Raw genomic sequence first — 121,896 nt, 5'->3', positions numbered from 1 at the left:
ACAAGTCCCTTCATATCCTTTGACAATTTATCAATTGGGGAAAGATTTGTATTTTTACAAATGTGACTGTTCTCTATATATTTTAGAAATGAGGCCTTTATCAGAGACACTGACTGTAAAAATTCTTTCCCAGCTTTCTGCTTCCCTTCTAATCTTGATAGCATTGGCTTTGTGTAAAAACTTTTTAATTTAATGTATTCAAAATTATCCATTTTGCATTTCATAATGTTCTCTATCTCTTGTTTGGTCATACATTTTTCTCTTCTCCATAGATCTGACAGGTAAACTATTCCTTGCTCTCCTAATTGCTTATAGTTTCACCTTTTATGTCTAAATTGTGTACACATTTTGACCTTATCTGGGTGTACAGTATAAGATGTTGGTCTATGCCTAGTTTCTGCCATACTGTTTTCCCAGCAGTTTTTGTTAAATAGCGAGTTCTTATCCCAGAAGCTGGAGTCTTTGGGTTTATCAAACAGTAGATTACTATAGTCATTGTTTACTTTGTCTTGTATATCTAACCTATTCCACTGATCTACCACTGTTAAGCCAGTACCAAGTAGTTTTGATGATTGCTGCTTTATAATACAGTTTTGCATCTGATTCGGCTAGGCCACCATCCCTTGCAGGGAAATACAATTTCTTTCTGCCTCTTACTCCCTGATGAATTTCATTGCTCTCTTCTGGGCACATCACTCTACAGGTTTCATGGTTTCTCATGGGCAAATTATTCCTACTATTGAATTCTGAGCTTCATCTCTTCAGGGTCCCCAGCCAGTCATAACGGGATGTGTGCCTCACCCTACTGAGGGCAATTTGATAGTTTTTTAGTCATAGCCAGACTACACTCAGCTAGCCAGTGCTGGGCATAGTGCCTCAAGGCCAAAATTAAATCTTTTGACCCTTTATCTTGAGCCAAGATCACAGTCTTTTTACCTTGATTTAGGATTAAAACTTTCTTAGATCCATTTTGATCTGGCATGCAAATTAATTTGAACCAGAACAAAAGGTAAGAGAGAAAACCCAAGTCTTTGTTATCTAGCAATCATTTCTAGGTTTTTAATGTATATCTGTCAGCGACAACAGGAAAAAAACCAAACATCTTGCTATCTACCTAATTGAAGATTGGATCTGGATTCACGATTTCATTGAGCCCATATTGGGTTGAGACCACAATTTAAGAAGCACTGAAGGAATCACAAGTAGAAAAAAGAAGCTCCTGGATGTGGAGTTACGCAATTCAATTATCTAGGCTCTAATTTGTCCCGGGGAGGCTTTAAATAGCTAGGTCTTGTAGAAAGAGCCAAAATTTTAAGAGCTGGAGACAGAAGAAGCAGTGTCCAACAGTCAAGTAAGAAGCCAGATCTTCACCTATGGTGAAGATGAGAATTTTCTCCTTTCACTTCCCCAGCTCTCTCTCACTTCTCACACACATTGGTCATGATGTTCATCAGCAGAGATACAACCCACAAGAAGATACCCTATCCAACACCCAGAGAGTCATTTTGAGAATTCCAGGTATAGCTAAAGGAAACAATCTCCAGACAAACACTGATACAAAAAGATAGTCCCATGAAACTGGAAGAAACTTCACAAAACATGATCCCTGACCCTAATAGCAGAGAAGAAATAAAAAACTTTCCCTGACAATGGAAAGTTGAATTTCACAAAGTCCGTCATAAAGAAAGAAGTTTGAGGGACTAGAGAGGAATGAAAGACCTTGACCACAGGGGATCCTGACCTGTGTGTATCACTACTTTTGTGCCTTATGAATATGTCCTGTTCTCATAGGTACTGCATATATTATTAACTCCATGCTTTGTGGCTCTGGTTTTACTTAACCATTTTATCAAATGCCTTTGCTATGAGTTTATTGAATCTTCTGGCTAACTGTTAAGAGGAAGCACATTGATGAGGAGCGCATGAATTATAGTTTAAGAAATATATACCCTCAGGGTACCCTAGCTTCCATTTGGGGATACAAGCCACAGGCATTAGCAAGTTTGGGGATTAGATGGATATTTTTTTTATCTTTCCCTACTTCTGTTCTCTTTAAATATCTGCTATTTTTTCCTTGTTATAATCCATGTGCAGATTGAACCAATTATCTTCTTGCCACTACCTATATTCCTTACACTTCTCTCCAATGCACTGCAAAGTATTGAAACTTATTCCAAGTCAAACACTTCCCTTCTTATCCTAGGTGTATTAAGTTTGTTTGTGTAAAATCTTTTCCTGTAATCAAAATTACCTGCTTTATCTTTTGTAATTGCTTCTATCCCTTCTTTATTTAAGAATTCATCCCCTAATGGTCATCAATTAGAGAATGACTGAACAAACTGTGGTATGTGTTTTGGTGTAATAATATTGTGCTATAAGAAATGATGATGTAAACTATAAACTCCTTTATTCAGTCCAGGACTGCATTTTCCAAAAAACTTGGAAAGACTTACCTGAACTGATTCTAAGTGAAGTGAGTAGAACTAGAAAAACATTGTATATACAGTAACATCAAATTTGTACAATGATCAACTGTGAATGACTTAGTTTTTTGTTCTTCAGTCATGCCTGACTCTTCATGACCCCATCTGGGGTTTTCTTGACAAAGATACTGAAGCAGTTTACCATTTCCTTCTCTAGATTATTTTATAAATGAGGAAACTGAAGCAAACTGAGTTAAGTGGGTTAAGTGGCTTGTCCAGAGTTACACAACTAGTAAGTGTCTCAGGCAGGATTTGGACTCAAGTCTTCCCCACTCCAGGCCAGGCACTCTTATCTACTGTCTCACCTACCTGCCTCTGAATGACTTAGCTATTTCCAGCAATACAATGATCCAAGACAATTCTGAAGGACTTATGATGAAGAGTGATATTCACCTCCAGAAGAAGAGCTGATGGGGTCTGAATACAGACTGAAGCAGATTTTAAAAAAACTTTTCCTTTTTGTGTTTTCCTTCACAACATAACTAATATGGAATGTCTGCACATGCATAACATATCAAATTGCTTGCCTTCTCATTGAGGGAGGAAGAAAATTTGGAGCTCAAAATTTTTAAAACTGGATATTAAAAATACTTCTATATAATTGGAAAAAATGAAAAGCTTGAAAATCAAAGTTAAAAAATTAATTCATCCCCTACTCATAGCGGTATAAGGTATGCATTCTATCTACTTCTCCAGTGCATTGCCTGGCACAGAGTAAGTGCTTAATAAATGATTTTAAATTTTTTTATGTTACGTTCTTTAATATTTAGGTCACATATCTCTTGAATTTCTTATACTATGTGGCATAAGAAATTAGTCCATTTCCTTCTCTAGTGGATTATCTCTAGTGAAGTATCTCTGATGTATGTTGGATATCCAAGATATATAAACAGACATATGAGCAAAGATCTTTTTCAGCCCCAAGAGATAAGAGGTCAAAGGAAATTAATAGAAAAGAGTTGCGAGAAGACAATAATACTAGGCCCAAGAGGAGACCAGATTCCTTGCAAATACCCCAGTTAAACTCTAAAAATGCACCAGAAAGAATGATAAGGAAAACCTATAAACTCCTTTATTCATTCCAGGACTGCATAAAAAGACAGAATACTGTCCAGGTCCTCAGTAGACGCTAGAAGGGTCGTGCCTCAAAAGTGGTAAGGGAAGTTGGAAGTGGGGAGGATTGGGGAAGAAAGAGTGAACAGGAAGGGACGTGTCAAACCAGCTTTGAGCTGTGAGACTAAAGCTTTTTTCTCTTTCCCAGACTAATAATTTTCCACCAAATTTCTGACAGCCTTCTTTATGTGTTTCATTCAGTGAACATTTGTTGGGCACCTACTAGGATGGAGACATCGTACTGGGTGCCAACGAAGCCCCAGACAAAATACTCCTTGGCTTCTAAGCTGGGAGAGATGAGCTGCCCGGTGGCTGCAGACAGCTGGCAGCGGAGGACCCTGGAGGATCCTGTCTGCCACATAGGCAAGGTCCGAGTCAAAGAGGCAAGGGAAGCCCTGAGGGGAAGTGCTGGGGCGGGGGTGCCCTCTGCGTGACAGGGTGCCCTCGGGGAGGTGTGCAGCCTTTCCAGCTCTTGTCCGTGCAGACTGTCCCTGTGGTGCTGCCCGTGACGGGAGAAACGGGGCCGCTACGGGAAGAAATCAGCGGACCGCCGTGCCAGGATGAGCACGCCCGCTCAGGGATGGAGCACAGCCTGTTTAAGCTGAAGGCAGCGTCGCCGCGGTCTGTCCTGAGCGGGCGGCGCCAGTCCGGGAGAGCTCCCCGCTGCTGCCACTCGGGGCGAGAACACGCCAGGGTTTTCCCACCCGCGAGGTGAAGGCAGCAGCAGGCATTCCACACGTTGTGCACGACACCCACAGGGATCCTCGTGCTGGGGCGGATTTGTATGCATGTGAGAGGGAGCGAACAGGAGACCGCTGCCCGGGCACCCTCCCCTCGACCATCAAGGCTCCGATGCCAAGGAGTCCACAGACTTAGCATCGTCTCGTCTGGAACCAGAAAAAGAAAGTGCGTCCCAGCCGCAGACTCAGACTGTCGGGCCAAGGGGAGAAAGGGCGGGGTCGGAGGGGGCGGGGTCGGGGAGGGAGGGGAGGGGCGCCACGTGGAGGGCCGCGGATTCTCGGAGGCCGCTTACGCCGGAGCCGCGGACGCTCACGCTACGTCCGCCGCTTGGCCTGCGCCGCTGGCGTAAGCTTCCCTCCCGGCGGGACGTCGGCTGGCGGGGGAGGGGCGGCCGGGCGCGCTCTAAGAATCGCGCCTCTACGTGGACTCGGAGCAGACGTCGCCGGCGCCTGGAGGGAGCAGCGGCCCCGCGGCGGAGGTGGCCTGCGGCCCGAGGAGCCGGGTAAGCAGGCCGCCCAGAGGGGCGGGGACCGCGCGTCTGGACCGGGGCCCCCGTACGTGTGGCCGGGCGGGGATGGGGGGAAGGTGAGAGGACCGGGGAGGAGGCAGGAGGGGAAAGGCGCGGGGGCGCTGCCGCAGGCCCACACGCGGCCCCGGGGTCCTGCCGGAGGTCGGCATGGGTGTGTGCCCGCGCTGGGAGGCAGGTGCGCCCGTCGGCGGCCGCCGGAGCGGCGGGAGGAAGGTGGGGTCGTGGTACCCGGGGAGCGCCGGGCTCCTGCCGCCGCCTGGTGCCCCCGGTGCGGCGCCGCGCAGCCCTCCGCGTCGGCCGCTGCGGGAGCCGGCCGTCCCCGGGCTTTGTTTATTTACTTTTCTTTAGTCGAATCCCATCCCCATCCCCCTCCCCCTCCATTCTTGTCCCAGCCAAGGGTCATCCGAGAGAGGATGTGAGCGGAGGGCTGGGGATGCGAAGAGAGGTTGGAGACAGCCCCGACCTCTGGGAGCGCACGTCCCGGTGGGCTGGCAGGTGGGAGGGTGGGTACGGAGAGCAGCAGGGCTGGGCGGCCCGGGGCAGCTTCCGACTGCCCGAAAGTGTGAGCCTGAGCTCCTGCAGAGCTTGGGCTGCCTTCCGTCGAAGAGCCCGACCCTGTGGACCCGGCTGTCGTGAAGCTTTCTTGGCGAAGACACTGGAGCGGTTTGCCGTTTCTTTCCCCGGTGGATCAGGGCAGACAGTTAAGTGACTTGGCCAAGGTCGCACAGCTGTTGAGTGTGTGAGGCCTGACTCCAGACCCAGAGCTCTATCCGCTGATCCATCTGACACTCTCCCTCCCCCCCCCAGCTCCCCGCCCCTTCTTCCATCTAAGTAGTAACCAGGTAATTTGGCTTTAGCGTCTGTGATCAGACAGAATCGGGGCTCATTCAGGGGGGTATTGCCTGGCATATAGATAGTAAAGGCTTAATAAATGCTAGTTATCTCACTGCCAAAGGAAACCAGTTATATTGAAGATAATTATTGAAAATATATCTGTGAAAAAGTTGACTGAAAAAGGAAACCCATTATATTGAAATATAGTTATGTAACTTTAGGAAATATACATACATATCTACATGTAAATAATGAACAGACTCCAGGAACAGAGAGAAAGGATGCTGAGAAGGGAAGGCACTAAAGGGAATAGAAAGGAGGCAAGGAAAGGCCTCATGAAGTTGGTGGTATTTGAGTTGAATCTTGGATGAAGTCAGGAAAACTAAGGTGGAGGTGAGGGGGCCAAGGATTATTTTAGGAATGGGAGGTAGCAAGTATAAAGGTTTGAAGATGGGATCTATTATCTATTTCAGAGGTATCGAGAATATTATCTATTCCAGAAACTACAGCAAGCCATGGAAAATTATTTGTGGCATGTAGGATAGAAAGGCTCTTAGCTGCATTTTGTTGTGTTTTTTTTTAAATCCCTTTGAGTAGTTACATTTATCTTCAGAGGTTTTTCCATAATGTGACACTTATACTGAGTGTTTTTATGACAAGGTTGGGAGTGAAATACTATGTTTAAGTCACTGAGATAAGATCATTTTGTTTTGAACTCCTAAAGAATAGAGTTGAGAAATAGTCAACTTAGTCAAAATATCAAAAATTGTTTGCTAGAAGTAAATTGAGTTCAAATACCTTTTGTTCCAAGGGAACCAGCCATCTGCTTTAAGTAGACTTGAGACTAAGGGCATCTTGTACAATGCCCTCATTTTACAGTTGGGGGAACTGAGGCCCCAAAGTGGGATGGTAGTAAAGTAGTAGTAGTAGTAATGGTGAAGGGTAGGGTAAGGGTAGTAAAGTGAAGGTCCAGCTCCACACCGAGGCTCCAAAACTCCTCTTTCACCGCTATGTCTACTATATCTATATTGCATTGCGGAAATTTAAGGATTTCAGTCTGTCAGAACATGGTGTATTGGAAAGAGCACTGGCTGGTGAGAGTTAGATAGCTTTTGGTTCAGCCTTAATGTCTTTCTAGTCCTGTAACTTTGGGCAGTGAACCTCCCCATGGCTCATTTTTTAATGTAATTTTATTTTTGTTCAAATGCTGCAAATGTACCTTTTTTACCTTTTCGTTTCTCCTCAAAAAGAGAGAAAAACAAAACCTTTGTAACAAATATATATAATCACACATAAATTCTGGCATTGGCTAAGGCTTATTTGCTTTACCTGAAAAATGAGATTAAGAAGCAGTGTAGTCTGAGGCAGCGTCTTGAGGAGTCACTTTTAGAGTGGGTCTGATATATCTAGGCACATCCTGTAAGCTCTCTCTTCCACACGCCACCAGGGTGGCAGATTTCAGTTTCAGTAAAGAGTCACAACTTCAGATTGGTAGAGGTTACCAGGAACTCCCTCACTGATGAAACCATGAGTGTTCACCCAGAAAGCCTCAAACCAGGTCTCTCATACTGCCTCTCTAGCCTGGCAGGGTTCACTCAGCAACTATTTATTAGCTGACTGATATGTGAGGGGCGAGGGGGAACATGGATGGAAAGGGTGTTCCCTGCTCTCAGGGAGGCCTGCATTTTAGGAGGGGCTTGGGACACCTGGATGTGTTCCCAAATCTGCCATACTACAGTTACTCTAGTGCAGAAGGGAAAAGCAGAGGACAGGCCAAAAGTGCTCTTCAAGTCTGAAGACTCCTAGATGGCATTTTTTATCTTTGTGTTTTTGAGCACATAGCACACTATTTTTATTTTTTAATCACAGAAATTTTGTGTTGAGAAGGACTTCACAGACCATCTAGATGAACCATACCTGAACAAGGAGCCCCTCAATGACATCCTCAACAAGTGGTCTGTCAGCTTTCTATTGGTTACTTCAGATGAGGAAGAATACAGAAAAGAATGGCCACTGGAGGGTGGGGGACCAGGGACGGTTTGACTGTCAGATTGCTGATGGTAGGGCTAGAACTTGAAAAGGGTTAGGTTTCCAAGAGCTGGAGCTGAGATTTGGGAGGAAGGGCTTTTTAGGCATAAGTGATGGGGTGAGCAAAGGTAGGGTGGAGGCACAGTGTGCAGAGTCTTTGTATTCTTGTTTGACTGGAGTTTAGCACCTGTAAAAGGATCAGTTGGAGATTATGATGGAAAGATAAAGAATGGATTTGAGCCAGACCTTGGAGGAAGAGAATTTCATTTAAAGAGGTAGAGAGAATGTTTAAGTATAGAATATACCAGGACCAGTAAAGAAATGGAAATTATTTAAGTAGGAGTCTCCTGTTTCTGTTCAAGCTGAGATGTGCGTTGCCTTTGTTCAGTTGCCCCTTGTCTTCTGCCGTGGGTCCAAAGTAGTTTATAAGTGTATATTTCACTATCCCTTAAGCAGGGAATTTCTTAAACTTCTGTATGCCACATAGTGGACTGGGTCCTGAAGATACAAAAATGAAAATGATGTCGTATAGAATGACCGTACTTCTGTAGTAGGTTGAAGGGGCAGAGTGGAGAAAGATGGCCAGAGAACAAGCAGTGAGCTAAGAGGGATCAGTACTTGTGAAAGGCTTAAAACATCATTGTGTCTTGTCCCTGCACTGTTGTGACCCAGTACATTGATTGGGAAGCAGCAGAGCCACCAGGTCACGTAACCTAGGATGATTGAAGGGACCCAGGCTGTAGTTTGTCTATTTAGTTATGATTGCGGGAAGTAGAAATTCTAATATGGAGGGAAAGAACAATTACTTAGAGAGTAATCTTAGCTTTGACTTGTCCATTATGCACTTTTCCCTATGCTTAGGTCATTTAGCTTAACTAGTTACTACATGGTGTTAATTAGGGAATCATACATTTTGTCGCTAAAAACAGTTTGCAGCCCTCTAATCCAGGACTTGAAGACATGCTTGTTTTGCTTCAGAACTAACCTTCTCTCCTTTCCCTCCCAGCAATAGTAGCAATAGCAAAACTTTTTATTAGCTAGCTACAGTCTGTCTGACTTTCAGGGAAGGAAGAACAAAAGGAAGAGAAAAGGTTATTTATTTTTTTTAATAGGGCCTTGTTGTCTAACCTCAGGTTGAAATCTTAATTACCGTTGTCGAAAGTCTATAGAAGGATCTTAAAAAATACTCAGGAAAAGTGAAAAAGAGTCTTGCCAGTGGACATGGGAGTCATGTGTGGGGTAAATAGAGATTTCAGAAGGGACTTGCTGAAAGTCTTAGCCTAGTTCTAGTGAAATACCTTGTAAATGTAAGATGCCTTGTAAATGCAAGATTCAGCAAATACCTACTCCCAAGACTGGAGGAAAAACCCCCGAAGTGTTTGTCTTACCAAAAGTAAGAAGGTAAGATAGGTCACTAGTGTCAGTATTTTATATGTAGAGGAATAAAGCTCTGAAATTTCTGGGAATTCTAACATATTTTTTAAAAACTTATCTCTACTTATAACAAATTTGAGATATAAACAAATCTATGAAAGACTTTGAAAGGTCCTTTGTAGATACATTTTTGTTTCTAAAATGATTTTCTAAATTATAGTGTGCATAAGATCCTCATATTTAATGTAGTTATTGTGAAGTTTTTAGAAAATCAATATATAAAACTCAATATTCACCTCTAATAATTTTGTGACTCATTATTAGTATATATAAATAAGTTTACAGAGTTGTGATAAGTACATACATATGTTTTTGTGTGTGCTGCTTATTCATGATTTCATGTATTGTCAGTCATTGGCAGTTACATAATTCTCATTTTTAATAACCTTATAGTATTTTTTATTGTTAGTACACTCTAGTTTAGAGATTCATCTGGTAGGCATTTGTGTTGTTTCCAGTTTTTCAGATAATAGTTTACTAATTATGTCTGTTTAAAAATTATGACTAATGAAGCTACGAGGAATTGAATTTAAAGGAATGTGGACACCTTTTAGTGTTAGATCAACTTTGTCCTAAGTGACTGTTACATTTCCCTGGGAAACTGTGCCCTTCCTTCCTCAGGGTCTCAGCACATTTTTTGCTAACCCTTATCTCCTCATACCTATTAAAAAGTGTAAAACAGGGCAGAAGGCGGCTAACTCCTGTCCTCAGATTGTGGTCGTAACCCCATGTGGGTATTGGTATGTGTACGTTCCTCATATAGAAGCATATGTACTATGTATGGCTCTAATACTTCTCTGAATGACATCTCCTTGCTTTCCTGGACTTCAGTTTCTGCTTGTTTCCTTGTTGTTCCTTCCTTTTCTTGCCTTTCTCCCTCAATACCATCTTTTCCCTTCCACCTCCCCCAGCCTTTCTGAGCCTGACTTGGGTCTCTGTACTTAAGACCTGGCTTTTTTGTTGACCTTCTGCTCCAAAATCAGAGTATCCATACTTGTGGCCTAGGCCTGCAGATTTCCTGGATTTGAACCCATCCTTCCTAGGAATATTCTACCTGTTGGGCTGTTTGACTAATTGGACTCTGGATCCTGGGCACTTTTTGGCTGCCCCACTTGGTACCCACCTAGCATCAGTAATGCCTCGTTTTTTGCCACTTTACAAGAAGCAGAAACAGCCTAACAGAGGAAGAAACCATCAGCACTGTGGTAAAAATAAGGAAAGATAGTAACAAGAAACTGTAGAAAGTAGCCATTCTCCAAAAAGGACCTGAAGTTTAAAAAAAAGAAAGGGTGTAGAAGATACTATAGAAGATTCACTGGCTATATAACATGTCACATGAAAAGGTCCCATCAGTCTTATTTTAACTAAGCTTTGACTGTTAGCAGTTTCTCCTGCTTTCGATGCTTTAGTTTTTTCCACCTTAACTTTCTGAAAACTGAAGTTTTGCCAAGTTTGAGATAAACTTCTATCTTTTATATCATTTCTTGGCTTGGTTTGTGCATTTCTGAACATAGACCAATAATAACTAGCACTTATATATTACTTTAAAGTTCACAAAGTGCTTTACAAATGTTGTATTAGATCTCCACTTTAACTCTAAGAGGTAAGTGCTATTATTACCCCCATTTTATAGGGGAAGAAATTGAGGGAAATGGAGGTCAAATGCAAGGGCACACTGCTAGGAAGTCTCTGAGGCTGGATTTGAACTCAGGTCTTTTGGACTTAAGGTCCAGCACTTCATGACCTAAGAAAATTGAAGATCTGATACAAGGGAGGAGCTACAGATGATCTGCTCCTGCTAATAAGGTGAAGACCAGTATATGCGTGCTTCTGGTAAAACACCTGAAAGTGTTCAGCATTTGCAGTATTTGAAGGTAGCTCCCTAACACAGAGCCCCAGGTTCTGCTTCTTTTGTAATTCAGTATGATAACTAGTTGCTAATAGTGTCTGTGTTGGTCAGGCCAAAGTTCTTGCTGTTAGTCTTTACCTTTTCTTATAAATGTAAAGGCTGTGCGTTTGGAAAGCACAGGTGCACCTGGACTCTCAAGAACGGTGCCATTGGCACTGAACATCTGACTTAAGCATGTTATCCAGTTCACTTTTAATGATTACTGAAGAAATTGCTATCACAGCCTGCATGGAACTCAGTAAACAATTTCTCAGAAGATTTTGCCGCCTAGCACCCTGTTTCTTATACTTCTAGATTTTTAAAAGATCTCCAACTGTTTAATTTTTTTAACCTTGTTTCAATCCAAACCTTTATCATTAAGTGCCAGTATAACAAGGCACTGTGTCAGGGCTAGGGATACAAAGATGAACAGCATCTCTTCCCTTCAAGAAACTTACTGTTTTCTAAGTGACCCCTGACCTGTATTTAAAGAAGTCTAAACGGGAGCGTGAGGGAACAAAGTGACTTGGGAAAGTGGAACCAGAATCAAGGAGGAGAGGAGGGGTGGGAAGTTGTAGCAGATAAATAGAAATCTAGCCCTAGAGACTGTTCAGGAGACTTGAGTGCAACTCTGCCCCTTGACTTGTGATCTTGTGCAAATCACCTGCCCCTTCAGTGTCTCAGACAGAAAAGGGAATTTCTTCATTTGGAGTTCCTTCCTTTCAGGTGAAGTCATAAGCCTGATCAAAAACCAAAAAATAAAAACAAAAACAAACAAACCAAAGAAATGAAGGAAAAGGTGATTTGGGCTGGGATGAAGAGGGATGTGTATTACAGGAATGGAAGGGGAGCCTGGACAAATGCATGGTGGTTGGAAATAGCTGGACATGATCAGGTAATAAGTAGGAGTCTGGTTCGGTTGTAATGTAGAGTATATGAGGGGGGATTGTAGGAAATAAGACTAGAAAGTTAGGTTGGTGCCAGTTGTAGAGGAGCTGAAAAGTCAGACTAAAGATTCATGTCCTGAAAGCAGTGGGGAAACCATTCATGCCTTTGAGTTGGGGAATGAAAGGGTCAGACTTGCACATTTGGAAGACTTTGGGGTACTGCATGAAGGATAGGCTGAAGAGGGGAGAGATTTATTATTTAGGAGAGTTTCAATGGGTACTGTCCCTTCATCATTTTCTCTGTTTTGTATCACTTTAAAACATTTTTACTTTTTTTTTTTCTGTTGGAAAGGGTCAAAAATAATATATAAATTGGTGATTTTCAAGGGAAGAAATTCAGGCTGTCTCTAGTTATATGAAAAGATGTTTTAACCAATAACAATTAGAGAAATGCAGATTAAAGCATGAGGTTCTACCTCATATCCATCAAATTGGCAAAGCTGACAAAAAGAAGCATATTTTTTCATTTTTTCTCTGCCTTTTATAACGACAGTAACTATGAGATAAATGTCATTTTCATGTATTTATAACTTGTATAGATTTTAGAGAGCCCATTGTCTCCCTTTTGTTCATTTCTGGACCCTTGTCATTATTTGTTTAAATCATTCATCCAAGTTATGCACATTGCTGGGTTTATTCAATAGATTGCTTATCTAATACATATCATAATCTAAGCCAGGACTTCTAAACTTTTTCCACTCAGGACCTCTTTTCAAGTTTCTGCTGCATTTTTTGGCATTGTATGACCTGAGGGCATTCGAAGCACAAAGTGTGCATACTTTTATGTTTAGAGCCAAGGCTGCAGTGAAGTTGCATGATGCAGCATAGGCAAGCGTTACCTTCAGAAACACCTTGGATTCATTGTGCATTTGATTTTTGAAATTAATTTTTGGTTGTTGTGCAGTCAGAAACCTCTTACTCTTGCCATATGGAAAGCAATTGATCTAAGCAATACACATACATATATGTGTATGTATATGTGTGTGTGTGTGTGTGTGTGTGTGTGTGTATATAAACATTTTTATATAGAAACACATTTTTAAAATACATTTTGTTTTTTCAGTGTAAATCAAACCTTTTCATTTTGTGTATTTTACTAAGAAAATTTTCCTTTTTTGTGTCCCAGACACAGTACTTTGCAGAAGTAAATTGAAAGTGTTTTGAATTGAGTACTGTTAGGACAATATTATCTGCTATAAATGGCCAACTCTAATGTCTTGTCAGGGCAGGGAGGTAATCCTGGATTCTCAAAAACTATACCAGTGTACAAGTTCTGGCAGCTTCTACCAAGCTGGAAAGTTGGGTTTTTTTGTTTGTTTTGTTTTTGTAGTGCTTTATTTTGTGTGTGTTTGTTTATATGTCTATCAATAAGCATTTATTAAACACCTGCAACATCACAGGCATTGTGCTTGGCTATGAGAAGAAAAACTTAAAATCAAAACAGCACCTGCCCTTAAGGAACTTACATTCTACTGAGTCATCTCTAGCTTGATCTTAAGATGGTGAATTTCCCAGACTCAGCAATTCTTTTATTCTTTCTGAATAATATTTTATTCCCTCCTCCAATTACATGTAAAAACAATTTTTGAGGGGAGGAGCCAAGATGGCGGGGTAGAAAGACACACATATGCTAGCTCTGAACCCACAGCCCATAAAATATCTGTAAAGAAGAACTCCCAACAAATTCTGGAGCAGCAGAAGCCACAGAACAAATGAGCCGGCGAGATTTCTGTTCCAGAAAGACCTGAAAACCTAACACTTAAGGTCCATCGCACACCAGACAGGAGTGAAGCCCAGCCCTGCCTTGGCCATGCGGCACCAGGAGGAGCAGATCTGAGCAGGCTTCAGGGACAGAATCTCCAGTGGCCTCGCGGGTCCCTCCACCCACAGGTGACAAGGGTCAGTGAGAGAGTCTTTTTGGGTGGCTGAGACGGGAGTGGGGTGTCCCTGTGACTCGGGCCGCTTCAGGAGGCAGCAGAGGGACGGCAGCAGACAGGGGCTCCCCCAAGCAGGCAGGAGTTCGGATCCATTGTTGAAGGTCTCTGCATAAACCCCCTGAGGGAACTGAGCCCTCTGTGGCAGCCCTGCCCTGACCTGAGCACCTGAACTTAATCTCACACTGAATAGCAGCCCTGCCCCATGCCCAAAGCCCTGAGGCTTGGGAGCAGCATTTGAATCTCAGACCCCCAAGCACTGACTGGGTGGATCTGGAGGCAAGGTAGGTGTGGAAAGGAAACTCAGAAGTCAAGTCACTGGCTGGGAAAATGCCCAGAAAAGGGAAAAAAAAATAAGACTATAGAAGGTTGCTTTCTTGGGGAACAGATAATTCCTCCCTTCCTTTCTGATGAGGAAGAACAATGCTTACCATCAGGGAAAGACACAGAAGTCAAGGCCTCTGTATCCCACACATCCAAAATAAATATACCATGGGCTGAGGCCATGGAAGAGCTCAAAAAGGATTTTGAAAATCAAGTAAGAGAGGTGGAGGAAAAACTGGGAAGAGAAATGAGAGAGATGCAAGAAAAGCCTGAAAAGCAGGTCAACACCTTGCTAAAGGACACCCAAAAAAAATGCTGAAGAAAATAACACCTAGAAAAATAGGCTAACTCAATTGGCAAAAGAGGTTCAAAAAGCCAATGAGGAGAAGAATGCTTTCAAAAGCAGAATTAACCAAATGGAAAAGGAGGTTCAAAAGCTCACTGAAGAAAATAGTTTTTTCAAAATTAGAATGGAACAGATGGAGGCTAATGACTTTATGAGAAACCAAGAAATCACAAAACAAAACCAAAAGAATGAAAAAATGGAAGATAATGTGAAATATCTCATTGGAAAAACAACTGACCTGGAAAATAGATCCAGGAGAGACAATTTAAAAATTATGGGACTACCTGAAAGCCATGATCAAAAAAAGAGCCTAGACATCATCTTTCATGAAATTATCAAGGAAAACTGCCCTGATATTCTAGAACCAGAGGGCAAAATAAGTATTCAAGGAATCAACCGATCACCACCTGAAAGAGATCCAAAAAGAGAAACTCCTAGGAACATTGTGGCTAAATTCCAGAGTTCCCTGGTCAAGGAGAAAATATTGCAAGCAGCTAGAAAGAAACAATTCAAGTATTGTGGAAATACAGTCAGGATAACACAAGATCTAGCAGCTTCTACATTAAGGGATCGAAGGGCATGGAATAGGATATTCCAGAAGTCAAAGGAACTAGGACTAAAACCAAGAATCACCTACCCAGCAAAACTGAGTATAATACTTCAGGGGAAAAAATGGTCTTTCAGTGAAATAGAGGATTTTCAAGCATTCTTGATGAAAAGACCAGAGCTGAGAAGAAAATTTGACTTTCAAACACAAGAATGAAGAGAAGCATGAAAAGGTAAACAGCAAAGAGAAGTCATAAGGGACTTACTAAAGTTGAACTGTTTACATTCCTACATGGAAAGACAATATTTGTAACTCTTGAAACTTTTCAGTATCTGGGTTGTGGGTGGGATCACACACACACACACACACACACAGAGACAGAGAGCACAGAGTGAATTGAATAGGATTGGATCATATCTTAAAAAAATGAAATTAAGAGGTGAGAGAGAAATATATTGGGAGGAGAAAGGGAGAAATGGAATGGGGCAAATTATCTCTCATAAAAGAGGCAAGCATAAGACTTTTTAGTGGAGGGAAAAAGAGGGGAGGTGAGAGAAAAACATGAAGTTTACTCATCACATTCGACTAAAGGAAGGAATAAAATGCACACTCATTTTGGTATGAAAACCTATCTTACAATACAGGAAAGTGAGAGAAAAGGGGATAAGCAGGGTGGGGGAGAGGATGGAAGGGAGGGCAACGGGAGGAGGGAGCAATTTGAAGTCAACACTCTTGGGGAGGGACAGGATCTAAAGAGAGAATAGAAGCAATGGGGGCAGGATAGGATGGAGGGAAATATAGTTAGTCTTACACAACACGACTATTATGGAAGTCATTTGCAAAACTACACAGATATGGTCTATATTGAATTGGTTGCCTTCCAAAGGGAATGGGTGGGGAGGGAAGGATGAAGAGAAGTTGGAACTCAAAGTTTTAGGAACAACTGTCGAGTACTGTTCTTGCTACTAGGACATAAGAAATACAGGTAAAGGGGTATAGAAAGTTATCTTGCCCTACAGGACAAAAGAGAAGATGGGGAGAAGGGAAGGGAGGGATGATAGAAGAGAGGGCAGATTGGTGATTGGGGCAATTAGAATGCTCGTTGTTTTGGGGTGGGGGGAGGGGAGAAATGGGGAGAAAATATGGAACCCAAAATTTTGTGAAAATGAATGTTAAAAGTTAAATTAATTTAAAAAAAAACAATTTTTACCATTTGTTTCTTTAAAATCTTGAGTTCCAAATTCTCTCTCTTCCTCCTACCGTTCCCTCCTCTTTGAGATGGTAAGCAATTTGATAAAGGTTATTTATGTGCACTTATATAAAACATTTTCATATTAGTCAGAAGGAAGGAATGCTTCAGTCAGCATTCAGACTGTCAGTTCTTTCTATAGAGACAGATAACATTTTTCAGCATGGATCCTTTGGGATTGGTTTGGATCATTGTATTGTTGAGAATAGCTAAGTCATTCACAGTTGTTCATTGTATGGTATTGATGTTGCTCTGTACAGTCTTCTCTTGGTTCTGCTTACTTCACTCTGCGTTGGTTTATGTAAGTCTTTCCAGGTTTTTCTGAAATCATCCTGCTCATCATTTCTTATAGTACGGTAGTACTCTGTTACATTCATATATCGCAACTTACTCAACCATTCCCCAGTTGATAGGTATCCCCTCAATTTCCAATTCTTTGTCACCACAAAAAGAGTTGCTATAAATACCCTTGTACAAATAGATCCTTTTTCCTTTTATAAATTTTGTAGCCCATTGAGCATAGTTCCAAATTCCTCTCTGCAATGGTTGGATCAGTTCAAAACTCCACCAATAGTGTCCCTGTTTTTCCACATTGTCTCCAACATTTATCATTTTCCTTTTCTGTTATGTTAGCCAATCTGATAGATGTGAGATGGTACCTCAGAGTTGTAGTCATTTGTATTCTTTAATCAATAGTGATTTAGAGTATTTTTTCATGTGATTATAGATAATTTTGATTTCTTCATCTGAAAACTGCCTGTTTATATTTAACTGCTTTTCAGTTGTGTAATGACTTGTATTCTTAAACATTTGACTTGGTTCTCTATATAGTTGAGAAATGAGGCCTTTATCATAGATACTTGCTGTAAAAATTTCCCTTCAGTTTTCTGCTTTCCTTCTAATTTTGGTTGCGTTGGTTTTATTTGTGCCAACTCTTTTTAATTTAATGTAATCAAAATTATCCATTTTGTAAACAAGCTAGAGAGTTTTTTGAGTTTATTCCTGGTAGTCTATTGTGTGAGCACCAGCCTAGCTAAGTGAGGAGAGCTTCATCTCCATTAAATTAGTTGCTTAAGTACTGAATGTTTTGACCACAGTAAATATCGCCCTCAGTCTTGCCTGTCTCCCTTTTAGTTATGCAGTGAGGGGAGTGGAGTGTTAGCTAAAGAGAGCAGAGCATGCCAAGAGCCACAGTTTGTAGACAAACTGCTAGTTTGTCTAGTGAATGTGTGCTTCTGGAGAAACGCAACCCCATGCATATTGACCTTCTCCTTATAAGAGAAGCCAGAAGACACAATAGTGGCTCAAAGTATCTTCTTTGAGAGATAAATGAAATGTGTTCTGTCATCTTCCAAAAGTGAGCAAGAAACAAATTTTCAGTGTTCTTGGTCATCTTACCTTTTGCCTGGTTCTTGACAACAAAAGCCGGATAGATCAAAAAGAAGATAATTGGGGGAGTATTTGTACCAAGATTAGCAGCACATGAATTAATAGAGAAAGAGCCTTTATACCAAGGCAGCATGTACTTTTCTGTGCTTGGTGACTTGAATGCAAATGTGGGCATAGAGGAAGATGGCCCCCAAAATGTCAAAAAGTGATGCTCAGGATAAGAAAATGAGGCTACTCAAAAGCCTAGAGCCTGTGTACTGCACATATGTTCTTGACAGTTGGAAGACTTTATCATGTCAAGAACAAATATCACCAAAAATGAAATTGATTATATCTTCCTGGAGATAAGATGTTAATATTGTGATGAGTTTTCTCAAAATCAGTATTCTCTGTTCAGTCAGATTATTAGCTAGGCACAGCCAATACCAGATTAGAGGAAAGAATACAGGTGAGAAGACTATGATTATGGCACCTCCACCCCAACCTGTTTAATGAACTCAAAAAAACCCAACATAAATACTGCCTAAAGGAGTTTAATAGTTAAAAGAAGTCACCATAGTTAGGAGCTAAGACACCACCACTGTTCCTCTTTGCCCAGCGGAACAACATGACATCCAAGGGCAACACAGATTGAGAGTGCAAGGTCATTTGTAAATGACCTTTATGAAGCAGCAAGAAGACAGAAAATTAGAATGGTATCGCCCTAGCCCTAAATGAGCACGTTCTGCCTCCCACTCTAACCCTAAATGTCTCTGACTCTAACTATAAAAATCTCCATCTCTAACCCTAACCTTAAATGCCTCTGACTCTAAGCCTAACTCTGCCCAGAACACTGAAAAGGCATTAAAGGGCAAATAATGTGGTAGAAAGTTTGGTGTGAGATTTAACCAAACTAGGAGAACCCTAAGTCATTTATAAGTACGCATAGAAGGAGGACAACAATTATATGTGAAACAGTAGCTATCTTTTGCTATTTTTATGGTTATCTATATACTTTTCATTGTCAATAGTGGAATCATTACAACTGCCATCTCAGTACCCAGTATTCTATGTAAAGAGATGACAGTGTCACTGTCCTGTGTTTGGCCTTCCTATCTCTACCCTCTCCCTTCCTCCATCTAGCCACCTTTCTTGCTGCTGCCATGCTAGTCTTCTTGTATATCTCAGAGTGGTGGTGTTACTCCTCTAATTAAAAATCTTCCCTATTAGTGACAGAGTAAAATTAAAATTCCATTGTCTAGCATTCAAAGCCCTTTACAATTTGGTGACACCAAAAGGCCTTCTAGCCTTTTCCTGCTTCCTCTCCTTGGGATACTCTATGCTGTAACCACACTGACTACATCCTGTCTTCCATATATGCCCTGACCCTTTCTTACTTCTTGAACATTGCCATGGTCCTCCTCTTGCTGCTTATTTAATTAGTGCCCATCCTTGATTTTTTTTATTTTTATAATTGCCTACAATTTTCTTTTTAGTCTTATTTTTATTGATATCTTTTGTCATGATATCACCTTCATGCTTTAGGTTTGGGCTGAACTGGATAACCTCTCAGATTTGCTTTAACTTATGATCTGATCATCCTTTAATCTGAATTTGCCTCCATTTTGGAATTGGATCCAGAAGTGGGGGAAGGGGGCATAGAAGATCTGTTAATTCTTGCTCATCTCTAAGATTCATCTAAGCGCTGCTCTCTGGGATGGCTGGGAATGAAGCAGCAGGATGAGATGCTTGTCCCGTGAAGAGGTTTAGGAGGAGGAACCAACCTGTGACAAACTTTTCTTTTTTGTTTTTCTTTGTCTAAAATAAATAGAACCTGAGATAATTTGGATCACTCAAGCCACTCAGAATGTTGAGTCATATCATTAGCAGCTCTGGCTTTCGGCCCTTCAGTCAGTGCCTCCTCTCCAGGATTCGATCCACAGTTGGTTCCGGACCAGGTATGTATTGTAATCTCAGAGTCAGGTGGGGTTTCAGGGAGAGAGAGACTGGAGGGGAAATTCAGAGGAAAGGAGAATTTCCATCACCCTTGGAGACCTCCCTGCTCTACTTCTGTTCCTTTTCTTCATTTCCGGTGGATTCTCTGTAAGATTTCCCACAACAGCTGTTCCAAGTTCCTTTCTTTAACACCTCCCATCCCCGAGGCTCTGTTTTGGGCCATCTTGGTGAGTAGATGACCTTGCCTTCTACTTCACTGAGAACACCAAAATTATCCACAGGGCCACAGAATTTTATTAGAATTGGAAAGGTCTCTACTAACCATTTAGTCCAAACCATACCCCAAAAAGAATTCCCAATACAACATACCTAATAAACAGTCATTTGACCTTTACTTGGATCCCTTCAGTGAAGGGAATACACTACCTCCTGGGTCAGCCTAGTCTACCTTTTGACAATGCTAATAGTTAGCATAAGAGTATATAAATTTCCCTTTTTCTGACTTTCAGTGATTGATCCTAGTTCTTCCTTCTGTGACCAGACAGATCAAGATTAATCCCTATTCCATTCTACAGTCTTGAAATGCTTGCTCACAGATATGGTGTCCTCCCTAAACATTTGTAGTTTTTGCATACCTAATTCTGATATGGTATATAGACTTAAAGCCCTTCACTGTCCTCATTGCCTTTCTTCTGATGCTAGCTTGTCAGTGGTCTTCCCAAACTCTAATGTTCAGAGCAGAATACCATATTCCAGCTATTCTTGAAAACTCTCATAGAAAGTGCAGAGGGGCTAAAAGCCCCTCATTTTTGGAAACTGCTCTACCTCATCGAAGCTCAGGATTTCATTCATTTTTCAGCTGTCTTGTCCTACTTTTTATTCATTGAATCCTAGAATTTAGGAGTTGGAAGGCATCTCATTGCCATCTGGGCCAACTCATACACCTGTAACATAGTCATCCATCCTGTGCTTTCACACATCAGAGCAGGAAGCTTCTGACTTTCTCAGTAGTTGCAGTTGTTAAGAAGTTTTCCTCGTGTGTAGCCCGAATTTGCTTTGCAGTTCTTACTGATTGCTCTGGATTCTGCTCTCTGGAATGAAACTGAACAAAGCTAATCTTTCATCCACAGGACAGTCTTTCAGATTCTTAGCTATCATGTCCCCCTGAATCTTCTCTTCTGGCTAAAGATGCCTTGTTCCTTCCAGTCTTTGTATGATACAGACTTATGACATGCAGGGAAGAACCCAGAGCAGTAGGTGATGTGAGATCATAAGAGTATCAAGTTGAAGGAACTAGGCATGTCTAACTTGAACTAGGGAGTTCACCAAAATCTTTTTTTTTTCTCTAATACAGACTGTCTCTCCCATCTATTATGAACTCATTCATTTCCCATACTACACTTGTAAAGTCTCCCTGGGTTTTCTTTTATCCTTTCTTGTTTGCTGTACTCTCAGAAGATACGATTGTCCTTCTTGAAAAGGCTAAAGTCTTTTATTTTATCTTCCGTTTCCTTTTGGAGTTTATTCCTTGGATCATTCTCTTTTCCACTGTCATCTTCAGTTTCTATCATCTGTCAGTTTCTTCAGCCATAAAGGCTTCCCCTTTATGGGTAAACAGGCTAATCATCTGTACTTCCTTCATCCTTCATAAGAAATGCCTTCCCTTGCCCCTCCCATCTCCTCAAACTCTCATGTATCTCTTCTCTCTTTTATTACTTAATTCCTAAAAAAGTAGTTTATGCTCATTATCTCCTACAAGGCTTTATAATTTGGCCTCCTACCACTCTATTGAAACAGTTCTCACTAATTGACCTCTTAATTGCTAAATCTAGTGGCCTTTTCTTAGTCTTTATCCCTCTTGACCTTTTATTAGTATTAATACTGTTGACCACCCCTTCCTCTTAGATGCTTTCTCCTGATTTGGCTTCTGTGATACTGCTTTCTTCTTGTTTTCCTACTTTCCTTATTTTTCTTTCAGCCTACTTTATTGATTCATTATCTCCTTCTGTCCCCCTATTTGTGAGTATTATCAGAGGTTTTTCCTGTTCTGAGTCCTTTTCTTTCTCTACAGTCTCTCCCTTAATGATCTTGTTCACTCACGGTAGGTTTAATAATTACCTCATTCATAGGATTTCCGAAAACAATATTTCTTTTTTTGTGTGTGTCTTTTATTTTGCTTTTTTCTCAATACATGTAAAAAATTTTTAACATCCATTTTTTTAAAATTTTGAGTTCTAAATTCTCTCCTTCCCTTCTTCCCTTTGCCCCTCCTTGGAAAAGCAAGTAATTTGATATAGATTAAGCATGTGAAGTCATGTAAAACATATTTCCATATTGGCTATATTGCAAAAGAAAACCAGAAAGAAAAAAAAAACTAAGAGAAATAAAGTTTTAAAAACTATTCTTCAGTCTGCATTCAGACTCCCTTAGCTCTTTCCCTGGAGATAGATAGCATTTTTTATTATAAAGTCTTTGGAAATGTCTTGGATCATGGTGTTGCTCAGAATAGTTAAGTCCTTCTTAGTTGATCTTCCTGTGGTGTTACTGTTACTGTGTACAACGTTCTTTTGGTTCCACTCACTTCACTGTGCTTCAGTTCATGTAAATCTCCCTGGGTTGTTCTGAAATCGTCCTGCTTATCATTTTTTATAGCATAATTCCATCACAGTCATATACCATCACTTGTTCAACCATTCCCCCCCAAAACTATATTTCTAACCGTAATCTTTACCCTAAATTACAATCCTACAGCTCCAACTATAGACATATTCAGCCTGGCTGTCCTGCTGTCACCTCACATTCAAATTGTCCATAGCTGAACTTCCAACTTCCCTATGTCTTTTGATCATTCATTCTTTCAGTCATATCAGCTTGAAAACTTTGTTGTCCTTGGCATTCCATTATTGCTAATGTCTGTTAAGTGTTGGAAGTTTTATCTGTAGAACATCTCTTATATCTGTCCCCTTATTTTGATTCATGTTACCACCACTCTAGTTCAAGGCCTTCGTTACCTTTTGCCTTAAGAATCTTCTAATTGGCCTGCTTTCTTCCATTTTCAGCCCTTTCTAGTCTATTCTTTTCACAGCTGCCAAAATAATCTTTTAAAGTAATTGATTCCATATTATTTTCAGGATAAAATTTAAATGCTTTATCCTGAGATTCAAAGCCTATCCGCTAAAACTTTATTTCACATTACTTTTCTTCAGCAAATAATTACATAATACATACCGTGCAGATGTGGAAGATCCAAAGATGAATACAATAATGTTCCTGTTCTGAGTTGTTTCTGTGTAACTGTGTGAATCTTTTGTGTTCTATGTGCTGTATGTTTTTATAATAGTCTAGAATTTATGCTTCCACAGGCTTGAGCTCACGCTTGTTTATAATGCTAAAAATCTGTTGTGGCAACTCAGTAATGTCAGTCAGCCATAATAGCAGAATTGTTTGAATAGTGATATCGAATTGTAGAGTTCAAGCCACTGTTTTTTAGCAGCAGGAGGTTGCTGTTTTATTTGACTTGTATTTTGTTGGAAGTTTTTGTTTGTTAAGGATATTATTTTCCCCTGATCTCCAGATTGTCTCATCCAACAATCGGCCTTCAGACTTAAATTTTCTCGTTCTTGGAGCAACATTCCCTTCATCACAGTGCCCCTCATTCGTACACATGGCAAGCCTTTTGCCCACCGGAGTGAGCTAAAGCATGCCAAGAGGATTGTGGTGAAACTTGGAAGTGCTGTGGTGACACGAGGGGATGAATGTGGCCTGGCACTGGGGCGGCTGGCATCTATTGTTGAACAGGTGATCACACACACATACACACACACACACACACCCTTGGAAATTTTGTATCCTTGCTGACTTAAATACCATGCTCCAGTTATCACTGTTAAGTTGAAAAATACCAGCTTGAAAAAAAAAACTTCCTAATTCACATTTGAGTGAGCAAATCTAGACAGTCCCTTCATCAGTGTAGACCACGGTGGTAAAATAAGAAAATGGAGGTTGATGTGAACAATATAGGGCACCAACAGCAAAATGGGTGTCAGTGATGGTATTATACCTACTCAGTTCACTTTTGATTTTGATTCCTCAGAGAGAAGTGCTATATGTTTATTTAGGTGGTATGTGGTGATAGAATGAATATACATGGACATTTCTTAAAGTCCTTACCTAAAAGTCTTGAAGGAGCTGTTTTCATTAGGCTTTTATGTTGGGGGACAGCCTCTAAGGTGAAGTTGGTACACAGGATTATTCTGTTTTTCTTTCCTTTTTCACAAAGTAATTGTTAGTCTATTCCTAGTTTACTCTCAAGGTACTTGTTGACACAGCACCTCCTTTCCACTTCATGTGCATCCTCAGCATCTCATGAAACTGCCACCTTCAAGTTCCTATATCTTAAAATTCCCCTCCCTGACCCCAGTCTTCTGTCCTTTCACATTTCCCAGCTTCCTTGCCTGCTTTAAACTTGTTCTTTGCTGTCAGTATGACTTCTGGTCCCTTGCTCTCACTTTATCTTTGTCTTAGTGTGTCCTTCCCTCCCTGGACCTTCTTCTGTTCCTGATTTTCTCTCCATTTCTGGAGAACTTCCTACAGTTTTCTTGTGGAGAGAGTCTCAAATTATGGCTGATTTCTCCCACTATGTATGTGTGGTACATAATGTCACCTGAGTTCTGCAGCCTGCTTTTTTTCTTCTCCTGTAATTTTTTGACTCTGCAGCAGCTATTCTCGAATGTTTTTCTTTTCTCGTCAAGCCTCCAGCTGTATCTCCTTAGCTTCTTCCTGAATCCTTAAACAGGGCATTCCCCTTGGCCCTCTTTTCTTCTGTCTTTGTCATTTTCACTCATTTCATTTATTCACTCATTTCAGCTACCACCTCGGTGTTGATAATTCCCTAGATCTTCATCTCCAGAGTCATCTAAGAGACTTAGACATCCCACTAGTATCTCAAACATAACATGTCTTAAAACAAGCTTATTATCTTTTCTTCAATATCTTCTTTTGACTTAACTCTTTCTGTCATTGGTAACACCATTTCTCCATTTCTCTTTTGTTCAAAACTTTGACATCATCTATGACTTGTTTTTTGCCTTTGGGTTGTCTGAGCAGTCAGTTATCAAGTCCTATTATTTTACTGCCACAGTCTTCCTCATAGCACTGCACTGCCACTCTCCCCCCACCCCGCATAGGCCTTTGTTGTTGCCACACCGTCTGCATACAAATAGTACTGTTTCAGTAGCTTAGAAAATGTTTTATTGAAACTTTTTAAACATTGGTAACACTCTTCCTTCACTGCTGTCCTTGCCAGTAGAACCCTGACTTGTAACAAACAAATGTAGTTAAGCCAAACCAGCACATTGGCCATGTCTGACCTTTGTGTAGAGAGAAGAGGGAAGGTGTATATTGCCATTCCATTGGTTCACTTAGGTCAAGGGTGGTTGTTGTATTAATCAGATTTATAATGTTCTTCGGTGCTATATATCATATTATTATTATCATTATGTTATATTATTGCACTTATTGTGTAAATTGTCCACTTGGTTCTATTTACTTTTTAAAAATTTTTTCAGACAACAAGAGGTTTTGCTTACTTTTGAATTGGTTCATATAAGTTGTTTAAAGTTTCTCAGAATTCTACATGTTTGTATTTCCGTGTGTGCAGTTTCTCATTGCATTTATTTGCCATGTTGGTTCAGCCATTACCCAATTGATGAATACCCACTTTTCTGTCTTCTTCCTCCCTCCCTTCTTCTCTCCTTTTCTCCCTCCCTTCTTTCTCTTTTCCTTTCCACAAAAAGTACTTCTATAGGTACTTTTATACATGTGGGACTTGTCCCTGCGTCTTTGACTTTGAATATGTGTCCTTAATGGTCTTACTGGGACAAAGAGTATATGTAGTTGTGACTTTTAGTATAGTTCTGGTATCTTCTGGAACAGTAGGCCCAATGCATAGTTCTTCCAATGGCATATTAATGTTCCTGAATTCCCACAACCCTCCAATATTTAACATTTTGTTCTTTTGTAATCTTTACAAATTTTATGATGTGAAGTGAAATTTAGAGGTTTTAAAATTTTTGCTTTTTTGATTAATGATTTGGAACATTCTTTCATATGGTTTCTGATAGCTTCTATTTCTTCTTTTGAAAACTGCCTGTTCTTATCTTTTGACCATGTACCAGTTGAGAAATTCTCTTTGGTTTATATAGTTATATCAGTTCTGTATATTTTTTAGATATTAGATTTCACAACTGTTGGCTGTGAAAATTCTTTCCTCTCCATTAATAGCATTTCTTCTTATTCTAGCTGCATTGATTTTGTTGATATGGATGCTGTTGAATTTTATGTAAGGGTTTCCTCTTTCTAGCAGCTGATCACAATTTGTCATCTTTGGTTTGTGTTCAGTACCAGTAGGTATGTTCACTGTTATTAAGGATGTACTATATCCCTGTACACATGGTTCAGCCTAATCGTGTCTCTCCCTCTCTCTCCACACTTATTGCTCCCCTCCCTGTCAGTCTGCTTTACTGACTGCTCACCTTACAAACTTCAAAGGCTTTCTACCTTTTCTCTGAGTAGTAGGCAGATTGAATGAACCTGACATATGCTTAGTGGTGTCTCAACCATCATGAAAGTATCTTTCTCATCTCTGCAAGCATTCTCGTCATGTGATTTCAAGTTTTTCAGTTTTCAGAAGCTTTCTAATACTTTGCTCTTTCTCCTTCAAGTACTGCTGTCAGGTATGGGGTGTCCGTCATGTTTCAGCCTTATTCTTTCCTAGGAGGAAAGTCTTAATCTAGACCTTTGGTTCCAGTGAGGCAAAGGCCAAGGAAGGAATCTACATTTGTGTATTAAAAATTGTCCATTTTGTCTTATTAACCTCTGTTCCTCATATAAAAATTGAAGTAGATTCTTAATAGGTCTTTCTGCCTCCAAAGCAATTTTGTGCTATTAGATGTTATCTTTTTGCATTGATCTGGTCAAGTTATTTTCCCAAGCTTTTTGGCAGTTTCCGGCTCACTAACTTGAAGACCTCCCCTGAGTGTGTTGCTGGGCTGAGTCTGAGACACTGACCACACAGAGACTGGAAAGTGGCAGGTTTTCCCTCAAGGATGTTTCATTACTACCAGGGGTTATGATGTACCCAGGGTACCAGTTTGAACTGAGGAACCTTCTGGCTCCTTTTGATATTTAGTGCCCTCCATAATCATGTGTCATCTTGTACTCCTTCCCTTCAGGGATCTGTGCCCTCATCCAACTGGACTACGCTTTGCTCTGCTCTTTATGTTCTCACCACGTTTTTATTTTTTCACATACTATTCCCTTTATCTAGATGCCTTTGGCAGTCTGATAGAATCTGAGGACTCTATCTCAGAGTAATTTTCTTAAATGCATAAAATAAGATTAACAGTATTATAAAGGAAACTAAGTTGAAATACAGTTGTCAGAATATTAAAAAAAACAAGTTCACATACACTTTTCTAGAGGGTCTTGGAGGTCAGTTAAAGGAGATGGGGTAGAGGTAATGAAGATTTTTTGAGCAAGGAAGTAACATAATGAAAACAGTTTCAGATAAGGAATCTGGCAATTTAATTATATTGGATTAATTGGCTGAAGAGACTAGAAACCCTTTTGACAGACTACCAGGTTCCCTTATAGGAAATCCAATAGGAATGGCAAGAACCAATCACTAGATCAGGACTGGTATAATACTTAAGAATCACAAAGTTTTTCTTAGTAAAATAACGATACAGGAACTAGTCAGACATTAGAAACTAGCACTAAATAGTCTGATAGTGGTGAATTATCTAGGCTTTCTCATACTGATTAGATTTCCTGCACCTAGGTTTAGGCAGGAAGCCACAGCCCTACACCTGGTCCTCAGTGGTTCGTGGTGATCAGTACAGGATTTTATCTCCAAGGAGACTCTAGGGGTAGGTATAGGCTGACCAGTGCTTTCACTCCTGAAATCAAGATTAAAACATGAAAGGAGGAGTAGGACCAGCTTTTGCTCAGTACATGATGGTACCTGCCCTTGGCCCTCTATTTTAGAGCTAATGACTGAGTACCTGAATCACAGAGCTAAAAGGAAACCTTAAAGATTTTCTAGTCTAATCCCTTTGTGACAGTGGAGAGGATCCCTGGGCTTATATCTTTTCTTCCTGGCAGGTGTCGGTGCTACAGAATCAAGGCCGAGAGATGATCCTGGTCACCAGTGGGGCTGTAGCTTTTGGAAAGCAGCGACTGCGGCATGAAATCCTCTTGTCTCAGAGTGTGCGGCAAGCCCTGCATTCAGGACAGAATCAGCTCAGTGAAATGGTGGGTCCATGAGTGCTCAGGATGCTTAAAGAAGTCCTCTTATTCTTCCTAAAAACATGCTATCTTGTGGATCTGTTGCAGGCGATTCCTGTCTTAGAGGCACGAGCCTGTGCAGCTGCTGGGCAGAGTGGGCTGATGGCCCTCTATGAGGCAATGTTCACACAGTATAGCATCTGTGCTGCTCAGGTGAGAGTCTGTCACACTGAATGAACAAGCCTAGAAGTTCATCTTCAACTTTTCTGTGAATTTAGTAGCTTAAGGTAGAAGGAAGAGAACACATCAGTATGTATCAGACACCATGCTAAGCACTTTTCAAACAGTGTCTCATCTGACCCTCACAACAGCCCTGGGAGTAGGTGCTGTTATCCACATTTAACAGCCGAGGCAGACAGAGGTTAGGTGACTTGTCTAGGGTGTCTGAAGTCAGATCTGAATCTCGAACTCCCTGATGTCAGGCCCTGTGCTCTGTGCCCTGTGACACCCCCTGCATGCTGCCTTAGACCAAGGGTGGTTTGCTTTCCCTTTGTGCTTCTGCCTCTCTTAATAATAGGATCCCTGTGCAGACTCTTTAATTAGTTTTGGTTTGATAAAGTGCCTGCCAGAATAAAGAGTTTGTTGTAATTATTACCTCAAGGGTTCTGGTGTTCTTGCTATGATTCCTTGATATTTGGCCAGGGCCCCTCTCCATAGGCCTGGCCCTTCTTTAACTATGGCCCTTAAACTCACATCCAGCTCTCCAACATTCCAGATGATGGAACAGGCCCAGATAGACTTGTCCAGGGTCACCAGCGTGTGCAGGAGTCAGGACTGATACCAGGTAGTCTCACACTTTTCCATTCACCACTGTGTCTAGTGTCATTCCTACACACAGGTGCCAGACTTGTAAGATTGTACTTTTACCTTTTAAGTGGAGTGGACTAGAGGATCTCTCAGGTCTCATTCAGCTCAAACATTCTTTCATAATAAAAATAGACAAGTTGATTTTTATTGCAGAACTCAACGATCCACTTAAGTATGAAGTGCCTTCTGTATGATAGGTGGTGAGGCCACAAAGATTTTGAAAGGCTGCATTCCCTGCCCTTAGAGAGCTCACAGTTTAGCAAGGTCATGACACATGAGCACAAATGGAGATGTCCCACTAAAGTGCCTCAGAGAAGTCAGAACAGAAAGGGAAGGAGGGTTGTGAAAACCTAGTGGTTACCACCACTGATCTTGAGGGAAAGGAAGGACTTCATGTGAAGATATAGACAAAGGTTCTCTCTGAGTTGTCAGATGGTACATACAAATATGTGCCCAGGAGAGAGGGCCGGAGGAGGTCAGGATAGGACTGAGCATCCTGTTGGGGCAATGTTCAGGATGGCATACATGAGCTGAGACTGCAAAATGGACTGGGTCCACATGCTGTAGTTTCTCTAATGGCAATTTGAGAAGTTAATCGTTTAGGCTGCGGGGAGCCACTGAAGGGATTTTAAGTTTCTGGAAAGCTCAAAAGGGCAGTGACAGCTCTCTTCTGATGCCCATAGCACCAGTGGACAACATGTAGTACATTTGCCACAAATCTACTAACTTGCCCATCTTCCTTTTTATATCTGTATCTTATCTCTTATTTCATTTTTGGTCACTCTCCCCTTCTGTCCTTGTATTTCTGATTTTTCTGTGTTTCTATCTTTTTTTTTTTTTGCCTCTGTCTCTCTCTTTGTCTCTCCCTTTCTCATTCAAAATTAAGTATCTTGGCTCTTTAACTGTTGTTTCTGTTGTATAGTTATCCAAGTGTTTCACCTTATTCCCTAATCTCTCTGTAGATAGCAATTCATGGGCCTCTTGCTCCTGCTGCTTGCAGGAGTTTTTATCTCTAAGTGGACTTTAACTTTTGTCCTGTAGCCCCTTATCTTCTCTAATCATCCTTGCAAAAGGCCTTTGTCCATACCTTGCTGTGAATCTTAAGTAAATTAATTGTGTGACCTTGTCAAAGATTTAAACAGGTTTGCTAAGTTTCATTTTTTCATTGTGGAATCTAGGCTGTCTGGTCTGATTTATTTCTCCAAACTCACCTGCTTCCCGCTCAGGGGTCAGTTTCCTATCTCCATGGTCAGGGTCATGGCTCTGTGACATGTAGAACTTTTTTCTCAGAGAACTTTTTTGGGCTTTTTTCAGACTCTTTTTCCTCCCTCCTCTTTAAGAGTTTTTTCCATTGCCAGTTTGATTCTATACTATTCTTTTCTATTCTCTCCATTATCACCAGCACTTTTATCCTTTCAGTTCTAGAACCATTGCCCCCTGGACCAGTCAAGCCTCAGGGACAGCTTTGTTTTTATGGGAAAAAAATCCATGGCATGGACCCTGGTAGATATTACATTTGTCACTACCCCCTCTACGCTACCTGGACATTTTCCCATTCTTAATGTTAAACATTTTTCCTTAGTTATCAGGGAAAGAATGAGTAGCTGGTATTAGTATAGCATTTGGTAAATTTTGAAAAAACGATACGCAAATATGTCCTTTGATCTTTCTAAAAAATCCTGGGAGATACGTAGCAAGGCAGTATCACCATTTTGGAGACTAGACTTCTGATTTCATTGATACGGAGAATGTCTGTGGCAGAGGCTTCCTTGGGCAAATACAGATTAGGAGTTCCCGGGGGCCTTGCTCAGAGTCTCACAACCAGTATGTATAAGAGGCAGGTCTTGCAGCCAGATCCTCCAGGACTCTGAGGTTCTCCTGGCTCCCTAATTGTTATACTACAAAGTAAATAGATGGAGAGAGGAGGGAGAGATAGGAGGAGGGCCATCACTCGGATGACTCTTGTGGTGACACTGATGGCAAGGACAGATTTCAGCAGAATGAGACACATCACGAGTCAAAGTGGTGAAGGATGTGCTTAGCAAATGTTGACTTGACGCACATGCTAGTATTTCCTTACACTACTTTGTACTTAGTTTGCAGTTTGCAAACCTGGAGTTTGGATCCAGTAGCTGTTTTAGGGAGATCAGATCTGTTTATGAGTGGTCATAGGTACTTAAATCTTCAAGGTGGCCTTAGGATTGACCAGACTTCTGAAAGTATGGGGTGGCATCCTAAGGTCCAGCATGAACTAGGGCAGGGATTTTTAAGTGGGGGATCTGTAAGATTGTTTGTAAAGATGTTTTGATAACCATATTTCAGTATAAGTGGTTTCTTTGTAATCCTGTGGGTTTTATTTTATGCATTTAATAATATTTTGAGAAGGGGTCCACAAGAAAGCTTAAGAATCCTCACTAAATTGATAGCCACTTCATATTGTGTGGTGTACTAGAAGCCCCTGTTTACCACATAACTATCACTTTGACTTAACTTCCTAGCTAGGTACTTGATGTAGCATCTTCTCCATATGTATTTAGCCTGAGGGTTCTCTGATTCTTTCTGTCTGTCATTTTTTATTTATTTGTCCTTAGATTTTAGTGACCAATCTGGATTTTCATGATGAGCAGAAACGCCGGAACCTCAATGGAACACTTCATGAGCTGCTACGCATGAACATTGTCCCAATTGTCAACACCAATGATGCTGTTGTCCCCCCAGCTGAGCCCAATAGTGACTTGCAGGGGGTAAATGTGGGTAAAGTATTCCTATGGGTGGAATGTTTTGGAGCTACTAATGCCTGCCTCTGCTGCATGTACTAACCACCCCAAGATCTGAAAGCATTGATGAGAGTGAGGTGAAGAATTCATCAAGGAGGATGAGATCATGAAGATGAAAGAGTCTGGTCGTGAGCACTGAGTGACAGGAAGAATTTCAGTAGGCTCAAATGGCCTAGGTTCCTAGGAATATAACTTACTAAACTTGTACAGTAGGTGGGAAGCTGCGTGATGCTTCAAAGAGGGGTCATAGCACCAGAGGCTGGGAGTTGGAGAAGGGTCCTTGGAAGTCATGTAGCTCGACCCTTCACTTTAGAGATGAGGAAACTGAGGCCCAGAGAGCAGAAGTACCTTTTCCAAAGACACCCAGGCAAACTAATGGTGGAGGCAGGATTGGAGGGGGGTCCTTTCACTCTAGGTCTGGTTTTCCACTGCATTTTTCTCAGGAAGAATGAGCAGAGAAGACTGTAGCTTAGACTGCAGGGACTTTGGCTTTATTTTTTTGCTGTTTGACCACAGCTTCTTGCTGATCTCTGTCCCTTTTTAGATAGTATGGTTCATTCATGGCATTTTACCTGAATTCTAGGTCATTAGTGTTAAAGATAATGACAGTTTGGCTGCCCGTCTTGCTGTGGAAATGAAAACTGACCTCTTGATTGTGCTTTCAGATGTAGAAGGTATGTGGTAATATTTTTTTCTTTTCGTCTGTGACCACATCTAAATCCACTGAGTGTTGTCTAAGATTACTTAATAGTTTTGGAACTGGGTACACACTGCAGTACCTTTCTCCATTTTCTTCTTCTTCCTAGAGTTTGGCACAGCTTCTTCCTCACTGACTCTAGGTCTTTCCTCACTTTTTAAAAATATTTAGTTTCATTTTATTTTCAGTTCTGAATCGACTCCCTCCCCCAACCATTGAGAAGGCAAGAAAAACAAAACCCATTACAAATTATATATAGTTAAACGAAAGAAATTTGTGCATTAGCCAAGTCCAGAAAAAGAACAAAGGAAATTAATCTGTACTCTGAGTCCATCAGCTCTCTATCTGGAGGTGGATAGCATGTTTCTTTGTGTGTCCTGTTGAATCTAGTGAGTCGTTATGTTCATCAGAGTTACTACGACTTTGAAAGTTCATTGTCTTTATGATAATTGTTGTTACTGTAAAAATTCTTCTCCTGGTTCTGCTCAGTTCATATAAGTCCTCTCAAGTTTTTTGTAAAATCATCCCCTGTATCATTTCGTACAGGAAAATAGTATTGCATATACCATAACTTGTTTAGCCATTCCCCAATGGATAAATACCTCTCACTTTGTAATTCTTTACCACTACCAATAAATATTTTTGAATATATAGGTTCTTGTCCTCTTTAATCTCTTTGGGGTAGACACCTGATAATATCACTGGGTCACAGGTCAATAGTTTTTGAGGCATATTACCAAACTGCTTTCCAGAATGGTTAGACCAATTCAGCAATTCATTAGTGTATCTGTTTTCCTATCACCCTTCCTTCATTTTTCGTTTTCCTTTTCTGTCATGTTATCCAATCTAATGTGTAGGAAGTGGTACCTCAGAATTGTTTTAATTTGCATTTCTCTAATTATTAGTGTTTTAGAGCATTTTTTTCACATTGCTATTGATAGCTTGGATTTCTTCCTCTGAAAGTGCTTCTTCATATCCTTCATATCCAATAGTCCATTATTGCTGGAAGAACGACTCTTTCTTGAATCAGAAAAATGTGACTCAGTGCCCTGTATATCTTAGCAATGAGACCTTTATCAGAGAAACTTGCTGCAAAGATTCTTCCACATTTCCTGCTTTTCTTCTGAACTTAGCTGCACTGGTTTTGTTTGTGCAAAAACTTTTTATTTTTATGTAATTAAAATTATCCATTTTGTATCCTGTGAACCTCTCTATTTCTTGTTTGGTCATGAAACTCTTCCTTTAGCCATAGACTGACAAGTAATTTCTTCCATGTTCCACTAATTGTCATTTTTTATGTCTAAATCATGGATCCATTTTGAGGTTATCTTGACTTACAGTGTGAGATATTAATCTATACTTAGTTTCTGCCAGCCTACTTTCCAGGTATCCCAGCAATTTTTGTTGACTAGTGAATTTTTGCCCAGTAGCTGAGATCATTGAATTTATTGTATTCATTTGCTTCTGAATATTGCATACCTAATCTGTGCCACAAATTGACAGCTGTTTCCTTTGATTTTCAAAATTTCTATTTTGGTGTTTAATTAGGAGTTTTTAATTTGATGTTTTGTTAGTTTTTTAAATTGTATGACCAATTCATTGTGCTGCCTTTTCTCTCATTCGTTGATGAAAATTCTTAGAGATCTAAATTTTCTGCTAAGTACTGCTTTGGCATCACAAATTTTGGTATGTTTTCTGTGATGTCATTATCTTTAATGAAATTATTGATACTACAATTTATTTGATTCAGCCTTTTTTAGTATTAAATTAGTTTCCAATTAATTTTTTCATCTATTCTTCAAAGACCCTTTATGAAATATAATTTTCATTACATTATGATTAGAAAATTTAATATTTAATCTAAAATTTAATACTGCTTTTCTGCATTTGTGAGGTTTTTATGCCCTATTGTATTATCAGTTTTTGTGAAAGTGCTATGTACAGTTGAGAAATAGGTGTGTTCTTTTCTGTTCTCATTAATAGTTTCCAGAAGTCTATCAAGTCTAACTTTTCTAAATTTCTACTCATGTCTAACTCCTTTTTTGGTTGTTTTATGGTTAGATTTATCTAGGTCTGAGAAAGATAAATTGAGATCCCCCACTATTCTAGTTTTACTATTTCCTTTTCCAACTGATTTAACTTTTGTTTTAAGAATTTAGATAGTATGCCATTTGGTGCATATATAGTCAGTAATGATATTCATTGCATCATCATCATCATCATCATATCTTTTAAAGTGTAATTTCCCTGTTTATATCTTTTAATTAAGTCTGTTTTTGCTTTTACTTTGAGATATTTGCCACCCTTGTCTTTATTTCAATTAAAGCATAATAGATTCTGTTTATTTTAAGTTCATGAGTATTTTTCTATTTCAAATGTGTTTCTTGTAAGCAACATATTGTTGGATTCTGGTTTCTAATTCATCCTACTGTCCGCTTCCATTTTATGGGTGAGTTCATCCTATGCATATTCATAGTTATTATTCCTAACTATTTCCTTCCATCCAGTTTTATTATATTTTTTCTTCTCTTTTTCCCCTGTCCCCTCTTTGAGTTAAATTTTGCTTCTGACCACTGCTTCATTTAGTCTACCCTCACTCTTATTCCCTGCTTTCTTTTCCTTTAACCCTTTTCCCAGTTGGCTGAGATAAATTTCTGTATCCAGCTGTGCTTATGTGAATTCTTCCTTCCTTGAACCTGTTCAGATGAGAAGGAGGGTCAAATGTTGCTGCTCCCCCCACTCACTGCTCTGTTGTATAAACTCTTTCTGACATACTCGAGTTATTAATTTTCCCCATTTGAGCTCTTCCTTTACCTTTCTGCCAGTGCATTCCTCTTCTCTACCTTGTAGTCCTTTATGATTTCTCATTCTTATTTATTACCTTATTTTGCTTCTCTTAACTCTTGTATTTGTATGTCAGATTTTCTACTCAGCTCTGGTCTTTTCATCAGGAATTGAAAGTTCTGAATTTCATTAAAGTCTATTTTTTTCAACTGTAAGATTATACTCAGAATGTGGGTAAGGTTATTTTGCTTTCTGAATATCCTATTTTGAGCTCTCTCTTCCTTTACTTCATAGTGGTGGCTGCCAAATTGTTTGTTGTATTAACTGTAGCTCCTTAGTACCTGAATGGTTTTGTTTCTGGCTACTTGCAGTATTTTTTTCATTTACCTGGGAGTTCTGGATTTTGGCTATAATATTCCTGGGAGTTTTCATTTTGGGGTTTCTTTCAAGATTTGGCTGATGAAGTCTTTCAATTTTCTTCTTTTCCTTCTGGCTCTAAGATAACTGGGAAACTTTCTTTTAAGATTTCTTGAAATATCATGTTCAGCGCCCCCCCCCCCCCCCCCTTATTTTTCCTTAGTTCATGGTTTTCAGGCAGTCAAGTAATTCTGAAACTATCTCTCCTTGATTGCAGGTTAGTTGCTTTTCCTAGGAGATACTTACCCCTTCTATTTTTTCTAGTCTTTTGACTTTGTTTTTTTATTTGTTGTGCTGTCAGTAGCTTTCATTTGACCAATTCTAATTCTCAAGGACTTGTTTTCTTCAGTGAGATTTTTGTGCTTCTTCTATAAAGTGGTTAATTCCCTTTTCATATCTTTTTTTCCTTAGCTCTTGCTTGGTTTTTAATTTTTTTTTAACTTCTAGGAATTCTGCATTTTTATTAAGATCATATATATATATATAATTTATAAAAACATTTATAAATATTTTCAAGTCCTTTTCATCTTCTGAGTTTGTCTTAGGTTTCCCCGTCACCATTGTAGCACTTTATGGTCAGGTTCTTTCTTATTTGCTCATTCTTCCTGCCTAACTTTGCACTTTGGACTTTTATGTTACTGCCAGGTTCTGTGTGCTTCTGTGGAGGGAGCATGACTGATCTTTGGCCCAAGCTCCTGTCCTCATATATCCTTCTGCTTTCATAGCTCAGTCTGGAGAGCCTGCAGGTTTTGGTGTGATCCACAGAAAGGGCTGTTCACCACTGTCTTGGTCTGAGCTCTGCAAATACCTCACTCTGGTTAGGTCTGCTGGTTTGTGTATGATTGAATTTCAATAGATTGCTGCTGTACTCAGGCACTGTGAACTTGCTGAGAGGTTCTGTAGGTTGGGAGTCACTGAATTGCTGGCTCCCCTTCAGTCTTGGTCTTCTTATCTGGTTATCCCACTGCACATTCATATGCTAGGCTAAAGGCCAGAACTGAATCTCTGCTCTGCCCCTGGACTCAGAGCCACGTTCTGTGCTCAGTACTCAGCTAGACCCTGAGCTCACTTCTGACTGTTCCCCTCTCCCTAGATCTTTGACCCAGAACTCAGGGAGATGAGGAGGGGGAAGTGGTCATTGGATCTGTAGCACGTTAGGGAGTTATGAGTTAGCCAATCAGAAGAGAGATGAAGAGCAGAACTGATTACCACCTCTTCTCCTGGTGATGTTCAGAGATAATTGCTTTAGCTGTAAGGAGTTTGGGGGCCATTTCCTCTCACTGCAGTTTGATAAATTAGCGCATGTGCAAAACATAAAGGTTTCTCAACTCTGGTGAGTTTGAGCTAGCCCAGGGAAGAATTAATTTCAGTTATTCAATGAACAAATACTTAGTGAACACCAGGTATGGAAGACACTGTGTTAGACGCTACATTTGATAAGGATTAAAGAATAAACTGAGATTATGCTAGGTTATTAAGTTAGTTGATAAAAAGTGTGAGGAAAAGGGAATGAATGGCAAGGTGATATATCTGATTCTAGGAAACAAATTTGTCCAACCATTAATAGTCTAAATTGGTCTCTAGATTTTCAGAACATGTTAATGCCTTCGTTAAGCTATCAAGATCAAATCCCTATCCATCAAAATTATTCTTTCATTTGTTCTTGACAACAACCTTGAGAAGTCAGTACTATTGTTATCCTCGCTTTTATAGACAAGGCAACAGAGGTTAAATGTCTTGCCCAAGGTCACACTAATAGTATGTATGGTAAGTGTTGGAGATTCCGGTCTTCCTGACTCCAGGCGTGGCTAGCCACTACATCACCTAGATGCCTTGGTGTAAAGTCTTCTCTCTGGGACATCCCAGAGTTTTAGCACATGCATTTCATGTAAATAGATTGGAGTAATGGTTAAAGGAAAGGGAGTCAGCAGAGAACATTCAAATAATGATAGGCACCTAGAGAACAGCCCTGGAATCAGGAGGATTTGAGTTCAAATCCAACCTCAGACACTTAATACCTCTGTGACACTGGGCAAGTCACTAACCCTTTTTGCTCTAGTTTCCTCATCTGTAAAATGAGCTAGAGAAGGAAATGGCAAACCAGTCCAGTATCTTTGCTAAAAAAACTCCAAATGGGGTTGCAGAGAATCTGACTTGATTGAAACAAATCATGCAACCACAGCAATCCTCAGAAAGTTTTTGCTTAGAATTATCCACACTGCAGTTTCATAAAAAAGTATGTAGACAGCAACACGTAAGCATGAAATCACATGTCATGAGACTTGAGTTCTGGTGTTGGTCATAAATAAGTTTTAATCAGATACATTTTTTTTGGTACCCAAGTCTTGCTTCATTTATGAAGTTGGGCAAATGATTCTGCTGACTGTTTTGATGCGATAATGTGAGGATTTGGGTGAGTTAATGACTGAATATTAGTGTTTTAACCAGCTTGGTGCTCCCTAAAAATAGTGCAGGACTTGTCAGGATGTGTTAGCTTCCTGTCCAGGGGTTCACAGTAGTGATAGCAGCCAACTTATATTGTGATGTTAGAAAGCTGAAATATGTTTTTTTAACTTATAAGTTTATTAAATTAATTTTGCATTAAACTAACTGATAATATTCTAACAAATAAATTGATTTTATTTTTTGAATTGAGTAGATTTCAAAAAATCAGTTTTCCATTGCTGGTACTGTTTTGAATCTTGTTTAAGAGGTCAATGGGAAAGTTTTGTTGGGTGCATGTGGGTACATTGGTTTGTGTCCTGTTTTCCTATCTCTTCCTATCTGTCTTTTAAAGAATATGACATAATGGACTTTACAATCTTCATTTCAGGTCTTTTTGACCGTCCTCCAGGATCTGATGATTCCAAACTCATTGATATTTTTTACCCTGGAGACCAGCAATCTGTGACATTTGGAACTAAGTCCAGAGTAGGACTGGGTGGCATGGAGGCCAAGGTAGGAAGAGAATTGGCAATTGTTAAACTATAAAATAAAATTATTTTAAATCACTTTAAGATGTCTGATGTCTTAAGTCACTTTTGTGAACATAGGATCCTTCAACTGTCCTTTAAGAGTCTTAGAGAAAGAGAACTCCCTGAGTTTTCAGCATGTACCATTTTTCATAGCAAGATTACTTCATTAAGTAATGAGATGATCATCGCAATTTGTGGTATTTTAGGTTTTGTATATTTTATCCAGAACAGAGAAGCTATCTCTCTAGTTCATTTTGCATATAGAGATCTAAAAATTATCAGATAATCGTATCAAGTAAAGGATGCTTCTAAAAATATACTTGTTAACTACTGCTTCTTAACCTTTTGCAGTATTGTTTCTGACGTCCTGACTTCACTGAAGTCATCAGTGTTATCAAGTTATCAGTGATTTCTTAATTGTCCAATCTGCCAACCTCTTTTCAGTCCTTACACTTCTTGATCTTTCTGCAACTCTTGACACCATTGACCACCTTCTCCTGGAAACTCTCTACTGTCTAGGTTTTTGTGATTCTACTCCTTAACCTATTTACTCCTTCTCAGCCACATCTCACATCCACTAACGAGGTCTACCTTAAGACTCTTTTCTTTGTATACTCTCATTTGAGCTCATCATCTCCCTTGGATTCAGTGGTTTTCTCTGGGCACATGAGCCCCAAATCTGTACATGCAGTCCTGGTTTCTCTCCCAAGTCCTCCATCACCACCTGCCTTTTGAATATTTCAGATTCATTGTCCCATGTTAGATGTCTCAGACTCACTTTGTCCATAATAAATCTCATTCTCTTTCCCCTTTAACTCATGCCTCTTCTGAATTTTCCTATCAGTGTTCAGGGCATAACCATCCTTCCAGATACCCACACTAACTACCTCAGTGTCTTCATGTGTGCTTTATTCTCACCCTGTATAACCAGTTGTTGACCAGTTTTTCTTATTTCTACCTCCACAGCATCTCTCATATACATCCCCTTTTATTTGCTTATATAGCCACTACCTTATTTCCAGCCCTCATCACTTTTCCCCTGAATTATTACAATAGTTTTACAATAGTTGTCTGCTCACATTTCCTGTCTCAGGACTTTCTTCACTCTAATTTGTCCTTCATGCAGCTACCAAAGTGGTTCTTTCCTGAAGTGAAAGTCTAGCTATCTCTCTCTCTCTCTTTCTCTCTTTCTCTCTCTCTCTGTTTCTCTGTCACACACACACACATACATATGCACATGTGCGCGCGCGCGCGCACACACACACACACACACACACACACCCACACACACCCTCTCCCCCTCCCCCTCCCCCCAAGCCCTACTCGATAAATTCCAGTGGCTCTCTCTTAACTTTTATGATCAAATAGAAACTTCCATTTGTCACTTAAAGCTCTTCACAAGAGACTCTTCCTTCCTTCCCAGCTAATAAAGTCACTTATTCATAAAGTTATGAATCATGAACCTACCTTCAAATCCTGGCTGGGAAATTTTTCCTGAAGCTCAGTTCACAGTCCATTATATGATTTGTATCATATTAATTTTTACTTGCTTATGTATTTCTTTGTGAGTGTTGTTAAATCTTTTTTGCAGTATTGTTCATGAATTTCCAGGCTTATATGTTTGACTTCCAAGTTGTGAATTCTTTAAGTAAGGAATTCTTTTGTGGCTCCGTAGCATCTAGAACAGTCAGTGCCAAAAATTGTGGGCTGGTTGGCTGGTTGACTGAACCCTGACAAGTTGTGGATCTGTTACCTGGATATTTCTTTTATTAGGTGAAGGCTGCGCTCTGGGCTCTCCAGGGTGGAACCTCTGTTGTGATTGCTAATGGCACCCATCCTAAGGTCTCAGGTCACGTCATTACAGACATCGTAGAGGGTAAAAAAGTTGGCACTTTCTTTTCAGAGGTGAAACCTGCAGGTAAGTGGAAATTTGTGAGATCACATAACTTGTGAGTGAATAACTGACATTCATCTGAATAGATCAGAAGCCCAGAAAACAGGAATTTGAAGCGTTGAATGTTACTTGGGCAAAGAAGATACATTCAGTTGATTTTTTAAAATATTAAACAATTTATGATCAATTTTTGAAAACTGCTGGCAGTTAGATGCCTTAGTAAAATTTCAGTCTGCCTCTTTTTTTTGCCTGCCCATTACATGTCATAGTCCTTCGTGGCTCCTTCTTCTCTACTCAGCAGCACTTCCGCTTCCCCCTAGGTAACTGTTAGAAGAATGAATCACCTGGTTTCAGAAAATGAGTTCCTAAATAAATACATTTTCTGTGGGAAATTAAGTCAAAGTAGGATATAAAGGAGAAGCATAAACTGTCCACTAAATGCATGAACTCCTAGGAGTGTATAGCAAAGTTTATTTTCATTATTGAGTTCATCCATTGCTCCTTTTTCCCACACAGTAGTTTAGACTGATCCTGGGATGCCAAATGTAAATAAGCTGCTCCTCCCCTTCTGACCTGCAGATGACTGTCTTTCTCATTTGTTTGCAGGCCCCACCGTTGAACAGCAGGGAGAGATGGCTCGATCTGGAGGAAGGACTTTGGCCACTTTGATGCCTGAGCAGGTGAGTTGATTTTTCCATGTTGCTTCTAGAGAAATAGGTACATTAGCAGGTCTGGTCTTTCCAGTTGGCTGGATACTTGGCAAACATTACAGCTCCGTCTAGAGATCAGTTATTGTTATGGAGAGAAAGTGGCCTAGCGGGTGGTCTTTCTAATGAGATGCGTTTCATGCTGGTTATGTGGACTCCAGCCTGCGGTATGGCATTCATGGGATTTCTACAGCACGCTTTCTTGCAGTTGCTCAATAAATATTTCATAAAGAAAGGGAAAGGAATGTAAAGGAATAAAGGAGGAGTAATTGAGGAGAGGTAAGAAATGAGAAAATGGGAAGAAAAAAATCACTGACATTAGGGGATTGTTGATTGTTGCCAGACTGTTGAAATGTCACTTTAGGAAGAGGGCATCTCATGGTGGTGATGTGAGGGGTGCATTCTTTGTCTCCAGCTCTCAAACTCCTGCCTTTCTCTCCAGAGAGCGGAAATTATCTATCGTCTTGCTGATCTCCTGACTGACAAGCGGGAAGAGATCCTGTTGGCCAACAAGAAAGATTTGGAAGAGGCAGAGGTTAAAGGTAAGGTAACTCATGTAATACTTTCTCACCCACAGCCCCCCAATTTGTGTTCTTTCCAAGAAAGTCTGTCATGGCAGAAATTGCGCTAAAATAAAGAAAAAAATACTATTTCAAGAAACGTAGGGAAACACTACATTAGTATTTGTCTGTTTAGCTGGAGACCTAGATTGGAAACTTTTGTAGAATTGGTAAACAAAGTCATAGGTTACTATAACCGGTCCTGTTGTCAGCTGATAAATATTGAATATTTGTAGAGTTTGCAGTTCCATACGAGGTGGTTGATGGTCTATGACAATAATGTCAAACTCACATAGAAACAAGGGGAACGAAACTTGACATAAGGATCCTTGTGGACTACATACTGACTTAGAAAACCACATCTTAACATTATTTATATTGTATTTTTAATTATTTTGTTAAATATTTCCCCATTACATTTTAATCTGGTTTGGTCCACACTTTGGAGTGTTTCAGGATGCATGTTTGACACCTCTGATCTGTGAAATAATGGCGGTCTAGGTTCTGCTTCATAGGTGGCTATACATTGTCCACAGCCTCTCTCTATCATTCTCTCTCCTTCTGGATCTTCATGACGTGTGACTGTGATGTAATGACTGCTTTTGTTAATAGCTAGCCTTTGTCTAAAAACAAGCATAATCAGACTTATACGACCAAGTGGAGGTTGTTACCCTAAGAAAGAGGCTAGTACTCAGAGTATGTGGGGCTCCTCTTTTGTTCTGATCTGTAGGTTGTTATCCTCTTGAATCTCTTTAGTCGTGGCAGATTTTAAAGCTGGAAGCTTTTCCCAGTCACTTAGCCTGATCCCCTCAATTACAGAAAGGTTAAGAGACTATTCTGTGGTCTGAGGTTAGTGAGTTGTGGACTTGAGAGCTGGAAGACTTGTGGATGTGCTTATTGAGGTGAGTGTCTTAGGAGAGCTGACTGGGGCACAGTGTACCCAGAAGGAAGGGGAAGGTTGTTATCCAGAAGGGTGTTACCAGTAAATGGGAGTTAATAGTATGGCTGTGAAAGGAACAGTGGAGCTTAGCTGACAATCATAATAGAACACTTAATGTTTGTGAAGACTAATACAAATTATCTGATTTGATTCTCAGCCCTGAAACAGAGGTATTCTAGTTATTTTTGTTCCTATTTTGTCGGTCAGGAAACCAAAGCTCAGAGACTTGGCTTTCTTGCCCTCTCTGCAGCATTTGACACTGGCTACCTTCTTATGGATTCTTGCTCCTCTGTGGGTTTTCATGACTGTTCTCTCTGGATTTTTCTCCCAGCTCTCTGAACACTCTTCAGTCTTGTCTGCTCCATCATCATTCATATCACCCCCCTGAGGCTCAGGCCATGACTTTCTTCTCCTATGCCGTTTTGCTTGGTGACCTCATTAACTCCTATAGGTTCAGTTATCTCTCTGCAGATGTTTCTCACATCTGTTTCTCCAGCCCTCGCCTCTCTCTTGAGCTCCGTTATCATATCACCACCTGTGGTTGGTTGCCTCAAGCGTGATGTCCCATAGGCATTTCAAACCAGGCATATTGAAAACAGAAATCATTCTCTTTTCCCCCAAAATTCACTTTCCCAATTTCCCTGTTAGTTTGAGAGTATTGCTGTCCTTCTGGTCATATGGTTCACAACCTTATCATCCTTTTAGCTTCCTCCCACTAGCTCATCCTGTGTTTCTGATCTGTTTCCAAATCTTGTAATTTCTTTTTCTACATCTTTCACAACTACACTGCCTGAGTTCAGGCCCTCATAATTTCTCACTTGAACATTAGTCTTTTAATTGATCTTTCTGCATAGTTCTCTCCCTATGCTGCTGCCAAAACAAAGTAATTTTTTGTAAGATAGATCCGATCGTGTCACACTCAACTAATTAAACACCAGTGGCTTCCTATTTGGTTGTTCTGTTGTTTGGTTGTGTCCAACTCTTCATGACCCCATGGACCATAGCACACCAGGTCCTTCTGTTCTCTACTATCTCTTGAAGTCTGTCCAAGTTCACATTTGTTGCTTCCATGATGCTATCTATCCATTTCATCTTCTGCTGTCCCTTTTTCTTTTTGCCTTCAGTCTTTCTCAACAGCAGTCTTATCCAGTGAGCCCCATCTTCCCATTATGTGGCCAAAGCATTTAAGCTTTAGCTTTAATATTTTATTTTCCAGTGAATATTTTGAGTTATTTTTAAAAATTTTATTTTTACTTATTAAATAAAACAAGCATTTTCATAGTGTAAAATTAAAAATAAGGTGATTTCACATGAAACTGCAAATCTTTTAGGTATAGCTTGTACCTTTTAAATATGTAATAAAGTTAGCATGTTAATTTCTTTTTAAAAACTTTTTTTCTTTCCTCCTCCACATCCCAGGATGGCTGTCATTAGACAGATGTATGTGTATGTGTATAAAATCATTCCATATATACTTCAGTTCTTTCTCTGAATGCAGATAATGACTTCTTCCTTCCTATGTCCTTTGCAGTTAATTTGGATATTTATAATAGTCAAAATGACTTAATCCCTCAGAGTTCTTAAAACAATAATGCTGTTACTGTACACAATCTTCTCTTAGTTTTGCCCTTTTCACTCTTCATTATTTCATGCAGATCTATCCATATTTTTCTAAAATCAGTGAGCTTATTTTAAAAAAAAATTTTATTTTTATTTAATTTTAGTATTTTAAAATTTTATTTTAAACTCAAATGCCAGAACACAAATACAAAATAGGGGAAAGAACCAAAAACATATAAACGTAAATATTGGAACTTTAACAAAGTTAAAAAGAAAAACATATCATAAGAAAGAATTCAAATTATGTAACAATAAATTTCCATTTCAAGAAAGCGATAATAAATAATACTTGTGTTGAAAATTGTCCATCTTTGCTTCTGTGTGAGTTCTTTTGTTCTCTGCTATGCACTTTTTTACTTTGTTCTTTTTCCCTCTCCCCTGCAGTCCCCTAGGAGACTATAGTAAAGTTTAGATATGTTTCTCTATAGCTGTAGATACATACATACACATATACAGACATATACTTTCCCAAACATATTCAACTCCTGATCTTTGTTTTTATGTTTGTGCGTATCTCTTGTTTCCTATCCTTCTTGCCTCCTTGACTTTACTTCTACCCACTACCTTGCCCTCCTATTACTTGCCTACAAAGATCCCCCATTCTCCCATTCCTATAAATCTAAACCCCCTTCCATTCCCCCCTTTTACCTTTTCCCTTCCCCTCCCCTCTAAAGATCCCTCCCTTGTCCTCTCTCCCCTCCCTATTCCCCTACTATTTTATTTCTTCTGAATTTAGAAGACTTTCGTACTCTTTAAAATGTACATATAATGTTCTCTCTTAAACCCATTACCAATGAAAGTAGATTAGCAGAACTACCAGCCCTCCTCCCCCTCTAATTCTACTCTGTATCAGTTTTTCCTCTTCCATCTCATTTGCATGGAATAATTACTCTTTCTAACCTAAATGGTTTTACTTTTTAAATTTATATCCTGCTCAGGTTTTTGTCAATCTTACTTATGAACTACCCAATTATTAATAAGAATCTTAGACATTAATAAGAATCTAAGACAGCTTAGACACATCTTAGACATATATATAAAATGTAAACAGTCTGTCCTTATGAATCCCTTATAATCAGTCTTTGGTATGTACCTTATATTTCTCTTGGTTCTTGTATGTCAAATCTTCTATTAAGTTCAGTATTTTTTTTTTTTTTAACAAAGTCTTGAAAGTCTGAGAGTTTTATCAAATGAACATTTTTTTTTCATTCAGGATAATATTTAACCTTGCGGGGTATATTTTCGTCTGGAGCCCCAAGTTCATTTGCTCTTTGATGTGTTATGTTCTAAGACCAGCGGCCCTTCAGTGTCTCTGCTGCTAGGTCTTGTGAGAGTGTAATTGTGGCAACACCATATTTAAATTGTTTTAATCTTGATGCTTTTGATATTTTATCCTTGAGCTGAGAGTTTTGGAATTTGACTATTACATATTCCTATGAATTTTCCTCATAGGATCTCTTTTAAGTGGTGATTAATGGACTTTTTTTATTTCTACTTTCCCCCTTGTTCTAATGCTTCCAGACAATTTTCTTTAAGTATTTCTTGTATTATTGTATCAGGATTCTTTTTTTGATCATAACTTTGTTAGTCCAATTGTTTTTATGTTTTTCTTCTTGACCTATTCTCAAAATCTGTTGTTTTTCTTATGTTTCATTTTCTCTTTTATTTTTTCATTATTCACATTTTAGTTAATTATTTCTTGATCTCTTATAATTTCACTGACTTTACTTTGCCCAATTCTAATTTTCAAGGTATCATTGTCTTCCTTAAGATTCTGGGTTTCCTTTTCTAATTGGTTGACTTTCCTTTCATAACCTTCTTGGGTTTTTTTGGATTATTCTTATTTTATTCTTTAGTTTTTCCTTCATCTCTGTCATCTGGTTTTTAAACTCTTTAAAGATCTCCTAAGAATTCTTTTTGGGCAAGTTTCCATTTGACATTACTCTTTGGGGGTTTCTTTACTTCACTATCCTCCTCTGAAGATGAACCCTGGTTATCTCTATTCCCATAATAGCTTTCTATGGTTGAATCCTTTCTCCTTTGCCTGTGCATTTTTTGTAGTAATAGCTTAATTTTTGTAATCACCTCTAGCCCTGGGCTGTGGGAAATGGTGCCTCTTGCCCCAGATCTTCAGTTCCCCCCTCCTGCCTGGAACCAAAGCCAAATCTCCAGCCTTTTATAAGTCCCCACAGCCAGGAGTGTTCAGCCCCACTGCATCTGTACGCACCCAGTGTGTGCTGAATCCTTTTCGCCCCTGCTACTCTTTGCAGCACAACTGAGTATCAGCAGAGGTTCCCTCAGTCTTCCCTGACTCAAACACCCATCTCCCCTCGCTCTCCCGGGGGTGAAAGTTCCTGTGGCTGGAGCTGAGGCAGCCTCTTAAAACCAAATAACCCTAGGGCTTGCCATTTGTTTAAGTGAGTTGCTGCTTGTTGTTAAAAGGGACCCTAGACTGGAGGTATTTACTCTTCACAGGGACCAAACATCATCCTGGGATTTTTCTTTCTGAGATTTTTCTTTCGACATTCTCAAATCGTCCAAAGAAGATTCCGGTTGTACCCCTGTTCTTCTTTATCTCCACCCATACTTTGTTTGCCCTAAGGTGCTATTTTAACTCTTTTGTGGAGGAGAATCTTGAGAGCTTGGAATTTTCTGACCTACTCCACCATCTTCCCAGAATTCTCTCTCATCATTTCTTATAATATAGTAATATTCCATCGTGATCATATACCACAATTTGTTCAACCATTCCCCAATTGATAGACATACCTGCAATTTTCGGTTCTTCTCACCACAGAGAGAGCTGCTATAAATATTTTAGAACATATAGGTTCTTTTCCTTTCTCCCTAATCATCTTTATAAATAGATGTAGTAGTGGTATTGTTGGGTCAAAGGTATCATTTTACAGCTCTCAGATTGGCTAAAGTGATTGAAGGGGAAAGTGACAAATGTTGGAGGGGATGTGAAAAAATTGGTTTACTAATTCGTTGTTGGTGGATCTATGAATTGATCCAACCATTTTGGAGAGCAATCTGGAATTGAGTTAATTTCTTTAAGTATTGAATAATTTGATCTCCTTGCTGTCCAACAAACTCTCAAAAGTCTTATCCAGCAGCACAGTTTGAAAGTGTCAGTTCTGTGATGTTCAACTTTCCTTATAGTCCAGTTTTCACAGCCATACATTGTGCTGCTAGAAAAACTATAATTTTGACTATAACAAATCTTTGTTGTAAAGATCGTGCCTCTGCTTTTTAGTATATTGTTCAGATTTGCCATTAGGGCAGCTAAGTGGCACAGGCGATGGAGCTCTGGGTCAGTCAGGAAAACCTGAGTTCAAATCCAGGCTCAGACACTTACTAGTTATGTGACCCTGGGCAAGTCACTCAACTCTGTTTTTCTCTGTTTCCTCATCTGTAAGTTGAGCTGGAGAAAGAAATGGCAAGCCATTCTAGTATCTTTGCCAAGAAAACCCAAATGAAGTCAAGAGAATCAGGCACAACTGAACAACAACTAGATTTGCCATAGTTTTTCTTCCAAGGAGCAAGTGTCTTTTAATTTCAGGGCGGCAGTTGCCATCTGCAGTGATCTTGGAGCCCAAGAATATAAAATCTGACACTGCTTCCATTTTTTCTCTCTCTCTTTGCCAGTAAGTGATGGGACCAGTTGCCAAGATCCTAGTTACATTTCAATGTTAAGCTTCAAGTCAGCTTTTATACTCTTCTTTTTCACTCTCATCAACAAACTTCTTAATTCCCCTTCACTTTCTGCTATCAGAGTGGTATTATCTGCATATCTCAGATTGTTGATATTTCTCTCAGCAGTCTTAATTATGGCTTTGGATTCATCCAGCTCTGCATTTCACATGATGGTATTTCACCTGATGTATAATCTTATACCATCAGTTGTTTCATGTTCATTTCTAACTGTTGCTTCTTGGCCTACAGACAGGTTCCTCAGGAGACAAGTATGATGATCTGGTATTCCCATCTCTTTGAGGACTTAACCACATTTTGTTATGATCCACAGTCAAAGGTTTTAGTATAGTCAATGAAGCAGAAATAGATGTTTTTCTGGAATTCTCTTGTTTCTCCATAATCCAGCAAATGTTGGCAATTTGGTCTCAAGTTCTTCCGCCTCTTTGAAAACCAGTCTGTTTTTTGATAATCCTCAGTTCACATGTCTTTGAAGCCTAGGGTGCGGGATCTGAAGTATAGTCTGCTGACATGTGAAATGAGTGCTACTGTTTGGTAATTTGAACATTCCTTGGCATTTCTCTTCTTTAGGATTGGGATGTAAATGGATCATTTCCAATCCATTGGCCACTGTTGAGTCTTCCAGTTTTGCTAGCATATTGAGTTGCAGCATTTTAACAGCATCATCTTTTAAGATTTTAAATAGTTCAGCTGAAATTCCATTACCTCCACGAGCCTTTGTGTTAGAAGTGCTTCCTAAGTCCCACTTGACTTCATTTTCCAGGATGTCCGACTCTAGATCAGTAACCACACCATTATGATTATCAGTGATGTTCTTTTTTTTAATAGTTCTTTTTTGTATTCTTGCCACCTCTTTTTAATCTCTTCTGGTTCTGTTAAAAATCCCTACCGTATTTGTCTTTTATCATGTCCATTTTGTATTAAACATTCCTTTGATGTCTCCAGTTTTCCTAAAGAGATCTCTTCTTTCCTATTCTATTGTTTTTTTTCTATTTTTTTGCGTTGCTCTGTTAAGAAAATCTTTTCTCTCCTTGTTATTCTGTGGAATTCTGTATTCAGTTGACTATATCTTTCCCTTTCCATTTCCTTTTTTATTTTTCCACTTATTACCTCTAGATCAAATAGAAATTCCTTTCTTTAGCATTTGAAGCTCTGCACAGTGTGGTCCTTTCCTGTCTTTCCTATCTTTTAACACCACTTCCTTACACGTACTCTTCAGTCCAGCCACGAGGGCTATTCTTTACACACAACTCCATCTCCTTTCTCCATGCCTTTGCAGTGGCCATGCGCCATGGCTGGAATGCTCTCCCTCCTCACTCCTACCTCTGGGAATTCCTGGCTTCCTCACCCCAGGAGACCTCTCCTGTTCCTCTCAGCAGCTGGGCTTTCCCCTTTGAGTCTGTCTTCCATCTGATCTGTACGCATCTTGTGTGGTCTTTCTTATGTACTTGTTTCCTCCCATTAGAATGTAAACTCCTGGAGGGCAAAGATTGGTTTCGCTTTTTTCTTGTATCTCCATTGCTTGGCACAGTGCCTGGCACATAGCAAGCAATGCATGTTGACTGACTGACAAGGAGACAGACTTCTGACTGAAGTGAATGGCAGGGGAAGATAGTGAGAAAGGACAGACACCCTAAGGAGTAGGACTAGAGGAGAGGCTTGCCAGATTCTAAAGGGAGTGGAACAGGACCAACTCAGAGCAAACTTTAATTTCGAAGAAGATCCCTAGTATGTATCCTGGATATTGAATCCTGTTGTACTTCCTGCAGGAGACAGGACAGGGCTAAATCTGGAGTCATAGACTCTGGAAGGGGATGTTCCCTCTCCTTGGGGGAGCAGCAGAAGGCTTCCTCAGGAAAGTGGCTTAGAGCCCAGACAGGGGAGCTGCTCCACACTGCACTTGGGTCAGCTTTGGATTTCCTTCTCTGTTTCATGTTTCATCATGGCAATTTAGAATAATTAAACCTTTCTGGTTCAAGCAGGAGATGCATCAGGCAGAACCCGGACTAAAAGTTAGAGATTCAGCAGAACAAGGTTATTAATGACTATTTAAGTGAAGTGTAGTCATTGTTTTGTTAGTGTTTTTGGATTTGAAAATATGGTTGAGATGCCAGCTACTGTTCTTATTCTTCACTTGCCTGCCTTTAGTTTTCTTAGATTTTAATCAGAATTCATTTTGTGAAATGTTTGGAAAGCACATAAAAATTAAAATTTTAAAATATCTCCTAAGAAAAGTATAGGATAAGCCATAGAATTGAGTAGAAAACATAATCTTAAACTTTCTTAAACTTGTGGGTTTCTTCTGTGAAGCAGAGATTCTGGGCAGTTGGCTCGTCTCACAAAGACTTTGTCTTGATGGGGTTTTCTGTAGCCAGCAGGGGGTGCTGCAACACAACCTACACTGAGAAGAGGTGCAGAGAATGCACTTTATGAACCTTTCCATCCAGCCGCAGACCTGGTTGAGTGCTAAAGTAGGGTGATTATTATCGCCATGTTTGTGTATGCTGTGTCTTATTCAGGTTTTTTCACCTTGTCCAGTGAAGACAGCACTGGCTATGGAATAACCAGGAGGCCTGGGTTTCTGTTCTATATATGTGTTGACCGGTATCATTTACTTCAATAAGCATATTTACCTATAGTAGTAATGATCGAGAATAAGACAGTGAATAGGATTTAATATGAAAATAATAGAGAGTAAAGCTTTCAGTAAAGTCTACTCTCTTAACCTCCCATTACAATGGTAACATTTTTATTGTGATTTTTTGCATTAAAGATTGTTTCTCAAAGAAGAATTACTAAATTATTTCTATTTTTGCTTTTATAAACAGATTTTTTATTTTCATGGGATCATTGATTTGTAGCTGGCAAGGATCTTAGACCATCTAGTGCCACCCCTCATTTGACAGATGAGGAGCCTCAGATGTAGGCATTTAATTGACAGGATCATATAGTAGTAAATGGCCAAGCCCAGAGCTTCATGCAACCTTTCCACTTGCATGTTTTCAGAACAATGCAGGGTTCCTTCTACCCTGATCTTCAAATTATACCCAAATCAGCAATATTTTATATAGGGATGTTTCTTTCTTGTTACTGAGGCAGGAGTCTGAGGAATGGTTTCTTCCTTAATCTGATTTCCTGCTCCTTTCTTTTCCAGCTTTGTCTTATTTTACAACTTCCTCCTCCCCCCACCCCCTGCTGTTTATTCTGTGCTCTAGCAGGACCACCCTCTGTCTCCTGATCATTCACCACTGGAGGTCAGAACTAGGAGCAGTGGGTGGACTTTACAAAGAGGCTGATTGAAGCTTAATGTCAGGAAAATTTTTATGACCCTCAAGGACTAGGCAAACATGGGATGAGATGCCTTGGGAGGCATGGTGCGTCTTCCCCTAGCCCCACTGGAAGTCTTCAAAAAGAAGGTGCCTTGTCCAGGGGAACCTTATTCATGTATAGATTGATCTAGATGACCTCTGTGGCTCTTTCTGACACTGGGCTTTTTGTGATTCTTTGAATATGCCATGTTCTTTCTGTGCCTTTTCCCATGTCTAGGGTGTTGTCCTCTTTCTTCCCAACTCTGATTCCTACTTGACCCTAAAAGGCTAAGTCAGTGATGAGGTCAAGCCACTTCATCCAGGAAGGTTTCTTTGATAGTCAGTGTGTGCTAATACCTATGCCCCATGACATCCTCTAGTGTTTTATTTTTGTCCTCTTTAGCACACTGGCTATGTATTGTAGTATCTGCTTCTATGTCTTATTGTCCCATGAGTCTGAAAGCTCCCAGAGGTCAGAAATTCCATCTGAACTAAATTTTATAATACCTCAATACAATACAATTCTTCCCTTAGTAACAACTTAATTTTTATTTCTTATATTGAAGTATGTTTTTAAGCCTTTCACATTCTAGAAATACTAAATTACTGAAAAAATTAAATGAGTGTGAATTCTGGGTTGTATTGCTAACATAACTAAATTAATTCATCAAAAATTGTCACAGAATGGCTGGGATTTTGATGTTTTTGTTGTTTTTATCTGATGGTTGATGAGAAGCAAGGGGAAAATGGGGTCCTTATGTTGAGGTCAGGGAGCTATAATGATGAGGTGTGGGGTGCTCAGAACCCCAAAATACTGATACACTGGATCCTACCGAATGAATTCAACCCACATCTTCTTTCAGCCAAAGTAAAACAAAGTTTATTAAAGATTCACCATATTGGGTTGACTCTTAGGAAGCCTCACCATTTGTGTTGCTTGCATTGACAAGCAGGCCAGATAGAATCTCAGCTAGACAGAGTCACAGATGGAGGCGAGATGGAACTTATATATAGAAAGATTATGGGAAAGATCTAGAGGTGGTCCAGTAGTCTGGGAGGAGGGTCCAAGGAGGATCTTGATGAGACTGGGGTTATTAGTGATATAATCAAGGGTGGAAAACAGCTGGAGGCAATTGGGAGGTGTCTGACTGTGGAGGGCTTGGGTGGGAAGCAGGTAAGGCAATCCAGTGGTAACAGACTATGGAGGGGCAGGCTGGGTTAAGGCTAACAGATTTGAGTGTGAAAGGCCAGATTAAGTGGAAAGATTCAAGGAGGTTCCCAGAGTCTATACCCAGTCACTGAGGGGCAGCTAGGTGGTGCAGTGGATAGGACCTGAGTTCAAATCTCACCTTACACACTTGACACTCACTAGCTGTGTGATCTTGGGCAAGTCACTTAACCTCAATTGCCTCATCCTGAATCATCTCCAGTCATCCTGATGTATATCTGGTGACTGGATTCAGAAGGCTCTGGAAGAGAAGTGAGGCTGGTGACCTGCACAGCCCTCCTTCACTCAAAACAAAGTCAAGTGCAAGTCATGTCATCATTTCTTTGATGGCATGCTTCTTCAGCAATGAAGGAGGCATACACACCCAGTCACTGACATATCTCATGGTTGAATGGAATATTGAGTGAGGCTGATAAGTGCATTGAGTCCTTCTAGTGTATTTGTCTATGATAGCAAAAACGCAAAACTAGAAAAGGCAAAAGGGATTGAAAGACTGTGTTTTGCTGAATGTTTCCCACCCACTCCCTGCCTTGGCAATACTAAATCACATAGGGAAACAAAATTGACTTAGAAGCAAAACTTTAATTAAATCGTAGAGCCGTAAATTTTCACATTCTGTAATTAACTGTTAGTAAATTTTAGTTTGTGATTGGAAATACTGTACCTAGAAGTTTGGCAGTTTGTTATCAACCCTCCACACTTAACTCTTCTCTTATTCCAGGGCGACTAGCATCCCCCCTGCTGAAACGGTTAAGCTTGTCTACTTCTAAATTGAATAGTTTGGCCATTGGATTACGTCAGATTGCTGCTTCCTCCCAGGATAGTGTTGGGCGTGTCTTGCGCAGGACAAGAATTGCAAAAGATTTGGAACTAGAGCAAATTACTGTTCCAATTGGAGTCCTTTTGGTGATTTTTGAATCCCGCCCTGATTGTCTTCCCCAGGTACGTAGCAGTAACACCCTGTTTGCTGGGGTTTGACCCAAGCATTTTCGGTATTTGACACTGATTTCCTCAGAAGAGGCTTTTCAGGATTTCATTCTCAGATCTTCCTTTGTCACTTTTATCAGTATTCCTATTATGTTTCTCTAATTTTGACTTGGTTCCTATCATATGTACTAATTGATGGGGAGGTAGAATGCAAGTGGTCACCTGAGGGTCGCACAGTAAAATACAAAACATTGTTATACGTCGAGTACTTAACTTTTCTGACCCATTCAATCATTAGTATTTCAGTGCCCCTGATAGGTGTTGCCCATCTTGACAGAGGGACCTTTTTAAAGTAACACAAAATGCCTGACTAGACATAGAATTTATGTTTAAAAGAGCTTCAGTAAATGGATTGAAAAAATGGAATATGGGCCTACTCAAGTAGATTTCAGAATTGTACTGGTTGCCAGTAGTGTTCATGTAATCCAAATAGTAGAGACATTAACTCCAGGAAGGGCTAAATAATCTTAAATGAATGCTCTCCTTCTCCGAGCTTAAGCCCTCCAGGGAAAGTCTCTTTACTGCACAGCCGAGCAGACTGATAGCAACTCTTGTGTAAGTATTTCAGCCACAGGATAGCAGACAGAAGCGTAATTGCTATGAGATTAAAGGACAACCACAATACTCTAACATCCCACAGAGTCCTATAACTGACATTCCTAATATTATTTCCTAGAATTCCTGAGATGAGAGGGATATCAGAGATCATCTAGTCTACAATAGTATCTCACTAAAATCCTCTCAAGAGTGTTCTTGATAAGTGACCATCCAGTTAGTTATTGCTGAGGAGTTCCAGTGAGGAGGAGTCCATTGCCATCCTAGACTACTTGAGCTACTTTAGGACACTTTGAATGGTTAAGAAGTTTTGCCTGACATCATTCCAACTCTGCCCCCGCAACTTACACCCATTGTCCTCAAGGGCGAGGTCCTGCCCTTCAGGTGGTGAAGATTAGTGTCATGTCTTTACCACTCTCTGCCCCTAAATGTTTCTTGTCCAGATTCTATTTCTAGTACCTTTAATTAGCCAAGATTTTCTGCCATTTTATGTCCTTCTTAAAATGTGGTGCCCAGAATGAACCTAGTTCTCTAGATGTGGTCTAGTAAAAGTAGAGTTGTAGGGAGCCTCCATTTCCTTTGTTCGGATCACCCTTCCTCTCAGTGAGGTATAGGATAACTTTAGTTTTTTTTGCCATTTCTCATTAAAATTCTTATATCTTCTCCATGGTTTTTGTTTGTGTAGCTACACCTTCCTGCTCTGTACTTGTGAAGTTGAATTTTTGTATCCAAGCGCATGACTTTACCTTTGATTTTATTAGATTATCGTCCATTTTTCTAGTTTGCCAAGTTTGTTTTGGATCTTCAGCTGTTTGGCACATTAGTTGTGCCTCCCAGTTTTACATAAATGTGCTAACTTGGCAACCAAGACTTCTATAGATTTACCCAAGTGACTGATAAAAATGTTGATGCCACAGGACCAAGCACAAATCCCTGAGTCATTCCACTAAAGAGCAGCCCTCCAAATTGACATTGACCTATTAATGACTATTCTTTAGAAATTATCATTTAGCTGGTTCTAAATCCATCTGATTTTATTACCATCTAGCCCAGATCTCTCCATGTTACAGAGATAGCATAAGAGCTTTCATTGAATGATTTTGTAAATGCTAAATCTTCTGCTGTTATTGCTGCCTTGATTTACCAGTCTGGTTATTCTGTCAGAAAATGAAATGAGGCATAATCAGTTTTGATGAAGCTGTGTTCTCTTTTAGCAATTATTTCCTTTTTTATCTGCTCCCAAATCATTCCTTTAATATTGTACGCTAAAACATTGCCAGGAGTAGAAGTCAGACCCACTAAACGGATTTAACTCACTTCCCTTTTCTAAAATTGGGCCATATTTCCTCTTCTAGTCCTTTGGCAGCTTTTCTCTTCTCCAAGGTCTTTAAAAGGTCACCTGCAGTGGTTCAGCAGCAGTGTCTTAGTCCTTTTAGTACCCTAAGATGTAGTTCATCTTGGTCTGAGAATTCCTATTCATTAAGGACAGCTCTGTTTTCTCTTACCACTTCCTCAGATATTTTGAGTTTCCTGCACTCCTGGTTTTGTTTTGTTTTGTTTGTTTTTAATAAGTTTTTATTGAATTATTTTTTAACATCACCAAAATTTCCCTCTTCCTGCCCCCTCCCAGAGAGCCATACCATATAATGAAAAATATTTTTAAAAGAAAGAAAGAAAAATCACCAAAACTGATCAGTATGTTGAAAAAGTCTGAAAATATAAGCTGTGTGCCACTCTCATGGACCTCCCCCGATTGCAAAGTAACAGAATAAGGTTGTGGTTTGTTAGTCTCTTTAATGTCTTCTTTGGAGCCCTGCCTGTTCTATGTAATTTTGTAACATTCATTTTTTTTGTTTTGTGTCTGGTTCTTTCTGTTTACATTGTGGTCAATATGTATATTTTCTTTTTTTTTTTTTTTGTCCTTCACATTCTTTGCACTTGGAGATGGCATAGTTCATTCATGGATCTATCCTATACCTCTTGATCTCTTTAAAGTCTTGCAGTGAAATCCACTCTTCTACCTCATCCTGGAAAGGATCTTGTGTCCTCTGCTCGTTGAAGTCCTCTCTGTGGGTCTCCGGTCCTGAGTCTCTTTATGTCCAAGCTATTTTCTTGGATAACCAGTTTTTTATAGAAGTCATAGGAATTCTCTCTAAGCCATCTACAGAGTTTTTGGCAAAGTCCTCGTCCTTACGCTGAGCTACCACAACAAGTGATTTCTTTGTCTTGAGGTGTTGATAAAGCCTTGCAATACACCACTTCCTCTTGAACATCATTATGGCCAGTGTCATTAAGACATTAAGCAGAATGGCTAAAATTTAAGTCTAGCCTGCAGAATCTTTCTGTTTCCATGAGTGCGAGATGGAGTGTCCTTCACCTAAGAAATGGTACTCTAGCTATCCAGGGACTGGCAGGTTCCCTCTTCTTTTCTCTATGTGTTCAAATTAAACTCTGGCAAATTATCTAAGATTCACAAAAACATGTATTCAGGTGGTTTTTCACCACTCACCCTGGTAAAGCTACAGGCCAGTCCTTTACCTTAGGATGTGACCTCTGGTGTTTGTCCTCTCAGCTGTCCTGGGTGTGGTGCTAGGATGGTTACTGTTTACACAAAGGAAGAGCTTTGGGAATTCTTGTTTCATTTTACTTGGATAATATTGAGCTTCTACTTTTTGTCCCATCTGTCTCTCCTTTGGTCTTTAGGTGGCTGCCTTGGCTATTGCAAGTGGCAACGGCTTGCTTCTGAAAGGAGGAAAAGAGGCAGCTCACAGCAACCGAATTCTGCACCAACTAACTCAGGAGGCGCTCTCACTCCATGGGGTCAGGGACACAGTGCAGCTGGTAGGTTTGCAGGCATGAATTAAGGAACAACAGGAAGAAAATTTTGGATGTATTAGAGATGAATGGGGAGGGTGGGATGGGCGTGATGGTTAAGTATGCATGGAGCTGGGCTTTTTTTTCTTCAAATCAGTTTTGTTAGATACCAAGGATATAGCAGAAGGTTTAGGCATTTTCCTTTCCTTCAAGGGGTTAATAATCTAATTAAGTAGATGGGGTATGTATATAAAAAATAACTTAAAAATAGCACATGCTATGCTAAAAAAATTTTTTTAACTAGCATTTAATAGCACTTTAAAAAAAGGTTTTTCAAAGCTCAGTACAAACTTTATCTCATTTGTTCCTCACAACAGACCTGCAAGGTAGGCACTACGATTTTCCCCATTTTTAAGATGAGAAAACTCAGACTGAGTGAAGAGAGGTTAAGTGATTTACCCAGAGTCATACAACAAGTAAAGTGTCTGAGGTGGGATTTGAATTCAGATTTTCCTGAGTCCGTGTGCAGTGCTCTTAAATACTGAGCCACTGCTAAGAGAGAGCTATGAGCAGCGTGTACCATGCTACAAAAGGGAAGGAAGTGACTGGAGATCTGGGACAATCCAGGGAGGTTTATAGGGTGTGGAATTTGAGTGGATGGGCCATGGTAAGAGGAGGTGGAGCTATAGTAGGGCTATGTTTTCCTGAAGACAGTGGAGGTAGGGGCAGCAGTGGATGCAGTGCTAGCAAGGTCTCTGATCACCAGCCCCAGCTCTGACTCCTTTCCTGTCACCTGGTAATGCTATCACTCTTCAGCCTAGTCGAAGTTTCCTCATATTTTAAGTGAGAATAATAATGTACAATAGAACTGGGTTTGAATCTTGGGTCAGCCTTATGACTATCTTTGTGGCCTTGGGCCTGTTTCCTCAGCTGTCAAATGATGGGGTTAAGCTGGAATCCTGTCACCAAGTGATCTCTAAGCTCCCTCCAAGCCTGGATGTCGTAGCCTTTTTGGGTTCCTGGCCACCTTTGGCAAGTTCCCTCTCTCAGAATGATGTTTTAAAAAAAAAACACAAAGGAAATCAATTATATTGAACTACAGTTATCAGAATGTTCCAAAAAACCAAAAAATCTAAATTTTGTGATCCTAGGACTTATTACTAGTTGTGTGACTGTGGGTGGCATTGAAAGCCCTGCCCAGTCGAGTTCCTCTCTCCCTGCCACCCCCAGTTTAGTTTCCTAGCACTCCTCCCTTCCCAGCATTTGCTTTGCACTGGCCTTCTCCATCTTCCCTGTGTGTGGTGCTCTGTCTGCCACTGAGGAGCAGGGACCCCGTATCTGGCATACATTCTCTCCTCTTCTCTAGGTTTTAGACCCTGGGTCTTCCTTGAGAGCCTGGCAGAGGGGCCAGAAGGGATAGCTCCCAGAAATTTTTAGCTCTTTCTTCTTGAAACTGCTTGTTTCTATTTTGTATTTACTTGGCTATATACATCTTTTCCAGTAAAATGGAAGCTTGTAAGGAAGCCCATCTTTCACATTTGTGTTCCAAGTGCCTTGTCCACATCAGTGCCCAAAATAGGAGAACTGAGGAAAATGCAGTTCGCAATGTGGGAATGGAGTTTAGGAGAGGTCTGAGAGTCATTTAGATAGGGTAATGCTTGATTTGTGAGATCTGATGAGATCATTTGAGGACAGAGTATAGAAAGAAAACACAAGTAAGACTGGGATAGAACTTTGGGGATGTCCATGTTTAGTGATGGGTGGAAGAAAATGATTCAGAAAAGTGGACTGAGAAGGAGTGGTCAGACCAGTAGGATGGAAATTGAGAGAGCATTGCCTTGGAAGCTGTGTGAGGGGGAGATGTTGGAGGGTCTCAGAAGCTACAGAGAGGAGAACCAGAACTCTCAGAGGGAGACAGCCTTCCCCCACGTACAGTTAGCTGTTATTCTTCTCTTATGAAAGTTTTAGATTCCTAACAATCAAGGGCTGTCATCTTTTCTGAAGTGTGCCTTACCTCATTAGGCACTTATATTGTATTTGGTGAACAGGGTATGTAGAGAGAATTGACTAGGTTTCATTTCCTGGTCCTCACAGGTGAATACTAGAGAAGAGGTTGAGGACCTTTGCCGTTTAGATAAGCTGATTGACCTGATCATTCCACGCGGCTCCTCTCAACTGGTCAGAGACATTCAGAAAGCTGCCAAAGGAATACCAGTGATGGGCCACAGTGAAGGAATCTGCCATATGTATGTAGACAACGAGGCTAGTGTTGATAAGGTCACCAGACTCGGTAAGATGAAGAGGTTAGACTTCATTTTACTGGGAAATTTTTCCCCTCTCAGAGCTCTTAATTCCAGCACTTGTCTATTCTTTTCCTTTCAGTGAGAGACTCTAAGTGTGAATATCCAGCTGCTTGTAATGCACTGGAAACCCTGCTAATCCATCGAGATCTGCTAAGGACGCCATTGTTTGACCAGATCATTGACATGCTGAGGGTAGAACAGGTGAGATCACCAGTGTGTTGTGATGTTAGGATGTCGTAAGAATAGAGTGGTCATTTGTGGCCATTGTTAGACCGAAGATCACTGGTATCGTTTTTCCTTTAACCCCTAAGGTAGCAGGTGCTCTGTTTTACCATGTGAATCTGAGGGGCAATGAAGGAGGAGATGTAAATCCATGATTATCTTTACTCTTAGGGTTAAGGCTCTTCCTTTCTAGTCTCTTACTGGAAAAGGAAGAACCAATCAGGACATCCAGGTTTGGTTTATGGCAAAGACATAAAGGGTACTACCTTACCTGTTGAGTTCCTTTTCTGTACATCAGCCATGTGAAAGAGAGACCTGCAGAGTGAATGTCAGTGTGTTTGTATTTGACCTCATGCATGTGTACACACAGATCCTACAGTGTAGCCAGTCAGTCAGTAGACATTTATTAGCATTCATTATGTATTTGACTCTGGTGTTAGGTCACAGTCCCTGAAGTTTGAATATATTACGTTGCTTGAATGTTTATAGAAATCTCAAATAGACCAGCCAAAAATAAGAGACTGTATTTTATCATAGTGATTCTATTTATTTATTTAGTATTTAATTTTTCCCCAGTTACAATGTTAAAACAGTTTTTAACATTTGTTTTTAAGACTTTGAGTTCCAAATTCTCTCCCTTCCCCTGCACTGAGAAGGCAAGCAATTCCATATAGATTATATATGTGTAGTAATGGAAAACATATCCATAATAGTCATGTTGTGAAAGAATATAGACCAAAAAAAAAAACTCAAGAAAAATAAAGTTAAAAAAGTATGCTTCACTCTGTATTCAGACATCATCACTTTGTCTGGGGATGGATAGCATTTTTCATCCTAAGTCCTTCAGAGTTGTCATGGATCATTGTATTACTGAGAACAATTAAGTCATTCACAGCTGATCAACTCACAATATTACTGTTACTTTGTACCCAGTATATTTCACTTTGCATCAGTCAATGTAAGTCTTTCCAGGTTTTTCTGAGAGCATCCTGCTTATCATTTCTTATAGTACGGTAGTATTCTGTCATAATTAAATACTACAACTTGTTCAGCCATTCCCCAATTGATGAGCATTCGCTCAATTTCTAATTCTTTACCCCTAGAAAAGAGCTGCTATAAATATTTTTGTACATGTAAGTCTTTTTCCCTTTTTTTTAAATCTCTTTTTGGATACAGACCTGGTAATGGTATTACTATGTCAAAGGGTATATGCGTGGTTTTATAGCCTTTTGGACATAGTTCTAAATTGTTCTATAGAAGGTTTAATCAGTTCACAACTCTGACAATAATACGTTAATGTCTCATTTTTCCCACATCCCCTCCAACTATCAGTGATTTTAATCCAGGTTTTTCCCATACCTGGGATATCTCCACTTATTTTAGAAGTCCTCACAAAGTCAATGAATTCATTTCATAAATAAAACCATGTTGTAAAAGAAAATAATTTTGGAAGGCTTACTAACTGATCGGCTCCAGAGGATTTAGGATGAGTTGTGTTGCTCACCTCTTGACAGAGAAATGAGGGACTCAGAATGCAGAAACAAACCTACATTTTAGGATATAGCCACTGTGCGATATGTTTTCTTGACTAAACTTCTTTGTTACAAGATGTTTTCTTCCGGTTTTTAGTTAGGGCATATTTGGTGTGGGGAAGAGGGCTTATAGTGACATCACCAGAAGAGAACAGAAGGAAGTTCTGACAGAAGCACAGAGGAGCAGGACAGTTTTGAAAATGGAAACTTAAAAAAAAAATAAGCAATATGAAATACAGATTTCTAGTTTCATGTGAAATCTTCCTGTTGTAAATATGAAAATGCTCCTTATTTGGTATTTAAGTTCAAAATAAAAGGAAAGGATAATTGAGGGAGAAAACAATATTAGGGAAGAATGGTGATTTTTAGCTAAGTATTCATTTAGCCAAAGTTCTACTAGATTAGAAGAATTTAAGTTACATTGACATCATAATAATAAATACCTTGTATAGAGTGGATAGTTAATATTTATCAACTTCTACCTAAAATCCCAGTCTTTAATGTAATTATTGTTCTTGCTCCCTGTTCTCTTAAAATCTTTTGCTTTAGGAGGAAAGAATTTGGTCTTTGGCCTGTCAGCACATCCTGGAGGACTAGAAGTTAACTCTAGATAGATGTGTGTTTTGGTAGACTAATTACATAAATGGAGAATTATTGGGATATGTTAGATTTAGATCTAGGAGAGAAAATGTGGGCTTTTTTTTTTTTTTTTTTTGGTTACCCTCTATTTTCTTTTCTTTAGGTGAAAATTCATGCAGGTCCCAAGTTTGCTTCCTATTTGACTTTCAGTCCTTCTGAGGTTAAATCTTTGAGGACAGAGTACGGAGACCTAGAATGTTGTATTGAGGTGGTGGACAATGTACAGGACGCCATTGAGCATATTCACAAATATGGCAGCTCCCACACAGATGTCATTGTTACGGAAAACGGTCAGTACAAAGTCAGGTTAAAGGGGATATGGCTCATGGATAACTATCCAGAGGTTAGCGTGGTAGCTTCCAGCCATTTTACCTGGTCACAGCTGGTTCCTTCCCATCCTTATCTCTTCATGTCTGTCATGAGGAGTTCCTGTGGTTGTGCCAGTAGAAGATATAGCCTTTCTATTTATGGTTACCAAACTATTATGCAATATATAAAAATGCTTTGAAAATTGTAACTTTTATATTATACTATATAAATGTCAGATTATTATTATTTCTGAAATGCCTTTATTTTCAAAGACACTTGGAGTCTCAGTTCTCTCATATGCCCTTTGTCCTTTACATGTCGTTTTCCTGATTAAAAATGGTATTAGGGATACTGGAAGGAAAACAACATGGTGGGCAGAGTACTAGCCTTTGATTAATAAATAAGGACCTGGGTTCAAGTCTAGTCCCTTGACCCATACAGACTCTAGGACCCTGGACATTGGACTTATTTAGCCTCTCAGTGCCCTCAGGCTACTTTCCACAACTCTGCATTTCAGAGCAGGTGCCTTTTTGCATTGTTCAAACCTCATTCAGATTTGCCAGTCTAGATCAGTGAAGGCACGGGTCTGCATCCTCCCTCCCTAGCCTCCCAAAGTAAAATAACCCAGTGATCCCAAAGCATGGTATCCATCTTGTCAAAAGAAGTGTTGGTGGAGACTCTGAGGAGTGGTCCCTACAGGCTTGTATATATATGATGCTGCCACCCATACTGGCTCATTCTCTCCCTTGTTGTAGCCCTTCTCACAGTAAACTACCTGCTGAGTAGATTTAGCTGTCTCTTTGGAAGGCCAGGACCACGTACTCATTAAGAGGGCCGTGGCCTGGCTACCCTGAGAAGAATTGAGTTTGTTTGCTGAGGTATGCCTGGGAATGATCGCTCAATGTGCCATGAGGCCCATACAATGCCCAGAGAAATGCTGCTATTGCTGTATAGTTCAGCAGAGCCAAATTTTCTTGGCTTTTGCATATTCTGTGACACTTGTAGGTCCCCAGAAACTCACTAGGGGTACATGTGTTCACTCTGCATTGGTTCATTTGCCCTTAAGCCTGAGTTGGCTGTTCTGCTGAATCAGACAATCTTGTGGGGAACCCAGTCTCGACTGATTCTTTTTTCTTTTTCCCACAGAGGAAACAGCGGAGTTCTTCCTTCAGCATGTGGACAGTGCTTGTGTGTTCTGGAATGCTAGCACCCGCTTCTCAGATGGCTACCGCTTTGGGCTTGGTAGGAAGACTTGCATTTTTAAGAAGTAGAGGATAAAAGAGCTTAATCACAGTTTAGTGATTGCAAATCACTGTTTGGCAATGAGGGGATGTGCTGGTGGAGGGGAAGAATGTGCACCTGCCAGTGGGAAGAGGTGTCTTAAAGATACTTTATCAAGTAACCCAATAGGGAATGGTCATTGAATAGAATGAGAAAATGGAAAGAGATGAGTGGTGAAAGAAAGATGAAAAGATTGGGGCTTCTATTTGGTATGGACAGTCTGACATCTTAGGGGAATTGGAATTAGTCTACCCAGGAATAAACAGGACAACTATAAAGCCATAATAATGGAAACAAAGATCTAAGTAGATGAAGAGATGTGAAATGTTCATGGCTGGGTTGGATTAATATAGTAAAAACGCAGCAACAGTCAGTTTTGATGGGCTTCTCTGTAAACTAGATCAAATAATGCCATTTATAGGAGAAACAAATGGACATGGATAGCATCAACAGGTATATTGGGGGAAAAGGCTGATGAAAGGGGTTTTGCCTTCTAAGCTTTAAAACAGCACCAACTACTAGGAACTGGGTCAAAAACAGAGAATGAGATCAATGGAATAGAAGATGTATGCCAAATCATCCAGTGAATGTATTTTAAAATAGTGTTTGACGAATATATAGAACATAAAACCTGGGGAAAGCACACATTACTTAACAAGTGCTCTTGGAAACACTGGTTGACATTTAACAGAAAATGGATTTAGACCTGTGCCTTAAACCACATGGCTCAGTTGTGGAGGGAAGATGATTTTTGTTTTCTATTCAACAATTAGAATTATTTGGAGATAGGGTAGACATCTTTATTATTTATTTCATTACAGTAAAAATTTTCTATATAGCAAAATAATATAACTAAAAGAAAAATAACAGATTTGGGGAAAATATTTGGCAGTATGATAAAGCATAATGAGAAGTAAGCTGGTCTTGGGTGCAAGAAGACCTCTATTCAGATCTTGCTTCTGACATAGACTGGTTCTGTGATGCTGGGCAAATCCCTTAACCTCTAAGACCATGTAAAAGTTGCATAATAAATAGTTTCCTTACTGAAAGTTCCCTACACCAATGAAATCAGAGATCTGAATACCTCCTCCCCAAAATAAGACCAAAAAAACCTCACATCTAAAATACATTAAGGAACTTCTAAGAATTCCCAAAGGTAATTCCAAGTCCACAATGGATAAATGGTCAAGGATGTAAACAGAACATTGTCAGATGGTTAATAACTAGTCAAAAAAGATAAAAATGAAACTACCACACACATCAAATTGCCAAAAATATTTTAAACCAGCAAAACTCATTGCTGTTAGAACTGTGGAAAAACAGGTATACTCTTTTAACTGCTAGTGAAATTGTAAATTTGTATAATCTGTCTGGAAATTAATCTAGCAGCCCTTGTTAAAGATTTGCAGAAGTATCACCTTTTAATCTACATACCTTTTAGTTCAACAATCTTGTAGTATACCCAAAAATGTTATCAAACAACCAAAAAGCACTTGCTGTACCAAGATTTTTACAGCAGTATTATTTGTAATTGCAAAAAAACCCCAACCCAAAACAAAACAAAACTTGGAAGCAATCTGTGTGTTCCACTGGGGAAAATGTTTAAATAAAATTGTGGTACATCATTGTCATGGCATGCTATCATGCAATTAAGATCAACAAGTATGAAGCATATAAAGAAATCTGGAAAAAAATCTTATAAAATAATACAAAGTTAAAAAAAAAGCAGACCCCAAGAAACAAGTGATCTCTAACTGGCCACTATGGAAGAGGAAATGTGAAGTGAAGAGAAGGTGCATAGAACAATGATGGTTGCAATGGACAGGACATAAGTAGAGGCGTATCATTGATCAAGGGTAATGAGCTATATGGCTGTGCCATTTAAGTTTTTAAGAAATTCTTTTAAAAAAGAGAGAGTTATTAGGAATGCTGCCATTCAGGGCTTGCAATAAGATTTTATTTTCTGAAGATCTGAGAATTTAGCATTTGGAGGAAAAAAAGGACAAGAGACTAAAGGATATTATATACATTTACCCACAATCAAGCCTCACTTGCACAAAGGAGTAGGCCAGGTTTAGTCATTATAATTTTGAAGTATTAAGTTTTAATTGGTGGTAGTGGTGGTTCTTTCCGTTTATATTTTTGTTGTCATTGTACATACTGTTTTCCTGGTTCTTATCACTTAACTTTACATCAGTGCCTGTCATTCCTCCAGTGCTTCTCTGTATTCTTCATGTTCAACATTTCTTACAGCAAGTTATACTCCATTGTATCTATGTGCCACTGTTTGTTTAGCTGTTCCCCAGGTGATAGGTTTGTTTCTAGTTCTTTGCTACCTTAGAAAGTACTGCTATGAATATTTTGGAGTGTCTATCTTCTTCTTGGTTCTCTGTCTTTTTTTCCATAAAGATGTGAGTGTTTCCCGAAGTTCTGCTTTTGGTTCTTTTCTCCCTCCATTCTTTCTCCCTTGGTAATCTTATTCACCCTTATGGATTCAGCTAACACCTTTACACAGATGACTCCTCAGTCTGTTATCTCCAGCCCTAACATCTGTCCTAAAATCCAGACCCATTATTTTACCTGACCACAATGTTTGTCTAGCCTGAGTGTCCCACTAGTGCTGCAAACTGTATATCTCAAATTGATCCCTGTAAGCATGCTCATCCTTCTGATTCTGCTGTTTCTGTTTGTGGCACTACTATTCACCCATTCTTGGAATCTTGAGATTACCTTTGATCATTTTATATCCATCCCTTACACCAAGTCTTTCTATCTCTAAAATATTTTTTCCATTTCCACTGCCACCATCCTAGGACAGGCCCCCCCCCCCCCCCCCCCCCCTGCTTCCCATATGGATCTTTGAAATCATCTTCTAACAGGTCTTCCTGCTTCTATGCTCCTTCCCATCCATTCTTCAAACCACCACTTGTATTGTGTCTTTTATACATAGTTTTAGTTTTGTGACTCCCCTGCCCAAAACTCTTTGATGCCTCCTGGTGTGTCCTGATGCTAAGTAAAAGTCAAGTTCCTTAGCTTGGCATTTAGGGCCCTCCATAGTATGGCCCAGCCCTGCCTTTCTCATGTTTCACTTCAGTGCACTCTGTGCCTTAACCACAGTTGGTGCCTGCCATCCTCCCCACATGCCCCCACATTCTCCCCTCTCTTTCTTTGCTCATATTGTTCTGTAGACCTGTAAGGACTCCCTCTTTCCTATTTCCACCTGTTGAATTCCTGCATGTCTTTCAAAGTCCACCTAAAATATCATCTCCACAAAGCTTCCATCCTTCAGACTAGATACTTGGCATGGATTAGTATGTGGTAGTATTCTTCATGTGTTTACCATGTCTTCTACTATTACATCAGGTCAGCGAATGCAGAGAGTGTGCCCTGTCTAAGCATTATGTTTTCCCTTGTGCCTAACAGAAGGCTGTCTGCACAGTAGGCACTTAATAAGTATTGGAGTTGGAATGGTCAGAGAATGTGATTGATGAGCAAGGCAGAGTTAAGTGGGACCTGTCTGGAAGGACAGCTGGAGGAATTGATTCAGTGTGGAAGCGAGGTGAGGGGAACAATCTCAGCAAAAGTATGAATGAAGCCCTGTTCTTGAGAGTTGGTGGACAGACCCATCTGGGTAGAGCAGGTTGATGATTCATGAAAGCTAAGAGGGCTCATTTAGTAAGTGGTATTTTAATCTTTTTTTCAGGAGCAGAAGTGGGAATCAGCACTTCTCGAATCCATGCCCGGGGACCAGTAGGACTTGAAGGATTACTCACTACTAAGTGGCTGCTTAGGGGACGGGACCATGTTGTATCTGACTTCTCAGAGAATGGAACTTTGAAATATCTTCATGAAAACCTTCCTGTCCCTCAGAGAAACACCAACTGAGAGCGTGCAGGGAGACACAGGGGACTCATTCCAAGATCATGTCACTGTTAAAACTGGTGATGAGACCGAACTTTGTCTCCAGTTCCTGGGTGATTTTTGCTGCTTTGAGGTACACCTGAAGCTCTTTGGGTCACTTTGGCCTGTGCAGTAGACAAGATGTGTCTGCTAATCCATATGCCCCAGTTTGCCAGGTAGAAAGTACAGTTGCCGCAGATAGTACCTTCTTTCCAAACTCATTCCCTTTAAATAATGCAAAACGGTGCTGGTAAGCCTCAGAGAAGAACACGGACAGTTTGTTCCCTCTTCCTATTGCCTCAGCGAGTCAGTGCTGTATCCTGATGTTCCTGATAGGTTTTTACAACTTCATTTCAGACATTATTGTGGTTTTACCAGAAAGAGGAAGCATTGGGTACTCTTTAAAAACTTATTTCTCTTCAGCATTTCATTAGAAAAATCAGATTAAAATTGACTGAATTATTGAGGCTGTGAAAATTTATTTTTTGTATTTATTTGTCAGATGAATGTTCCAGATACATGCTTATTCATCTTTGACCGAGAGGGCTCTGCATTAATTACGACTGATTTATTATATCTAGTAGGGAAACTATAAGTTGTAACATTTAGGGGTATGTATCCCCACTACAGAGCAGGGTGGCAGTTTTTGCACCAGATGTGTTCAAGAATTTTATATGAATTGTCTATTATCCCTCCTGTGCTCTGCTCCTCCCTAAAAGAAATAACTAAAGGAATATTTTAATACTTCAATTTTTTTCCCTTTTTCAGAAATAAAGTTGTTACTAAAAGATGTCTGTGTGATGAAAGTATTCTGTCTTGCCTAGTTATTATTCTTCTTTTCATTTTCATTCCCACATGGCCTTCTCCTTGACCTAAAGGAGGCCCTTGCTTTGGACTCTTCTCACATATTTTTTTTTCACCCAACTTGAAAACACATTGAACACTTTTATCTTCCTGTCATGTGGGAGCACTCTTCATAAGGGCTACCCAAAACGGGCCCTATAGTTTCATTTGTGATAAACTAGCCCAACAAGAACAACCACAAAAATATTTTTTAAAAGCCTGTTGTGCCATTATCCAAGACTATTTTCTCATCTCCATAGACATCACAGCACCCAGTATAGAGCTTCATAATTGGCCATTGTTAAATGTTGAATGAGTGAGATGTCTTGGAGATAAGTGAATGATTCTGATCAACATATCTGTTCACCAAAGCAATTTATTAGGTGCTGACAAGTCAAATTCAGCTTAGCAAATAAAACATAATGAACACATGTGGCAAACTCTGGTCACGAGGGTTAACAAAAAGTTACTTTAAAGAAGAGGAATAATTGTGAATCTTGCAAGTATGGAAAGCAAAAAGAACTTTGTAATGACTTTCAAAATGTTTGTTAGTTTTTCTGCACATACCTCTGCTGAGGCAACTGTTTTTTATTCGAACTAAAAATAACGAGAATGTGGCTCATTGGGTATAAAAGGGCAACCTTGGAGTCTGATCATGCACAAATTCCTTAACTCCTCAGAGTCTCAGTTTTCAAATATATAAAATTGATATGATACTTGAATGGCACTACATCACAGACTTGTGAAGAAAGCGTTTTATCAGTGTAATTTACTGTCATTTTCAGGGCACATATCTAGGAAGTGAAACAGAAATCTGATAAACGCTACACACTTCTGGTGCTTCACAAGTGGACAAGTGATGTAACCCAGAAGAAAGTTTTGCTAAGGAATACAAAGTCTCAGGCAAAAAAAAAAATGAAGACTTAGAGACTTAAAATTCTTAGTACTCCAACCTGTTGAAGACTGGGGAGTTAAAGAGAACAATGACTCAAGGAAGTGAATAGTTAGCTATGATGAGGGTGACTGAAACAGTGGTATGTTTCTCTAACTGATGAGCTCCTGCCAGGAAGAGGTGGGTGGCAAGCACCTTGCAAATTGGGCTGGTTAAAACAGGTTTGACTGGAGCCTAGCAAATGTAATCAAAAGGAATGAAACCCAAAAAGGGAGTGGGAGGGAGGAAAATTGCCTGTGTAGACCTACCAGGTCTGATACCATAGAGAAAAGGTGCCAAACACGTTCCCCAGTGCAGCCTGTACCATAGTAAAATGTAATTGGATAATATCTAACAAAGTAAATAAAAATGCAACATTCAGCCCAACAGGGATCTATTTACATTGGACGTTACTGCCATAGAGGAAGGTAGGTACAAAAAAGGAAAAAAGCAGAAGAGCCCTAGTTAAGGAAAAGTTTCTAAAAAAACTAGCAATAATCAACACCATAAATATCTATGTGAGTGAACAGTGTGTCAGTAATAAGAGTGAATTCTTAGTACAAGAATGTGTACTTGACCTGGTGGAACTTAACTGGATTATGGCTATGGAAGAACATGCTGTATTCCAAAAGAATCAAAGGTTAAAAGTAGTGGAATGGCATAGACTTATATTCATGAAAGCATAGTTGTTGGGAACAATAAACAAGCAATGTTGAGGGGTGTACCACATCACTTTGACACCAGTTTGGGAAAGAGATCTGGCATGGCAACCTGCTATTGTGGTGACGTGGAATTTTAACTACAGACTCTGCTAGAGTTCTCCTGAAGCCAAAGGCAGACCAACTGATGAATGTGTGGCTTGCTGAAATGAGAATTTTACTTTTCAGGAGGCAGAGGAAGAAACATGCAGAACTGACATTCTGGATCTGATTTTAACCAACAGAGAGATGTAGAAATTGGAACTTTAAGGGACAAGTAGCAATTGCATCATGGAACTTGTAGAAGAGAACAACGCTGGAAGAACGCCCAGAGAAAATTTTCAAAGTATCCAGTGGATAAAAACATATATAAAAAGAAAAATAATTGACAATGAATACAAAAATGTAGCAGAGACCTCTAAGAATGTTAAAGTGTTAAGGCCTTGAAGGAAGTGAGGATAATTGCAAGTACTATAGACACTCATTTATTTAAAAAGATATTTTTGCCAAAAGATCAAATTAAGTGATCAATGTTATGGGTGGATGAAATGGTAAGGACAGACAGCCGTGAGAACGAATTACAGCTTAAGAAGAATGATTTGGGGGCTGAGAAAAGTATAACAAAATTGGGTAGTGAGGAGCAGAAATTCGAGGTAAGTGAGGAGATGGCAAGAAGCCATTGCACTGCCATCACTGAGTTAGTTATGCAGTCCTAGGAAAGTTTAAAAAAAAATAAAAAGGGCACTGAAAAAAGCACCAGATACTACCACTGAGTCACTATTGATCCTTGAAAGATCTTAGAGAAAAGAGGAGTGCCACAGACCTGGAAGAGAGCAAATGTCCTGGTTTTCAAGAAAGGGAATCTTCTAACAATAAGTCAAGTTGAATTCCATTCCTGGCAAAATTCAAGAACACATTGTTAAAGGAGTGGTTTGTGAGCATTTGCAGAGGGAAGCAATGGTCACTGAAACTTAGCAAAGGCTCATCAAAAACAAGTTAGTACACAACCTCATTTCCTTTTTTAAAAACATTTTATTTTAAAATTTTTCTTTTTTATGGTTGTGAACTTGACAGGTATCAATTATCATGGTCATTTCCAAATCATAAGAAATGTATATGAAAATAGAATTCTGTTATTCATAACTAATTTTTTAAAAATGTATTCATAATAAGTTTGACATGGTAATTCCAAAGCTCTCCTGTTTGTCTATTTCTCTGAATTCCTTCTGCTCTCTTCTGTGTATCTTTAAATATTTCCTTTGATGTTCTTTTCTCTCTTTTCCTATCATCATTGGACATAAAGACCTGCCTCTACACCCTTGTGTTCTCCCCTGACCCACCACCAAAAAAAGAAAAAATCATAGTAGAGTATTGGAGTCAGTAAACCGACTCAGCCAACTTTTCCTCATCTGTAAAATGAAGATAATGATAGGATCTACCTCCCAGGGTTGTTGTGAGGATCAAATGGGATGTTTGTAAAGCATTTAACACAATGCCTGTCACAAAATAGGTGCTTAATAATACTTCTTCCCTCTCCTTTCCCTTGCTCCTCTTCCCTCTCTTATAACAGGTATGATCCAGTAAAACACCCACCCATGGATCACCTCTGGAAATGTCTTTGTCAAAAAGTGGAAGCATGAGTCATCATCATCCTTTGGATTTGTGGCTGGTCATCAGAGTTTTTAATTCTTATGAAGCTGTTTTGTTTTACAGTGTTGTCATCAATTGTTCTGGTTCTGCTCACTTCACTCTGTATCAATTCATACTGGTCCTTCCAGGTTTCTCTGAATCCATCCCTTTCATAATTTAAAAATAATAATTAGCATTTATATAGTGCCTACTATGTTCCAGGCACTGTTCTAAACACTTTATAACTGTCTCATTTGATCACAGTTCATTAATATTCCCTCACATTTCTATGAAATAATTTGTCCAGTCACTCCCCAATGGATGGGCACCAACTTGGTTTCCAGTTCTTTACTATATCAAAAGTGCTACTTTTACCAGTGTCTGGCACATAGGGAAAGCTTATTGATTGTTCAATTTTCTTTTCCCTATTTCTTTGATTTATTAGAAGTATAAAACTAGTATTAATGGGTCAAAAGTTATGCACAGTTTAATGACTCTTGGAGTATAGTTCTAAACTAGTTTCCAATATGATTGGATCATTCCACAGCTTTGCCAGTACTGCCTTAGTATGTCTTCCCTCCTACAACCTCTTCACCAATTGTCATTTTCCTTTTTTTAAAATCATCTTTGACAGTCTAATGAGGATGAGATAGATCCTAAGAGTTGTTTTAATTTTTATTTCTCTTGTTAAAAGTGAATTAGAGTATTTTTTCCATATGGTTGATAATAACTTAGGTTTATTTCATTGAGAACTGCTTGTTCATAGTCCTTGACCATTTACTTACTGGGAAATAGCTCTTCTTCTTATATACTTAAATTGGTTCCCTCTATATCTTAGATATAAGAACTTGATCAGAGAAACATACTAAAAATAGTTAACTTATCTAGTTAACTTAGAAAAACTATTTTCTTTTTTTTTAACTATTGGCTTTGTCTTTGTAGAAGCTGTTCAATGTTATGTATTATAATAAAAATCATCCATTATTTCTTGTGATCCTCTTTATTCTCTATTTGATCAAGAATTTTTCCCATTCATAATTGAAAAAGCTCTCTTTCCTTCATCCTCTAATTTGTTTATGTTTTGCCCTTTTATATCTGGTACTGTCTCCTCCATTTCCACTTTTTTTCACTATTTTCTTTAAGATCTTAGATCTTTTACTCCTCCAGACAAATTTTGCTATCATTTTTTCTAGTTCTACTATGTAGCCTTTTGGTAGTTTGATTAGTATATTACTGGATCTTGTAAATCATTTTTGGTAGTATTATCATTTTATTATGTCGGCCCAGCCATGAGCAATTAATATTTTTCTCATTTTTTAAATCTACTGCTGTAAAAAATATATTTTGCATTATAATACAATTTGAGATCTGGTAGCGCTAGGCCACCTTCCTTAGCATTTCTTTTCATTAGTTCCCTTGATATTCTGGACCTTTTGTTCTTCCAGATGAATTTTGATATTATTTTTTTTAGCTCTAGAAAATAATTATCTGGTAGTTTGATTGGTATGGCACTGAATAAGTAAATTAATTTAGGTAGAATTGTCATTTTTATTGTATTAGCTCAGCCTACTCACAAGCAACTGATGTTTTTCCACTTACTTAGATCTGACTTTATTTGTGCAAAAAGTGTTTTGTAATTGTGTTTGTATAGTCCCTGGGTTTGTTTTGGCAGGTAAATTCCCAGATATTTTATACTGTCTACTGTAGCTTTAAATAGGATTTCTCTTTCTATCTCTTGCTGTTGGGCTTTGTTAGTAATATATAGAAATGCGGAAGATCTGTGTGGGTTTATTTTGTAACTGGCAACTTTGCCAAAGTTGTTTATTATTTCAAGTAGGTTTTTACTTCAAAACCACTTGGTACTAGCTAAGAAATACAGGGGTAGACTAGTGGAATAGGTTAGGTACTCAAGACAGTAGGCAATCTACTGTTTGATAAACCCAAGGACCTCAGCTTCTGGGATCACTGTTTGACAAAAATTGCTGGGAAAACTGCATAATAGTGTGGCAGAAACTGGGCATAGACCAATGCCTGACACCATACGAAAGAATAAAGTCCAAATGGATACAGGATCTAGGTATAAAGATTGATATTATATAAACCAATTAGGGGAACAAGGAATAGTGTATTGTCTGATTTATGGAGAATGGAGAAATTTATGACTCAACAAGAGAGAGAGAATATTATGAAATGCAAAATGGATAATTTTGATTACATTAAATTGAAAAGTTTTTGCACAACCAAACCCAATGCAACCAAGATTAGGAGGGAAGCAGAAAACTGGGAAAGAATTTTTGCAACTAGTGTCTGTGATAAAGGCCTCATTTCTAAAATATATGGAGAAGTGAGTCAAATGTACAAGAATACAAGCTATTTCCCAATTGATAAATGGACAAAGGATATGAACAGGGAATTTTCAGAGGAAGAAATTAAAGCTCTCTATAATTACACGAAAAAATGTTTTAAATCACTATTGATTAAAGAGATGCAAATCAAATCACCTTTGAGATACCACATCACACCTATCAGATTGGCAAACATGACAGAACAGGAAGATGATAAATGTTGGAGAAGATGTGGGAGAGTTGGAACACTAATTCATTGTTGGTGGAGCTGTGAGCCGATCCAGCCATTCGGGAGAGCAATTTGGAACTATGCCCAAATGGCTACAAAAATGTGCATACCCTTTGACCCAGCAATATCACTTCTAGGACTGTATCCCCAAGAGATCATAAAAATGGGAAAGGGTCCCACTTGTACAAAAATATTTATAGTAGCTCTCTTTGTGGTGGCCAAAAACTGGAAATCAAGGGGATGCCTATCAATTGGGGAATGGCTGAACAAATTGTGGTATATGAATGTAATGGAATACTATTTTGCTATGAGAAACAATGAAGGGGAAGACTTCAGAGAGGCCTGGAAGGACTTATAGGAGCTGATGTTGAGTGAAAGGAGCAGAACCAGGAGAACTTTGTACACAGCAACAACCACAGTGTGTGAGGAATTTTTCTGGTAGAATTAGCACTTCATTGCAATGCATGACTTAAAAAATTTCCAGTGGACTTTCGAGGCAAAATGCCCTCCACACCCAGAGAAAGAACTATGGAATTGGATCGCAGATGGAAACAGACAGTTTTCTTTCATATTATGTTTTGTTCTGTTTTATGGTTTTTCCCATTCATTTTAATTCATCTATGCAACATGCATTTAATAGGAATGTATATGTAGAACTTATATAAGATTGTATGCCACCTCAGGGAGGGAGTAGTAAAGGAGGGGGAAATGAAGGGGAGGGAGTAGGAAAAAATCTAAGATATATGGAAGTGATTGTCAAACACTGAAAGCAAATACATACATACATATGTATATATATATATATATTGCAGTTATATGCACATAATTCCTCTGTTTTGTTTTGGTAGACTAGCTCCTAAATATCTTATACATTCTGCAGTTAATTTGAATAGAATTTCTTTTTCCATTTCTTTTTGCTTGATTTTTTAAAAGTAAAATAAAGAATGTCTAATAATTTTTGTAGCTTTATTTTGTATCTTGCTACTTTATGAAAGTTATCATTTCATTTTACTTTGGTTGTGTCTCTAGGGTTTTCTACAAGAACTATCATGTCATCTGCAAAAATGATTTTTTCCTCTTTGTCTATGTTAATCCCCTCAAATTCTTTTTTCTTATCTTATTGTTATTAATAGCATTTCTAGGACTATAGTAAATAAAAATGGTGGCATTTTCTTCATAATCTGATTTAAAAGGCCTGTATAGCATTTCTCTGTTAGAGGTAGTGTTAGTTCTTAGTTTTAAGTAGATACTATTTATTATATTAAGGAATGGTCCATTTTTACATGCTTTTTAATGTTTTCAATGTAAAAGAGTATTATATTTTTAATAGCATTTTCTTCATCTGTTGATATAATTGTTTAATTTTGTTTTGTTATTAAGATGGTCTATTATGTTTATAGGTATCCTGATATTTATCCAACCTTGCATTCTTGGCAAATATAAAAAACACTCATAGTGTATGATCTTTTAAATGTGTTGTGCCCTCTTCACTAATATTTTATCCAATATTTATGTGTTGATATTCATTAGAGTTACTAATCTATAGATTTCTTTCTCTGCTTTAGCTCTCCCTGGTTTAGGTATCAGTACCACATTTGAGTGACAGAAGGAGTTTTGTAGGAGTTCTTTCCCTTTTTTTTTTTTTTGCAAACAATTTGCACAGATTTGGGACCAGGGAGAGAGCTGGACAAACGCATTTGAGGCAATTATGCTTTTTTTATGAAAGGAAAACCGTAGAATCAAAAAACTGGAAAAAATCCTACATATAATCCAGACTGCTTTACTTAAAGTTAACTTTTATAGTTCTCTCTTGAACTCTCTATAGTTCTTCTCTCACGTGTACCTCCTGGCTAATCTTGACCTTTTGAGAGTGCCCAAGGGATGAGTCACTGCCTGTATGAGGAACGGCAACTGATTTCACACAACCAGGTATTGCACCTCCCTTCTCTGTACGTTTGCACTGGCCCTTCTTCATGTTTGGAATACTTCCTCCCTTACTTTCTTTAAGACTTACCTCAAGAATCATCTCCTACATGAAGCCCTTCCTGACTGTCCCAGCTCCTATTCCCCTAAGTTACTTTGTAGGTATTTTCTATTTATTCTGTTTATACTTATATGTGGGCATGGTTTCTCTTCCAGTAGAATGTAAGCTTCTTGCAGGGAGAGATTATTTCACTTTTGTCTTTATACCTCAGTGCCTAGCACAATGCCTGACATATAATAGATACTTAACCAATGATCCTGGAATGATAAAATTAGGGTTTAGTGACTTAAAACAAGCTTACTGGATAGAAAGAACCCCTTCCTGACAGGTCCCAAATATAGTGCGGAATGTTGGGTGGTTTATTCTAAAACAAGTGTTCTTAACTTGGGGTCTATGGACGGATTTCAAGGAATCTGTGAACCTGAATGGGGAAAATAAATCACATCTCTATTTTCACTAACATTTGGTTTCCTTAGTAATCATATGTCTTTTATGCATTTAAAAACATTATTCTGAGAAAGAATCCTTAAGGTTTTACCAGGTTTCCAAAGGGATCATGACATATAAAAAATTAAGAAATCCTTTTTCTAAAGAACTCTTCTATTTCTATTATGAGAGGCAACGTGGCCTAAGTGGAGAGAGGGCCAGCCTTAGAGTCAGGAAAGGTCAAATTAGTAATGTATTAACCTCATAGTGCCTCGGGACTAGAAGATTATAGCTGAGTTAGTTGCAAATCTGCATAGGTGGAGGGAGATTCCATAGTTGGAATCCCTACATGATGAAATCATCAACCCTAATAAAAACCAATTTCTGTACTAATCACTGGGGATGCATCTGACCTTTCCATTCATTTGTCAGGGAACAAAGAGTAACAGCTTTTCTTGCAACAAATATTTGTGTGCTCTTTTGGAGTCTGTGATCGATTTAATCCCACTGACAGAGACATGAAAGGGACCAGAAAGATATCGTGGTCTGTCAGGTTAGTGCAAGGCAGAGAACACTTGACTAGAAATGACGGCATGAAGAGTCTGGTCCCAGTTCACCCACTGAATGACTGCATAACTTTAGGCAGATCACTGGAAGCTCTGGGTTTCAGTTTCCTCACATGCTGAATAAGGGGGTTGGTCCAGATTAATATCTAGGATTCCTTCCAGTTTTGGAATTTTATGGTTCTCTTTTCATAGAAAAAGCATAATTGCCTGGAATGCGTGTTTGTCCAACTTTCAATGATCTGTTGACTTATAAAACTAAAATCAAGGTACCTTTATTCACTTGGTCATAGTTGTGTGAATTATAGGACTGCGTGTTCCAGGAGAAAATAACCAAACTCTACAGGACCAGCATTACAAACTTAAATCTTTTGACAGTAAACCTCATTCTCTCTATGTCTTCTATTTCAGTGTTAGTAGCTTAAAACAATATTCCAGCTCCCTGGAAAAGTGACTCAATCTGAGTGTGTTGCTCACCATCTCAACATTTGGCTGCAAAAGCCTTCCTCTAAGCACACTGTCTGAGAGGCGGTGCTGCTTGAAATGATTAATTATAATTTCAGAAAGCAGTTTCTGGAGAAGTATGGGACTTCATGTCCAATTTTTTAAAAAATTAAAGTCCAGTTCTTTTGCCTTCCTAAATAAAAGAAAAAAGAGCTATGATTGCCTCTTAAATGTTCAGATGATTATATATTTAATAATGGAAGGCCCCAGGTTCTCTATTTTTGGTTTTAATGTCCTCCCTAAACAGTCAGGAACTGCAAGCCAGGATTAGGAGTGCCATTGCTTTGATTGTACTTGGACATGCCATGGGAAGAAAGCTCTCTGAAATTTGTTCCGAAAATTGGACTCCTTTCAGAAAGGCCTAGATTTCAAATAGAATTCCTAACAGTACTGGACTTTTGAATATCATAACTTCATGTAGCAAGATACCATTCCTAGACTATGAAGTGCATCAGTTATGTAATTTTCATTATGACAATTTTCCAAAATATGTTTCTTTTCATCCCACCCACAGCTCCAGCAAAATAGTCATCTTCCCCAAGGAGCTGGCCAATCCATTCCTAATACTGCTTCTTTCTGAGCATAGTTTAATATTTTTTAAAGTTCTACTTGTCTTTGGATTGTATGTGTTGTGTGTGTGTCTGTGTGTGTTGTGTGTGTATCTGTGTGTGTGTGTGTGTGTGTGTGTGTGGTGTGTGTGTGTGTGTGTGTATGTGTGTGTGTGCCTTAACTCATTCTGGATTTTAGCTTCCCAGCAATTACCAAAGGAATTACATAACTGTCCTTGGCTACATGCTTTTCCTTGATCTTCTGGGAATGCACTTTGTAAATCTAAGTTCATCAGAGCAAAACCTGAAGCCATGTTGATTTTAAATGTAAAGTTTTAAACTTGGGTTCAAAAAATCAATTTAAAAAGTACAAGGGCTGGAATGGAGGAAAATGTGATTTGAGAGCAACTCATCTGAAAATGACTTGTGAAGGGGGGATGGTATTAAGACTGCAAATTCACTATGAGGAAACTTATGTGGTAGCAAAGAAAGTTAATGTAATCTTAGAATGTATTCAGAAAGGCAGTGTCCAAAAACTAAGAGTTAAGTCCCATTGTATTCTGCCCTGATCAAACCACACCTGCTGAAATACTGTGTTTGGTTCTGAATACCACATTTTAGGACAGTGATCCACTGGAGAAAAATCAATCATACAATCAGACAATCAATAACCATTTATTAAACACCTACTAGGGTCAGCTAAGTGGTACAATGGATAGAGTGCCAGAACTAGAATCAGGAAGACTCATGTTCCTGAGTTCAAATCTAGACTCAAGACACTTACTAGCTGTGAGACCCTAGGCAAGTCATTTTAACTCTGTTGGCCTCAGTCTCCTCACTTGTAAAATAAGCTGGAGAAGGAAATGGCAAACCACTCTAGTATTTTTACCAAGAAAACCCCAAATGGGGTCATGAAGAGTCAGATACAACTAAACAACAAAAAGCACCTACTATATGCTAGGCACTAAGATTATGCCATATAAGGATCAGCAGAAGGAAATGGGGATATTTCACCTGTAAAAGAGATGACAGCTAAGGAGAACTTAGTGGTTTTCCCTCTCCTCTAGCTGAGATCTGATGTTGGGCATGGATGTAGTAATGGAGGTGGAGTTCATTATTCCCATTGATGCCAGGCTTGGCACTTGATGTGAGAGTCAAACACTTCTAGTCCTTGCAGACCTCAAGCCTGCCACAATTGAAGCAGCAGTGGAAGATTCCTGATCTCATCCAGTCACAGGGTGAATAGGCTGGTGATGCAGACATCAAAATGGCCTTCTGTGTTCATCCAAGGGGCAAGATATTAACCTAATATATCCTGCTTCCTGTAGGAAGGGCTGAGGGGCTGAGATAGCACTAGACTTTTAACTCTTTATGTGCAAAATTTTGGTGGGGAGCAGATTGGTGGTCTAGTTTGGGTCATACCATTGAAAGCATCAACCACAAGTGTCTTTTCCTGATTTCTCTCTGGTTTTCTGTTTTAAGTTTCCCATTTTCACTACTTCACCACTGCTGTTTCATGATATGAAAATGATAGCAAAAATACTTGGTATTTTGAGTGATTCAGGACTTGGGAGATTCAATCTGAGTAGACTGAACCCAAATCAGTCTTTAAGAACTTGGAATCAGCCAGAGGGTGCTACAGTTACATCCCAGATCTCTTATGACTGTATCCTTTCAGTCACTCCAATATGAATCAACAGGAGTGGGTGGGTAGTGATTTGAGGAGGCTTAGAAGGCTCTCTGTCACCTTATATTTATCAAGAGCCTACAATGTGCCAAGCCCTGTGCTAGAGGTTTGGCCTATGAGTAAAATCAATGAAAAAGTATTAAGGGCTTACTATGATCCAGGACTTGTCCTAGGTGCTAGAGATAAAGTTCAATGAACAAGCAATGATGGTGGACAATCTCTGCCAAAGAGCTTACAATCTGATGAAGGTAACAAGCATCATAACTGACTCTACCTTCACCTTTCTCCTGCTGTCTAAGGTGTTGCATAGCTCCAAGAAGTCTACATGAAGCCTAGGGGTATCACAGAGCCCTAATCTTGTCAAGTCAATGCAGTGCCTACCAATGGCAAGATGTTGTGCTAAGTTTGGGGGATAAGTTCTCAATACTTCAAGGATCTGTCATTTCAGACGGTGTTGGTACTCACTTCATGATCACAGATCACCACCTTTGTATGACTTAATTAATGGTCTTTGAGAATTACTGGAACTGGATGGTTCTTGGCCTTGTGACAAACCTAGCTTGCCAATGTTCCTCTGAACTTGAGACTGTTTCTTCTGCCTTGATGTATTAGCATAGACTCACCCCCATGTGCACAATGCTTCTCCTCCTTGACTTCTTTCAAGACTTAACTTAAAAGCCACCTCCTCTATAAAACCTTCTCTGACTTCCCTAGTTGTCAGTGCTCTCTACATCCTAAAATTACCTTGTTTTGACTCAGTTTTATTTGTATTTTATCACCCCAATAGATTGTAAGCTCTTTAAGAGTTGGGTCTTTGAATCTCTAGCAGCTAGCACAAGCCTGGAATGTAATAGGCATTTAGTAAATGTTTATTGAATTGAATTGAACCTGGTGATAAAACTCTCCATCATTTGGCTCATAATCAGACTAACAGCTAAGTAGGGCCTGCTAGAGCTTATGGTTCACTGTTACAGCCTTCAAGAACCTAAGAACATCTCTGTGACATAAGTTTCTATATCACTTGGCCCATACTGAAAGATTGTCAGCTAGGTAGGACCTGCCAGAGGTTATGGTCCACTACCATTGCCTCAGTTTTCTCACTTGTAAATGGAGATATTCCCAAGGATGATTGTGAAGATCAAATGACTTTAATATTGGTAAAGTGCTTTGCAAACTTTAACACACTATATAAATGCTAGCTATCATTATTACTTAGCCTCTCTAAGCCTCAGTTTCTAATCTATAAAATGAGGGTTTGGTACTCAAGGAATGAAGGGACTCAATGGCTCTTTCTATATCTAAGTACAGGATCTTATGATCCTATGAGAGATTTAGAAAGGAAGGAGCCCTATCTATAGTGGGTTATTGGGGGAGGTATCATAGAGGATACCTGAATTGGGTCTTGAAGGATTTCTTGAAAGAATTTCAACAGGTAAAAATGCAGACAGACCTATTTCAGAGATGTGGGATACCCTATGCATATAAAATGAGGTGGAAATAGGCACAAATAGGTGGTGGAACAGCTAGTTGACTGTTTTATAGGAGTTCTCAAAATGTTCCCTTGGGTGGTTAAAGAAACAACTCAAATCCTGAGCTTTATCAGAAAGGCTCTGAAAAAATTTCTTTGGCAAGCTCACAGGAAGGGAGGGAGTAGTAGAACCAAGAGGGCAGATTAGAGGCAGCAACTCAGCCAAACCCTCTCAACATTGCCCTCCAAACAACTTTAAAATAATACCTCAAATAGAATTTTGGAGCAGTACAGCCAACAAAAGGTCAGAGTGAGAATTTTTACAGCCTAAGAGAACTCAGAGGGCCAGCAGGAAAGGTCTGTGACACAAGGGTGGGAATTGACCCAGAGTGCACATGGTGGCAACACCAGCGGCAGGCCTTGGAAGCTGTGATAGCAGCAGCAGTAGCAACTTTGGGAGTTCTCAGTGTAGAGGCAGTCAGGGATTTAGACAACTGATCAGAAAAAGATTACAGGAGGCCCTTTTGCTGGTACTGAATGCAGCTGCCACTAACTGGCAAATCTATTGCCCATATACAGTTCTGGGCAGCACTTCCAGTTCAGAAAGGAATTGTCCATGGTTGGTCACAAGGAAGCAGGGACCCTGGTCATAGTCTCAGGGCCAAGAGGAGCTCTGGTACTTGTGGTTTCAGGGGAACAGCCACCCTTTCTGGGTAAAGACCAAAGCACAGACCAGAAAAGCAAGAGATACCTCTCCCTGGATTACACCACCTTGGAAAAACCAAAAACTTACAGATACCCAGAACTAGCACTGAAAACAGAAGATTGAAAAGGCCTGAAGCTTGGGACAGTGCCTCTCCACCCCAACTGAGCAAGATCCAACTTTAATATAAAGTTTGAGGTCAAGAAATGGGCTCAAAAAATGAGATAAAAAACCTTGACCATAAAGGCTAGCATGGTGGCAGAGAAGACCAAGACATAAACTCAGAAGAAGACAACAATGATCCTACAACTGAAATGTCAAAGAAAAATGCTAATCAGACACAAGACCAATAATATAAAGGAGGCAGTGGTCAGAAGTAAGATAGATTTGAGGAGGGACAGAATAAGAAGAAAGCAAGGATAAACAGAAGAAAATAGGATGGAGGGAAATGTGCAGTTAATAATTATAAATGTGAATGGGATGAAGTCACCTACAAAACAGAAGTGGATAGCAGAATGGATTAGAGTCCAACACATAGAATTAAAATATGGAGATAAAGCAGAATCTATTATGTTTCAACAGAAATTTAAAAAAAAAAAAGCAGGAGTAGCAATCATGGTCTAAAAAAAAAAAAAACAAAGCAAAAATAGACCTAATTAAAAGAGATAATTAGGGAAACTATATTTTGATAAAAGGTACCATAAACAATGAAGTAATATAAAAAATTTTCACCAAGTTTCTCTGGTAAAGGTTTCTTTTCTTAAATATACAGGGAACTGAGTCAAATTTATAAAAATAAGAGCCACTCTCCAATTGATAAATTGTCAAAGGCTATGATCAGGTAGTTTTCAGAAGAAGAAATTAAAGCTATCTATAGTCACATGAAAAATGCTCTAAATCACTGTTAGAGAAAGGCAAATTAAAATTACTCTGAGGTACCAGCTCATATATATCAGAAATGAAATGCTGGAAGACATGAGGGAAAATAGGGACATTAATGAACTGTTGGTGGAGTTGTGAACTTGTCTAACCATTCTGTAGAGCAGTTTGGAATTATGCCAAAAGGATTATAAACTGCACACCTTTTGATCCAGTAATACAACCACTAGACCTATACTCCAAAGACAGCAAAGAAAAATAAAAAGGACCTATATGTACAAAAATATTTATAGCAATTTTTTGTGGTGGCAAAGAATGGGAAATTGATGGAGTACCCATCAATTAGGGAACGGCTGAACAAGTTGTGGCACATGATTGTGGAGTACTGTTGTGCATTAAGAAATGATGAGGGGGATGGATACAGAAAAACCATGGAAAGACCTATATGAACTGATGCAAAGTGAAGTGCGCAGAACTAGTAGATCACTGGACACAGTAACAGCAACATTGTGATGATAATCAACTGTGAAACTTAGCTACTCTGATCAATATAATGATCCAAGATAATTCCAAAAGACTCATAATGAAGAATTCTCTCCACCTCCAGAAAAAGAACTGATGAACTCTGTGTGCAAATCAAAATATAGTTTTCTCACTTTATTTTTCATTGCTTTTTATATTATGGCTAATATGGAAATACATTTTTCATGATTTCACATGTATGAATGCTATCATATCACTTGCCTTCTTGGTGGATTAGGGAGAAGCAGGAGGTAGGGAGAGAACCAGGAACTCAAAATTTTCAATAGCAAAAAAAGAATGTTAAAAGATAAGCTCATAGGATCCCAGATCTAGAGCTGGAGATCTCAGAGGTCGTCTAGTACAAAATCCTTACTTTACAGATGAGGAGACTGAGGCCTTGCAAAATTGATGTTTATCCTTCATTCTCAAAGAGGATGATGTCTTGATTTGTGAGTGAATTGGATTTGAGAGCTGTGCAAAGTTGTCATTCTCATTCTTCCCTCCAGAGTAAGGCAGAAATAGCATCCCATCAATGTCCAAGAGCTTTCTTTTGCAGCCAGGCAAGGAGCAGCTAGGTAGTGCCATGGATAGAATGCTGGCTCTGGAGTTCAGAGGACCTAGTTAAAATTCATCCTCAGACTTTTACTAGCTGTGTGATCCATGGCAAGTCACTTAACCCTGTTTTCCTCATATGTGAAATGAGCTGGAGAAGGAATTGGCCAGTATCTTTGTCAAGAAAACCCCAAATGAGGTCACAAAGAATTGCACAGGACTTATCAACCAAAAAAAAGGGGGGGATGGGGTATGGATAAGAAATGGAAGAAACTAGAATCCAAAAGACCAGCACGAGGCTTATCAGTCTAGGTGAGGAGTACTGAAGGACTGAATTTGAGTAGTGGCCATGTGAGTGGAATTAAGGGGCAGATGGGGTAAGTTGTGGGGATAGAATGTATAGGACTTGGCAACTGATTGGATCTATGGAATGAAGGAGAGGGAAGAATTACAGATGATCGCAAAATTTCACACATAGGTGCCTAGGAGGACAGTAGTACCAACAGGAGAAAAAGCTGCAGGTCTTAGACCAAAGATGCTACATTTACTATTGGATGTGCTGAGTCTGAGGTCTGGGCAGGATATGGAGGATGATGCTATTTTTTCCCCTTTTGTAAGCCCACAGAGGGATGCTCCATGTATCCCTCTAAGGATTTGTAGTAATCTTGTTTCTGCTTTCCTTTAACAGCCAGAATGAGACTCCTTACAGTTTAATCAAGTGCCAATGTTTTTGTCTCTTCCTGGAAAATCAAGTGAAAAAAAAAAGGAACACCATCATGAAGCCTGTGGGTTTTGCAAACATCATTCTGCTGTAAAAGGTTAAAACCTCTGATGTTTTCATTTCAGTCCTGTGGGAGATAGCCTTCATTTTTACTCCATAAAACTTGGAGTAATCTTGGTTTTGCTTCAACAATGATGAGAAGATTGGCTGTCTACTACTGAATTCAGGCTTCATTTTATTCATCTATTTCTTTGGAAGTAACTGAAGATCCCGACATATCAAACAATCCATACGTCAAAGAGAGTAACTGACCTTCTTTGGTTACAATCCCATGAAGGAGAATTTAGATAATAAAGGATCCTTTCTCTGCTCTTCTCCCCCTCTCTCTCCTTTTCTGACTCATGTTTACAAGGCTTGGTGAATCTCTCCTTTATCTTGGCTACTTTCCAGTTTCTTCCTTCTGTGCCTTAGGATGGATAATCTTAAAACTTGGCAATTGTCCAGTTATGCTTTCAGGGAATCAGTAAATTTACCCAAAATATTCTTTACTGGGGACATGGGGGGGGGTCAGAAATTTCATAATTAGATATGTATTCTTCCAGGTTAAGTGTTTATTTTATAATTGTTAAAATGCAAACTCTTTAGGGTCAGCAATACATCTTTCTCAGCACTTTACAAAGCAATGTGAATAACTGATTGCCTATGGGAAGATTTTTTAAAATGGTGTAATGGGAAGAAACTACACTTAGGTTCAGGAGGGGCATGGATTTGAATCCAGCATTTATCAGTGATATGATCATGGGGAAGTCATAATCTCTGTGAGTCTCAATTTTCTCATCTGTAAAATGGGAATTATAATAAATAGCAATTACCCCTCATGATTGGGAGGATAAAATGAGATGATATTTGTGCCAGCCTCTGCTAATCTAAAAGCCTATATAAGTATCAGCTATAGGAAGTGTTATTAATAATGCTAATAGTGGGAGGTGGAAGGCAAAAGGGCCCTGGACTCTTGAGGGGATGAGGGAATAAGGAGAGAGGAGGGATACAGAAGAAGGGTAGCGTAATGAGGACTGGGACTATTAAATCAAAAGAACAAGAAGGTGTCCTTTGTATCCTCTATAAATGCTGGGAATCTCTGAAGCAGTAGACACTGATTGCTGCTGAATTGTATAATGTTCGGCTGACATCAGCTGCACTGACGCCTACTATGTTAGGTCCTGTGTTCAGTGTGGAGGGAGACACAAAGGGTGAAAGAGGGTGTGATTAATTCTAAGTGATTTACCAATGGTGGAAAGAGCAGATCAGGAAGCAAGAGAATAAAAGAGCTAGTCACCAGTTAAAAGAACAGGACTTGGGTAAAGCAGAAAACTGCTGTGTGCCCCTCATCTTTGGACCTCAGTTTTTTCCTCTGTAAAATGGGGGATTCGATTAGATGATGTCTAAAGTTCCTTCCAGGTGTAATATCTTAGTATTCTATCATTCTAACCATCCCTCACCCTGCCCTTAAATCCATAACCCAATTAGCTGCAGAGGACAGATGGTTGGAATTCGAAATGAGAATCTGGAGTCCCAAGACAGAGAGAGTAGTCTGGAGTTGTTAGTCACTTTCCTCATTTTCTTGAGGGGATAGCCTTGAGATCAGATATTATCTTCTCTTTACTCCTAGCATGGATGACTGTGACAAGCCTAGAGGGCCTCTGATGCTACTTTCCATGTGAAAGAAGCTGGGGACGTTCTTCCAAAGGAGAGTCCTGGTGGTGGGTGATGGGCATGCCTTGAAGATCCTTTGATGCATGTGTAGATGTTTGGGTTTTAATCTGCAAGTCATGTGGTTGGGAGAAGTTTTTTTTTCAGTTGCTGCATAGCTAGAAGTAGGGGCATGTGTAGTGCTTTCAAGAATTACTCAGAGACCAGAGATTTGAGCTTTCTCCTCAACTGCTGTCTCTTAGTTCATTCTTTTCTCTTGGTTTTGACTCCTTCACTGATGGCATCCAATATTGGACCATCTCTGTCTCTGAGGCTGATATGACCCAGTGAAAGCAAGGATTTTTCTTTGCTTCAGCATTTATCCTTTTCTTTAGGTAGAAGAACTGGAGGCTATGAACTTGTGAGTTTTGAAAGCATGACCTTCCATGTTGTCTAGGGCATCCTGGTAGCCAGAAGTCTAATTCATGCCAGATTTTATAGCCAATCCTGCAGCAATACCCCAAGGAGTCAGTGACTTGAGACCTTTGGGACCCAACTCAATGGTAGCCAAGAAGAGGAGTTATCTGGCAATCATACTGCATGTGAACATGCACTTTGGGGGATCCAGTGCTATATAGAAACTGCTATCTGTGCCTGCTCTTTTTAGAAATCAAAGTAGCATAGGCGATAATATTCCCTTGAGTTGTTTGGGGGGAAATGTTTGTACTTATGCAGTTGCTATTTTTTTTTTTTCAAAGTAAATATCCCTTACTGATGTGGTAGTTAAATGGAAGTGAGGCAGTCATCACTGTTGAACACAACTGGTGGGAGAGCATTAGAAAAGAGACCTGCTAACCCCTCAGGGTACCCCCCAGAACTCAGAGGGAGAAGTTGCGGCAGGAGAGGAATTTTATAGCAGAAGGGTCAGGTGTTACCTTACTATAAATCAAGTTGACTCATGACTAGAGTGTTCCAGCATTCAACCCTTGATGAGGTGAGTGGGAGAAGCAATTCTCTGCCAAAAAAATGGAGGTGGGCTGGAGCACATGATGGAGGGACCTTCAGGAATACCTCAGAGCATCTCTTTGTTTTCCCTTGTTTTTCTCATCCTCCAACCTCCATTCCTGCAAATGTCTTGTTTGGCTTAAGTAAAGTAACAATAATTGCATTCATTCCTTTGAACTGTTTCCCATTTATGCCTATTTGTCATGAGACACAATAACAATTGTGCCCGGCATTCAGTGTGTATAAGTTAATAATTAATTAATAATTAATAAGATGGAATGTTCTGATTTGGTTACAATACTGTTTGTAGTATTGTTCAAACCTGTGTTTGAGTACAACTCTGTTCATAACACTCAATCTAGTTTGTTGTTCACCATCATTATCAGTAAACATTTATTAAGCACCTATTTATTATATGCCAGGCTTTGTGCCAAGTGCTTGGGATACAAAAAAACAAAAGACAAAAACATGCCCTCCAGGAGTTCAAGTTCAGATGGAGGAGACAGCATTTGAATAACTAGGTATGCAGAGGATGTAGGTGGAAAGAAATTCCAGAGGGAAGGCACTAGCAGCTGGGGAAGAGGACAGGGGCACCAGGAAAGACCTCCTGTAGGACGTGGGATTTGAGCCGGAGTGTGTTCATATGCTTGGTCTTGCTAAGTCATGTCAAAAAGTTAGTGGGAACATTTGTTAGAACCTCAGAGAGTTCAGAGAACGAAGGTTGAGGGCTGCAAGGAGAGTCAGGAGATTGGTTTTCATTGCTGGCATGGGTGCCCCCATTCCCCTCAGGGAAGGATGTCCAGCCTGGTACTGCTTGTTAGCCTATACCTTGTAGGAAATGTGAGCTTGATGAGCAGAGTCCAGGGGGCTGATTGTAGGGACACTGTCACAAACTCTTGGGCTGCTGTTTTGCAGTTAGACAGGCACAGATCCTGAAGATGGTTGAGATGGAAACGAAAAGTGGGTGGCCCAAAAGCCAGTGTGCTCTTAGATTGAGGGTAAGTTGTTCACAGTGAACTTGGGGACAGGGTTGGGCCTTGACACAGGCAGGCAAATAGGCAACAAGCATTTACTAAGCACTTACTATGTGCTACACACTGTGCTAAGCACTTCACAATGATTATCCCATCTGATCCTCACAACAACCCTGGAAGATAGGTGCCATTATTATCCCCATTATATACTTAAGAAAACTGAGGCAAATAGTTAAGTGACTCACCCAGGGTCACACAGCTAATAAGTGCTGGTGGCTAAATTTGAACTTAGATCTTCCTGCTTTAGGCCCAGTGTTCTATTCACTAGAATGCCAGAGGGGTCCATGTACCAAAAAAAAATTAATGAACTTTAAGAATTCTGGGTATGGATAGAGAAAAGAAGTGTGTCCAGGACAGAGACTTGCAGGACACCCACAGAGGTATAGGCAGGGCAACATGGTAGGAAAAAAAAAACTAACCCTGGATTTGGAGTCAGAGAACTTGGGTTCAAGTACTAGGTCAGTTACCTACAACTGTGTGACCTTGACTTCTCTTTCTGAAGATAAGAGAATGTTGTTGACCTTGGATAAAGCCAAGGCCTCCTTGCTTGGCAGGCCAGTGGTCCAACTGCAATGGGCTGAAAGGTGAATGGATGGTGAGGAGGTAGAGGCCATGATCACTTAAACACCCTTTTAGAGTGTAAATTCCCTGAAGGTAGGGACCCTGTCTTATTTAGATTTTTATGTCCCTCCAAACCTGGGCAGCACAAAAAAGAGATAGAACATTTGTTGAATAAACAAATACGTGAATAAAGGCATCAAGAGCCACTGTCTTCTTTCCGTTGGTTTATTTTGTTGCTGTTAACTTGTTTCTTTCTCTGAATCTAGCTGACTGGAATTCTAAACCGTGCATCATGGAAAGAGCAGTGTGGCTGAATCGTTTTCTCCTTTGCTTTGGATATTTGCTCATTTAACTGGAATGTTTTCATCTGCCATCGCTTATTTGGGCTGACTTTCTTCTTCCACTACATTTCCCTTAAACGTAATTCTGTTGCTCAGCATATACCCTAGGACCAGTAGTGAGATGGCTGACTTCAGGGATTTCCCTGTTTTTGACTTAGATTTGCTGTATATTGACAAGTATTTGCTGTATATTGATGTCATCTTTGAGTTATTCTTGTTGAGTTGGGTTGATAACGCTTTCTTTTTTTGTAGCCCCACCTTTCTGCATTACAGATCATTGGGGATCTTTGGTAAGTTTCATGTAGTTACATCCAGAAAGCTAATGTGCCAGCTACCTCCAACTTTTCTACTTCCAGTTTCTCCAATTTGTTTTCTGAAAAGTGCTACTGGTATTTGAAAGATAGTGTAGTGGATAGAGTGCAGGCCTTGAAGTTAGGAGAACTGGATAAATATCTCAACTCAGACTTTTATTAGCCATGTCATTTGAACATCATTTTCCTCACCTGTAAATTAGGGATAACAATAGGAACACCACTTATCACACAGCATTGCTGTGAAGAAACAGCTTCACACACCCTAAGGTTCAAATAGATATAATCCATTGCCTCAAATTCTGGGTCTACACAGCCTGTGTTGAGTCTTGGGGTTCTGCTCCAAAATTCATATCTCTTTGACTTGTTTTCCTATACCCAGAGTTTCTGGCTGCCTCAAAATATAACTCATGTCTAATTATCCATAGATGTGGGAGCATCCTATACATGCATATAAGGTGATAATGCATATCAGTATAGGACAGTCTTCATTTTATTCCACAGAAAGAATGCCCAAAACAAACAAAAAACATTAAGGACTCATAGTGGCCTACATGAAGTCAATATCATTTTCTACATCTTGGTCTGAATGGACAAGTGCATGTGTAATTACTGTGTACCTCTGTCCTTCCCCTTCAAGGCTTCCATTAGTGGCTTCTCTCAGGGAATGGTAGAGATTGCATATTTTCTCCCTTCGTTACCTCAATCCCTGAGACCTAGGTCCTCTCTTGAGTAGCTAAGGGCATAGAGGAGTGAGTGCTAGAGTGGAGTAAGATTTGAGTTTGACTCCTTCCTCAGCTACCTACTAACTGTGTGATCCTGGATAAGTCACTTAACCTCTGTCTGCTTCAGTTTCCTCAGTTGTAAAATAGGGATAATAAAAAGCTCCCCCCTCCCAAGGTGGTTGTGAAAGTATAATGAAATGATGTCTATAAAGTACTTTTTAAACCTTAAAGAGCTATATACACACTAGCTATTGTCAGTTGTCTTGTTTCTGCACAGTTTTCTTTTTCTAACCTTGCTAGTTCCAGGTTGATCTGGATCTCTCCAGGGCCTACAACCAAGATTCTCTTTTATTGATCCATTATAAAAGGGTAACTCCATTCAGTAATAGCCTGATCCAACTCAGTCTCCCCCAAACACAAACTGAATCTTTTCATCCTCAGGGAGGAATGGTGAAAATGAGTTAACTAATAGTCAGTCCCAGATTCTATAGTCCATTCATACCCTCATAGGGGGAAACAGCAAAATTCCAAACAAAGGCTTACCTTCTTTTTAACCGAATCAAGTTGATCCTCCCCACTACATAAATAATTTCAGAGATTGTGCTGCCTTAGCACATATCTTTCCTGATGATGGCATATAAAGATTTAAATGTTTTTTCTCCCTCCAAACCCCATTCATATCTGCCAAGAAATTGATATATTGCAGATTGATTCCAAATTTTTTTAAAAAGCATTTAGCACTATGTCAAATTCAAGGGAATCAATGACCTTGGAGTTGACAAATGCATTAATGATTAAACTTTCTCGATTTACTCTTTCTTTGCCCACAAAAGCCTCCCTCCCTTCTAGTCACCCGGTTGTGAACTGAACTTGACAGAGAAGCACAAATATACTCTGTAAGAATCCCAAGTTGAGAAGGTGCCGAGCTATCTTCTAAAAGAAATGGGAACCTACCCATCCTCCATGTAGCTTGGCTAATGGCAAGAAGAGTCAGCAACAGGAGAAGACAGCCAGTGATCTACACCATCTAACAGAAATGCTGGTCAGTGAAGGCATGCCTCTTCTTTTATCAGGCTGAACAAGGGCTGAACCCAGGAGTATAGGATCAGAGCTTCAGAAAAATCTTAGACATTAGAGTCAAATGCTCTCATTTTGTGGATGAAAAAGATGCAGACCAGAGAGGCTGTGACTTGCTGAAGGTCACACAGATAGGAAGCAGCCAGCCAGGATGCTTAGGATTTTTTAGGGAAGAAAAAAAGGTAGTTACATATGACACTGGTCTGGACAAAACTGAGATTAATACTGGTGTTACTAGTATATGTGAAACAAGAAGGACAAGGATATAAAAACACAATGAAAGCAAGAAAAACGATTATTTCTTGGAAGGGCAGCATAAAACAGTGATGCAGGTGTGGGATTTATTGGAGAGACAGAAGCCATTTTTCTCACTGAAAGCTGCAATATTCTCCATCCCACTTTCGCAATACTCCCTCTGCATATCAATGAATTGCCAACGTTCTAAATTATCCAAACCCACAGCCTAACACAACAAGAAGACAAGGAAATTGAACAGTTCTAGGAAGATGTAGATGCTTTGCTACAGGCAAAGTCAATGGGTAGGACTATGCAAGGACATTTCTTTGCCACTCAAAGCACATAGATGAGTATTTGGGACCTCTAGGTAGTCACATATTGGTACTGGGTATAGAAATGAGAGTGGAAGCTACCTAGGGAAATTCGCAAATGAGTTGTATGTTACAAACGTGAATTGTCAGGAGAAAACCCAGACAACAAACTTAGAAAGGTCTGGATAGAACAATGTGGAATCACACTGGGCACTGAAGGAGACACCTCGTATGACTTTAGATGTGGCTGTTGCTGGCAAAAGCACCACTCATTCTGGTCGGATCAGATTCATGTGTTTTAGGTAGGGGGCCCACTTGGATGGCTCTGAGAAGAGTTAAAGGAATAAAACATCAAGAAATGCCCCCAACATGCTGTTTCCTGTAGAAATGAGCTTGTTTTTGAGCTACCAAAAAGGGAACTGGAATAGAAGGACAACTTTAATATAGACATGGAGTGATCAAGGGTGTAATGGAGGCAGATGGAGCATGCAAGGTAAAGAAGAAAATGCACTGAATAAGTGAAGAAATATTCAAGATGAACGGGTCAAAGAGTATGGATGAAGGCAGTAGAGGTGAGCAGAGTCTAAGAAAATCTGAAAGGAAATAGGGCAAAGAGAGGAAGAACCCTGGAGGGAGAAGCTAGAGGGGATAGCTTTGGAAGAAATGGGTTTGAAGACTGGAGACATTTGCAAAGATGAACAAAGAAACAGCGTCACCAGTCCTCTACAAAGGTATAGTTACCCATTCACAACTACCTACTCCTCATCAGTCAAGCAACAACCATTTAAAAATGCCTACTCCATCCCTTGTTTTACACACTGGGGATACCAAGATAACCAGTCTGCCATTAAGAAGCTTCTATTCTTCTGGAGGCCACCACAAGTATGCAGATAAATAAATACAGGATGCATATGAGAAAAGCACAAGGGGATGTGGAGGAATCATGTAGGAAGCAGCAGCTGGGGTGAACCTTGAAGGGAATTAGGGGGTCCAAGAGGCTGAGGTGAGAGACCTTGGGGAGAGCCTGGGAGATGGCATGTATAAGCTCAGGCCCGAATGGAGCATGAGAGGGGAAGTCTGGAATCACATTGTGAAGGAAGAACCACCCTTATTTCTCTGACTGGGATTTAGGCTGATGACAGACCAGTTCCCATCTAGGGCCAAAGCCGCCATAATCAGAGAGAAAACTGGACTTTGCTGCCCTGATCATTTTAGTCCTCACCACCAGAGGGCAATCCGGTCACAGAGACTTGGGAAGGAGGGACCTATCCAATAAAAGGCTTTGTAAATCAAACCCACGAGACTATGGTTTGATCATGTTCTGAAAACAAAATCCTCAAGATAAGAATGGTGCCCGGGTACAGTAAACTGTTTCCTGGGGATCCATTTTGAATAGCCCAAAGAGACAGCATGCCATGGTGAAGGGGCAAGGGGCTATTGTTCCCTGTGGCAGAGTGTAGGTTTCTTGAGTGCAGTGCCTGGTGTGTGTGTGTATGTGTCTGTGTGTGTGTGTATGTTTGTGTGTGTGTGTCTGTGTGTATGTGTGTGTGTGTGTCTGTGTGTGTATGTGTCTGTGTGTGTCTGTGTCTCTTTTTATCCCCAGTTCATAGCACAGTGTCTTGTATGTTGGATCAGATGTGTAACTTTATTCATATAGAGAACGCCCAATGACAAAACTCCCTTCACCAAGGTCTAGCAATTGCTCTGCAATGCACGATTGTTCAGTCACTTGCTTAGGATCACACAACCTATATGTGAAGCCAAGTTTCCTTGGCTTCAAGACACTCTTTATCCTCTCCACCAGCAGTGTCAAACTCCAATAGATCCGTATCCCTGGGAGTGACATCTTGATTTAAAAAACCACAAATTAGCATTAGCTATGTTGTATTGTATTTTTATTTATTTTATTGGCTATTTATTGCTCAATTACATTTTAATCTTCTTCAGTAGCACTCAGGAATTCTACTGATGCAACAGTCCTACAGTGCCTTGTATATACACAGTAGGCATTTCATAAATGCATGTTAAAAGAATGAATATTGTGGCAAAAGTAGTACTAGACTTGGATTCAGGAGGCCTGATTTTGAGTCCTGTTTCTAATGCTCATTCCTCATGTGACCTTGGCCAAGTAACTTATCCTCTCAGAGTTTTAGTTTTCTCATCTGTAAAATGGCTGTAATGCTTTTGCTCACTCAATAAAACTTCCTATCATTGACAAAGCTCTGTGCCAGGTGGTGGGGATAGAAGGCGCCCGTCCCAGGACTGATGTGATGAAAACCTCTATATAAGGAAATAGCAGCTATTTTTATGTAATGAAAATGTCCTGGGAATATATATATATATAGTACAGGTAGGGATGGGGGTGGGAGCAGAGTTAGACCCAGTTACGACTGGACCAACAAGGATGTCGATATTAAGGTGTTTGATTCATGGTTTTTAGCATCCTTTCTGCTGGATTAGTCCCACAATTTAACTCTGCAAGTTGGGGCTGAATGACTTTGCTTATGGGGCCTAAAGTATTGGAGGGTCAGGCAGCCAGGGCAGCTCTTACATATTCTCTTTCCCCGCCCTCCCTCCTGGGTGGCCAGTGTTCTCATGTTGCCCGGTGCTGTGTCCCACTGTGGCACATGCACAGATCTGCCATTGCACCGTGTGAAACAACTAGTTGGTGTAGTGGATTGATTATTGAACTTGAAATCAGGAAGACTCCTCAAGATACTTACTAGCCGGATGACCCTGGACTTAACCTCACTCAGTCTCCATATCTTCACCTGTAAAATGGGGATAATAATAGCACCTACTGCTTTGGGCTGTTGTAAGGTTGTAAAGTGCTTTGCTTAAAACACTATATAAATCCCGTTATTATTTTGCCCCCTCCCCCAGCATCTCACATAAAAACTTAACTGCCCTCTCTCCTTTTTCCTCCAGGGATCTACTATGTCACTTGAATAATCTGATAGATTAATTCAAGTTAAATTCTTCATAATTTAATGCACCAGACATCTCTGCATTTTAACAAAGGTCTTCGATGTCTTAATCCTAAAGAGAGATATAGGACACAGGAAGGAAGTTCATCTTAGCCACTGGCTGGACCCATTTTCAAGTAATCAGATCCTTGGTATACTCCAATTTTGCAAGGGGAGAAGATTGCTTGGCTGCTCTCTTAGCCTCCCACCCCTTCAGGGAGCTGAAGACTTTTAATTATTTAAAGATCCACTGGAGATACTTGATACAAATAACAGGTGCATTTGGTTTTCTAACTATCCCTAAGGCATCTTTTCTTTACCTCTCTCCTCTCCCCAGTTTCCTTATTAACAGGCAGATTTAATGCTTTTTGTTGGAGTGAGAAATCTTTATCTTTTTCCATTTTCTCCCCTCTTCCTACCTCTCCCTTGCAGAGAGACAGCATGGGAGATTGTAAAGAATATGGCAGCTGGGGCCAGTCCTAGCCTTACCTGTTGGTCAGTTGCATGACTTTGGGTCTCCACTACTTCATCTGTAAATTGAGAGGGTTGTACTATATAAAATCCTGAAGACTCCTCTCAGATCTTACATTCTATGATTTTAAAGGATGTTTTTCTTTTGTGTGACTTTTTTTTCCCTTTGGGTCTGGATCAAATAGAAACTCCCATTTTGTAAACTCCCATTGCAACCCATCTTTAATTTATAATCTTCAGAAGCTGTCTCAGGTGCTGACAAATTAAATGACTTGTCCAGGTTCACACAGCCAGAACAGGTCAGAGGGAGTACTTGAACTCTGTTTCACTCAAAGCCAAATTCAGCTTCCTAGCCACTGTGCCACATGGCCTCATGAAATTCTTTTGATTTTTTTAAACTATGAAATTGTAAAATTCATATTGTTTCAAGTAGAAAATAAATGTGTAAATGAAAATTTATTTAAGAATGGAATAATTGTTCTTTCTGGCAGTGTATAAATGCACCCAACATGTGTTTTGTCTTTAGTATACACCAGACTTAAAGTTGTACTTGCTTAACTTGGTCAATTGTTAGTAAAGTCGTTAATTAGGATCATTTATAAATATCGAGAAGTAGTTTAGCATTAGGGACTGAGAGCTTGCCCAAGAAGACCTGAGCAAGTTTACTTAATCTCTCCATGCTCTAGGCAACTCTCAGAATAGTAGAAAAGGAACAGACTTGGCATTGGAAAATTCCTCATCTGGGAGTTGCCTATGTCAATGAAACTATGGATCCAATCCCTACTCCCTACAAATGTCAATGGCTGTTCTCCGTTTATGAACATTAACCCATGATCAGCCATTAGCCTTGCAACAGATATGCAACCCTACATCCACATTCTCCTTGCCCTGGCCCTCTCTGTGTGGGTACATTACCTTTATTTATTGTGTGGATCCATTCTTCTGGAGAAGAAGGAATGCTGCGAAGTCTATATTTTTCCTTTATATCTGATAAGTGTATTGGGTTTGTGGTGGATGACTCAGAAATCTTCATATGGCCAAGTGTTAGATTTTCATTTGATAAGAAATCCAATAGCTAATGTCCTTTAAAACCCTTGAGTTTAAGACTAAAATGTATTTCTATTCATCTCTTTTCTTAGATTTCTCTAAGAAGAAATTATGAAGGAGCTCCAGAAAACATGTGAAAAGTTTCTAGTTAGATAACTGGAAAGAGTTTTTTTTTCTATGGCCAATTTTGATTGCTTGAGGAAAGTTAAATGCATACTTGTAGTGCTTCAGCACCTCAGAGAGAATTAGGCTGTTCCTGTCCTGAGAACTTTGCTGAAAGGTGGGCTGTCTTTTCTCATTTGTAGCAGAAGCCACATCTATGACTTAGTCTTCAGATTCTATTTCAGCAGCAGACAGTTAGGTGGTGAATAATTGAAGATGACGGAAACTGGCAAAGTAGCGTGTGATGCCCAAGGAGCTATCTTGTGTATCCTCTGGTGTAAACTTCTGAGTCATCTGCAAATGGCAGGTGCCAGGAGGGGGTGAGATGTCCCTGCTCCTGACACTTGTCTCCCTCTTTCCAGCTGGATGTCCTTTGTGAAGGATTCCCAGCTCTGATGCTTTTAGACGTAGCAATTGCCAAACTTCTCGGCCAAGGGGTCTGGTCATCTTTGGATAATTCAGGACGATGGAACAAAGTTCTGGCCTGGTAATCTAGAAGCACAGATACTGTGTCACTCAAGCAAATGATTTAAGAGAATGTAGGAGACCCTTGGTGTTTACAAGAAGTCCCTGATTTTGAAAATTCTCCTGCGTCTACCCATACTTGTTTTGTAAGGGCTGTAGGGCCATGTGCAAAGGAAGGCTCTGGGTGGATGTCTGCAGGCTATTAAACAAATCTAATTCCAGTTAATTTATTCCCTGGAGGACAAGCACTTAATAAATGCTTGTTGGCAGATTGATTGATTTGGAAGAGGGGACACCTTATTCAAATGAACAAAGTATACCCCGTCCAACCAAGCTAAAAATATCACCTCAATTATTCCACCCATTTGGAATCTTCTGGGTTAAGTAGTCTATCTTTCTGGGATGAGAACATTCTTAGAAATGCAGAAGTTTAAACTTTAGGTCCTTTAATTAGATCAATGCATAACTATCCTTCGTACACACCCTATTATCTTGAGGGAGAGAGGGTGGCACAGAGAGAAGTCATTTTAGAGCATGGAGCATTTAGAGAGAGAATGCCAGAGTGGGATGGGGTTTAAATTATAACAGTATTAAGAGGGCCCTCAAGAAATGGAAGACATAAGAGAGAAGTGAAGGAGGAAGACTGGAAAGAATTCTCCTTAATTTAAAATTGTGAGCAGGGCTCTGGGTGACAGTTGATGTGCACTGGAAATGATTCCATCTATTACTATTGGAATTGGGATGGAGTAGAAACAACTTCTTATCCATGTGACTTTGGATCAATCTCTTTCACCCTTTTTGCCTCTTCCTTGTTTGTAAATAAGGCCAGTCTTGTCTTCTCTAAGACAGCCTTCCCATTTTAGGCTATTTTTTAGCCTAGACTGATCCTCTGCTACTTTGGGAGAAATTGGGGAGAAGGGAAATGGGATGGGGAGAATACAGAGTTACGTGTAAATAACCCACTCTTGGCCAATAGGATGTCAGACACTTGGTCTGATATGACCTTCTTCCCCTTGACTACACACACTTCCACCCTCTCTGTCAATATAATGGGTATTTGAGGAGTCTTCTTCTCAAGGAGACCTCTAAAAAATCTCTCTAGCAAATACCAGAGGGTCTCATATACGAATCTTGAAAATGTCATTATTATAAATATCCATATAAAAGACAAGAAGTGCAAAACCAAGGATTACTTACTATAATCCTTGAGGATTGTAGTATGAGCTATCTAGGTGGCAACAGTGAGTAGAGTGCTAGAAGTGAAGTCAGAAAGATCTGAGTTCAAATTGCGCTTTAGACATTTACTTGCTATGTCATCCTAGGGAAGTCATCTAACTTAAGTGTGCCTCAGGTTCCTTATCTATATAACAGGGATAATAATAGAATCTACTTCCCAGGGTTGGTGTGACAATAAATTGAGAAAATATCTGCAAAGCACATTGCAAACTTTAAAGTGCTAACTATTATTAAAAACAAGAATAGTACAGATTGGTAAGAAGTAAACTAGGAAGGTTGAAGTGCTGAATGAGCTGAAACTCTAAGTGCTAATGATGACAAAAACAGGCTTCTTAAGGCTAGGCTTAGAGCATGAAGATGGTCAGGGAAAGGGCAGATGAGCTGTTTGGAGAGCACAATGTAATGTTCCCAGAGGTCAGAGAAAGCAGAGTCACTTCCTCCTTTTACACCAAAAAAGGGGAAAGATCATTAAACTGGAAAGAGTAGGATAATTATGGCAAAGAAAGAACTGCAGCCTAAGATAGGTGAGGAGGCAGTTAGGGAGTCAGGTTCATGACTTAATGCTCTGCTTGGTCAGGCGCCAGGGTGCTAGCTGATGGAAATAGCTGGTATGGCCTTAAGGCTACGGTTGATGATGTTGGATGAGAAATCATGAGCAAAGTGTCAGAAAAGGGAAGATAAACAAATGTCTCCAGTTTTCAAGGTTGTAAAACCACAGACCAGTCATCTCACTAGGCATTCTCTTTGTACAAAAGAGATTGCTTAAGCAAATGCTTTATCATCACTTGGGGCAGCTAGGTGGTGCAGTGGATAGAGCACCAGTTCAGGAGTCAGGATGACCTGAGTTCAAATCTCACCTCAGACACTTGACACTCACTAGCTGTGTGACCTTGGGCAAGTCACTTAACCCCAATTACCTTATCCTGGGTCATCTCCAGTCATCCTGATGAATATCTGGTCACTAGATTCAGATGACTCTGGAGGAGAAGTGAGGCTGGTGACCTGCACAGCCCTCCCTCACTCAAAACAAAGTCAAGTGCAAGTCATGTCATCATTTCTCTGATGGCATGGTCTTCTTTGGCAACAAAGGATGAACACACACACACCTATCATCACTTAGCAAAGAAAGAGGTAATCACTAAAAATCAACATGGGTTAAAAAACCCCACAACAATCTTATTTTATTTTTAATAGGACAGGTGGGTATAACAGAAGAATGCAATAAGCACTCTTTATTTCAACAAAGTATTTGACAAAATCTCCCATAATATCTTTTTTTTGGATAAGGTGGCGAACTGTAGGTTAGGCAGATTAATTGAACTACTGAACTACTGAATCCAGAATTTCTAATGATTTAGCATCAGCATGGAAGACAATCTAGAGTGGAGTGGCTCAGGTCTCTATCTTTGAATATCTTCTAGGTGAATGTCCTGTTTGACATCTTTATCATTGACTTAGGATGAAGATATAGAAGGGATGGTGATCAAATATGCAGATGACACACAGCTTGGAGAAATGCTTAATGTCAGAGAGGGCAGTCTTAAGGTTCTAAGTGATCTCAATACACTGGTTAAAACCAATTATGTCAAAAACCAACAAGAAATTTAACAGGAATAATTGAGAAATTCTGCATTAGGGTAAAAAACCCAATTTCTCAAGTTTAGGATGGCAGTAAACTGTCTTAGTAGAGTTAAATGTGAAAAAATATTTGAGAAGTTTTTGGGGGAACATAAGCTTATTATAATCCCTATAATATGATGTAGCTGTTAAGAAAACTAATGCAGTTTTAGGGTACATTGAGTGAACTGTCTAGATCATGGAATATAATATTCCTACCATACTTTGTAAAGAGTATGAAGCACTGAAGTAGTGTGGTCTTTTGTGGGCACCATATTTTAAGAAAAATATTTTAAAAAATGAGGGTGCATGCAAAGGACAACCAAGATGATGCGGGTATTTAAAAATCCATGTCATTAATTTCTGAGCTATAGCTTAAAATACAGGATTAATGAACTCTTTGCTATAAATGTAATATGCCTACCCAAGACTAATAAAAGAGCATTTCCCTGGAGTCTTGCAAATCTAATCCAAAGGGCTTTAAACTAAAAGGGCAAGGGAAAGAAGAAAACCACCTATATGTATCCAGACCCTCAAAGTAGCCATCAATAGCTCAGTAGCAATAGGATGTCTCTAGTAGAGTGCCCCAGGAATCTCAATTTAACTCTGTGCTCTGTAACATTCTTATCAGTGATGTGAGTCAGGAAATAGGTGGCATTCTTGTCAAATGTGTAGATGACATAAAACTAGGAGGGATACCTAATATATCAGTTAATAGAGTCAGGATCCAAGAAAATCTGATGATCTAGAATAATGCATCAAATAAGATGAATTTTAACAGGAATTGTCAAGTAAAAACATTAATTCTATATTCTGTCCTTTAGGCACAAATCTGCCAGAAACAATTTTATTTAATTTAACATTTTAATGCCTAAACATTTTTGTCTTAGAGAAAGATGCTCTAACTGGCATCATTACCCATGCCCTAGGACATCACTCCAAACTCAGGAAGATCTGAAGTAACATTTATAGGGATCTTGAACAAAGAAAAGATCACAATATGTTAAAATACAGTTTGAGGTCAAAATTCCAAAACAGTAGTTACTGCTCAGTGCTTTCCTGGACCATTCCCCTCAAAGAATGAAACAAATTTCTTCCTTTGGATCAATATCTTAACCTGAATGCAAAAAAGAACACCCACTGCCTCAAGGTAGGTCATGGGGCCAATAATCTCAGATAGTTGAAGAAGCAAAGATGTTATCTGGACAAGAGTTAAGTTTGGTTATCATCCTTAACCCCTTTCTCTAAATAAGTCCTTAGTTTTTATTTATCCATTTTCCTAAATTCTAGAAAGGATTTTTGGCTGGAGAAAATGTTTTTCTTAATAACTTCAGATGAATGGAAGAGGAGGATTCCATTATGTTTTCAGAGGATGAATAAGAATAAATTTTTACACTCAGATTCAAGAAACTATTTTCCTAAGCATGAGGAGTGTTACTCATGACTAGAGAGGAGTTCATCTGAAAAATATCTAAGGGTTTTTAGGAACCGGAAAGTCTGCAGTGCAATATGGGTATCCCCCAACCCAGCATAGTCTTAGGTTCCCTTCAGAGAGGCATAGTGTCCAGAACATAGAAGTTAGCCAACTAACGTTTATTGAGTGGCTACTCTACGTCAGTCACAATGCTAACGTCTGAGCAATGCTTTCTGTCTTCTTCAGATGACATTGAGGGCATTGAATTCAGTTGGGGAATCACACTTTAAGAAGATCATTGATAAGCTAGAGAGCATCTGGGAGGGCAACTAGGGTGGTGAAGGACATCAACATTACCATCAGTGTCATCCAAAATACTTATTAAGTGCCTGCTACAGAGTACTTAGAATACAAATACGGTGAATGAAACAACTCCTATTAATTCACTAGGAACTTATGTTCTAATAGTCCTGCTTTACAAGAATCTGTCGAAAGTCCTGGTGTGTTTAGATTGGAGACGAGATAAGGTGTGTGTGTGTGTGTGTGTGTGTGTGTGTGTGTGTGTGTGTGTGTGTGTGTAAGAGAGAGAGAGAGGGAGAGAGAGGGGGAGAGAGAAAGAGAGACACACACTCTTGTCTTCGAACATTAAATGACTCATCTGGAAGAAGGACTGGAGGTATTCTGCTTGGCCTTAAAAGGCATATCTAAGAGCCATGGGAGTTGAGGAGAGGCAGATATAGACTTGATATAAATATAAACAGTTCAAGCATTTAAAAGTGGGATGATTTGATCTGGAAAGCAGTGAGTTCCCCCTCACTAGAAATCTGCAAAGGCTGGATGTCTATTTGGGTTTTTTTTAATGTTTATTTATTTATTTTTAGTTTCCACAAGATTTTGAGTTCCAAATTTTCTCCCCATCTCTCCCCTCCCCCACCCCAACACATCATGCATTCTGATTACCCCTTCCCCCAATCTTCCCTCCCTTCTATCACACCCCTGCCTTCCCTTATCCCCATCTCCTCTCTTTTCTTGTAGGGTGAGATAGATTTCTATACCTCATTACCTGTATTTCTTATTTCCCAGTTATATGCAAAACCAGTTCTCAACATTTGTTTCTAATACTTTGAATTTCAACTTCTCTTCCTTCCTCCCTCCCCACCCATCCCTACTGCAAGCAATTCAATATAGGCTATATCTGTGTAGTTTTGCAAAATGGATGTCTATTTGTTAAGGGATTCCTCTGAGGTCCTTTTCAACTTTGAGTTCCTGTGATTCTGTGATTCATAAGAAGAGCTGAAAGGAGTATGTTTAGCCCAGAGAAGAGAAAACCAAGAAATATGTTATAGCTCTTAATCAAATATTTGATAGGCTGTCATGTAGAACACAGAGTACACTACTGTATTACTTCAGAGGTCACAACTAAGGACCAATGATTAGAAATTCTAAAGAAACAGATTTCAGCTCCACATGAGAAAGAACAGCCTGAAGACTGGAGCTGTCTAATAGTGTAATGAACTGTCCATGACTGGGGGTATTTGGCAGAGGATAGATGACCATCTGCCAGGGAGTTTGTAAAGGGGTCTCCTAGCCTGACCAGCAGAATGGACTTACAAGATTCCTTCCAATTCTAAGTCTGTGATTTAGTGATTCTACAAGATGTCTGATCATTTTCAGACTCTGTTGTCCAGAAATACGTTTTCTGCTGTCCCCTGTGGACCTAATCTTTCCCTTTTCTCCCTCAGTGACACATCCTTATGTCACTTTAGGCATCCAAGCTGAGGAACACTCTTCTCTGACTTCCTAGTGGGATGTGGTATGCACAAGTGACTAAAAGTTGCCTTTTTTTAGAAAGAAATGACTACATTAGTCATTTGAAGTAAGAATCAAACTGTGTTGATTTATAAGAGGTGGGAGGCTGGGTTCAAAGAACATCATGTTGGAAATTAGAAGACCTAGCTTCAAATCCTGACTGTGACTTACTCCCTGTGTTACCTTGGCCAAGTCACTTAATGTCTCTGATCCCTAGTTTCCTCATGTATAAGTGTTGTATTAGATGACGTCTTAGGACTCTTGTGATCCTATGAATTTATTTCCCCATGCCTCTTCATAGTTTCTCTAAAGCTGACTTTCTGGACAATTTATTTGACTGAATTTTTCATTGCTCAACTGGCTGTTTGGGGATTGTGTAAGATGTAGCCTGCACTTTCCACATCCCCTTTAAAGCTGTCATGGTCAGAACTGGGGTTGGGGGGGTATGGTTTAAGGGAATGAAAGGAAAGGGCCTTCTTTTGGCGTTGGCTATAAATTTTTCACTGAAGTTTCTCAACATTGTTGAAGTAGAATAGTGTGTAAGGCAGTGGAATCAAATAAAACAAAAAAGGGAACCCTAATCCACACATGAAGTTCTTTGCAGGCTATATATTGACTTGTTTTTAAAAAATAATGTTAACTATGTTTTATTTTATATTGTGTTTAATTATTTTTATTATATTAAAATAGTATTTCATCTTGTGTCTTATTTTGTTAAATATCTCCTGATTATGTTCTAATCTGGTATGGATTACAGTGGGGGTGTCATGTGTCTAACAGCCTAGTATGAAGGAACAAGCATTGGATCTGTAGTCAGAGGACCTAGATCTGAATTCTCACTATGCTATTTACTATCTCTGTGGCCTTGGACATGATATTTCCTTTTTTGGGGGTCTCAGGTTCCTCATCTATAAAATAAAGAGGTTAGACAAGATGACCTCTAAGTTCTCCTCATTCTAAATCCTATGCTAAGTGGACCTTGTTAAACCTTTTGGTGATTCTACTCCTTCATTGAGAGGATTTCCCTTGCAAAATGTCAGCATTGCCTTCCTATCTCTAGCCTTCTGGAACTGGTCATGTCCATAACCCAACAATTTTTGTGCTCACAATTAGGCTTCAGGTGTTAGTGTTCTCACGTGCAAGATTGAAATCTTTAAAAGCTCTTCTGGATGATACTGTAGGAAGTGCTTGTCTCTACTGGGACTTACTTGATTTCCTTCCTGAATTTCCATCAGCTAGAAAAAAATATCTCTTGATCCACCCACACAACAAGAACAAGAAACAGCTTTCATAGCACCTGACCAGAATGGAAAACTTAGAATGGAACAGATCCACCTCAAGGAGGCTTTGCTGGAAGAGATATGGGTTTTCTTTCATTTATTCTTCAAATCTGGAAAATTCAGAGCTGTCTTGTTTAATTAACAAGTGAAGGCACAAGAAAATAAATTAGGTTCAAAATTTGCAGTTGACTTGCATAAGTGGGCCATCAGCTATTATATTAATGGAAAAAACAGAGGATGAGAAGGGCAGGGTAAGAGGAGCACCTTGGATAGAGTGGATGCTTAATTACTGTGTGGAATTGGGTTGAAGAGTTTGCCTGAGGCATGACTCTCAGTCAGGATAGGATTCCACCAGGCTCCTCAAATGGCCTGAATTCTTCTTCCTCCAGACTGTTAAACTAATTCTTCAGGCAGCTAGGTAGTGCAATGGATAGAGCACCAGTGTAGGAGTCAGGAGGACCTGAGTTCAAATCTCCCCTCAGACACTTGACACTCACTAGCTGTGTGACCTTGGGCAAGTCACTTAACCCCAATTGCCTCATCCTGGGTCATCTCCAGTCATCCTGATGAATATCTGGTCACTGGATTCAGATGGTTCTGGAGGAGACGTGAGGCTGGTGACCTGCACAGCCCTCCCTCACTCAAAACAAAGTCAAATGCAAGTCAGGTCATCATTTCTCTGATGGCATGGTCTTCTTTGGCAATGAAGGACATACACACACACATTTTCTTTTCCTTACACCAGTTCCTGGCCATTCATTCCAATACTGGTTGCACCTTCTCTCATACCTTCTTAAACTCCCACTGGTCCTGGCAATGAAGGACGAACACACAAACTAATTCTTGAATATTGAGGACAAATCCTTGCCTTAATAGTTCTTGAGAGTCTGTGCCTTTCCAGCCTTGCATGTTTCTACCCTTGCTTTTCTGTGCTGTTGTTGACTCTTTCAGCTATTGTGACAAGATTCAGGATCCTAGGAGATGAAGGAAAAGCTTTGTTCCAGCATGACTTGGGTTATACCTCAAGACACCTACCAGAGGAGAAGTTAGGTCAAATCAAATCGATAAACATCTATTAAGTACTTACTATAGACCAACTCCTGGGAATACAAGTGGAAGCAAAAAGAGGAGCTTGCATTCTCATAAGAGAAGACAAGCCATGAAAAGAAGCTGAAAGGGGCAGGGTAGAAGAAGTAAAGTCCTGAGAGTCAGGTCAGGAGAGCCTCCTCTTTCATTCAAATGGAGGTTCTGCCAGGAATTGATTGCAAGGGCTCTCGGAGAAGAGGCAGCAAGTCACAGTTGAAAGGATGCTATACTGGGAGTTGGAGGATCTGAATTCAAGTGCAGTCTCTGTCACTTACCTTGGTGTGTGGCCTTGGGCAAAAGATATGAGTAAGTGGGATTGGGAAGGGAAGGTGAATGAACACATGAACATGCAAATTGAAGGGTTATAGGTAAATATGTAACTGGTAAAGAGAAGAAATGACTTGGATAGAGAGATAGAGAGTGAAGGAGGGAAGATGGAGAGAGAATAGAAAAAGAAAGGAATAAGACTGTGTCTTTGTGCTAAAGGAAAGGGTTCTATGGGGGTGTGATATGATCTGAAGGAGAAAAGGGGTGTCTCAGGAGTAATTGGGTTGGCAGGAGTTAACTGGATCTAGGATGGTTTGAAAGGACATAGATTGACAAAAGTATAGAAGGTCAAAGTATAGAATATATTATAGACAATAGTATAGAAGAGAAGTCTGGGGGATGGTAAAGCTTTCAGGGATGAGAGAGGAGGGAGAGAACAAGCCTCTTTATCACCCAGGCAAGCAGATGTAGGCTTGTAAGAAGTATAAGCTACTCAAGAAAGATACAGTGGATAGAGGACTGGACTTAGAGTCAGAAAGACCTGAGTTCAACTCTGGATCTCAGATACTTCCTAAATGTATGACTGTAGGCAAGTCATTTAATCTATCTGCCCCAGTTTCTTCTCTGTAAAACAGTGATGATAATAGCACTTGCCTTCCAGGATTGTTGTGAGAATAAAATGGGATAAAATTTGTAAAGCACTTTGCAAACCCTAAAGGTCTATATAAATAACCAGTATTATTATCAAAAGCAGGGAATATTTTCATTTTTGTCTATGTATCCTCAGCATTTAGCACAGTGGCTCAAACATAGTAGATACTTAATAAATGCTTTTGGATTGAATTCGTTCCAATGGTAAGGAGGCATGGGAACCATTAATAAGTATGTGTGAGCAGACTAGTAAAATTTGGCAGATGGGTGATTTTTATAATGATGATGGGTGTGGAAACCATGAGCCAGGCAGCTTGAGTGCTCTATGAGTCTAGAAAAAGATTTGAATTAGTAGCAAACAAGGCTCTTTTCTTACTTTCTTAGCACTTAATAATCTTCTCCCTTCCTTCTCAGTATCCTTGGGGATGATGTACTAAACCTTTGCTAAGGGATAATACAGAAGAAAAAAACAAAACCCCAGGCCTCTAGCTAGCCTCAGGCTCTACTCAGTTTTTCTTCTCATTTCTTGGAAGCAACATGAACCAAATCCCTGTCATCCACTAGCACCCACATCTTAGTGCCCCTAGAGTTTTTCCATGACGGTCATAGCCCCTCTATAAACACACTCATCTCCCTAATGTTTCTGGTCTCCTGCAGACCCAGCTTCTCATCATCACCACTCATCATGTCCCGTGGTCAAAAAAGAAGTCAGTTTCACAAAGTCTTCCAGAATGGCAGAACTACAAGGGACCTTAAAGATCATCAATTCCAATCCCTCACCTGAGGCCAGAGAAAAGAAATGTTTAATCTGAGGAAATAGGACAACCACTCTCATAAACTATCTTAAACTCATTTTTTCTTTTTCCAGAGACTTTCTGAATTCTCCAAGGAATCAACCCCTCTCTAGCTGTCATCCTGCATCTTTGGTAATTTAACTTCACCTATTATGAGAATGGTAAGTAGAGAAATATGTCAAATATGCCGGGCTTGGGGATGGAAAGTTGCTTATACTTATTGTATTTAGATTTTTCTCTATATGTTGTATCTCTTCAATAAAATGCAAGTTCCTTGAGGGCAGTTACTACTTTTTCATTTTTGTCTATTTATCTCCAGGATATTGCACATAGTGGGTGCTAAAGAAATGTTTATTGAATTGAATCCTCAACTATGAACCCCAAATCTATTTCTAGTCACCACTGTCTCCTGAGGTTATCTTCAACTTCCTATTAGACATTTCCACTGGAATGTCTGGGCATCACTTCAGATTTAATATGTTAAAAATCAAATCCTCATCATCCCATAAAAATAATTCTGTACTTCTCCACCCCATTTGTGTTAAGGATACTGCCATTTTCCAGTAATCTAGGCTTAAAATTTTAGTTTTTGTCTCCTCTCTTTCCCTTGTAATGATCCACATTTGATTTGCCCTCAATTCTCCCTTCAAAAATGTTTCTCAAATCTATGTCTTCCTCTTTTTTTATCTGTTCTCCTTCCATTACCTTCCTAACTTGGAACTGTCATCATCTCACATACAGCAAGTGGAAGACTGAGGTGAGGAGGAGGAGAACCCTGGGAAAGAGAATAGTGATGACCAGGAGAACAAGAAGGGAATGCAGCAGACCAAGGCCCTGCGGCTTTAGGGGTGCCCCTCAGTCCCCCACACACAGGCAGTGGCTGTGGCTATGGCCTCTTCTCCGGAGGCTGACATTATGCCCACCACTGCCAGCTGCATTTCAAAATAGCCAATTAGCAATCCCAGTGAATCAATCTATTGAAAATGAATGAAGCAAAAATAGCCCAAGCACTCTGAGGCAATACTGTCAAATGAGATAAACAGGGCACAAGCAGCAGGAAAAATCAATGGTGCATAAGTGGTTTTTCAACCCACATTCATTTTCCTTTGAGATATCCATAGCATCTCTTTTTCAAAATTGCTATTATGGTTTGGTGGTAATCAGTTGCTTCATCTGTAAAGAAGATGGAGTTGGACTTGCTGAACGCCAAGGTCCTTTGGAGCTCTAACAGTCAATGATTCTATGAGTCTGTGAATTCTTATTTAAGGTTTTCTGGGCTTGGCTAAGTGTTGCCATAAGCCCTTGGGTCTAGCTGCTTCTAAGTACTACCCAGTACCAGGTGTTTAGTAGATGTAACTTAAGCCATAGTCAGGAATTCCTTTACCTCAGGCAAAAACAGCTGTTTGTAGGGGGCAGAGAGGAAATGAAAGCATAGAGGAGAATCCTACTGTGACCCACTGAGCAAGGCAAGGGCAGCCTAAGCCTTGTTCCTATGGGCGTTGAAAGGAAGACAGACCATAGGGCAGAAACATCACAGAGAGGGTTCCCTGAGAGTGTTAGCCCTGATAGTTGTGCCATGACCTATAGAGACCTGAAAGAGAAGACACAAGAATAGTGGTCACCTTGAAGAGGAAATGCTTCACCTTACCCACACCTCCCACAGATGTCAGGATGCTATATGGTAAAGCCCCATTTGTCCTGTGCTAATTATGGCTCTGAGTATAACTGAACAGTCTGGCTACTTCAAGATTTGTATGAACCCAAAATAGGCATAAAATTAATTAGAAATAGAAAACTTAAAGTTTCTAAACATAAATTAAACTATAAACCAAGTTTCCATTTATTAATTGATGGTAATTAATAACATGAACTATGTTTTTCCCTTAGTGCATATGTAGATCAATCAATCAGTATTTATTAAGCACCTACTTTATGCCAGGCAGTGTGCTAAGTGCTGGGGATACAAAAAGAGGCAAAAGACAGCCTATGTTCTCAAGGAGCTCACAATCTACTGAAGGAGACAATATACAAACAAATATACTCAAACAAGTTGTGGTCAGGACAAATAGAAAATAATTAACAGAAGGAAGGCACTAGAATTGAGGGGTTGAGGAAGGCTTCTTATAAAAGATGGGACTTTAGCTGGGACTTAAAAGAAGCCACAGAGGTAGTAGACAGAGTTGAGGAAAGAGAGCATTCTAGGCATGGAGGACAGTCAGAGAGAAGGCCTGAAGAGGAGAGATGAGATATTTTGTTTTTGCAATGGCAAGGTGGCCAGTCTCACTGGATTATGGAGTACATATTGGGGAGTAAGAGGTAAGAAGACTGGCAAAATAGAAGGGGGCTAATTATGAAGGGCTTTGAATGTCCTTTATTCTCATAAAATATTTTATGTATATATGAATGTAGGGAAATAGGTCAATAGTTGACATTTTCTCAGTCATTGCTTTTTGTGGAGGATGGGGGAGGGACATTAGTAAAACCTGAGATATTTTTTCCCATACCTTCACTCTCTCCCCCTTCAGAGAATGTATAAATAATTCCCTCAAAAACCTTACAGCTGCTTTTCTTCCAGATCAGATATCTTCTATATACACCTGATATAATCCTGATATTTTCTGTCTTGGAAGATATGCTATTTCTCCATCCTCTATAGGAACATATTGGGCTATGACATCAGAGCCACAACATCAACAATTACAAATGCACCAAAGCTCACAAATTCAGGGCAATAGGCTTCACATAAAGCATGTTCCATGATGGTCTCTAGGAAGAATATTTCAACTGTGGTGGCTACACTATCCTTACTGGTGAAAAAAGTTTGTTATTAAAATATCTGCTGATCTTTTCCATTTTTCTTCTCTGTGTTACCTTCCTTCCATTTTCATATTCCATTGTACTAGGGATGACTTTGTATAGTTGAGCTTCTCACCAAGTTTTCTTTAACCTGATTTTGTCCTCTATTGCTTCTCTAAGTTTCATAAGGCAACAGCTGCTCATAATCTTTCATCATCTTCCATAAGATATCACAAATGAATTTTCATTTAAAAATTGTCAAGTTTGCTCACTTAGGTGATTTTAGGCTCCTTTGGTCCTCCTGATATTTATATTGTTCAAACTTCTGCATAAAATTATTGTAGTCTGTGTCTATGTCTTTTCTTATATATCTGTCCATCCATACCCCATTTTTAATTGTCAGTAAGTTATTTAAAAGAGTTTTAATTGCATGTCATATGCTTTTGTCATTGTACTCTTTAGTCTATAATAAACAAACTTCGTTTCATTTTGGAGTTCTTCCTTCCCTTATAGGGACAGCTAGGTGGTGCAGTGGATAGAGCACCAGTGTAGGAGCCAGGAGGACCTGAGTTCAAATCTTACCTCAGACACTTAACACTCACTAGATGTGTGACCTTGGGCAAGTCACTTAACCCCATTTGCCTCATCCTTGGTCATCTCCAGTCATCCTGATGAATGGTCACTGGATTCAGATGGCCCTGGAGGAGAAGCGAGGCTGGTGACCTGCACAGCCCTCCCTCACTCAAAACAAAGTCAAGTGTAAGTCATGTCATCATTTCTCTGATGGCATGGTCTTCTTTGGCAATGAAGGACATACATGCACACATTTTCTTTTCCTTACACCAGTTCCTGGCCATTCATTCCAATACTGGTTGCACCTTCTCTCATACCTTCTTAAACTCCCACTGGTCCCGGTAAGGTAATCAAAATACTCCTTCTTTTCATTGCTACTTCTAGATTCTCCCTCTAAAGCTATCACGCAGCAAATTCTCTTTCTTTGAGATTCAGTCCCTCCACATTTATCAACCAACCTAAATCTTGGTGGGTTTTATCTAGCGATCCACAGAACATCCTCCTTCCTTTCTCAATGAGTTCAGTGACAGATTCTCAGTTCCTCTCTCTACTTCAATTCATGCCCTCATACTAGGGAGCTTCAGCATACAAGTTATTGTTCAATTCCTTTTTCATTCATGTCCAACTATTCTTCTTCCCATTTGGGGTTTTCTTGGCAAAGGTACTGAAGTGATTTGTCATTTTCTTCCCTAGCTCATTTTACAGAAGAGGAACCAAGGCAAATAGGGGTAAGTGATTTGCCCCGGGTCACAGCTAGTAAGTGCCTGAGGCCAAATTTGACCTCATGAAGATGAATCTTCATGATTCCAAGGCCAGTGCTTTATCTCCTGAGCCACCATACAAGTTGTAGAGTTTCAAATACTCTACCTTTCTAATTCCTCTGTCTACTTAACAGCCACGACTTACTCCTTTACTCTACACAGGGATGCTCATGTGCTTGTTCTAGTTATCACCCACAAGTATTCCACTTCCATGTCCAAGAACTCTGAAATTTTTTTTACCTGGTTATAACTGTCATTCCATCTCTCTTTATTATTTTCTATTTCCCAACCTATTCATCACCCCACAGTAACTTCTGGTAATTTCATTCCTCAGCATTTTCCCCGACCATTTCTCTAACTCTGCCTACACTGTCTTCCTTTCCCAGTCCTGATAGTCTGACTTCAGTAACATCTACATTCAAATCCCTTGCTATCTTGGACACTCGTTGCTCACAGCTTGCCAAACCCCAATCCTAGATTATTCCACTATTTGCCTTCTGAGTTCCTATTCCCATGCTGCTGAATGGAGCTGGAGGAAGTCACACGAGGATGTTGACTTTGTCTAATTGACTCTCAATTTCATTTACCAAAAAAGCTGCTGCAAGTATTTGGTTCTCTCCCCATGCTATTCACAGCATCATTCCTCCCTCTGTCTCAGCTGGAGGTTTCCCCTCTTATTTTGTTAAGAAAATTGAGGCCATCTGCTATGAGTTCCCTTTTCTCTCTGCAGAACCCCTAGATATCATCCTTACCAACTCTGCCCCCACTTCCCTCTTCTCCAAAAATTTGTGATAAAGGGGGGGGCCTTTCTCCCTGACAAAAACAACCCCTCTACATGCACTATCAATCCTACCATTTCCTATCCTCCTCAGAATATTGATCTTCTACTCTCACCCCTCACATTTCTCCCTGTCTAATAGCATCTTTCCTCCTACCTACAAACATCTGAAGTTTCTTCTACCCTTACTCTTCACTTCTCCACTAAATCTTACCATCCTGGCTAGCTAGTGCCCTATAACTCTCCTCCCCTTCTCAGGTAAACTCTTTGAAAAAGCCAGCCACATTTATTACCACTACTTCCTTACCGCTCACATTCTCCTAAACTTCTGCAACCTGACTTCCGACATCACTTAACTAAAACTAAAACCACCAATGATGGCTTGTTTACCAAATTTGATGACCTTTTCTTAATGCTCATTCTTCCTGACCTCTCTGCATTGAAGTCACTGGAATTTTGCAAGTCTTTGAAAGTATATTCTACTGTAGACCACATTTTTACCTTTACATTATTGAGTGGAAAATGTAAAATATGCAAGATTCCACAATGCTTATTATTTGTTGATTTAAAACAAAACCATTTGATTTGGTAGCACATAAAATCCTGCCTAAAAGACTGTCTTCTAACAAGCTGTCAGTCTTCAAGGCATACATGAAAAATGTACTAGATTCCATGGAAGATATAATATTAGAGATACCTGTTTGCTCTGTAATCCTTAATATCAGGCAAAGCACAAAACAAGAAGTTGTATTTTAACCCAAGGTTGTTCACCATTCCAATTGAGGAGATTCACTTTAAAGGCGTTGTGAAAAAGTATTACTTATAGGTGAACAGATTCTCCAAGTTCTCCCAGTTATAGATGACATTGTGTTGTACGCCTCAAGTCCTGAAACTTTGCAGAGCCTTGTGAAACAAGATCTATAACAGCTCGAAAGAGTTTGGCCTTACTATTCACATGAAGTGGATGATGAATGATTGCTGTCTAGATTATGACAGGCAGTTAGATAGATCATTATAGAGCTCATTCATCAGTATATGCATTTTAGATTGAAACTACAAATGGAAAGTGAATTGGGCCTAAAATTAAAAGAATGGGCTGAATAGTCTTTGGGAAATTGCAAACTTTTTTTATTGACTGCCAGATTTCTCTTAGAATCAAAGGGTCATATTTTTCTTTAAAAATATTTGACCAGAATTGTTTGGCCAAAAATTACAGACTACTACCATCCCTGAGGTATACAGGTATCAGAGAAGACTAGTACCTCTAGTATGAGGGATGCTGAGCCCTATTCAGGGCTGCTTTCCACCTTTGTTGTCCACCTGCCACCCAGCTCTCCCCTGTGGCTCCAAGAAGATGAGCATGCACAAGAAACACACCCTGGTAAACTATTTCAGCAGACTGGCTAAACCATGTTGAGATTAACTGACAGGCCATAGTAAGTTAGGGGGATGTCTACCCCAAGCATGGGAAGACTTTGCCTAGCAGAATGAGTGGATGAGGACAGTTTGTTCCAAGGGACCATGAAGGTGCAGGTGCTGTGGAACGCTTAGAGCTTGTTTAGACATTGAAGACACCAAGGTCATCAACTACATCCCAAGCATCTCTATTCACCTTGACTTTTACCTTGCCACTAGACTTCAATGAGTGGAAGAGAGAGTGAGGCATGTGACTCTACCTCACTTAAATCCAATTTACATGCAAGACAAAAGATATCACTCGTACCATTTTGTCATTTTTACCTACATTAAAGACCCGTGGCAACAGGAAAGTGACAAAGTAGCAGGTTGGGTACACTGGAAGCTATAATCACAACCCTGCCCAAAGGTGGCCCAGGCCATAAGGTCATCTTTCCATTGAACTGAACAACAGTGGCAATCATCCACCCCCTAAGTATCTGAGCAGCCTTTTTAAAGGACCATACTGCTCACCTCATGGCATGAGGAACAGGCTAGAAAAAGTGCTCTAAAATTATATGCTTCACCAAACCTAACCATGGTCTGCTTACTGAGGCAGGCAGGGAGTCCACTCTGAAGATAAAACACAAACACATACACACTCACACACACACACACACACACACACACACACACACACACATAAACTTCTGCAAAGGTGATTCTTCTCACTGTTGGTATGTGGAATGTACACATGCTTATGGACAACAAGAAATCTAGTAGATGAACATCTCTTGTTAAAAGAGAACTCTGCAGATGTCACATCCAAATAGAAGCCCTGAATAAAGCAAGACTGGCAAAAGAAAGCCAGCTTACTGAAGTCGGAGCTGGATGCACAGTTTTCTGTGCATAGGGAGTACTATGAAGCTGGCATAGGTTTTACAATAAAAACTCATCTAGTCAACAAGCTCAATTGGAGTTAATGACAGGCTCATGACAATGCAATTGTCACTTGCAGGAAAGTACCATCCCACCATCATCAGTGCCTATGCTCCCACAATGACAAACCCTAATGAGATCAAAGAAAAATTTTAGGAAGACCTGGAGAACCTCATCATCAATGTGCTGAAAGACAACAAGCTTGTAATTCTGAGTAACTTTAAGCCAAAATAGACACAGACTACCAGTCGTAGCAGGGAGTCCTTGGGAGGCATGGAGTCAGAAATAGCAATGGTCACTTTCTACTGAAGACTTGTACATGACCTTCTCGTCACCTACATTATCTTTCATTTACCTTAATACAATAAAAATTTGTGGATAGACCTTCATAACAAGCACTGGAATTTAATATGTCTTTGTAAGGAGAAGAGACAGACAAGATGTGAGAGTAACAAAGACAATGTATGGCACAAAGCACTGAACTGATCACAGACATCCTCTCCAAGCTAAACATTCAAATTCAACCAAAGCTGCAGTCCCAAGTCAAGGTGACTACCAGGAAATTTAATGTCAACAGATTAAAAGCTTCTCCAAACTGAACAATTTGTTGCTTCTTTGAAGGGAAAGCTGAGCCAACACATGGTTGACCATAGCAAAGCAGAAAGGGAGTGGGCAGTCTTCAGAGATTTGGTGGTCAGCACCACAGTTACTCCTCTGGGCCAGAAGACTCACAAACATCAAGATTGGTTTGACAAAAATGATGGGGAAATTCAGAAACTGCTAAGCAGTTGAACTATACAGGGTTTCCCAGTAGGACAGTTTGTTAGTCTCTAAGAAGGCTGTGTTTAATTCCATCAAAAGTAAAGTATGAGTGAAGCTTGGAGAGATGCAGGATTCTTGGCCCAGTAAGAAGGCAAATGAAATTCAGTTTTATACTGATAGTAAGCATCCAAATACTTTTATGATTTCCTGAAGGCCAAAGACCTGTGGTACATCTTAACTACTCGGTGCTGATGGAGCCACATTGATTAACAAGAAGGACGTGACCCTGGAGAGCTAGACTGAACATTTCCATAGTTTTCTCAATAGACTGTCATCAATCAATGCTGAAGCCATCGACTGTGTACTTCAGGTTGAAGTCAATTCCTCTCTAGTTAAACTTCAATTTGAAGAAGAGATTTTGAGTGCCATAGGCTCCTTTCATGTACAAAGCATGCTGATGTTGATTCTTTACCAGCTGAAATTTTCAAGGCAGAGGGTCCACTACTCATATAAAAGTTGACTAAAATCTTTTGGGTTGTATAGCAAGAGGAAGTTATTTCCCAGGAACAAGGATGTTCATATCTATAAAGGAAATAGATTGTCCTGTGACAATTACATGGGGGGAGGTCCTTTCTCTTAGTCATTGCTGGCAAGATTCTTGCCAGAATCCTCTTTAATAGGTTGGCCCTTCACCTGAAAGATATTTATCTACCCAAGAGTCAGGGTGGCTTCAGAAAGGGCTGAGAAATGGTTGATATGGTGTTTGCTGCCCTACAACTCCAGGAGAAATGCCAAGAACAGAACAGAGGTCTGTGCATAATGTTTATCAATCTGACCAAGGCCTTTGATACTGTTGGCCATGAGGGATTGTGGAAAAATGGAAAAATATGGTTGCCCAGAGAAGTTCATCAGTATTGTATGCCAGTTTCATGACAGCATGCTTATACAAGTTCTGCATAATGTATAATGCTCTCAAGCTTTCCCAGTCACCAGTGGAGTGGAGGAAGGCTATGTGCATGCTCCCATGCTTTTTAGCATGAAGTTTTCATTGATGTTGTCAGACACCTTCAACAAGGACAGAAACAGCATAAAGGTCAGCTACCACACTGATGATAAATTGTTTAACTTGAAAAGGCTACAAGCCAAGACTAAAGTGGAGGGGGAGTTGGTGAGTGACTTTTTGTTCACAGATGCAGCCTCTGAGGCTGAGATGCAACAATATATGAATTAAGTCTCTGCTGCTTGTGCTAATTTTGGCCAAAGAATTAGCACCAAGAAAACACAGGTTCTCCCCCAGCTAGCAGTATACCATCCATATGTGGAACCATTGGTTACAACAGATGAAGAAATTTTGAATATTGCAGATGATATCACTTACCTTTGTAGTATACTTTCCAGAGATGTACACATAGATAATGAGTTTGATGAATACATTGGCAGAGCTAGCTCAGTGTTTGGGAGGAGAGTCCCAAGGAAAGTGTGGGAGAGAAGACATATTAGACTGACTACCAAACTGAAGCTGTAGTGCTGCTGTCATGCTGGCCTCATTGTTGTATGCCTGTGAAACCTTGGCAGTCTCCCAGGTAGGAAAATGAATTGCTTCCATTTGTGCTGTCTTGGGAAGATTCTGAAAATCACCTGGCAAGATAAGATACCAGATAGTGAGGTCCTTTCTTGAGCTGAACTATCAAACATTCAAACTCTACTGTAGAGAGGCAACTCCAATGGGCTGTCCCATGTACATATGTTTACCTGAAAGATTATTTTATAGAGAACTCACACAAGGCAGATCAGAAGAAGCATAACCAGGACACTCTCAAGGTCTCTCTGAAGAACTTTGGAATTGATTGGGAGACACGGGAGACACTGGCACAGAACCATCTAGCATGACATGTTCACATCAAAGAAGGTGCCACAGCACCTCTATGAGCAAAGCAGAATTACAGTAACTCAAAAGAAATGCGAAGTGTATAAATTTAGAGACATTTCCACTCCAAATGTTCATTTGGACTAATTGTGCCTGATCAGTATTAAAGCATTCCAAGCTAGTATTAGTCAGACACACTGTACCTTGACCCCTACATAGTGATTTCATTTTGGTCCTCTTTGAGAATGAAGGACAACAACCACTACCAAACCCAAAGTTTGGCAGCATATTGACTTAGTTTCAAAATGTAACATTATGTTTTATTATATAGTAATTTATTTTGTTAACTATTTCTCAATTATATTTTAATGTCGTCTGACCATACACGAGAGTGTTGTAGGTCACATGTGATTAGCATTTTTGACACCACTGGTCTAAAGCATTGGGAAGTTACCCAGGACCACACAGATGATCCATATCAGAGATGGGACATGAACCCAGGTCTACTGAGCTCTGAGGACAGCTCTCTGACTATTACAACATGGATGCCTTTTTTTTCATGGTCTTAACATCCAAAAATCAAGCTGAACTTTTGGGTTGAATATTAAAAGAATGGAATTTCTTTCCCTCCCCCCCTACTTAATGTTATTTTATTTTTTCAATTATGTGTAAAGATGGTTTTCAGTATTCATTTTTGTGGCATTCTGAGTTCCAAATTTTTCTTCTTCTCCTCTCCTCTCTTCCCTCCCCAGGACAACAAGCAATCTAATATAGGTTATATATGTATAATCACATTAATCATATTTCCACATTGGCTTTGTCTGTACAAAACCTTTTTAATTTAATGTAATCAAAATTATCCATTCTGCATTTCATAGTGTTCTCTATCTCTTGTTTGGTTACAAATTCTTCCCTTCTCCATAAATCTGAAAAGTAAAAGATTCTCCTAATCTGCTTATGATATCACCTTTTGTGCCTCAATCACGTACCCATTTTGACCTTATCTTGGGATATGATGTGAGATGTTAGCCTAGTTTCTGCCATACTATTTTCTAGCTTTCTCATCAGTTTTTGTCAAATAGTGAGTACTTACCCTAGAATCTGTAGTTTTTGGGTTTATCAAACAGTAGGTTACTATGATCATTTACTACTGTGTCTTGTATACCTAACCTATTCCACTGATTCATCACTCTGTTTCTTAGCCAGTACCAAAGGGTTTTGATGATTCCTCCTTTATAATAAGAGTTTTAGATCTGGTACAGCTAGTTCACCTTCCTTTGCATTTTTTTCATTAATTCCCTTGATATTCTTGACATTTTGTTCTTCCAGATGAATTTTGTTATTATTTTTTCTAGCTCTACAAAATAATGTTTTAGTATTTTGATTGGTATGGCACTGGATGAGTAAATTAATTTAGGTAGAATTGCCAAAGAATCAAATTTCTTGCAAAGGAACACCAAAATATGATCAAAACATGAAACTTTGCTTGAGAAGCATAAAGTTTGAAAAGTATTCTTGGCATATCTGTGGGGATCTGAAAAGGTTTGCTTTTACTAGGATTACAATTTGGGCATACCAAATACTATTGCTTTGTGAATGGGAGATTAGAGACAGTAAAAACAACATTAAAAAACATTGGTCTCAAAATAAAAAAGTGAATCCAGGAAAAGTCAACCACTGATTCAGTCTTGAATTTTTTTTTTTTAACCACTGTTACTCCTTAAACTTGGTTTAATCAAAATTTTGTCAAGGTGATAAGTTGAAAGGGTACAGGTTTTCTTTCTCTGAAAAATAGATTTTGAAGACTTTGAGGCTAAAATAAAAAAAAAGGGGGGTGGTATTTGTGGATCCTCAGGAAAAGGGAAGTCAAGAAAGAGAAATGTTCTAAAGAGCAGTTAAATTAGTGACATGAAAATAATTTTTTAAAATGATCAAATGCTTTTTGAGATACAAGGCAGAAAATTAAAATGAAGTTGCCAATGATCTCAAAGTCTCTTAAGTTATAAGATTTGACATGCTACTCAAGATCCATTTCCTGGATTCACATTTGGATTTCTTCCCAGAAAACCTAGGTGCTATCAGCAATGAGAGGGAAGAATGCTTCCATCAAGAAATCTCCACAATGGAAAAGTGATACAGGGTACATTGAGGGCAAGTATGCTGGCTGACTCCTGTTGGAGGGTGAATTGGTTTGTTCCCCAGGCCAAATACAACAGGAAATCACCAGTGGCTACATTTTGAGTAAGTTAAACAAGCACAATTCTGTTTAGTAAAACATGATTTTTAAGAAACATAAAACCATGATTCCTGTGAAAATGGTGGGTGTTAGACAAATTCTGAAACTATATTTGAAAACAGCACAAAATATACTATTTGTTGTTGTTCAGTCATTTTTCAGTTGTGTCCAAATCTTTGTTACCATATTTGGGGTTTCTTGGCAGAGATATTGGAGTGGTTTGCCATTTCCTTCTCCAGCTCATTTTAAAGATGAGGAAACTGAGGCAAACAGGGTGAAGTGACTCGCCCAAGGTCACGCAGCTAGTAAGTACCTGACTCTAGGCCCAGTGCTCTATCCATTGTACACCTGATTCAACTATTTTGTAGGTGTGATAGAAAAAAAACTTTTTTGTTGCCCAATTCAATTAGAACATTTTTCTTGACATCAAACCTATATTTGCCTCTTTGCCTCCTCCACCCATTGTTCCTAGTTCTACGCTTCAAAGCCATGAAGATGTCCACTCCCTCTTACACACGATAATCCTTAAAATGCTTGAACACAGCTGTCATACACACCTCTCACCCACTAAAAAAAACCCACCTGAGTTTCTTTTCTCAAAGGCATATCCCTAGTGTTTCTACTGGTTGTCATATGGCATGAACTTCACCAACCTGGTTACCCTCCTACAAATCTTCTCTAGCTTATCAGCACCTTTCCTCATGAAATGTGGAGCCCAGAACTGAACATAAAACTCTAGATATAGTCTGAGGAGGGCAGAATATAGGACTCTACCTCTTTACTTCTGGGAGGTAGTCTTTTTAAAAAGTATCCCAAGGTTATAAATGCTTTTATGACTGTATACTGTTAAATCATATCATAAAGCTAAGTTGTATTGAGCTTGCAGTCCACTTAAACCCTTAGATCTTTTTTCAGACAATCTATCTCAATAATGTCTTGTATCTGAGAAGTAGATTTCTTGATTCTAAGTGTAAGATTTTACCTTTATTCCTATAAAGTTTCATCTTACTAGGTTTGGAATTAAATTTCATCTTACTCTCCTACTAATAATAGATGAGATAACAAATACAATACATTTTCATAGTACATGTAAAATCTTTCCCTACACCATCTCATTTAAGTCTCCCAAGAATACTAAGCAGCAGGTGCTAATCATTATCCTCATTTTGCAAATGGGGAAGTTGAGGCTGAGAAGTTAAATTACTTCCCCAAGGTCACATAGCTAGCAGGTATTTGAGATAGTTGGTATTCAAATCCAGATCTATCTAACTCCAGGTTCAGGGCCCCCTAGCTACTCCACTGTGCTGTGTCAGTGGTTCAGAAACTCATAGCTTCTCCTCCTCCATCTTATTTTCCTATACTCTCATTCTATGTGCTCCTCATTCTAGATACATGAATGACTGGCATCATATAAGACTCCCTTCTACCAAGACCCTCCCTGTATCTCCTTCTGCACCCCTCCCCCAACTAATTTCATGTTGGTTGGGCCCCACGTCCAGAACATTTATGGCTCTACTTTGTATGCATGACTTTCCTGGCTGGAATTTTTATTTGTGCCCAGTGGTGGAAGAAAGATTCTGGGAAGTCATTTGGTGCGCTAAAATGCCACTAGAGAGAAAACGTGAATCGTTACCAGTAGTGCTAGCTTTAATTAGCTTTTTTAAAGTTAATATTGCAGTACTATTGAGGTTCATGGATAGAAGAAAAAGAAACATTCACAGACTAGTCATCTGAGTGGGAATATGTTTTAAAAGCTGCAATGGCAATAGGAAAAAGGGATGAATGTAAGTACATTTGAAAAGTATGTATTATATCACTCCCAATTAGGTACATTCATAGGAAGTTGAGCAATTATATCTGTGAGTTGATTAGTGGATTAATGTCCTCCCAGAATAAGGTCTCTGTGAGTGTGCTGCAGAGGTCATATGTTCGCAGCCTATGCACCATTTTTATCAATGATTTGGATGATGAGCTAGAAGGTAGGTTTAGCAAATTGGCAGATGCCATAAAGCTAGAAAAGATAGCTAATATATGCATACTAGATGACAGTGCCAGAGTCACAAACTGTTAGCAATGGTTCTCAGAGACCGTTTATTTCCATTCACCCTTAAAGAGATATCTCTATGGTTGGCAAGTGGCAACTCCATTGGAAGACTTCCAGTGATAGGAAATTTACTACTTCCTAAGCTAGCCAATTCATCTTTTGTATAGCTCTAGTTATTAGTTATTAGGGAGCTTGACTCCTTACATTGAGGCTAAATCTGACTTTAACGTCAGTCCATTGTTCCTGGTTTTCCTTCTGGGGCCAGATCAGAGCGAGTCTAATCCTTCTTCCATTAAACAAAGCGGTCATATTTCTCTTATCTTCCTTCCGCCAGGCTAACATGCTGAATTTCTTCAAAACAAACTTCACAAGTCATGGTCTATCCTAGTTGGATGTTCCTCTGAATTTGCTCTAGCTTATAAATGTCCTTAAAATGTGATCCCCAGAACTGAATAGATGTGGCTGATCCCATCTTCCTCTTTCAGGATGCTAAGCCTCAATGCAGCCTAAAGTCACGATACCTTTTCCTTGGCTTCCACTTTACTCCTTTGATACAGTCATACATTTCACTAGCCCTATTCCTTTCTTTAAAAGATTTAAGTCAGGACAAATTACTTTATGATATCTTGGGTTTTCACTTTTAAAAATTAATTTCTATTTTCAATTCTGAATTCTCTCCCTTCCTCCAGCCCCTCCCTCATCCATTGATGATGATGAGAATAGCTAATGTTGATACAGCATTTACTGTGTGCCAGGCATGTGTTTTATAATTATTATCTCATTTGATCCACACAACAATCCTAGGAGGTAGGTGCCATTATTTGCTTCATTTTATAGATGAGGAAACTGAGGTTAAATGAGGGTCACACAGCTAGTAAGTGTATGAGGCTAAATTTGAACTCAGGTCTTCCTGACTGTAG

General features: G+C 39.6%; 1 protein-coding gene across 4 annotated transcripts; it reads left to right on the top strand.

Annotated features, from left to right (window-relative positions):
• Positions 1 to 4,755: 4,755 nt before the first annotated feature.
• On the top strand, positions 4,756 to 67,827 carry ALDH18A1 (aldehyde dehydrogenase 18 family member A1). Of its 4 annotated transcripts, none has more exons than XM_072626188.1 (18): positions 4,756 to 4,839; positions 19,597 to 19,723; positions 23,296 to 23,519; positions 27,885 to 28,034; positions 28,116 to 28,220; positions 31,466 to 31,618; positions 32,235 to 32,325; positions 38,383 to 38,507; positions 40,298 to 40,442; positions 41,025 to 41,098; positions 41,568 to 41,667; positions 53,217 to 53,437; positions 56,741 to 56,878; positions 58,946 to 59,141; positions 59,234 to 59,355; positions 61,651 to 61,837; positions 63,003 to 63,098; positions 66,841 to 67,827. In XM_072626188.1, the coding sequence occupies exons 2-18, from the start codon at positions 19,633 to 19,635 to the stop codon at positions 67,020 to 67,022; spliced, it is 2,400 nt and encodes a 799-aa protein (XP_072482289.1). In that variant the 5' UTR covers positions 4,756 to 4,839; positions 19,597 to 19,632; the 3' UTR covers positions 67,023 to 67,827. The 4 variants fall into 4 exon arrangements, with proteins under 4 accessions (XP_072482289.1, XP_072482285.1, XP_072482290.1 ...); XM_072626184.1 differs by having other exon boundaries at positions 31,466 to 31,624; XM_072626189.1 differs by lacking the exon at positions 23,296 to 23,519 and having other exon boundaries at positions 4,772 to 4,891; positions 31,466 to 31,624.
• The last annotated feature ends 54,069 nt before the right edge of the window (positions 67,828 to 121,896 follow it).

The sequence above is a fragment of the Notamacropus eugenii genome, chromosome 1 (genome assembly GCF_028372415.1).
Source record: "Notamacropus eugenii isolate mMacEug1 chromosome 1, mMacEug1.pri_v2, whole genome shotgun sequence".
In the NCBI taxonomy this organism is placed as follows: domain Eukaryota; kingdom Metazoa; phylum Chordata; class Mammalia; order Diprotodontia; family Macropodidae; genus Notamacropus; species Notamacropus eugenii.
The sequence above is the reverse complement of the archived record's forward strand: the minus strand, read 5'-3'. Positions and strand labels throughout refer to the sequence as shown.

Bases quoted from the DNA above. Each gene is read 5' to 3' on its own strand.
- ALDH18A1 (XM_072626184.1), top strand. From the start codon at position 19,633: ATGTTGAGTCATATCATTAGCAGCTCTGGCTTTCGGCCCTTCAGTCAG. The intron at 32,326-38,382 runs GTATGTGGTAAT...TCTTCATTTCAG, and splicing joins TGTGCTTTCAGATGTAGAAG to GTCTTTTTGACCGTCCTCCA. The intron at 38,508-40,297 runs GTAGGAAGAGAA...TTCTTTTATTAG, and splicing joins TGGGTGGCATGGAGGCCAAG to GTGAAGGCTGCGCTCTGGGC.